The sequence below is a fragment of the Budorcas taxicolor genome, chromosome 1 (assembly GCF_023091745.1).
Source record: "Budorcas taxicolor isolate Tak-1 chromosome 1, Takin1.1, whole genome shotgun sequence".
Classification (NCBI taxonomy): domain Eukaryota; kingdom Metazoa; phylum Chordata; class Mammalia; order Artiodactyla; family Bovidae; genus Budorcas; species Budorcas taxicolor.
The window spans coordinates 221,352,502-221,496,306 of record NC_068910.1 but is presented as its reverse complement, the minus strand read 5'-3'; the positions used below and the strand labels follow the sequence as shown (position 1 = coordinate 221,496,306).

At 49.0% G+C, this 143,805-nt stretch overlaps 2 protein-coding genes across 3 annotated transcripts; one reads left to right on the top strand and one right to left on the bottom strand.

Annotated features, from left to right (window-relative positions):
• The first annotated feature begins 8,198 nt into the window (after nucleotides 1–8,198).
• On the top strand, nucleotides 8,199–26,014 carry SGO1 (shugoshin 1). The gene is made up of 7 exons (XM_052646639.1): nucleotides 8,199–8,337; nucleotides 8,420–8,613; nucleotides 12,518–12,612; nucleotides 14,241–14,296; nucleotides 14,802–14,852; nucleotides 25,492–25,684; nucleotides 25,901–26,014. The coding sequence occupies exons 1-7, from the start codon at nucleotides 8,199–8,201 to the stop codon at nucleotides 26,001–26,003; spliced, it is 831 nt and encodes a 276-aa protein (XP_052502599.1). The 3' UTR covers nucleotides 26,004–26,014.
• An 18,843-nt stretch (nucleotides 26,015–44,857) lies between these two features.
• KAT2B (lysine acetyltransferase 2B) lies at nucleotides 44,858–143,370 on the bottom strand. Of its 2 annotated transcripts, XR_008199079.1 has the most exons (19): nucleotides 143,125–143,370; nucleotides 117,215–117,341; nucleotides 100,283–100,428; nucleotides 95,724–95,816; nucleotides 94,245–94,426; nucleotides 85,583–85,774; nucleotides 81,010–81,116; nucleotides 76,601–76,726; nucleotides 74,196–74,332; nucleotides 71,669–71,877; nucleotides 70,218–70,344; nucleotides 61,652–61,762; nucleotides 58,591–58,734; nucleotides 52,920–53,034; nucleotides 51,353–51,389; nucleotides 51,052–51,115; nucleotides 50,869–50,953; nucleotides 46,050–46,892; nucleotides 44,858–45,368 (listed from the first exon to the last, which is right to left on the bottom strand). XR_008199079.1 is itself a non-coding variant. In XM_052636450.1 (18 exons), the coding sequence occupies exons 1-18, from the start codon at nucleotides 143,368–143,370 to the stop codon at nucleotides 46,699–46,701; spliced, it is 2,442 nt and encodes an 813-aa protein (XP_052492410.1). In that variant the 3' UTR covers nucleotides 44,858–46,698. The 2 variants fall into 2 exon arrangements, 1 of the variants encoding a protein (XP_052492410.1); XM_052636450.1 differs by having other exon boundaries at nucleotides 44,858–46,892.
• Between the last annotated feature and the right edge of the window lie 435 nt (nucleotides 143,371–143,805).

Sequence of the window (143,805 nt, the reverse complement as noted above, 5' to 3'; positions counted from 1 at the left end):
GACATCCAACCAGTCCGTTCTAAAGGAGATCAGTTCTGGGTGTTCTTTGGAAGGAATGATGCTAAAGCTGAAACTCCAATACTTTGGCCACCTCATGAGAAGAGTTGACTCATTGGAAAAGACTCTGATGCTGGGAGGGATTGGGGGCAGGAGGAGAAGGGGACAACAGAGAAGATGGCTGGATGGCATCACTGATTCAATGGACATGAGTTTGGGTGAACTCCGGGAGTTGATGATGGACAGGGGGGCCTGCCGTGCTGTGATTCATGGGGTCTCAAAGAGTCGGACACGACTGAGCGACTGAACTGAAGATAGAAGTTTAAGAAAATAGGTTACAGAATTTACATAGTTTCCCATATAAGGACTTCCACTCACATTAGGTATTTCTGTGACAGGGAGATTTTAATAGCTCCTTATAGCTGAGCACATTGTTATTTCAACAATGGAAAAGTTCAGTCGAGCTTCCCTGGTGGTTCAGATGGTAAAGAATCCGTCTGCAATGCAAGAGACCTGGGTTCGATCCTTGGGTTGGGAGCAGCGCATGGCAACCCACTCCACTATTCTTGCCTGGAGAATCCCCATGGACAGAGGAGCCTGGCAGGCTACAGTCCACGGGGTCACAGAGTCTGACACAACTGACCTGCTAAGTACAGCACAGCACCAGGGTTCAGTCATTAGGAGAGAAGGAGTATCAGGTGGGCAGGAGCACTCTCTGCCTTTGTGTTTAACAGTTTCCTCGTGTTTACTAGTTTCCTCGACTAGTCACATTCATTTTCTAATTCTCACTTGGCAATATTCATTTCCATATAATATAAATTTGTTAGATTTCTTAGTTATGAAATAACTGTTACCTAATTGTCTACAGCCCTAGGTATACCTTTTCATCTTTATTTGTAGAATACTATCAGTGTACTATAAATTATTTCACTGAAATGTGTTAGTCCAATCAAACTGCTATAATGAAACAGTATATTCTTGGGGGGCTTATACACAACAGAAGCTTATTTTTCATAGTTCTGGAGGCTGGGAATCCAGGCTCATGGCAGAGACTACATTTAATGAGAGCTTCCAGGCTCATAGACAGGCTTCTTGCTATGTTCTCACATGGTGGCAAGGACCAGAGAGCCCTGGGGGTCTCTTTTGTGAGCACATTAATCCTACTCATAAGGGCTCTGTCTTCTCCCAGAGACCCCCGTTTCCCAATACCATCACATCAAGCATTAGGATTTCAGCTATGAATTGGGGAGAACACAAACATTCAAACCATAGCAATAAGTAATTCCTGATATTTGAAGGAATAACATACTTTACAAAAGAGATAAGGGGAATAACCACTTTCTATTATGATTAATTACTGCAGAACTCAAATTGTTTTGTGTATGTTCCTACTATGGATTTTTTAAAGTATCAGAATTGGAGAGGGTGTGGAGAAAAGGGAACTTTCTTACACTGTTGGTGGGAATGTAAATTGATGCAGTCACTATGGAAAGCAGAATGGAGTTTCCTCAAAAAACTAAAAATAGAGTTGCCATATGATCCAGCAATCCCACTCCTGGGCATATACTCAGATAAAATTCTAATGTGAAAAGACATAGGTGTCCCTATGTTCATAGCAGTACTATTTACAATAGTACTTCCATGCCAAGACATGGAAACAACCTAAATATCCATCAAGAGATGAATGGATAAAGAAAATGAGGTACATATATAAAAAGGAATATTACTCAGCCATCAAAAAGAACGGAATAATGCCATTTGCAACCACATGGATGGACCTAGAGGTTATAAAACTAAGTGAAGTAAATCAGACAGAGAAAAAACAAATATCATGATATTGCTTATATATGGAATCTAAAATAGGATACAAATCAACCTATCTACAAAACAAAAACAAACTCACAGGTATGGAGAACAGACTTGTGGTTGCCAAGTGGGCAGGATGGATTGGGAGTCTGGGATTAGCAGATACAAACTATTATTTATAGAATGGATGAACAAGGTCCTACTATGTAGCACAGGAAACTGGATTGGATGTCTTGTGACAAACCATAATGGAGAATAATGTGAAGAAGAATATATGTACATGTATAACTAAGTTACTTTGCTGAATAGGAGAAATTAATGCATTAGAAATCAACTATACTTCAATAAATTTTCTTAATTAGCATTTCATAGACATGTTAACCTAAAAGAAAGTGTATCAGCATTAGTGAAAAGAACCAGGAAGCTCTAGATAAGTCTAGCCAATCATAATTCCATTAAACATATTTTAAGAAGGTGAAATTTGAATACATGACAAATTAAAGGGGTGGAAAAAGATATTCCATGCAAATGAAAGCCACATGAAGGTTAGGATAGCTATACTTACATCAGACAAAATAAACTTCAAGCAAAAATTGCAAAAAGAGACAAAGAGGACTTTTTAATACCATATACAAAAATAAATGGAAACTGGATTGGAGACTTAAAATGTAAGATTTGACACTCCTAGAAGAAAACATAGGCAGCACACTGTTCGACATCAGTCTCGGTAAGGTTTCTTTAATGTATCTCCTTCAGGCAAGAAAAAGAAAAGCAAAAATGAATAAATACGACTGCATCTGAAAACCTAAACTGAAAACCTCTGCACAGCAAAGGAAACTAAATGAAAATGCACTCTACTGAATGGGAGGACTGGTGCTGAAGCCCCAATACTTTGGCCACCTGCTGTGAAGAGCTGACTCATTGGGAAAGACCCTGATGCTGGGGAAAGAGTGAAGGCAGGAGGAGGAGGGGGCGGCAGAGGATGAGATGGCTGGAGGGCATCGTCAACTCAGTGGGCGTGAGTGTGAGCAAGCTCCGGGGGACACTGAAGGGCGGGGAGTCCTGGAGTGCTGCAGTCCATGAGGCAGCAAAGAGCCAGACACGGCGTAGTGACTGAGCAACAAATGAGTGGGAGAAGATGCCTGCAAAGGATCGATCTGATGAGCAGTGAACATCCAAAACAGACAAAGAGCCCAGACAACCCAATATTAAAAAAATAATAGCCCAATTAAAAAGTGGGCAGAAGACCTGAATAGACACTTTCCCAAAGAAGACATACAGATGTCCAACAGACATATTACAAGATGATCAACACTACTAATTAGCAGGGAACTAATAGATCAAAACCACAGTGAGCTGGCACCTTGCACCTGTCAGAACGGCTCTCATCAGAAAGAGAACAAATAACAAGTGCGAGTGAGAATGTGGAGGAAGTGGAACCCCTCCTACACTGTTGGTGGGAAAGTAAATTGGTGCAGACACTATGGAAAACAGTATGGAGATTGCTTAAAAAATTAAAAATAGAACTACCATATGATCATGCAATTCCACTTCTGGTACTTTCTTCAGGAAAAGACCACTAGTTTAAAAAGATATATAAACCCCTATGTTCTGTGTGTGTGTGTGTGTGTGTACAGTCATGTCCGACTCTTTGCGACCCCGTGGACAGCAGCCCACCAGGCTCCTCCGTCCATGGGATTCTCCAGGCAAGAGTACTGGAGTGGGTTGCCATTTCCTTCTCCAGGGGATCTTCCCGACCCAGGGATCGAACCCCAGTCTCCCGCATTGGAGGCAGACGCTTTAACCTCTGTGCCACCGGGGAAGCCCATGTATATAAAGATTCTCCCTTTCTTCCACAGTATCTGCCTCGATTTGTCAATGCGTATTTTCATTTGACATGTAATATCATTTCAAGTAAAGGAAAATTTAAAATCTCAAGCATCAGCACGAATGTTACCATTCATCGTTGTACTGCACAATGCTGGTTTCAAATGCAGAGATAAGAGCATCTAACTTGCATCTGCAGAGTCACCAAAATCACACAGTTCATACTCCACAGCTCTTCCATGCATATGCATTCCACTCCTACCAGAAGAGTAGAGACGCCACACGAGACTGGCCCAACTGTTTATACTTCTTTATATGTGCACATTCTGACCCACAGTTTCTTACCTTCAGCTCACTAATGAATAGAGATGGACTGAAAGAAAATTATGAATTGTCCTATCTTTCATTTTCCATCTATGACATCATTTTTAGAGTGGCGAGAAAACAGTTAGAAAATAATAACGCTCCTCAGTTATTCATATTTTATAGAACACCATTGCTCTTCTATGTCCAAAGCAAGCTCTGTCCCAAAGGAACCAGAAAGGCCTCTCAGCACTGTAAGTACCCCCTGGGGCCCCAGGTACAGAGGTACTGATATAGAACCTGCACACAGAAGTGTTCTCAAAAGAAAATTCAGACAGCATTACTTGATACGAATATTTCATTAAGAAACTAACTGGGAATTCACTTCAGTTCAGTCGCTCAGTCATGTCCAACTCTTTGCGACCCCATGAACTGCAGCACACCAGGCCTCCCGGTCTATCACCAACTGCCAGAGTCTACTCAACCCCACATCCATTGAGTGGGTGATGCCATCCAACCATCTCATCCTCTGTCATCCCCTTCTCCTCCTGCCCTCAATCTTTCCCAGCATCAAGGTCTCTTCAAATGAGTCAGTTCTTCACATCAGGTGGCCAAAGTATTGGAGCTTCAGTTTCAACATCAGTCCTTCCAATGAACACCCAGGACTGATCTCCTTTAGGATGGACTAGTTGGATTTTCTTGCAGTCCAAGGGACTCTCAGGAGTCTTCTCCAACACCACAGTCCAAAAGCATCAATTCTTCTGGTGAATTACGAGTCTTCAAACTAGAAGTAGTTAGAAACTTAGCTTTCAGTAGTCAGCTCAGTTCATAAAGCATGAATGAATGAGTTCATTTTTGTGTGATTAGTTACTAACATTTCCACTTTTCTGGAGTAGTAGAATTAGTAAACTTGTTTGTAGCTGATTGGCTACAAAGCAGTCACTGACATTACCATGTCAGTAGTAAGGTCACACTAACATGAAGAAAGCTTAAATCTGTTAAAGGTCAGAGCCCGCCTTTTGGAGAAAACACCTTGACAACAGAATGGAGTTTGCAGTCAGAGCAGTTCGTAGAAAGAAATTAGGTAGTTGTTTGGATTAGGGGATGGAAAATAGGGTTTGGTTGCTAAAACCTTGGCTCCCTGTCCGCCGAAGCCAAACAGAAATACAGAGACAGAGCTTCGAGGAAACAGAAAAGAGTGGCTTCGGTATTTTTCCCAGGCAACAGGGAAAGGCAGAAGGCTAGCGCCTCCAGAATTGTGCCCTCCTCTCTCAAGAATAGGGAGAGGTTTTAATATTCTCATGAAGGCCCTGCCTTTTTTTTTTCTGCAAAGTTTCAAAATGCCACAGTTAGCATCAGGCAACTCAGCAACTGCGACTGGTGTCCCTAAAGTTACAGGCCCATTACCTTCTTTCTGAAATACAGAATGCTACAAGAGAATCAACCCACTCCAGTGCTCTTGCCTGGAAAATCCCATAGACGGAGGAGCCTGGTAGGCTGCAGTCCATGGGGTCGCTAAGAGTCGGACAGGACTGAGCCACTTCGCTTTCACTTTTCACTTTCATGCACTGGAGAAGGAAATGGCAACCCACTCCAGTGTTCTTGCCTGGAGAATCCCAGGGACAGCAGAGCCTGGTGGGCTGCCGTCTATGGGGTCGCACAGAGTCGGACACGACTGAAGCGACTTAACAGCAACAACAGCAGCAAGCGAGTCGGACACTACTGAGCGGGTGAACTGAACCGACAAGAGAGTACAGGGGAGAGGAAGGCCAGGTGCAGAGCAGAATCTACACAGAGTCAAAGAGTACCCACTTTGTCAAGGACGGGTCCAGCTACAAATGTTTGTTAGCAGTAACCACTGAAGAAACAAGCAACATTGTTTAACTCTTGGCTGGTATGTGCCAGAGTCCCTTCACTCATTTCTGGTTTTGCTCTAACTGTGGACCTGAGAAATACTTCGAAAGTAGAATTGACAGGACTGGGTAACCAATAGGACACGGAAAAGCTAAGGGATGATGAAAAATCAGGAAGATTTTCCCAGGCTTCTGGGCAGGTAACTCAATAGATGCTACTCTCATTTTCTGAGAGGCAAAGAGAAAGAACCTGGACCTGAATATTTCAGATGTCTGCAACCTCCCTAACAAAATCCGGCTACTCCAAAAGCTCCTGTTTCGGCTTGCATATCCCTTTAACTGAAGCTTCCCTGGTGGCTCAGAGGTAAGGAATCCGCCTGCAATGCGGGAGCCCTGGGTCCGATCCTTGGGTCGGGAAGACCCCTGGAGAAGGGAACGACCTGCCCACTCCAGTACTCTGGCCTGCAGAACCCCACCCACCCCTTTAACGGCCTCCATGCAGTGGGCTGACTGCTTCAGCCGGCAAACCACGAAGAAGACTCTTCTCGCCAGAGGGAGCCCTTGCGCTCGACCTCGAAGATGGGCGGCGGGCCCAGTAAACCGGAAGCTTTTCTCTCCCTAAAGTCCCCGCCCCTCAAGGCGTCATGGTGGCTCCGCCCCTAAACCCCACAGCCGGGGGCCGGAAAGCGCCCGACCACAGACTCCGCCCCGCGGGAAACGGCCGCGGCCGCGCGAAGGCGCAGTCCCCGCGAGATGGCGTCAGGCGACACCGCCCGGGGGGCGGGGCTTCGCCCACGCCGGGGCGGGCTGCCGCGTCACGTGACCGCGGGCCAATGGGCGCGCGCGGCGGAGAGTTTGAACGCGGACGGCGGCGCGCCCCGAGGTCTGAGGCTGGGGTCCCGGGGGTCCCGGCGCGCGCGGCTGGGCCTTCCCGCGGAGCGTGGTGTGAGCAGAGCGACAGCTGCGGCGGAAGCCGCGGCCCAGGTACCGTTCCGGGCGTCCCGCGAGAGGCGGGTCTGCGGGCCTCACGCCCGCCAGCCCCGGCTGCCTTCTCCGGGGAGGGGGCCGCGGCTTTCCGGCCCCAGGGTCGTCGTGCCGCGCCCCCCGCCGCGGGTCTCCCGGTCCTTCTAGGTCGGCGGCCAGAAGCTCGGGCCTGGGGCCGGCCCGGCCGGCGCCCCTCTCCGAGTCCCTCCTCTGCTCAGTGGGGCCTGACCCTCCCGCCCCGCGGAGATCGGGAGGTGAAGCGTTCGCGGGATTTGAAGCCCAGGCTCGAGCGGAAGGGCCCGCAGGCCGGCAGCCTGAGCTAGTGGCGTCCTTCGCTTTGGCCGCTTCTCCCTCGGGAGAAGCCGCCCTGGCCGGTCTTCCCGGCCGCCCAGCGGCAGGGGCGACGGGTGGAGAGCTCCCGCCCTGGTTCTCTGGAATCCAGACCCCTAAACCCCAGTCCAGGGCGGCCCTATCCTGACTTCTCCAGCCCTGCTGGCCGCCACACCCCGTCTTAAGACCGTCGGCCCAGGCGGGAAGGAAACTTCTGACGGGGCTCATCTCCTTTTTAGTTTTAAGTTGACTTAATGTTCGAACGAAAGTTTTTAAGATAGACTGTGCTTTTAAAATAACTAAGCCAATTTGCTTAGTTGCCTAATTTGTCTGGCTCGCAAACGTCTCCAGGTTTGAACTAAAGAAACTTCCTTGTGGTAGGTAGGGTGTTTTATACATCCCACTTAATGTCAGCGCTTTAAAAATAGTAGTTGTCTTGGCTGTCCTGGAAACATCCCAGTATATATATCTGTATTGGCAGAAAAAGTATTTAAATGAAATCTACAGTATCCGTATTTAAGAGCCCAGAGGAAAATAAGGAACGCCTGGAGAAAATACTCAAGAAAATGTAAGGTTCAGGAAAACATTTGACAAACTCAGAGGAGATGAAGATGTGCTTTGTAGTGAAAACTTATGTATATAGATTGCCATAGGAAACTCTAATTTTTTTTTTTTTTTGTAATTTTAAGATCTGCAAAGTACAATGTAGGGCAAAAGGCGTTCATGCAAAGTAGTCTGTATTTAGTAGCAAAATACTGATGCCATCATAGTGCCTAGTATATAGTAAGCCCCCAGTATTTGTTACAGAATTAATAAGTGGCATATTACAGAGTCTTTAGGTTGGAAATCTTATTGATTAAACCTTCCCTATAGAGTACCTGAGGAGGATAAAATTGTGCCACAAATATTAATGTAATTTAAAAGCTGCAAAATGCAGGTTATTACCAGATTAGCTATCTATTTGGGGCTGATTCTGCAGTTACAAAGGCTCTAATCATTTTTTATGGACAGCCTGTGTTTTCAATTTTGTTTTATACTTGATACCACCCCTTCAAAAATTAAATAATTTCTGTTATTTTTAAAGTCCTAGAGCAGAAGATGGCCAAGGAGAGATGCCTCAAAAAGTCTTTTCAAGATAGTCTTGAAGATATAAAGAAACAAATAAAAGAGAAAAGGAGTAAAAATTTGACAGAGATTAAACGAAAGTCTTTGACCATTGCGCCATGCCAAGCAATCAGTAAGAGACTTTCATGCTTCCTGTACATCACTTTTTAAGATTAGATTTAATTACCGATAAAAAAATTTTTGTTTTCTTTTAGCCAACACTTCCAAAGTGCTAAGCTATGAAGACAACAACAGAATGTTAGCCTTAGCTTTGGAAAATGAAAAGTCCAAATTGAAAGAAGCCCACGATGTCATCTTAAAGCTGAGGAGAGAATGTTACTTCCTCAGCTATCAGCTGTACACACTGAAAAATAAACTTATGTCACAACAGACAGAAGAACCTGCTCAGGTATTTTCATCAGGAAGGCTGGATTTCTTAGGAAGAAAATGTTAAAGCCTTAAATTAGCAATTTAGAGCAATCGTATTTTTTACATTAATTGTACTGATAGCTCTGTTATTCGTGAGTTGGTCAGAATGTCTTTTCTCAGTGCTCTAGCCCCGTAGTTGTGTGTGGCCAGTTAAGAATGCTTCAAGCATACTGGTGATACTCCTATGACTTGCTTCCGAAAGAGTGCAGCAAGACAAGGCATAAAAGAAATAGTTTAGCCTTTTGCATGGCCAGGCCCTTCGAACGGTCAGCAAAGTGAGTCAGAGGGAGGGCAAGTGAGCTGAAGGCCTGGGAGTGGTGGTGGAAGCTGAGTGGTGCAGAAGTGCTGGTCAGTGTTGTCAGTCTTAGCTCTCCTGTGTGGCTCCGCTACACCAGTGGGGTCATTTAAGGACTGCCTTAATTGGGGAGACAAGAAGGAGGTGAGTACTTTATGGAGAATCATTTTTACCTACTAGTTGGCTAAGTTAGGACAGATCAATTCAGTCGCTCAGTCGTGTCCAACTCTGCAACACCATGAACCGCAACACGCCAGGCCTCCCTGTCCATCACCAACTGCCGGAGTCTACCCAAACCCATGTCCATCGAGTCAGTGATGCCATCCAACCATCTTATCCTCTGTCATCCCCTTCTCCCGCCTTCAGTCTTTCCCAGCATCAGGGTCTTTTCCAGTGAGTCAATTCTTCACATCAGGTGGCCAGAGTACGGGAGTTTCAGCTTCAGCATCAGTCCCTCCAGTGAATATTCAGGACTGATTTCCTTCAGGACAACTATACATTAACTGCCAAACAAGAAATATCTTGAACATTTTGCTGTCAGCTTTTTAATCTGATTCTGTTTGTGTCCAGGGATGTTTAGCAAGGCCAGCTAAAACAACACACGGAGAAAGTTTGGTTTAGGATCTTCTCTGGGTCAGTCTCTCCTCATTTTCCTAAAGGCCACTGCCAGGGAAACTCCATGGGGCAGAAAAAGAGGTCACGTGGAAACACTTAGGTGTCCATCTGTTTGCCATACCAGTGAAGACAGCTGTGCTGGCACCTAGGGCAGCAGAAGCCGGAGCCTAGTGCTTAGGGTGGGGGGTGGGCTCAAGAGAGGAGTTAAGTCCTCTCTCCACCTAGAGGAGGGGTCAGTGAAAGGATTCTTGCTTCCCTGCAGCTAAGGTGACTCCATGTCTCTTCTGTGCATAATACATAGAATGTATAGACACACATGCAATATATGCATTGTAGTGTGATAGAGAATCACCTATAAAGATTAGATTTTTTTTCTTTTTAGCCTTTGTGTAAGGGTTAGATTATTAAAAAAAAAAAAATTTTTTTTCCCTCAAAATGTAATCTTTCCTAATTTTTTTTCTTGTTTGGTCAACTAGTGAGGAAAAACATTTCTCCAAAGACATTTGAATCTTCCTCTTCCCTTTTCAGATTTTTGCTGAAATCACACAGAATAGTGTCAAGTGAATATTCAAGAAGATAATCACAAAAACTGGTGAAAAATTCTTTTATTATAGACCTTTTGACATTGATCAATGATTTTTTAGTAATAAAAAGCGTTAGTTGCTCGGTGAGAGTATTAGCATTTAAAACATCAGTTTGTTTTCTGCCACCTTTGATGTGCCACTTGCTCTCGGCCATCGTCTACTTGTGGGTCCTTGTTTCCCAAGACAGTTTGTAGTGATAGAGAAGCTTAAAATGCTTTAGTAAGAATGTTTTTATTTCGTGACTACCAATAATTATCTTGCCTTTTAAGGATTAATCAGAAAGTACCAATAGCGTTTCTTAGGTTTTATTATGGATCTTGTAAAATTTTATATCTCTGTAAATATCCTCCTTTATTTACCTTCAGTAATGCTAGCTTTAGAACATTAGCTGTATTGAGAATCACTCAAAACTTTTATTAACAGGATTAAATTTCCAGTTTTATTTCTGATGAACAGTTTCAACCTATTCATTATGTCTGTATATTGTCTGTCCAACAAATTTCATAAAACAACTGCACTGCATTGGAATGACTTTTAAGGAATCAGACTGGGCCTCTTGTTTCCCTGACACACATCTATTTATACACATCTGCCTAGGTCTACACTGTCTCGCCTTTTCCTTCTGGTGCCATTGGCCGAAGTGTCTGCTCCTATCCAAGGCCAGTCCCTCCCTGTGTGATCCGATTCTCTTCTTTTCTCCTCCTCTAGGGCTTTGCTTCTGAAAGTTTCATCCAGCGTTTATCTCCCTCTACCCAGTTGTTCCAGTTATGTACCAATGTGCTTTAGTATCTCTCTCACCTTAAGAGGAAAAGAAATGGAACCTCTCCTGATCTCATTCTGCTCTCTCATTTCTCTGCTTCCATTTACAGGAGAACTTTTCCAAAGAGAACAGAGCACTTATTGTCTTCCCTTCCTCAGCTTCCATTTGCATTTGAACTCTGTCAGACTTTCACCCCACCATTCTGCTGTCACTGTATATCTGGGTCACCAAAACCTCTGTGTTTCCAAAGTCAGTAACTTTGGCCACTTTGCTTTCTTGTTGGCCTTGAAGTGCTACTATGGTACAGGGATGACTCTGCTGGAAGCGCTCTGACGTCAGCTTTCTCACCATCATCATCTCGTTTACCTTTCTGACTGTTCCATGTATGTCTCTCTTGCTGGCGGCTGCTTTACTCCTAAACATCCGCTGTCCTAGACCCATTGTATCCCGTCCCATAGCTTTAAATGCTGTCTGCCTGCTGGCGACTTCCAAGTCTGTAGCGCGAGATCTACACACACACAGTTATTACTTGATACGTTCACTTAGGTATTCTAAAGACTCTCAGACATACTTTGTGCAAAGCATAAACTCTACTTCTCCCCCTCCCAAAGATACTGTGGACTTCTGCCGCCCTCTGTAAGTCTCGCTCAGCTCAGTAAGGCAGCCCAGCTGCTTGCTCAAGTCAGAACTGCAAGAAGCTTCCCTCTCGCTCACTGTCCCTACCTCCACCCCTATTCAGTGTGAGCACACTCTGTTACCCCAACACCTTCTGGGCTGACGCTTCACACTAGGATTCAGCCCAGGTGGCCATGTCTTGCTTGACTGACTGATGCCTTCTCAGCTGCCTATGCCTTTGGCTCCTTTCAGTCCGTGTTTCACATAGTGGTCTGATTGATCTTTTTAAAACTAAGATCATTCTACTTCCCTGCTTAATATTTAAATGACTTCTCAGTGTGTGTCACGGGCCCCCCCGAGCCCCAGCCAGAGCCAACCAGCTGGGCCCAGAAGAGCAGGCCTCCTTTTAGGAGGGCAGCTGCCTTGGGGTCCACGCCCAACCTGTGTCAGCCACCAAGAGACTGGTCTTTTTCTGGAAAAAAAAGAAAAAGACTTCTCATCACACTTAGACTAAATGCCAAACTCAGGGCCCTCAGGCCCTGCGTCGTCTGGCCCCTGTGTGCCCACCTCCTCCTGGTCTTTCCTGTGACTGTTCCAGCCCCACTGGCCGCCTTTCCTAAACACAGCAAGGGTTTTCCTACATCATGACTTGTACTTTCTATCCCCAGTGCTTCTCCTTCAGGTGCCTGGCTCTTTGCATTTCTTCAGATTTCAGATGAAAGTCATCCCATCTAAAAGCCCTCCAGACATCAGTCACTCTGCCATTTCACCCTGAGTAAATATTTCCTCCACTGCACTTATGACCACTAGCTTTTCTACATTTTCTCTCGCTATGCTAGCCTGTAAGCTGTAAGAGGGTAGCACTCACTCTGCTTTCTAGTTATGGATTCAGTTCCTGGAACAGTCGCTGGGACCATGGCAGACCATCAGTACGTATCTATTGTTGAATAAATGAATGCTTTGTTGTGAATATTTTGGTTGTACCAGTGTTTTCTTTGTTTTAATACATTAACAGAACCTAGAATTATGTCCCTCTGGAATGGACTCCAAAAGTGGAATGGACTCCAATAATGACAGCAACTCCAGAGATTTATTTGTGAAGCATTTACCGTGAGTATCAAACTCATTATTATTAATACCAGTAAATATTTAACTGTGATCCATTTGTGAAAGGAAAGTAGCATCATACTGACTCATGTATTTGAAGTCTGATACTCTCTCAAGAATGTATTTAAGAAAATTTGATACGTTGAAATTCTGTCCTGTGTAGCCACACCAAAGCTTTCTTCTATTTAGTTACTTTTTGATGTCTAGGGATAAGAAGCTTCTCTTGAAGCTTCATTTGTATTTTTCTTGTATCGTGTTTTTATTCTAAGAATTGGATATTCGAATGTTGGTTATTTTGCCAGTAACACAAATAGTCTGGTTTAGAAAAGAAATCTAATAAACTACCATAGTTAACAAATCGTCACACTGACTTGCTTATCCAGTTTGTTCTGAAATACCATCAGACCTCATATACTCCTTCTCTTGAATTAGGGTACTTTATTTGTTTGCTTATGAATTACTGAAATAAAATTAGATTAGTCAAACGCACAGATCTCACAGAGTGCAGTGAGCTGGACTGATATATACGCCTGTGAACTGAAGCCTGGATTAGAGTGCAGAGCATTGCCATTGCTCTGGCCAGGATTTCTCAGCTGAGCACTGCTGACTGTTTGGACTGGATCATTCTTTGTTGTGGGTGTGGTCGTAAGCACTGTGGGCATTTAGCAGCATCCTCGGCCTCTACCCACCAAATGCCAATAGCAACCCCCTCTAATAGTTGTAAGAACCAAACGTGTGTCTAGACATTGCCAGATATTCTGAGGACCCAGGGGAGAGTGGGCAGGTTAAGTGTCCCCAGGTGAGAGCTCCTGTCATAAACCATTCCTTCATGTCCCTTTTGAGTTTGTGCCTTTGTGCCCCTTTCCTTGTGGAAGTAATCACTAATTGATTTCTGTCCCCATATTAATTTTAATCATGAGTAGTTTTTAAACTGTTGAATATTAAGATCTGATGCAGTATTTATGTGATGGCCAAAAAATAAGATGAGGTAATTGAATTTTTATAAGATTTCTAGAATTGTTATTGATTGGTTGCTATTACTCTGTTTCCACAACTTGTACTTAAGTTTTGACGTCTAGAGGGGTAAATTCTGTATAGAAAAAAAGAATAAAATTAGAATGAAATGGCCATATTAAAGCATAAAAATGGAAATTTCATATTCCATGAACCAAAGGGACAAAATTCTTTAAAGCAAGTGAACAGTGTGAATTCAGAGGAGTCAGTAGGTAAATGCCACAAAAGAATGTTGGACCACAGAAAATCACAACTTGGCTAATGATACAGTAGGCTCCAGAAGAGGCATCTAACTGAGCTTCTTTCAATGTAGTCTATGCATCAATCTGATTGGCTGTTTCTCCAGTAAAATAAAATGATGAGTTAGGGAAAGTGTTCAGGAGAAACTGTTCAATTTGATGTGTTCCTCCTAGGGGGAGTTGAGTATCAGTCACAACAGACCTGCCTCCATGTCATCATCATAAGTGTTTCTTGGTTTCCTTTGAGACAGAACAGATATACTGATATAGAATGGAATTATGAAATGTTACTAAAAGAAAAAAACTTTGTAGAAAATCTTAAATTCTTTTATTGCATAACTGTTTTAAGTTTTTTGTTTTTTATTGGTACTTTCTAAGGCAAGTTCTTGAGGATGCTGACTGTCCAGGACAAAAAGAATCATTCCAAGTGGAAGGTAATTCAGATGAAAATCTAAAAATACTGTTAAGGCACAATGAGATCTTTGAGAACAAGTAGCAATTAAATTTCTCTAATTTTTGTTTTTTTTACCTTTTAAAATCTGCTCATCTGGTATTCTGCTCAAAGCAAATATCTATCTATTTTACACAGAATAACAAAAGAGTTTTAAAATCCATCCATTTTTATTTTTCCAAATCTGTAGTCAGAAACCTTGGTTACAACTGTGGCTGCAGTTTACTGAGCCTACTATGTGTTACACTCTGTTGGGCACTTAACATACATTTTCTTACTTAACCCTTGTAACAACCTTGGAATATATAGGTACAGACAGTCAAAAGGAAGTAAATAGTAAGCTCCCCAGATTTTTATTTATTTAGAGTAAATGGAAAACTACAGAAAGAATCTTCATTAGTTCCATTTTTAACTTTGAATTCTAACATTCTTAATTTAAATTTCCATAAAGTGAACGTGTTTTTCTCATTTATTTTTTTAATTCTCAGAGCCAGTACCTACTGTTTCTCAAGACAGACCAGGATTTGATTTGGATTCAAGTGAAGATAAGTCAACTGATATTGTCTTACCTAGAACTATATCTCTCCGTCGTGGTTTAAAGAAATACATTAACAGTCCATGTCAAACTAGTGCTGTGGACGATTTTGGAATCAGTCATTTGTCAGAGGACTCTTTGGAACTAGAAAGGATTAGATTTGTAGGCCCACCAATAAACACACGGATACCTGAAAATGTAGAACAAAGTGTTTGTCGATACAACAGGAGTCAAATTTACTTATCACCAAGGCTCATTCACCCAGGACGATCTGCCAAAACAAAGAAAGACGTTTATGACTGTAAATCACAACAAACTAAAAGTAAGCACAGAGGTGCCAAAGAAAGAAGAGGAAAAGAGAAAGCTAACAAAAGGGGAAAATCAAACTCTGTATCGAAGTATAAAGGGAGCAAAAGTGAAAATAAAACTGTTTCCCAAAAAAAGTTGAATGAAGTTGTCACCTCCTGTGATGCTTACAATTTTAATTTGGAAGAGGGTGTTCACCTTACTCCTTTCCGGCAAAAAGTGTGCAATGATGCTACAAGAGAAGAAACCAACAATGACTCTGAAGTGAGCGTCTGTGAATCAAGCTGTTCAGGAGATGATTCTGATGACCTCTATGTTCCCACATGCAAGTCCAGTCCAGATCTCAGCAGTGAATCAGCCAGCAGTCTGGTCCCCAGGCCTCGGCCTAAAAGAGCACTGAGACGTGGGGGCTCTGAGACAACGGAGACGCCTCCTGGTAAGTGATTTACTTGCCGGCCTGCACTCTTGATGTTTATGATAAAGGATCACTCCTGGTACTTACATACTAGCATTTGCCATCTGCTTCTCTGGAGGAGGTTATAGACTTACCATCTGTCTCTTTGGGGAAAATTAAATAGTGGGGGACTGGAGGTGCAAACCACAGTGTGTTGCTTTGACATACTTTAAGCTAATTTAAATCCTCTTTAAGAACAAACAGTACTTGTCACGGAGAAAGTGTTTTCACTTGGAGTAAATGAAACCTTCCAAAGCAGGGAAAGTTGTGGAGTTAGGTTGAATTTAAATGCCTATTATGCACTCCCCCAAAACATCCCCCTGAAAATGAAACTGAAATTAAATCCAGCAACCTGTAATTTTAATGACTTTGCTCTATCGTCAACTTGACAGGATCCAGAATTTAAAATACTTTTCTATTTAGTGAAGGTGGCCCAATAAGATCAAGAAAACCTTTTCCTCAATTCCTTAGTAGCATTTTATAAGGCGTGTAAAACATCTAAAAACTGCGGCTTAGAAGATCTTGCTTTCTTTGGTTAGATCAGAAAGTAGCCCAGCTATTGACAGTACAGCCTGCTGCTGCCCACAGAGAGTCTCATCTGGGAACTATATTAACAGTTACCGTGCGAACATAAACAGGCAAGTTTTATCATTCTCAAAATGCTGTTGCGCTAGCTCATTTGATCCCCATGGCGGCACTGTTAGGGTTGTTATGATGGTGTTAGTCAGTTATATCTGACTCTTCGTGACCCTGTGAATTGTAGCCCACCAGACTCCTCTATCCATGGGATTCTCCAGGAAAGAATACTGAAGTGGGTTGCCATTCCCTTCTCCAAGGGGTCTTCCCTATGGAGGGATCCAACCCAGGTCTCCTACATTGCAGGCGGATTCTTTACTGTCTGGGCCACCAAGGAAGCCTCTAGTTAGGTGGCAAAAAGTCAAAGTCGCTCAGTCGTGTCTGACTCTTTGTGACCCCATGGACTCCATGGAGTTCTTCAGGCCAGAATACTGGAGTGGGTAGCTGTTCCCTTCTCCAGGGGATCTTCCCAACCCAGGGATTGAACCCAGGTCTCCTGCACTGCAGGCAGATTCTTTACCAGCTCAGCCACCAGGGAAGCCCAGTTAGGTGCTTCAGTTCAGTTCAGTAGCTCAGTGGTATCCAACTCTTTGCGACCCCATGGACTGTAGCAAGCCAGGCCTCCCTGTTCATCACCAACTCCTGGAGTTCACTCAAACTCATATCTGTTGAGTCTGTGAGGCCATCCAACTATCTCATCCTCTGTTGTCCCCTTCTCCGCCTTCAATCTTTCCCAGCATCAGGGTCTTTTCCAGTGAGTCAGTTCTTCGCATCAGGTGGCCAAAGTATTGGAGCTTCAGTCTCAGCCTCAGTCCTTCCAATGAAGATTCAGGGTTGATCTCCTTTAGGATGGACTGGTTGGATGTCCTTGCAGTCCAAGGGACTCTCAAGAGTCTTCTCCAGCAGCACAGTTCAAAAGCATTAATTCTTCAGCACTAAGCTTTCTTTATGGTCCAACTCTCACATCCATACGTGACCACTGGAAAAACCATAGCCTTGACGAGATGGACCTTTGTTGGCAAAGTAATGTCTCTGCTTTTTAATAGGCTGTCTAGGTTGGTCATAGCTTTTCTTCCAAGGAGTAAGCGTCTTTTCATTTCACGGCTACAGTCGCCATCTGCAGTGATTTTGGAGCCCCAAAAAATAAAGTCAGCCACTGTTTCCACTGTTTTCCCATTGGTAGCATGCAAATATCTCTTTTAAGAAGTATGCTGTGACGATTTTAGAGTAAATCAAACGAGACTGGCCGAATGCTGATAATTACTGAAGCTGAGTAAACGGGGGCTCATACTGTTGTCTCCATCTTTGTGTACTTAAATTTTCATAAGTTTTTAAAGGAAAAAAAGCACTAATGTAAACTCAGTTTGGTCCCCAGACCTTCAGCATCACCTGGAAACTTCTTAGAAAAGCAGAATCTCATGCCATACCCCACATCCTTGAATCATAATCTGTATCTTTTTAACAAATTTCCTGGAAGATTGATATACGGGTAAAAGTTTTAGAAGCTTTATTCCAGAACATAGCAACTGATCTGATGTTGTTTAACCATAGTTTCCAAACCAAAAGTTGGAATAATTAGTATAATACAATTTGTCTATGTAGAGACAAGAAAGGCAGAATATCTGAAACCCAGGTAGCCTGAACAATGATCATTAAACATAAAATCCCTTTACAGTTAAAGTTCAGTTTTTCCTGGGAAAGCGTTTGCTTTTTAAAGCAATTTGAAGAGATTATTGGCATTGTAGTGTCTGACTGTGTGCTGGGTGCCTGCCTCTCACTATGGATGTAGCCCCAGGTAGAATAACTTGGCTGTTTCTTACAGGAAAAACTTCGGGTAACTTTTTAATCTTCCCGCTTTATTAGCACACATGCATGCTCAGTTGTCTTCAACTCTGTGGCCCCGTGGACTGTGGCCCGCCAGTCTTCCCTGTCCTGGGATTCTCCCCGCAGGAATACTGGAATGGGTTGCCGTTTCTTCCTCCAGGGGATACCCAGGGGTCGAACCCACATCTCCTACCTGGGCAGGTGGATTCTTTACTCCTAGCACCAGCTGGAAAGCTTTACTAGAGGGAACCCCGTTTCTCCTGGTTTACACAGAGACCATGACTTAGAATTCTGTTTTATTTAGTATTTGGTTGGCCAAAAAGTTCACTTGGGTTTTTCCGTTAACACTGTGTGGAGAATAGAATGCACTTCAGTGGCTTTCTGAGACTGTAAGAAGTCAGTTGGTGATAACCTTTGGAGTTAGAAGGGACTGAGACCTGGATAATTTGAAAGAATAAGGTGTGACTAAGTGAAGTTGCATAGTTGAAACTAATTCATTGTGCCCCAGCTATCATGGAGGAATCTTCTTTTTTTTCTTTAAATTTTTAAGAACTTTTAGTAAGCTATTGTTCTAGTAAATTCTTCACAGCCACAATAATTATTTCAGTGTTATACTGAGAGGAAAAGATGAACAAGTTTTTTAAAACCTATATATAAAATGCTGGATTTTGTGTATTTAAAGTTTTTTCACTGAAGATACTTGCTTTACAGTATTGTACTGGTTTCTGCCACACATCAGCATGAGTCACCCACGGGTGTGCACATGGCCCCCTCGCGTGCGCACCTCTCAGCCCACCCCACCTGCTAGGTTGCGGAGAGCACTGGCGCCGCGCTCTGTCCACATGTGCTGATGGGCGTCTCCCTGCCGCTCTCAGCTCCTCCCACACTGCCCACAAGCATGTTCTCTAGGTCTGTCTCCATCGCTGCCCTGCAAATAAGTTGACCAGTACCACCCTTCTAGATTCCATACACGTGCGTCAGTATACAATATCTTTCTTAGGTCACTCTGTACACTAGGCTCTAAGTTCAACCGCATCATTAACTGACTCAAATGTGTCCTATTTTAAGGCTGAGTAACTTTCAATGGTATCAGTCAGTTCAGTTCAGTTGTGTCCAACTCTTTGCACCCCCACGAATCGCAGCACGCCAGGCTTCCCTGTCCATCACAATCTCCCGGAGTTTACCCAAACCCATGTCCATCAAGTCGGTGATGCCATCCAGCCCTCTCATCCTCTGTCGTCCCCTTCTCCTCCTGCCCCTAATCCCTCCCAGCGTCACAGTCTTTTCCATTGAGTCAACTCTGCATGAGCTGGCCAAAGTATTGGAGTTACAGCTTTAGCATCAGTCCTTCCAAGGAACACCCAGGACTGATCTCCTTTAGAATGGACTGGTTTGATCTCCTTGCAGTCCAAGGGACTCTCAAGAGTCTTCTCCAACACCACAGTTCAAAAGCATCAATTCTTCGGCACTCAGCTTTCTTTATAGTCCAACTCTCACATCCATACACGACCACAGGAAAAACCATAGCCTTGACTAGACGGACCTTTGTTGGCAAAGTAATGTCTCTGCTTTTTAATATGCTGTCTAGTTTGTCATAGCTTTCCTTCCAAGGAGTAAGCGTCTTTTAATTTCATGGCTGCAGTCACCATCTGCAGTGATTTTGCAGCCCAGAAAAATAAAGTCTGACACTGTTTCCACTGTTTCCCCATCTATTTCCCATGAAGTGATGGGACCGGATGCCATGATCTTCGTTTTCTGAATGTTGAGCTTTAAGCCAACTTTTTCACTCTCCTCTTTCACTTCCATCAAGAGGCTTTTTAGCTCCTCTTCACTTTCTGCCATAAGGGTGGTGTCATCTGCATATCTGAAGTTATTGATATTTCTCCCAGCAGTCTTGATTCCAGCTTGTGCTTCTTCCAGCCCAGTGTTTCTCATGATGTACTCTGCATAGAAGTTAAATAAGCAGGGTGACAATATCCAGCCTTGACGTACCCCCTTTCCTATTTGGAACCAGTCTGTTGTTCCATGTCCAGTTCTAACTGTTGCTTCCTGACCTGCATACAGGTTTCTCAAGAGGCAGGTCAGGTGGTCTGGTATTTCCATCTCTTTCAGAATTTTCCACAGTTTATTGTGATCCACACAGTCAAAGGCTTTGGCATAGCCAATAAAGCAGAAATAGATGTTTTTCTGGAACTCTCTTGCTTTTTTGATGATCCAGCGGATGTTGGCAATTTGATCTCTGGTTCCTCTGCCTTTTCTAAAACCAGCTTGAACATCTGGAAGTTCATGGTTCATGTATTGCTGAGGCCTGGCTTGGAGAATTTTGAGCATTACTTTACTAGCGTGTGAGATGAGTGCAGTTGTGCGGTAGTTTGAGCATTCTTTGGCATTGCCTTTCTTTGGGATTGGAATGAAAACTGACCTTTTCCAGTCCTGTGGCCACTGCTGAGTTTTCCAAATTTGCTGGCATATTGAGTGCAGCACTTTCACAGGATCATCTTGTACCACAATTTCTGTATCCATTCATCTGTTGATGAACATCTAGGCTGCTTCCATGTCCCAGCTACTGCAAAAAGTGCTGTGGTGAACACTGGGGTGCATGCATCTCTTTCCCAATCACAGTCTCCTCAGGGTATAGCCCACTAGTGGGATTGCTGGATCATGTGGTAGCTCTATCCCTAGTTTTTAAAGCAGGCTCCATACTGCTCTTTGTATGTGGCTGTGTCAGGTTACATTCCCAACAGTGCAAGAGGGTTCCCTTTTCTCCACATCTCTGCAGAATGTATTGGTTGTAGATTTTTTAATGATGGCCTTTCTGCCTGGTGTGCGGTGGTACCGCACTCTGATCATGAGCATGTCGAGAATCTTCTTGTGCGTTTGCTGGCCATCTGTTTATATCGTCTTTAGAGGAAAGTCTGTTTAGGTCTTCTGTTTTTCTGGTATTGAGTTGTGTGAGCTGCTTGTATATTTTGCAGAGTAATCCTTTGTCAGTTTTGTTTGCAATTATTTTTTCTCATTCTGAGGGTTGTCTTTTAATCTTGTTTATCGTTTACATTGCTATGCCCTTCAGAGGGCTTCCCTGGTAGCTCAGCTGGTAAAGAATCCTCCTGCAATGCAGGTGACCCTGGTTTGATTCCTGGGTCAGAAAGATCGCCTGGAGAAGGGATAGGCTACATCCTCCAGGATTCTTGGGCTTCCCTGGTGGCTCAGCTGGTGAAGAATCTGCCTGCAGTACAGGAGACCTGGGTTAGGAAGATCCCCTGGAGAAGGGAATGGTTACCCACTCCAGTATTCTGGCCTGGAGAACTCTATGGGGTCACAAAGAGTCAGACACAACTGAGTGACTCACTTTGCTGTGCAAAAGCTTTTAAGTTTTATTAAGTCCCATTTGTTTACTTTTGTTTTTATTTCCATTACTCTAGGAAGTGGGTCACAGAGGATCTTGCTGTGATGTATGTCAATGAGTGTACTGCCTATATTTTCCTCTAAGAGCTTTATACTTTGTGGCCTTATATTTAAATCTTTAATCTATTTTGAGTGTATTTTATTTGTATGGTATTAGAAGGGCTTCTCTGGTGGCTCAGACAAAAGAATCTGCCTGCAAGCTGAGAAACCTGGATTTGATCCCTGTGTCAGGGAGATCCTCTGGAGAAGGAAACGGCGATCCACTCCAGTATGCTTGCCTGGAGAATCCCATGGACAGATGGTATTAGAAGGCGTTCTAGTTTCATTCTTTTACATGTCGCTGTCAGGTTTTCCCAGCACCACTTGTTGAAGAGGCTGTCTTTTCTCTATTGTGTATTTTTCCTCCTTTGTCAAAAAAAGGTACCCATGGGTGCGTAGGTTTGACTGAACTGAACTGACCGACCGTATTGGCTTGATGACTGTAGTTTTGTAGTATAGTCTGAAGTCAAGAAGGTTGATTCTTCCAGCTCCGTTCTTCTTTCTCAAGATCGCTTTGGCTATTTGGTGACTTTTGTGTTTCCATAAAAATTATGAAATTTTCTGTTCTGTGAAAAATAAAAATGGTAGTTCAGTTCAGTTCAGTCGCTCAGTCGTATTCGACTCTTTGCGACCCCATGAATCGCAGCACACCAGGCCTCCCTGTCCATCACCAACTCCCAGAGTTCACTCTGACTCACGTCCATCGAGTCCATGATGCCATCCAGCCATCTCATCCTCAGTCGTCCCCTTCTCCTCCTGCCCCCAATCCCTCCCAGCATCAGAGTGTTTTCCAATGAGTCAACTCTTCACATGAGGTGGCCAAAGTACTGGAGTTTCAGCTTTAGCATCATTCCTTCCAAAGGAATCTCAGGGCAGATCTCCTTCAGAATGGACTGGTTGGATCTCCTTGCAGTCCAAGGGACTCTCAAGAGTCTTCTCCAACATCACAGCTCAAAAGCATCAATTCTTCGGCACTCAGCCTTCTTCACAGTCCAACTCTCACATCCATACATGACCACTGGAAAAGCCATAGCCTTGACTAGACGGACCTTTGTTGGCAAAGTAATGTCTCTGCTTTTTAATATGCTGTCTAGTTTGTCATAGCTTTCCTTCCAAGGAGTAAGCGTCTTTTAATTTCATGGCTGCAGTCACCATCTGCAGTGATTTTGGAACCCCCCAAAATGAAGTCTGACAGTTTCCACTGTTTCCCCATCTATTTCCCATGAAGTGATGGGACCAGATGCCATGATCTTCGTTGTCTGAATGTTGAGCTTTAAGCCAACTTTTTCGCTGTCCTCTTTCACTCTCATCAAGAGGCTTTTTAGTTCCTCTTCACTTTCTGCCATAAGGGTGGTGTCATCTGCATATCTGAAGTTATTGATATTTCTCCCAGCAATCTTGATTCCAGCTTGTGCTTCTTCCAGTCCATTTCTCATGATGTACTCTGCATAGAAGTTAAATAAGCAGGGTGACAATATACAGCCTTGACGTACTCCTTTTCCTATTTGGAACCAGTCTGTTGTTCCATGTCCACTTCTAACCGTTGCTTCCTGATCTGCATACAGATTTCTCAAGAGGCAGGTCAGGTGGTCTGGTATTCCCATCTCTTTCAGAATTTTCCACAGTTTATTGTGATCCACACAGTCAAAGGCTTTGGCATAGTCAATAAAGCAGAAATAGATGTTTTTCTGGAACTCTCTTGCTTTTTCGATGATCCAGCGGACGTTGGCAATTTGATCTCTGGTTCCTCTGCCTTTTCTAAAACCAGCTTGAACATCTGGAAGTTCACAGTTCACGTATTGCTGAAGAATTTTGAGCATTACTTTACTAGAATGTGAGATGAGTGCAATTGTGCGGTAGTTTGAGCATTCTTTGGCATTGCCTTTCTTTGGGATTGGAATGAAAACTGACCTTTCCAGTCCTGTGGCCACTGCTGAGTTTTCCAAATTTGCTGGCATATTGAGTGCAGCACTTTCACAGAATCATCTTTCAGGATTTGAAACAGCTCAACTGGAATGCCATCACCTCCACTAGCTTTGTTTGTAGTGATGCTTCCTAAGACCCACTTGACTTCACATTCCAGATGTCTGGCTCTAGATGAGTGATCACACCATCGTGATTATCCGGGTCGTGAAGATCTGTTTTATACAGTTCTTCTGTGTAGTCTTGCCACCTCTTCTTAATATCTTCTGCTTCTGTTAGGTCCCTACCATTTCTGTCCTTGATCGAGCCCATCTTTTCATGAAATGTTCCCTTGGTATCTCTGATTTTCTTGAAGAGGTCTCTAGTTTTCCCATTCTGTTGTTTTCCTCTATTTCTTTGCATTGATCGCTGAAGAAGGCTTTCTTATCTCCTCTTGCTATTCTTTGGAACTCTGCATTCAGATGCTTATATCTTTGCTTTTCTCCTTTGCTTTTTGCCTCTTTTCTTTTTACAGCTATTTGTAAGGCCTCCCCAGACAGCCATTTTGCTTTTTTGCATTTCTTTTCCATGGGGATGGTCTTGATCCCTGTCTCCTGTACAATGTCACGAACCTCATTCCATAGTTCATCAGGTACTCTTTCTATCAGATCTAGGCCCTTAAATCTATTTCTCACTTCCGCTGTATAAGGGATTTGATTTAGGTCATACCTGAATGGTCTAGCGGTTTTCCCTACTTTCTTCAATTTAAGTCTGAATTTGGCAATAAGGAGTTCATGATCTGAGCCACAGTCAGCTCCTGGTCTTGTTTTTGTTGACTGTATAGAGCTTCTCCATCTTTGACTGCAAAGAATATAATCAGTCTGATTTCAGTGTTGACCATCTGGTGATGTCCATGTGTGGAGTCTTCTCTTGTGTTGTTGGAAGAGGGTGTTTGCTATGATCAGTGCCTTCTCTTTGCAAAACTCATTTAGTCTTTGCCCTGCTTCATTCCGCATTCCAAGGCCAAATTTGCCTGTTACTCCAGGTGTTTCTTGACTTCCTACTTTTGCATTCCAGTCCCCTATGAAAAGGACATCTTTTTTGGGTGTTAGTTCTAAAAGGTCCTGTAGGTCTTCATAGAACTGTTCAACTTCAGCTTCTTCAGCATTACTGGTTGGGGCATAGACTCGGATCACTGTGGGTAGTATAGTCATTTCTCACAATATTGTTCTTCTAACCCAAGAACAGGCTGTGTCTCTCCATTTGTGTGTGTCATCTTTGATTTCATTCATCAGTGTTATAGTTTTTTGCATAACAGGACTTTTGTTTCCTTAGGTAGGTTTATTCCTTGGTACTCTTTTCGTTGCAGTGGTGAATGGAATTGTTTCCTTAATTTCTCTTCGTGATTTTTCATTGTTAGTGGGTATGAATTCAAGGGATTTCTGTGCTAGTTTTTTATCCTACAACTTTCTATATTCATTGATTAGCTCTAGTAATTTATGGTGGAATCTTTAGGGTTTTCCATGTATAGTATCATCTCCCTGCAGAAGAGTTTTACTTCTTTTCTCATTTGGGTTTATTTCTTTTTCCTCTCTGATTGCTGTGGCCAGAACAAGTATGTTGAATAATCACGGCGAGAATGGGCAGCCTGTCTCGTTCCCAGTATTAGAGGAAATGCTCTCAGTTTCTCACTGTTGAGAATAATGTTTGCTGTGGGTTTGTTGTATATGGCCTTTATTATGTTGAGGTGTGTTCCTTCTAAGCCTGCTTTCTGGAGAGTTTCTTATCGTAAATAGGTTGCCATTTCCTCCTCCAGGGGCTCTTCCCTACCCAGGGATTGAACCTGCATCTCCTGCATTACAGGAGCCACCGGGAAGGCCTGATCCTTTCAAAGTATTGTTGGATTCTGTTTGCCAGAATTTTGTGGAGGATTTTTGCATCTGTGTTCATCAGTGATATTGGCCTGTGGTTTTCTTTTTCCATGGTATCTTTGTCTGATCTTGGTGTCAGGGTGAGGATGGCCTTGTAGAATGACTCCTCTGCAGATTTTGGGTGCATTGAAGGTGTGTGATCGCATGGCTTTCGTCCCTGTCTGTCTGGGTTTTGGAACCGTCCTCAATAAAAGTTGTTTTTGTAGGTGCACTGCCTGAAACTCACCAGTCGCCTCATTTTAGCCTGAAGGATATCACGAATGTCCCTTTGTATCCTGTGATGAAAACCAGAAAGCTCTCTCTTTCTCCAAAGAAGAACGTCGAAAGCCCACCAGTGTCTTTACGTAAACGCCGGTGCACCGCCGCCATCGTGAACTATAAGGAACCGACGCTCGCTTCGTAAGTATTTGGCTTGTGGGAATTCACTTTTAATGACACACCTGGGAGAGTAAGGTTACAGCGCTTCATTAAAGGGTGAGCCTTATTTGAAATACACCATTTTGATGAAACCCTGAAGTGAGAGTATTAACAGTGGCATGATCTGCAGTACACTGAAGAGTGAGCTAGTGCTGGGATGCTTATCGCCATGCTTAAGAGTTCTCTTTGCTCTTACAGGAAGCTGAGGAGAGGGGACCCTTTCACAGATTTGTGTTTCTTGAATTCGCCTATTTTCAAGCAGAAAAAAGATTCCAGACACTGTTCTAAAAAAAAAACGTGAAGCAAGTACAATGAAGCCTGTGTTAGATGCTATTGAAATTCATCCTACACCCAATTCTGTGGCGCCAAGAGGGAATCTGTAAAAGTATTCAGATGGTTGAACTATTGCTGTAGAATATTCTCTTGACAAGACTATAGATCAAGACCATGTCTTCAAAACTGTGCCAGAAGTGATGTGTCTTCTTAGACCTTTGATACATTTGGTTTATTTTTCTTCTAGCTATAAATAATTGGACTGAAGCACTATCATAGTTTAGATTTTTTTATATTGCCTAAAATTTCATTGACATTATCTTATACCAACATTGGGAAATTAGTCATGTTTCTTCAAATTAAGATGTTTTCATTATAAGGCATCTTTTTTGAATGAATTTTTGAAGACAGACTGAAGATATTTTGAAACTCTTTGTACAGTGTTTGAATAAAATGAACCCTTGTCATTCACAGCAGACTATGCACTAAGCTGTTTGTGGGTTCCTTATACCATCGCTGTAGTTGATTTTTTCAGACAAAATGTGTATGAGATGGTGGTTAGAGAACTGGAGGTTGCTTAGGCTCAGGGACTGGGCAAGCAACTGCCTCTAAACCCACAGCGCTGCATGCCTGTTGTTGAAAGCGATGCGTTAGCAAAGCCACAAATCATTGTGTCCTGGCCTGTCAGAATAATGCCTTGTTTAGTCAGAAGTGCCAAATGCCAAATGGGTGAAAGCCAAGGCCTTTTTTGTCCATTTGATAAAATTCCTAAGTCCATGGCTGAGGGACACTCCAGGGGCAGAAGTGACGCGTGCTCAAACCCGAAGCCGTGAATTCACTCGAGTCAGGGCCTCAGGTGATGTGAAGCCAGTTTGCGACCCAGCCAACCTGGGACCCCAGTGTGGAGAGTAGATGGCGGCCTGCGCTGAAGTGGGTCTGGCCTGGTTTAACTGCTCCAGCCTGCCCGGGGAGGATCAGCTGGCTTGGGGTCTCTGCCTCTGCCTGTAAGTCCTGGTGTGACTTCATTTCCTCAAGGTTCCTAATTAAAGAATAGAATCTACCTTTCTAAGAAAAAAGTAAATTCAGCGAGAGTTCAGTTCTGAGAGCTTGAAGCTCATGCTTTTATATATGTCTATAAATTTTGATTCGTGTTTAGAGAGCAATAAAGTTTGTATGAGACAGGCACTTGTTCTTTCCGCTCTTTAAATACAGACGCATCCTGTCTCTGGTCGTCTCTGCCTCCAGCCGCCACTGCTCTCGCCCTCCCGGGACATTTCTCCCCCAAACCTTGGCTTTTCCGTGGTCGTCGCCTCTGTCACAGTGCCATCCTCACGAGTCTCTTCTCTCTTCTCACGGGAGCCTCCCTGTCCCAGTGGCAGTGTCTGTCCCAGCCGCCTCTTCAGCCCTGACCTCGAGCTCTCTACTGCACCTCCACGCCCGCCTGCGCTCCGTGCGAGTCAGCCCAGACTTGCCTGCCCCGATGGAGTCACGGGCTCACGTGCCCTACTCTGCCACCACAGTCTTCTTTTTCCACTTTGTTTATTCAGCTACTGCCCTTCCACTTGATGTTTGAATTCATTCAAACTCGAGGATGGCTGTCTTAGGATTCAGTACAGTTTTTAAAGCTTAACTTCCCAGTCACAGCTGCTGCACTGCAAGTGCTCAGCAGCCACAGACGACTCGCTACCACACTGGGGACAGTGCAGAGATGGCCCATTCCTGTCGCTCCAGAAAGTCCTGCTGGACTGGAGGCTCTTCTAGGCCAGCAGTGTGCAGCCTGCAGGTCCAAGTAAAACTTGTTTCTGTCTTAGTAATAAAAATGCATTCAGTGAAAAAGAATGTTTTATAAAGTATATTTTTCTTTAAATCAAAAATTACTGTTTTTAACACAGTCTGCTTTTGCATGGTCTGCAAGGTAAAGATGCTTTTTTTAAGTCAAAACCTTGCTATTTATTTTATCCCTTAAGCTTGCAAAGTCTAAAATATTTACTCTCAACCCTTTACCCCCAAAGCTTGCCAACTCCTGCTCTTCGCCACTGACCCTTTCCTGTTGATTACTTCATGGATCTTTCTCTTCTGACATTTTTCGATCTACTTTTATCCTCGCCTTCCCTTCATCTCCAGACTCGATTATTCTGAATTTGGTGGTTTCATTTACCTCTGGCCCTGCTGGGTCTCCGTTGCCGCGCGGACTTTCTCTAGTTTCTCTGCTCTCTGCTGCGTGCGCGGGCATTCCCTGCAGCGGCCCCTCTTGCTGCCGAGCGCGGGCTCTCGGTGTGCGAGCCTCGGCAGCGGCAGCGCGCCAGCCGTGTTTGTGGCTCGCTGGCTCCAGGGCCCGTGGGCTTCAGCGGTGGTACTAGTGGCTCCTCGGCATGTGGGACCTTCCTGGACCACCAGGGAAACCCTGTACTTCTATAGTTCTGTATTTCACTGTTTCTTTATTCTTGTCGTAGTGTTTATCCACAGGCTATTAAAATTGCTTTGTATTTTAACATTTTTACATGAATGTTATGTTGTATACATCTTTTAACAACTTTTTACTCAACACTGTTTTTAGATTTGTCCATGTTGGCAGATGTAGTTTATTTTGCTTGGTGTACAAAACTTTATTATATAAACTAGACTTCCTCTTCTTTTCAGAAACAATTGGCTTCCACTTTGTCATTATTATAAATTAGTGCTTCACTGAATATTCTGTGTTCTTATATGAATGAATAAGTTTCCAGGGAGTTAGTACCTAAAAGTAGGGTTGCTCTTCTGATAAAACGAGTATGTCATTTTCTGAACAACAATTTTTTAAAACTTAAATATGTGTTTACTTTTGGTAGTATACTTGATTTACAGTGCTATGTTAGCTTCTGGTAAATATACAGCAAAGTCATTCACTTATGTATAACCTATAATGGAGATTCTTCTTAGAGGTTATTGTAAAATACTGAATAGACTTCCCTTTGCTATACAGTAGGTCCTTTTTGTTCATCTGGTTTATGTGTAGTGCGTACCTGTTAATCCTCTGTCCCTCACCTTTCCCTTTCAGTAACCATGAGTTTGTTTTCTTTGAGCCTATTTCTGTTTTATAAATAAGTTCGTTTGTATTACTTTTTAAATATTTATTTATTTGGCTGTTCCAGGTCTTAGCTGCAGCATGCAGGACCTCCTGCTAACAAGCTTTAGTTACAGCACCTAAGACCCAGTTCCCTGACCAGGGATCAGACCCAGGCCGCCTGCGTTGGGAGCATGGAGTCTTGGCCACTGGACCACAGGGAAGTCCCTGTATCATTTTTTAGATTCCACATACAAGTGATCTCACATGATATTTGTATGTCTGACTTCACTGAGTGTGATAATCTCTAGGTCCATCCGTGTTGCTACGAATGGCATTCATTCTCTTTAACAGCTGAGTAAAAACTATAAGATACTGTTTTTGAAGTGCAAGTTGTTAGGTGGGTTTATTCCTAGTTATGTTATTCTTTTTTATATAATTATAAATTAGACTGCCCCCTTAATTTCTCGGATAATTTGTTGTTTATAGAAATATAACATCTCTAATATGTTAATTTCTGTGTCATGCAGCTTTACCAATTCTTTGATGAGCTATAGTAGTTTCCTCATGGCACGTTAGGGTTTCTCTGTAAAGTATCATGTCGTCTGCAAACAGTGACAGTCTTCTTCCTTTTGCAGTTGGATTCTTTCTCTTTTTTCCCTCTGGTTGCTTCGCCTCAGGCTTCCAAAACTATATTGGATACAAGTGGCAAGAGGACTTCCCTGCTGGTCCAGTGGTTAAGACTGTTTCCAGTGTAGGGGACCAGTCCTGGTCAGTGAAGTTCACGTGCCAGGTGGTGCAGCCCCCAACATAGTGGCAAGAGTGGGCATCCTTGTTTCTGATACTGGAGAGAAGGCTTTTAACTCTTCACCGTTTGAGTATGTAAGTAGCTGTGACTGTCATATATGGCCTCTGGTATGTTGAGGTAGGTTCCCTCTGTGCCCACTTTCTGGAGAGTTTCTGTCGTAAACGAGTGTTGGATTTTGTCAAATGCTTTTTCTGCGTTTTTTGTTTGTGAGTGAAACAGCAGCTGGTCATGTTCTGGGGGATTCTTTCATAAGTAATTCATTGCTTTTCCCTTGCTGCGTTTAGCACTTTATTCTTAATTCTTATCATTCTGATTGCAGTGTGCCTTGGTCTCCTCTTCGGTTTGTCCTGCATCAGACTCTGTACTCCTGGATTTGGTTCACTATTTCCTTTCCCAGGTTAGGAAAGTGTTCATTTTTCAGTTACTATCTTTTCAAATATTTTCTCGAACTTTTGACGAGAAATTTTTGACGTACTCCTTTCCTGATTTGGAACCAGTCTATCGTTCCATGTGCGGTTCTGACTTGCTTCCTGACCTGCATACAGGTTTCGCAGAAGGGCAGGTAAGTTAGCCCAGTATTCCCATCTTTTGAAGAATTTTCCATAGTTTGTTGTGATCTACACAGTCAATGGCTTTGATGTAATAAATAAAGCAGATGTTTTTATGGAATTCTCTTGCTTTTTTGATGATGCAGTGGCTGTTGACAATTTGATATCTGGTTCCTCTGCCTTTTCTAAATCCAGCTTGAACATCCAGAAGTTGACAGTTCACATATTGCTGAAGCCTGGCTTGGAGAATTTCGAGATTACTCTACTAGCATATGAGATGAGTGCAATTGTGTGGTAGTTTGAGCATTCTTTTACATTGTCTTTCTTTGGGATTGGAATGAAAATTGACCTTTTCTAGTCCTGTGGCCACTGCTGAGTTTTCCAAATTTGCTGGCATATTGAGTGCAGCACTTTCACAGCATCATCTTTTAGGATTTAAAATAGCTCAACTGGAATTCCATCACCTCCACTAGCTTTGTTTGTAGTGATGCTTCCTAAGGCATAGCCAAACATAAGTAAATTACAAAAGAAAAAAAAGATAAAAATCTCCTGTGAGCCCTCCCAAGAATAGAGTCTGTTTCCCCCAGCCTTGTGGAACTCTTGCAATCAAGTCCTGCTCTTCAAAACCAAATACTCTGGGGCCTCGTCTTCCTAGTGCCAGCCCCCCAGACTGGGAACCTGACGTGGGGCTCAGAACTCTCAGTCCTGTGGGAGAGCTTCTGTGATAGCATTATTCTCTAGCCTGTGGGTCACCCACCCAGGGCGTGTCAGATCTGATCGTCTCATGAGACAGGTGTGCCTTGCTGTGGTTCCTTCTTTGTGTCTTTAGCTGTCGAAGCTGTTACCTCGAGGTTCCAGCCTTTTTCTTTGAGGCTATGCTGCAGGTACGTGTGATCTCGGCCTGCTTGTGACGGGTGAGCTTGTGGCCTTTCTCCTCCACCATCTTGGCCACTGTCCCTAATAGCAGTTCATAAGTTCCAGGTTCCCCCACGTGTGATCACTTGGTATTACTGAACGTTTAAATTAGCCAAGCCCGTGAATGTGACACAATTTCTTTCTAATTACTTGTGAGATTTTCTTTCACTGAGTTCATCACTTGTGACAACTCCAGTGTCGAGGTCATTCTCACCGCTTCCGTGCGCTGCTTATGCAACTGAAAGCTGCCTCCTCCCCCGCTGCAGTGTCTGTTCCTTGATAAACAGTATGGGCTCTTCCACATGCGAGGTTCTGTTCCTTGTCTCTATTTACATGGGTTAGAACCGTCTTTCCTCAGTCTTCATGTGTTTTTTTTAACTTGATAAAAAAGATGTTTAGGTTTTAATTTCTTCAGTTTTGCTACTTTGTGTAACACAAAGTATTTGTTCATCTAAGTTATCAAATACGTGGGAATGATGTTTATAATCTCCTTATCCTTTTAATGTCTTGCACGAAAGAGCTCTAATTTTGTCCTCTCTCATTCCTGACACTGGTGGGAATTCGTAATTTTTCTTTTAAGCACTGCATTAGCTGCATCTCACAAGTCTGAAATGTTGTATTTTCACTTCCATTTCCTTCAAGATGTGCTCTAATTTTGTGACTTTCGGTCACGTTTCCCTTTGTGCCTCATTCTGGGTGTCGTCTTCAAGTTTACCTGTATTTTCTGCTGTGTCAAACCTTTTATTGACCCCATCCACTGAAGGGAAATGACTGATAACTGCATGTTTTCACCTTTAGAAACTCCATGTGGGTCTTGTTTATATATGTTCTATTTCATTCCTCCGTATATTCATGGTTTCTTTATATCCTTAAGCATATTTATGTTTAAAAAGCCGTGTTAATATCCTTTTCTGGTAATTATCTCATTTCTGGATCAGTTTTATTGGCAAATTTCTCTTTTAGTTATGTACCACAGTTTCTGGCTTCATACATCTTAATCTTTTTATTGGATATTGTACATTGGGAATTTAACATCCGTATAAGCTATATTTTATTACAGGTCTTCAAACAGAGTTTTGAACTTTGTTGGGCAGTTAAATTTCTTGGAGATCAGCTTGATCCTCCATGAGCTTGGTTTTAGGCTTTGTGGGCAGGTCTAGGATCCCTCTTCCTCTAGGCTCCTTTAGCCCCAGTAGTAAATGGGAAGCATCTAAGGTCTCCACTGCATGCCACGTGGCATCTGTTAGGGATCAGGTCTGTCCCTTCTGGCTGCTGAGCGCACGAAGGGCTGCTGCCCCGTGTAAACCCTGACAGTGGTTTGGCTCACATGATTGTTCTTTGCCTTATAGCTGTTCTTTCCCTGGCTTCATGAAGTTTCCTCCCACACACGGCAGATTAGTATTCAACTGAGATTCAGGGATCCCTGAGCAGAATTCTGGAACCTTTCCCCTGCATGGCTCCTTCCTCTCCAACACTTTGTTCGCAAGTTCTTGCTTCCTGGAAACTTCCGTCTCTGTCTCCTTAACCCAGTGATCACACTGAACTCTGGACTCCCTCTGCTTTCCTAGGGAAACTCCCTGGGGAAGAAATATGGGCTGAAAATAGGGTCCACTCTCCTCATTTCCTTCTGTCTAGGATCTTAAACCTGTAATATCTATTGCCCACTTTATAAAAGTGGTCATTATAGTCAGTCCAGTTTCCTCACTTACAGTGGGCCAAGAAGTCCTGCAGTTGGTATGCATTCATGGGGACACGTGGAGCGTAATTCATCATGCTTGGGATTCAACCGATTATAAGTATTCATGCCTTTCATTGTAAGAAAAATTCTTAGTTCATTAAAAATTACCTTTTCCTCATTCTCTCCTAACTTCTGATAATTATTGGGCTTTAACTAATACTCAGCATCAACTGTGCCAGCAGCATTAGGCACGGTTCTTAGCGTTCAGAACAGTCCAGTGAGCAAATGCTCGGCTCTGAGGCAGTTCACATTGTTGGGTCTGTCCTGGCCCTCTTTCCTATTTTCGTCTCTTTAGCTCTCTGTTCTTCCTGTAAAGCCGGCTCTGTTTTCTAGTCCACTCTGTTCTTGGCTGTTTCACGGTCTGTTTAGCCAGCCCCTCATGTTTCCTTCTCCTTAAACGTGTGTTTTCTTTCAGAGTATGGGTGTTTTCTCACATTAGGTGGCTAACCCTGATATTTGATCATCCGACTTTTTAGTATGATTTGGTTGCGCATATTTCCCAGCTTTTTGTGAGCTCATCTTTCACTGGATTTTTTTTTTTTTTGAGGAAAACTTATGGACTTAGGTTGTCCACAATTTTGGTTGCCCACAGTGTACCATCCCTACAGACTGATTTTATCTTTCATCAGAAGCCCTGCAGGTATCATCTAAGAACCAGTTTTTACTTTGTTACACTGGGGGATTTGGTTCACGGTTCCTAGATGAGGCAGGGAAAGTAAACTTGAAGACCAAGCCTGGGTGAAGTCCTTGGGCTTCAGCTTCTAGGAAGCCTGTCTGCCGTGCTCTCCCTAATATGTATAGACCTTTATAGATTCTGGCTTTATATGTCAGAGGATGGAAAGGGGTCATAGCCTGTTTTCATCAATTCACAGATATATTAAAACCTAAGCCCCTTAATTATGGAGATATCACCTTTCCCAGACTGAACAAGAATTAGTACCAGTGTTGGTGATGTTGTTTTAAATTTCCTTTTATGTCACTTCAAGGTTGCCTATTCTTCCTTGTAAATCCAGATATATCCTTAAATTCAGTGCATTTTTATCCAGCATTTCCATGTATTTTTAGGGGGCAGGGTTGTCTTTTTTTTTAATTGAAGTGTAGTTGATTTCTCCCAGGAGAAAGAAACAGTGAACCCACAAGAAACTGACCCAGACTAGCCTGGGAGTGTCAAGGAGCCTCTGGCAGAGGCGTGGGTTGGCAGTGGCCTGCTGCAGGGTCAGGGGCACAGAAAACAACAGTTCATGGACAAGACCTTTTGAAGAAGGTCACCATTATCTTCCTTACCTCCACCATACTTTGGTCTCAGGGAAGGAACACAACCCCACCCATCAACAGAAAATTGGATTAAAGTTTACTGAGCATGGCCCCACCCATCAGGACAACACCTAGTTTTCCCCAGTCAGCCTCTCCCATCAGAAAGCTTCCATAAGCCTCTTATCCTTCAGAGGACCAACAGAATGAAAACCACAATCACAGAAGACTAATCAAAGTCATCACATGGACCACAGCCTTGGCTAACTCAGTGAAACTTACAAGCCATGCCATGTAGGGCCACCCAAGATGGACAGGTCATAGTGGAGAGTTCTGGAAAAATGTGGTCCATTGGAAAAGGGGATGGCAAACCAGTATTCTTTCCTTGAAGACCCCATTAAAAGTATGAATAGGCAAAAAGATATAACATGAAAGATGAACTCCCCAGGTCGGTAGATAGCCAATATGCTACTGGAGAAGAGAGGAGAAGTAACTCCAGAAAGAATGAAGGGAGAGAGTCAGAGAAAAAACAACGCCCAGCTGTGGATGTGACTGGTGATAGAAGTAAAATCCAATGCTGTGAAACACAACACTGCAAAGGAACCTGGAATGTTAGGTTCATAAATCAAGGTGAATGGGAAGTGGTCAGACCAGAGATGGCAAGAGTGAACATTGACATTTAAGGAATCGGTGAGCTAAAATGGACCAGAATGGGAAAATTTAATTCAGATGACCATTGTATCTACTACTGCGGGCAAGAATCCCTTAGAAGAAATGGAATAGTCCTCATAGTCAACAAAAGAGTCTGAAATGCAGTACCTGGATGCAATCTCAAAACAGCAGAATGATCTCTGTTCAATTCCAAGGCAAACCATTCAATATCAGTTATCCGAGTCTATGCCCCGACCAGTAACGCTGAAGAAACTGAAGTTGAACAGTTCTCTGAAGACCTACAAGGCCATCTAGAACTAACACCCAAAAAAGATGTCCTTTTCATCATAGGGGACTGGAATGCAAAAGTAGGAAGTCAAGAGATCCTGGAGTAACAAGCAAGTTTAGCCTTTGAGTACAGAATGAAGCAGGGCAGACACTAATAGAGTTTCGCCAAGAGAACACACTGGTCATAGCAAACACCTTCTTCCAACAACACAAGACTCCACACACGGACATCACCAGGTGGCCAACACCAAAATCAGACTGATTATATTCTTTGCAGCCAAAGATGGAGAAGCTCTATACAGTCAACAAAAACAAGACGAGAACCTGACTATGTCTCAGATCATGAACTCCTTATTGCAAAATTCAGACTAAAATTGAAGAAAGTAGGGGAAACCGCTAGACCATTCAGGTATAACCTAAATCAAATCCCTTATGATTATAAAGTGGAAGTGAGAAATAGATTTAAGGGACTAGATCTGATAGACAGAGTGCCTGATGAACTATGGACGGAGGTTCATGACATTATACAGGAGGCAGTGATCAAGTCCATCCCCAAGAAAAAGAAATGCAAAAAGGTAAAATGGTTGTCTGAGGAGGCCTTACAAATAGCTGAGAAAAGAGAAGTGAAAGGCAAAGCAGAAAAGGAAAGATATACCCATTTGAATGCAGAGTTCCAAAGAGTAGCAAGGAGAGAGACGCCTTCTTCAGTCATCAGTGCAAAGAAATAGAGGAAAAGAACAGAATGGGAAAGACCAGAGATCTCTTCAAGAAAATTGGAGATACCAAGGGAACATTTCATGCAAAGATGGGCTCAATAAAGGACAGAAATGGTATGGACCTAACAGAAGCAGAAGATATTAAGAAGAGGTGGCAAGAATACACGGAAGAACTGTACAAAAAAGATCTTCACGACCCAGATAATCACGATGGTGTGATCACTCACCTAGAGCCAGACATCCTGGAATGTGAAGTTAAATGGGCCTTAGAAAGCATCACTACAGACAAAGCTAGTGGAGGTGAAGGCATTCCAGTTGAGCTGTTTCAAATCCTGAAAGATGAAGCTGTGAAAGTGGTGCCCTCAATATGCCAGCAAATTTGGAAAACTCAGCAGTGGCCACAGGACTGGAAAAGGTCAGTTTTCATTCCAATGCAATGCCAAAGAATGCTCAAACTACTGCACAATTGCACTCATCTCACATGCTAGTAAAGTAATGCTCAAAATTCTCCAAGCCAGGCTTCAGCAATACATGAACCATGAACTTCCTGATGTTCAAGCTGGTTTTAGAAAAGGCAGAGGAACCGAAGATCAAGTTGCCAACATCTACTGGATCATTGAAAAAGCAAGAGGGTTCCAGAAAAAACATCTACTTCTGCTTTATATACTACACCAAAGCCTTTGACTGTGAGAATCCCAACAAACTGTGGAAAATTCTTCAAGAGATGGGACTAGCAGACAGCTGACCTGCTTCCTGAGAAATCTGTATGCAGGTCAAGAAATAACAGAACTGGACATGGAACAACAGACTGGTTGCAAATCGGGAAAGGAGTACATCAAGGCTGTACATTGTCACCCTGCTTACTTAACTTACATGCGGAGTACATCGTGCGAAGTGTTGGGCAGGATGAAGCATAAGCTGGAATCAAGATTGCCAGGAGAAATACCAACCTCAGATATGCAGATGACACTACCCTTTTGGCAGAAAGTGAAAAATAATTAAAGAGCCTCTTAATGAAAGTGAAAGACAAGTGAAAAAATTGGCTTAAAGCTCAACATTCAGGAAACTAAGATCATGGCATCTGGTCCCATCACTTCATGGCAAATAGATGGGGAAGCAGTGCAAACAGTGACAGACTTTATTTTCTTGGGCTCCAAAATCACTGCAGATGGTGACTGCAGCCATGAAATTAAGACACTTACTCCTTGGAAGAAAAGCTATGATCAACCTAGAGAGCATATTAAAAAGCAGAGACATTATTTGCCAACAAAGGTCCGTCTAGTCAAGGCTATGGCTTTTCCAGTGGTCATGTATGGATATGAGAGTTGGAATATAAAGAAAGCTGAGTGCCAAAGAATTGATGCTTTTGAACTGTGGTGTTGGAGAAGACTGAGAGTCCCTTGGGCTGCAAGGAGATCCAACCAGCCCATCCTAAAGGAGATCAACCCTGAATATTCACTGGAAGGACTGATGCTGAAATTCCAATACTTTGGCTACCTGTTGGGAAGAACTGCCTCATTGGAAAAGACCCTAATGGTGGAAAGATTGAAGGCAGGAGAAGGGGATGACGGGATGAGATGGTTGGATGGCGGCATCAACTCGATGGGCATGTGTTTGAGCAAGCTTCAGGAGTTGGTGATGAACAGGGAAGCCTGGTGTGCTGCAGTCCATGCGGTCACGACTGAGCAACTGAACTGAGCAGAGGAGACAGCACCAAAAAGATACTGCTGTGGTTTATGTCCATGATTATTCTGTATTTTGCTCTAGGAGTTTTATAGTATCCAGTCTTACATTTAGGTCTTTAAACTATTTGTTTTCTGTGTGGTGGTAGAAAATGTTCTAATTTCTTTTTTTTTTTTTTTTGCAAGTGGTAATCCAGTTTTTACAGCACTACTGATCGAAGGCATCGTCTTTTCTCCAGTGTATATTCTTGTCACCCTGTTGTGGGCTGGTTGACCATAGAGAGGGTTTGTTTCTGGCTTTCTGTCCTGGTCCATGTAACTGTATTTCTGTCTTGTGCGAGTTCCCTACGGTTTTGATTTCTGGTGTCGTTACTCACTAAGTCCTGTCTGACACTTCTGCAACCCCATGGAGTGTAGCCCACCAGGCTCCTCTGTCCCTGGGATTTCCCAGGCAAGAATACTGGAGTGGGCACCATTTCCTCCTCCAGGGCATCTTCCTGACCCAGGGTCGAACCCACGTGTACCGTGTCTCCTGCATTGCCAGGCAGGTTCTTTTCCACTGCACCACCTGTGGGGCTTCTGTGTGCGTGCGTATGTGTGATTTTCAGATTTTCTTCCATTATAGATTATCACGAGTTGTTAAAGTGTCCTGTGTTATACACTAGGTCCGCCTTTATTTTATACGTATTAGTGTGTGTCTGCTAATCCCAAACTCCTGATTTATCTCTCATCCTTAACCCTTTAGATCCATGTTTGTTTTCTGTACGTGTTTCTGTTTTGTAAATAAGTTCACTTTTTTTTAGATTCCACATATAAGCAATATCATTACTTGTTTTTTTCTATCAACTTGTGTGTTGATTGAAGCCCCCCTTTGCGCCACCTCTTGCAAGCTGCATCTCTCAGGGCAGCCATGTGTGTCTGACCTCTGTGACGTGTGCCTCCAACTTTGGTCATCTGGTGCATACACACGCACACACACACAAAAAATACACACACACAGTTTCAGCAGCTCGTGAGCCTATTAGTAAAGCCCAGGCTCCTTAGGGAGGTGGCTGATAACCCATTCAGAGCACATTATCAGCTTTCACCCCAGCCTCACAATCCCACCTCTGAATCCACGTTATACCCTGTCACGTGGCTTACATTTCATCTCCAATAATAGATTTTAGTCTCAAAAGCTGGCAGCTCACCTTTGTATTATCATTTTATGCATAAAAAATGTTTAATGTGGAATATAGTAAGAATTCATAGTATAAAAGGAATTGGAACTACAGTTAATATGTAGATACATAGTCTTTAGACACTTCGTGCAACGCACGAGACGGTCACTCTTTAGCTGTAGACGTGGCTGGTGCTGCTCTGAGTTTAATAATCCTGACTCTGGATCAAGAATCCCAGCTGTGACTTCTTTAGCAAACCTCCTTCTCTGTATCTCAGTGTTTTTATTAAACTGTTGCCAGGATTCAGTGACTTAATATGCTTAAGTAAAATGCTAAGAAGAGTGCCTGACACCTAGTCAGTGCTTGGTAAGTGCTTCCCAGGAAAGAAAATTACTTGTATGAATCCAGGGGCAACTGAGGCCATGTGCTGCCACCACTGAGCCTGCGCACTCTGGACGCCACGGCGGTAACACGAGAGAAGCCGTCGGCTGCAACAAAGACCCAAACAGCGAAAAGTAAAAGTTTTAAAACTTAAAAGGACACAAAGAACACCTAAAATCTGTATAATCTGCATTGTTAATTATACTTCAGTTTTTTATGTTAGAAAGATATTGGGGTGGACAAATCAAGATGGCACGTAGAGCTCACATCCTTCCACAAATACATCAAAAACATCCCACGTGGGACAGTGCTGACGGGAATCCCCCGGAGCCCCTAGCAGAGAACTTCTGGCTCCTGAAAGGGCGAGAAAAGTCTGGAAAGGCCCCACACTGGCAGGGAAGTCGGCCAGGACGGAGCGGCGCTTCAGTGCCCCTGGGGAGAGAGCCGCTCTTGCAGGTGGACAGAGGCCCGCAACCCGGGGGCTCACCCGCCTCGGGGGCAGCCCCGCACCCCCAGCCGGAGTCGTGCGTCTGTGTGTCGGGGTAGGCTGGGGGCTGAGGCCCAGGCCTGGGGGGAGCGCGGGAGGCGGTGTGCACAACCCGCTGGGCCCCAGAAGCCGCGTTCTTCCCGCTGCTCTCAGCCACGGGCACCCTTCCAGGCGCTGCAGGCGTGCCCACCGGGCGCGGGCTCCGGGGCGGGCTCCGGCCGCCACGCCCACAGGCTAGCACCCACCGGGGTAGAGCAGCAGGCGTCCACACTCACCGGCCCTCACCCTAGAAACCTTAACCCTACAAGGGGCACTCCCACAAAAACAGCCCTTGGAGACACAGGAGGTGGTTTTTTTCTCCTAAACTCACAAAGCAAGGGCGAAGGAAATGGCAACCCACTCCAGTACTCTTGCCTGGAAAATCCCGTGGCCGGAGGAGCCTGGTGGGCTACAGTCCGTGGGGTTGCAAAGAGTCGGACACGACTGAGCGACTTCACTTTCACAGAGCAAGGGAACCATCCCGTCATAAGACCAAGAAAACTCTGAAAGGACAACGAAAAAGACGTCTTCAGTCTAGATATATAGAGTTCAAAAAGGAGATGATAAAAACACTAAAGAGATTAAGAAAAGCCACTGACAGAAATGCGGATGATCATAAGAACGAACTAGCAACAGGAGCCAAGAAAACTCAGGAAACACATTCGCTAAGACGAAAAGCTAGGCTGCAGGCGCTGCAGACAGGCTGAGTCCGCACTCTGGAAGACGACAGTGGAGTCAGCCAGCCAGGCCAGCAGACAAAGTGAGATTAGGGAAAATAGGCTCACGGGAGCATGTGCCACCCTACACACAACAGAGATTCTAGAGGGGAGAGAGGGGATCAAAAATGTATTGGGAGAAACTATGCATATATGCCCAGGGGAAAAAGACAGCCTGTGGAACAGGAGAAAATATTTGCAAACATTTGTGACTTCCAAAGCTTTAGTTTCCAAAATATACAAACAGATCATATAACTCAACAACAGCAAAACAACCCAATCAAAAAATGCCTGAAGACCTAAACAGACATTTCTCCGAAGGAGACAGGTAGCCAACAGGCACATGAAAAGCCATGCAACACTGCTCTTTATGAGAGGTGCAGATCGAGACCACAGCGGCCATCACCCAAGCCTACAAGTAACAGATGCGGCAGAGGGTACGGGGAGAGGGGGCCCCCCACTGCTGGTGGGAACGTGAATTGGGGCAGCCACTGTGCCGAGCAGTAGGGAGGGTCCTCAAAAAACTAAAACTATAGCTGCCTCCTGCAGTCCTGCTCCTGGACACGTGTCCAGACAAAGCTGAGTTCAGAAAGGTGATCCACCCCAACGTTCACCGCAGCATATTTACAACAGCCAAGACATGGCAGCAGCAATCAAGGCCCCTGATGGATGCATGGACAAGATGTAGTGTGTGTGTGTGTGTCTCTGTGTGTGTCTGTGTGTTACTGCCGACTCTGGCCACCCCGTCCATGGGATTTCCCAGGCAAGATACTGGAGTGGGTTGCCATTTCCTTCTCCATGTGTTTGTCTGTGTATATATAGATGGAATATTACTCAGCCATAAAAAGAATGAAATAATGCCATTTGTAGCAACGAGGATGGAACTAGAGAAGTAACTCAGAGAAAGACAAACACCGTGTGACACCATTTATATGAGGACATGACACAGATGAACCTTCCCATGAAACAGAACCACAGACGCAGAGAACAGCCTCGTGACGGCCGAGGGCGAGAGGAGGGACGGAGGAGCCGGAGGCGAGTGGAGGCGAACGCTTCCACACAGAATGGACATGGGATGCCCCTGGCGGTTCAGCAGCTAAGACTCCACACGCCCAGTGCAGCGGGCCCAGGTTCAATCCCTGGCCAGGGAGCTAGACACCACAGGCGGCAACTAAGAGTGCAAGTCACAACTGAAGATCCCTCGGGCTGCAGCAGAAAGTGAAGACCCCACCTGCCCAAACGAAGACCCAGCACAGCCAAATAAATAGGCGTTTCTTTAACAAGCAAGAACAGAAAACAAAGTCCTGCTTAACAGCATAGGGGACAGTATTCGCTGTCCTGTGAGAATCACAATGGAAAAGAATATAAAAGCAGAATGTGTGTGTGTGACTGGATCACTTTGCACAACACAACACTGCACATCAGCTGTCCATCAACTGTACTTCGAACGAAAATGTATACAGGTTTCCCTGGCGGCTCAGATGGTAAAGAATCCACCTGCAACGTGGGAGACCTGGGTTAGATCCCTGGGTTGGGAAGATCCCCTGGAGGAGGGCAGGGCAACCCACTCCATATTCTTTCCTGGAGAACCCCACGGACAGAGGAGCCTGGTGGGCTACAGTCCACAGGGTAGCAAAGAGTGGACCGTGGCTGAGCGGCTGGACACGGCATCTGGGGTGTGTTGAGGAGAAACAGTGCCGCTGCAATGGCTGAACAGCGCTCTGAGGGGCAAAGACTCGATGGGAGCTTGATCACAGACTGCATGAACCAAGAGCGTGTTCTACTCAACTCTTCAAAATAGCCAACATCAACCTAACGACTTTATCACCTTTGCCTGTGTCTATTGTTGGACAGCCCTATTGTACAAAAAGGCAGATTCTCTGTTCTTAGACATTTTAAAGTGCAAACTAGATATCCATCTTTTACTGTCAAAAATGTGAGGTTCGCAGAGCAAAGCAGAGAGATCAGTGAACTTCAGGGAGCACCCAGGAGCCAAGGGGGCAGGCGCGCAGAATGTTGATGAGCACGTGCACTGAGAAGGCCCTTTAGTCCGACATTCTCCAGGGGATCGCTCAAAAAAAAACCTCAGACTTAGACAAACAAAAACTGGTAACCTTCAGTTCAGCTCAGAAAATTACACACACAAAGAACCTGTGTTGTTTCTCATGTTTTAAGCTAATTCTGCCAAGGTGGTGCCAGACTTCCCTGTAATAGGAGGGGGGAGGAAGGCTGGCTTGTGTTTTTCTGGCTTTTCTATGCTTTTTTGAAATTATATTGCTTTTTAAAATAAACCCAAAGAACATCTCTAGCTTTGACATCATTAGCTTCCTTATTCTTTTTAAGAAAAAAAAAAAAATTCTACCACGAAGAAACCAAGTCCTGAATACATGAATCACGTCTGAAAACTTGTTATATTTACAGGTGTTCTCGCACCCCCAAAGTCCTGTTTACTTTGTTGAAACTTCTCTAAAGAGCCCCTGAAAGCCTTCTTCCACTTTGCTTTCTGCTTCTTGTGTTTCTAGCTTCATGTTTCTCTCTTTCCCAACCCGCAACATTTCTGACCCTATCTTCCCCTTCCGGCCTCCACCTGCTACCGACAGCGCTGATGCGCCCAGAGGGGAAAGCACCACTAAAAGCTTGGAGACTCAGGGAAAGGCACCGCTCTCCCTCCCTGCTGCCCTCCTCCCACCCCAACCTCCACCTCTGCAAACACATCCCTCTTTTCCTGCCAGGGATAAACGAACAGTCAACAAATCTGAACATGTATTTCATGATGAGAAAGAAAAAAGTTACCTTAATTTGATGCTTTTGAACTGTGGTGTTGGAGAAGACTCTAGAGAGTTCGTTGGACTGCGAGGCAATCCAACCAGTCCATCCTAAAGGAAATCAGTTCTGAACATTCATTGGAAGGACTGATGCTGAAGCTGAAACGCCAATACTTTGGCCAGCTGATGTGAAGAGCTGACTCATTGGAAAAGCCCCTGATGCTGGGAAAGATTGAAGGTGGGAGGAGAAGGGGACAACAGAGGATGAGATGTTTGGATGGCATCACCGACTCGATGGACATGAATTTGAGTAAACTCCAGGAGTTGGTGATGGACAAGGAGGCCTGGTGTGCTGCAGTCCATGGGGTCGCAAAGAGTCAGACATGACTGACTGGCTGAATTGCAAACGTGCGGCCATCACGCCTTTTGAGATTCCAGAGTGGCTTTGGTCTTCTCTTCGGGTTTTCTACTTTGTTAAGAAAGGTAAGGCCAGGGCCAGAGAACAGCCCAGAACAGCACAGGCCGAGGGCTGCGGCCAGTAGCCCTCCCTGGTGCTGCTCTAGCGCCTCTTACACAAAACCGTGAGGGTTGGTCTGAGGAACGCCAGCTTAGGGGGGCGACACATTACTGAGCTGGCCACGGTACCTCAGTCTGACCCCGTTTCTACTTCTTAGGTTCTATAACTACCAATTTTACTTCCAGGTAACAAGAAAACCACAATGCTTTCTTTTATCATGACTACACCAGCGTTGGACCATCAAAACAACACTTTTACGAAGACTGCGGGCTGCGGTGCGAGGGAGGCAGTCACGTTCCACGTGCCCACTGCCCCCAGGAGGGCTGCACGTGCACCCCACGCCCTCCCCTCCAGGAGCAGCTCCCCTCAGACGCGCTTAGACCAGGGCCTGGCCTGGGCTGGCCGCTCCTTCCTCTCCTTTGCGTCCTCAGAGCGGGCCTGCTGTGGAGGGCATCGCTGCCCGGGCCAAGCAGAGCTCAAGGGGAAAGGCCCTGCCCCGCGGGGGACGGGACGGGGAGCGGAGCCGCTGGTGAGTCAGCCACGGCCCGAGGTTCAGTATCAGCCTATCTCCTGCAGATGCGGAAGTCACCCCTCCGATACATGCGTCACCATCTCCGATACGCGTTCTAGTATTAATAAGGACATTCTGGCCGTTGTGTGCCTCGTTCCTTCGACTGCTGAGCTGGCTCAGAATTCAGAGAGGAAGAATGATGCTCTGTGGTGGATGCTCACACCCCAGTAGGATATAGTTTTCTCAGCACTGTGAATAACATTAGAAACGTATCGGAGATGTCTAAAAATCAGCTGTATTTTTTTGGGGGGAGGGGTGTCTCCTTATTCATCTATCTCACAGATGCAAAGCAGGAAAAACTGGGACATGACGTGGCTGCTTCTAAAACCAAGACCACTTCTTTAGCTGGATTTTTCTTTTTTGGTAAGTGACAACCAGCAAGATGCCGTGGATTACTCAAGAGACACAGTGTCTCTCCTCTTGAAAAGCTCCCAGTAATGGGCTGTGAATTTTTATGAAACTTCTACAAATGCAACAATTCTGAACACCTCCCTCCAAATACTTACATCGTAAGAACAAAGGATGTCGTCAGTCATCAACCAGATCATACATTTGCCCCGTTAAACACAAATCCATCAGAAGAAAACATACCAGCAGACAGAGCTTTTTAAAATATAATTTAAAACTATTTTGTACCAATACAATATATTAATTTTACAAATGTAAAATTTTATCCGCTGTTAAAGCATTTGCAAAAACCACACATCCTACTTCAGCTTTATTGCACAATATCTATAAGAAAATATTAATTTTTAAATTAGAAAACATAAAAATGCTTTCAATATAGAAGAAACAATCTGATTTTAAAGACAATACTCTATAAGAATGTCTACCCAGAAAATAACAAACGTTTCACAGGATACCAAGCTGGCCAGGTGCTTCAGCAGATCCAGGACAAAGCACTTGTTTAAAACCAGTCCAAGATACTTGACCCAAACTGAATCATTCTTCATTAGCAATCTAGACGCCACTCAAGGTGGTCTCTTTAAAAAGTTGAGGCATTTCTCAGCTGTGAGCATTCTGAGTGTCCCTTACACATTAAAACCGTCCTTCCAACTGCACGGCCATCTGCAGGCTTTCTCCTTCACGCAGATTCGCTGGCAACTGTGTCCAATGTCTATCAAATGATCATTTCGATTAGTTTATGCTGATAGAAAACACTGAGTTAGAGACACCTTTAAAACCTAGTCCTTTTACAAAAATCAGTTTATAAATTTGTATCATAAAAATTAGTGTCGAGACCATCAAGATGGCCACTGTTTGCTTTGTATGAGTTGGTTCCCCCAGAGCTGGGGTTGCAGACGTCCCACTTTTCAGTGTAGTGTTAATTACGAAATAAATCCCAGCATGAAGCCGGCATCCCAAGACAGGTTAACAAGGCTGTATGATGGATTTTAGTGGGATATTATTACCCTGTACCAAAGCAGGCATTAAAATACTGACAGAAGGTCTTGGTGGTAACTGAATTCATCTCCAAAATGAATATAATCTGGAGACGCCAAAGGACAAGTGTCCATAAATACATTATCAGTTGGGCTGAGTGTATTGTAGAAAAGGGGGGAAAAAAATCTTTATTTGTAAAAAAAAGTGAAGGATTCACTAAATTTGATCCACGATATAGATTATACATCTTTTTAAATTAAAGCATGTTAATTCAATCTCAAGTGTTTTCAAATGGATGCCTTTGTGGCCCAAGAAATTGCCTTTTATAACTTATGGCCTGCATAAGCAAAGTCAAATATAGTATTATAGACTCGTGTAGAGAAAATAATTATTAAGATAGTGGTTATGCACTCACAAGTTTGTTGCAGGTAGACAGAATTATCAAAAACCCAGACGCTTATAAAAAAGTCTGCATTATTCAGAATCTTCTTTAGAAACCAAAGGAGCTGCTTCTCCGGAACCGCATTTTCAGAACTGCTCAAAGCACCTCGTCTAGATGAGTGTTTAAAAATATGTATATAAAGTCCACCATGAGCCTTCACACATCACGCTTCACCTTCTATGGGCTTTTTATCACGTATCCCTTCCTTTAAAGTCCTTCAGAATAAAATAAAAGTAAACTCTCACATTCCATTAGCAAAAAATGGAAACATTCATGGTCTCAAAATTTTCTGCATTCCCCCAGATCTTGGTACTGTGTGCAGTGTCCTCATATACAAGTTGTGAGGGACCCCCGATCGTCTAGCGCTGAACACTCAGCTAATGGGCATGCCGTAGGAAACTGACATTAATAGTAGTAAATAGATTAGAATCTATTCCGTAAAATAGAAATGTTCTATGACTTCAATTTAAATACATATCTGAAAAGCTAAGAGGTTTTTTGTTTTTCAAAAGTGCTAATTGTTACAAGTATCTTCAATACATTACGTCCAACTCTTTGTAAAACTAAACCATGCTTTAGGCACACTGTTTGGTGAGTTTCTAAGAAGCAGAGGAAAGAAGTGTCACTTGTCAATTAGCCCAGCTTCCTTGATCTTACTGAAGAAGAATTTCTCCAGGACATTGGCGCACCTGTAGTACTCGCTTTCAGGGGGGTTGTACTCCTTGCAATTAGTAAAGACTCGCTGCAAGTCTGCCATGAACAGCTTCTTAGACACGTAGTACCTATTCTTGAGGCGCTCACTCATGGTTTTCAGATCTACACAGGAAAAAAAATATCAGCAATTTTTGACTCCTTTCAAACACTCGCTGACAAGTGAGACTGGGAAAGAAATGTATCATCAGTCTGCCCACATCTCCACCACCTCAACGGTTTGTCTGAGAGATTCACGTGATCAAGGAAAACAGTTCTTGAGGCTTGTGTCCTTTCTTTTGTGAGAGTATCCTGTGCAAAATCAGTGTTTTAACACGGAAGGACCATTCGTAGTCATCTGGTGCGATCCCTATTCAGTGCAAGGAAGCTAAGTAGATTAGCAGTGACAAGTACGATAAACTAAGTCCTGAGAGCTACTCACTCAAAAGTACAGAGAAGAGGCTCTGCCTACATGCAGTGCAGCGGCTGGAACAGTCATTACTTAACAAATCAGGGTGAGTCTGCTCCTCTAAACTCCCGGTTGTTTTGGTGTTTCAGAGACAGAACTAAAGTCGGGAAGCATCATAAATACGCCTGCAAGTGCACCAGTGACCTGCATGTGAAATGTTTCAGGTGCATTTAGTTTCATGCCCCACTGATGAGATAGGAATGACAAATTTTACTTAATGAAATATTTTCTAAAGCATGTAAACCTTGCAAGACAATCGTAAAAAGAGTATTTATCCAGTATATCTACTTGCTTTAAATACTATTACTTTACAAAAGAAAACAGTGCTTCATCTAAACTTGTAAGAATATAATGGGGCTTCTTTATTCTCACTCTCAGAACCGATTTGAAGAGTTCCATGCAGATTAGAAGACGCTGGCATTTGCCTGTTTACAGGTCCCTAGTTGTCTGTTAGCCTGTTTCTATCATTAAAATCACATCAACTATTAAACTGGATTAGCAGATATACACTACTGCATATAAAACAGATAAACAACAAGGCTCTTCTGTGTTGCACAGGAAATTATATTCAGTATCTTGTAATAAACCAAAATGAAAAAGAATATGAGAAAAACTGCATAAACTAAGCATGAAAAAATATATGTATAAATTAAGCATGAGTCAAAACCTCTCAAGAAATGCTTTTGACTACCAATGACCCAAATTCCCACACTATTATCAAATTTTCCAGAGGGAAAGACAATTAAAATTAAATACACTGGAATCATCATTTAATAAGATAAATATATTTATGTGCAACATCCCAAAGGGGCAGAAACACCACGAAACTCGAAAGGAGACACTGGAAATACCTGCTTCCCCACTTCCTTTGATTAAAGCCTGTCTTTTTCTTTTGATGATCGAAGCCTACCTCAGTTAGAAATAAGTCATCACATGTGTGAGTTCAACTTTCCACTTTCTTCTCAAACAGTTTGGAGGGAGACAAAAATTGAAAAGTGTGTGAAGGCTCAGCAGACCCCCCCAGGAACCGTCTCCCAAGTGCAAGTGAGCAGGAGAGGACGTGTTCTTGTTTAATGAAGAGCCACCACCTTCCTGGGGGAGACTGGAGGCTTACCCTTCCTTCCACCTAAATGCCGGCTACTAGTGGCTGAGAACATGTTACAATGTTTAGAAGGAAAACAGGTGCTAGCAAAAACAGGTGGAGAGCGGGGGTGGGGAATGAAACTTGACACAAAGAAGCTTAGCCTAAACCTTTCAAACTGTTCTTTGGAAGAGAGGACGAAAGAACAGTTGGGGACGGCAGAAGGAGAGTCACCAAAGTGTCTGGACCTTTCTGAATAGGGACAGCCAACACGGCGTTTTTCCTTCTCCGTTTTCTTTCTCCTCTAAACTGACAGAGAGCGTCTTCCTTCCTCTGACCTTCTTAGAATCTTTCAGTTGACCAAATGGCCCGGGTCACAGAAGGTGATCGCACACCAGCGGTAACAATCAGTGGACAGGGCTGAGGACTGGGAGCAGGAACCTCCTGGGCTGGTTCTCAGGAGGGCCTGGGGCAGCCCCAGTGACAAGGCTGCAAAGGCCACTGAGGTCTGGACACGGGCTCAGAGGGTTCCAGCATCTCTCTCACATCGTGCGTGTGTGCTCAGTCGCGTCCCACTCTCTGCGACCCCGTGGACTGCAGCTCCCAGGCTCCTCCGTCCACGGGTTCTCCAGGAACACGCTGGAGCGGGTGGCTAGGCCCTCCTCCAGACGGTCTTCCAAGACCCAGGATCCACCCCGTCTCTTGCGTCTCCTGCACCGGCAGGCGGGCTCTTTACCACCAGCACCACCTGGCGGGCGGGTTCTCCACCACAAGTGCCAGCTGGGAAGCCCTTTCCACATCACGGGAATTACCAATGCCCCGGTCAGCCTTCCATCTAGAATTCTCCACTCTCCCACCCTCACTCGGACTTTCAGACTGAAATCCACGGAAACAAGGCCAAAACAAAAGGGTAAGAGAATGGCAAGCATGTGTGTTCACTGCAAAGCCTTTAGACCACTGGAGCCCCCGCTGCACGATGGAGACACTCCTGAGGTAACTAAGGGCAGAGAAGCATCCGCAAAGGACTGCTACAGGGAGCCGAGGGGCCCCGCTCCCTCTCCTTTCACTTAACGTCCTCTCAGCACCAGGAGACCACAGGGAGAAGAGCGACTGAAAATGCAGGCTCTCTCCCAAAAGATGGCTCCACAACTAACTGGAAAAAAAGAAATTCAGCTAGTGGTCTTCAGTCTGCACAATGCCACACTCGTTTAATTGGGGGATTCTCAACTGATTCCATTAATCGTTCATTTTAGGCTGGCGCAGACTTGGCTGGAATCCCACGGGTCTACCCTTCTAACGGCATCTTCTGTTTGTTTCCGGTGTGGGACACAGAAGTCCAACTAGTGAGCCTCCCAGTCTCCATCGAGTGCCTGGGAGGGCCAACGCAGCGGGAACGGCCACGGCTGTCTACAAGGACGGCGGGCCAGCGGCTTCAGTGAGCTTCTCCTGTTTACCTTCCAAACCTCTCAGGCTCTCAAAGCTACAAGGGGACAAGCTGATCCTTTTCCACTTGCAGCCCATCAGGTTATAAGCAAGGTTGTGTTCAAACAGCACAGTTTCTGGTGCCATCTGAGCTCACACTGACGGAGCAGCCTTGCCAGGACAGCAGAGTTGCCTCTAAGAACACAGCCACCCGGTGCCCGCTCCCTGCTCTGAGCCCCTGCCCGCCCCGGTGCCCGCTCCCTGCTCTGAGCCCCTGCCCACCCCGGTGCCCGCTCCCCGCTCTGAGCCCCTGCCCGCCCCGGTGCCCGCTCCCTGCTCTGAGCCCCTGCCCGCCCTGCTCCCCTCTCCCAGCTCTGAGCCCCTGCCCGCCCTGCTCCCCTCTCCCTGCTCTGAGCCCCTGCCCACCCCGGTGCCCGCTCCCTGCTCTGAGCCCCTGCCTGCCCCGGTGCCCACTCCCTGCTCTGACACCCCGGTGCCCGCTCCCTGCTCTGAGCCCCTGCCCGCCCTGTTCCCCGCTCCCTGCTCTGAGCCCCTGCCCGCCCCGGTGCCCACTCCCTGCTCTGAGCCCCTGCCCGCCCTGCTCCCCGCTCCCTGCTCTGAGCCCCTGCCTGCCCCGGTGCCCACTCCCTGCTCTGAGCCCCTGCCCGCCCCGGTGCCCGCTCCCCGCTCTGAGCCCCTGCCCGCCCTGCTCCCCTCTCCCTGCTCTGAGCCCCTGCCCGCCCTGCTCCCCTCTCCCTGCTCTGAGCCCCTGCCCGCCCTGCTCCCCGCTCCCTGCTCTGAGCCCCTGCCCGCCCCGGTGCCCTCTCCCTGCTCTGACACCCCGGTGCCCGCTCCCTGCTCTGAGCCCCTGCCCGCCCCGGTGCCCGCTCCCTGCTCTGACCCCTGCCCGCCCTGCTCCCCGCTCCCTGCTCTGAGCCCCTGCCCGCCCCGGTGCCCTCTCCCTGCTCTGACACCCCGGTGCCCGGTCCCTGCTCTAACACTCCTAACCCTCCACTGCTGGGCACACGCACCCTACCCCAGGACAGAGAAGCACACCCTTGGCCGCCCGCTGTCCCCCACACCGCCGTCCAGAGCTTTAGTCTCTACTTAGAAAATGTTAATGGCATTACCCATGGGGAACCTTATAACTTCATAATATCCCGGAGCTTCTGTTCTCTTCACGGGTTCCATGAAGGGCCAAGCGCTTTGATGGCTCTTGGGTAAAGAAAAAAGTAAGGTATCTAATACGGAAATTCCATGCGGGAAATCACTTCAAAATATGTGCGCAAAGTGGAGGAAAAGCGAACACCCACCTTCACCTGCTGCAGGATGCTCCTGAGCGTGCTGTACAGCTGGTCGGGGTCTCTGGCCTCTTTACTTGAAAGGAAAGGGCACACAGAAGCAGCAAGGGTTAGCATCCTGCCCCCTTGCCAGGCGACTCCTATCCAGCTCATCTGTGCAGAAACCTAAGGGTGGAGCTACTTCAGCATGTTTATGACAAGTGAAACCCAGCAAGTGCTGTGGTGACTACGACCAGCTTCCCTGTTTGCTCTAAGTTGCTGGGAGGGGAGATAGAAGCACTTCCGTCAGTATCCTCCGGCCCATCACACTTACCTTTTCTCTCTTCCACTCGGCTTCCAGCCTGTCTCTCCTACACATACCAACGAAATTAAACACTGAATGAGAACTGCTTTCGGTCAAGAGAATAACACAGTTAATACTTATCAAAAATGCAATAACTTACAGCCATGACTCAATAAAAGGCTACTTCTGAAAACAGACTGAAATTAACTGCGATTAATTCTTTACTTCCTTACACACTTGAATATATAAAACATTCCCAAGACTGGCCTTGCTCCATCTGCTAGTATTTTTTAAAGCAGGAACTCCAACCTTACAGAGCAAAGCATAATAAATAAGCATCAACCTTTCAGAGGAAAGCATAATAAACAAGCATGTCTGGTCCTGTGGGCACATATATTTTTAAAACTCTAAGTCACATTTTCTGCTAATCACCATGTGAAAGAGTTAAGCTGTTATTTTAGGTTGGAACAAACTCTGTCCTGCTCTCTCTTTTATTTGGCACAGAACCTGCTTGTAACCAAGATGGTCTCAGGCAGCAGAAAGAACACACAGCGTGGAGTCTAACAGATTTGATTTCTTCCTCTCTCCTTAAGCTAAGCTACCCTCCGTAAGTTAGTCAGCCTTTGCCTCTGTTTATCAATGTATAAGACAGAACTCCAGAACCGAGCTGATTCCTTTTGAGATTAGTTGATGTATGTGTAAAAAAATTTAAAAAAAAGCCCCAAACAGAAGAATGTTTGGCACACGCACACGTTCAGTGGCAGGGCAGCTATCATGCCGCTAATAAGGATAAACACAGAAGTGCGGTCTCCAGGCCTAGCGAAGAGAGCAAGGCCAGCGGCAGGGCACGCTCCGCAGCGAAGGCGCCCGTCTTGCTCAGATAATGTCTTCCTTCTTCCGCAGAATTTTAGTTTGGTTTATTGAACCTTCAATACACTAGCAGATCCTGGATTTGAACTGAATGAAAGTGCCAATATTTATAGCTTCTGATCGACAAAAACACCTATTTTATGTGTTAACCCAATATCCACTTCTACCATACTCACAGAGAAGAACCCTTAGAAAACCACTCTAAAACAGGGAACCGGAAACCAGCATTACGCGGTCGGGTCCCCTGGTTTCGAAGTCGGGGGCGCTAAGCTCGGGCAGCGCCCTTCTCCGCGCCCCGGGCTGTCCCGGGCACGGAGAAGGACGTGGACGGGAAGCCGCCTGGAGGAGGCAGGGCCGCCCCTCCCTCGGTCACTGGCCACGAGCCGCTCGCGGCTACAGGGCTGAGCGAGCCTGAGACTCAACTTCCCACCCTATGAGCAGAATTCCCTGCCTCCAAGGTCACCTGTGGGAGTGGCCGACACTGTGCCACAAACAACAGGCTCCCAAAGAGATGCGCGTTAACAGCTAAAGCCGGAGATGGCCCCGGCTCTGCGTGGTCTGCCTGCCCGGGAAAGCAGAGCAGACGCAAAGGAAAGCACTGCGACCGAAGCATCCCAACTAGAGCCGGCGGGCAAGCGGCCTTCCGAACCACTGCGCTCCGGCGGAGCTACTTCTGGGGTCTCGGGGCACAACCAAAAGCTTCTGCCTTTAGAAGATCAATACATACGAATTCCAGGAATGCTTTCTATCGGGATCTGCCGAACTCCATCTTTAAAACAGGAAAGTCCCGGGTAGACTTTCCGAATCTGGGCTTGTTTTCTTTCTATCAGCTTTTTAATGATCTGCAAAGCACAAGAAGAAACTACGTTTAGTGACCGAAGTTTGTGGCTCCAGCTTAAGTCAGTCAATCTAAAAAGTTATTTCCCCAACAAAATTAAGTCTGCAGGAAACTGAAGGGTGGATGCTATTAAACGGTGAGACACGAGAACATTCTACGAGGCCATGCACACTTGGTGCCACTGACAGAGGCGTCTTTGAATGCTGTTCCTGCCGGTAAAAAGCCAGTATTAAGAGACCTCACTGCCCAAGAGCCCACTGCCCTCTTTAGCCTAAGGGCCAGTTATCTCGGCCCTCCCCTGCGAGCCTCGGCCACAGCGAGGAGACAAGCCCTGCAGCTCGGGCACCGGCAGCATCCCTGGACGTCTCAGGACCAGGTGCTGCCCCCTTGCACCTGAGGGGCAGGCAGACTCACCAAGTCCTCAGAGCCCAGGAGGACAGACTTCCTGATGCTCACGTGTTTCAAGGTGTGAGCCCCAACCTATGATACTCACATCCAAAAAGGCAAAGCAGTCAGGACAGGGGCTGCCAGAACTACTTAGGGAATTTTGCGAGGAGTCTGCTTGTCTTCAAAATAACTGCCTTCTCCAGGGGAGCTTCCCGACCCAGGAATCACACCCAGGTCTCCTGCACTGCAGCTGGATTCTGTACCATCTGAGACCCTAGGGAAGCCCAATGTTCTGATGTTACAGTTCTCCCTGCAAAGAAGGAAAGGGCCTAGTGGCCCAGTGGTTAGGACCCCATGCCCCCAATGCAGGGGCACAGGTTCGATCCCTGGTCAGAGAACTAAGACCCTGCACGCTACAGAGAGCAGCCAGAGAGCCAGCGAGCAACAGCAAACTCAGAACCACCACCTTGAGACTGCCTGTATCAGCGCTGAATTTGGAAAACACGACGACAGTAGCAGTCATTAATCGCATTAGCGAAAAATTCAGTTTCCCAACTTCCTGATCTCGAATGGAAGACTGGTAAATACTACAGCAGGAATACACAATCTTAACAGTTAGACACAGGATGTCACAGAATGGACAGAAGCGGCAAGACAGACTGCTGGTGAATCTGCTCAGGGTTGTCCAGTATCATGTAAACCACTCACGTAATTTAAAAGTTTTCAGGAGCTACTTCAACATAAAAGTGAAAAGAAATAGGAGAAATTGATTTTAACAATATATTTTTATTTAAGCCAATATAGCTAAAATACTATCACTGTAGCATATAATCAAGAGAAAAAAATAGGAGATATTCTACATGCTTTTATTCACACTAGGTCCTCAAAATCAGAATGCGTCTACACTTGCAGAATGTCTCAGCTTCGACTGGCATGCAGCTAGCACCCAGTGGCCGCACACGGCTGCTGGCTGCCTCTGTGGACGGGCAGAGCTGAATGGACGCTCTGCGTGAGGTGTACTCCAGGTCTTTTTAAAAAGACTCCTCGGGCCTTCCCTGGTGGGCCAGTGGCTAAGACTCCACACTTCCAACTAAGATCCCACCGAAAAATAGAAGACTTTCTGGAAACGTGTATACGGTGGAATGTTACTCAGCCATGATAAAGAATGAAATAATGCTGTCTGCAGCAGCATGGAAGGGCCAGAGAGTGTCACACTAACCGGAGTTAAGGCAGAGAGAGAGAAATGCCACATGCGATCGTTCATATGTGGAGCCTAAAAACGCTGACATGAATGGACTTATTTACAGAACAGAAACAGACTCACAGATAGAAAACAGACTTATGACTTCTGAAGGCGAGGAGGGGAGGAGTAAACTGAGGCTTGGGGTTAACAGGGCACACCTGCTATATGGGGTCAACAGGTGCACCACCGCTATATGGGGTTAACAGGTGCACCACCGCTATATGGGGTTAACAGGTACACCACCGCTACATGGGGTTAACAGGTGCACCACCGCTACATGGGGTTAACAGGTGCACCACCGCTACATGGGGTTAACAGGTGCACACATGCTATATGGGGTTAACAGGTGCACCACCGCTATATGGGGTTAACAGGTGCACCACCGCTATATGGGGTTAACAGGTGCACACCGCTATATGGGTTAACAGGTGCACCACCGCTACATGGGGTTAACAGATGCACACCTGCTACATGGGGTTAACAGGTGCACCACCGCTATATGGGGTTAACAGGTGCACACCTGCTATATGGGGTTAACAGGTGCACCACCGCTATATGGGGTTAACAGGTGCACCACCGCTATATGGGGTTAACAGGTGCACCACCGCTATATGGGGTTAACAGGTGCACCACCGCTATATGGGGTTAACAGGTGCACACCGCTATATGGGGTTAACAGGTGCACCACCGCTACATGGGGTTAACAGATGCACACCTGCTATATGGGGTTAACAGGTGCACCACCGCTATATGGGGTTAACAGGTGCACACCTGCTATATGGGGTTAACAGGTGCACCACCGCTATATGGGGTTAACAGGTGCACCACCGCTATATGGGGTTAACAGGTGCACCACCGCTATATGGGGTTAACAGGTGCACCACCGCTATATGGGGTTAACAGGTGCACCACCGCTATATGGGGTTAACAGGTGCACCACCGCTATATGGGGTTAACAGGTGCACACCCGCTATGTGGGGTTAACAGGTGCACACCGCTACAGGAAAAGCAGACAGTCAGCAAGGGCCTACTGCATAGCAGAGGGAACTCAACTCAGTGTTTTGTAATACCTTCTACGGGAAAAAATCTAAAACAAATACATGTATATGTCACTCACTTTGCTGTACACCTGAAACGAACACCAACATCGTCAATCAACTATATTTCAGTTAAAATTTTTCTCGAAGCACCACAACGGCAATTTCTTAAATGAAGGCCTTCAGAAAACTTAATTTCAAACACAGCTTGAAATGTTTTTTGCTCTTCACCAAGGGTGCTCGCAGATGTGATAGCACACGGGGGCTTCCGCCCCCTCACGAGCACCTTGAGGCGACTGGTAATGGGGGGGCGGGACGCTACCCGACCTCTCTAACCCTGAGATCACTTTAGAGAAAACAGACCTTTCAACCCCATTCTAGCCTCTCGTCTTCGCCTCCCTAGAAACTCTCTTCAGCTCTCCATCACCATGCCTTCATCTCCCTCTCCTCAAATCCATCTTTCATCCCATTTCTGTCATTTTTCATCTTCCCAAACAGAGAACCAGGGGGCATATCACCCACTTTTATACTTCACCGAGTCGCAGGACGTCTTCCTACAAAACGCCCGCTGCTCTTCTTCACTCTGTGGCTCCTCCAAGCCCCGGGTCACAGCCTCACGCGTGAACCGAGCTTAAAGCCGACCCTCCCCCAGCCCCACACACGCGCCGCGCTCCGTCCTGCCGGCTTCCGCCCGGCCACCCTTTCTCAGAGGCTCTCATCACGCGCACGCCTCAGGCTCCAGGCGCTCTGGGCCGGGGACCTCTTCCTGCAGGACTCCGGCTCACCCCCCAGCTGCAGTCCTGGTCCCCCTCTGCACCCCGCTCACTGCAACCATGCGGCCTCTGCGCCTGTGCCCCGGGGGGGAAGACCAACCGTCTGCCCGTCTGCTCCTGAGCACCATCCATCCCTGCCTCCTCAGGGCCCTCCAGAGCTGGACTGAACACGAGTCACAGTCACCTGAATTCTGTAGAGGTTACCAGGTAAATCCAAGAACCTCACTAAAGAGACTTCCGAGCTCTTTTAAAAGGCGGTGGTGAACAGCTGCATTCAGGGGTGCCTGTTGGAGACACTGGAAGCCGAGGTGGGGGACCCAAGGGGACGGAGGGGAAGTGGGGCCCTGTCTTCTCCAACGCTGGGCTCCACGGGATTTGAAGCAGCCCGGACAGACGGCCCCTGCCCAGGGGTCTGGACTCAGAGTCTGTGGACCCCACGGGGTCCCGTTCCGGCCTCCACAGTCGAGGCGCAGGGAGCCGGGCGCCAGCTCCCAGCAGCCTGCTGGGAACTCCGACTCACGCTGGAACCTCTGCCCAACAACAGAGGCTGCTTCTATTTTCTAGTTTAATAAAAAGCCTTTGGCTCACTTCCGTGGGACGTGTACGGAAAAGTCTGAGCTACTTTAACTAAAAGGGAGGCACTCACTGAGCACCTTTTCTTAGGACACACCCTGAGAAAGCGGCTCTATCTCTGCGATGTCAGAGACATCGCCAAGGAACTAAGAACTGGGATGGAGGCACAGGAGCAGAAACCAGAAAACAAAGACAGGCTGAGGCAGATGTCTCTTCCTTACTCACTAGAGAAAAGCGCCTTTGGCTGAATAACAGAAGCATAACGTGGGGCTGGGGCTTCCCAGGTGGTTGAGGGGTAAAGTGTCCACCCACACTGCGGGAGACACAGCAGGTGCGAGTCCGACCCCTGGGAGGTCTCCCCAGGAGATGCAAGCTGGGCAGATTCCCTGGAAGAGGGCCTGGCAGCCCACTCCAGGGCTCTTGCCTGGAGAACCCGCGGTCGGAGGAGCCTGGGGGCTGCAGTGCACATTGTTGCAGAGACTCGGACTCGACCGAAGCAAGCTGACAGGACAGGTACAAAGCGGGACTGATGTCGGGTCCAATGTCCCAGTTTCTGAACTCCAAGAACTAGGGGACCAGGAGGGTGGCCCTGGGTTTAATATGCAAAGTTTATTCATTTAATGAATGGCCTGTGTTGCACTGCCCTAATTATGCTTTTTATGTTTCTTTTTCCTGTCTTACAGAAAGGTAAAACTTGCTACGTAATCAAATCCATCAACCTTCCCCTTTACCCCTTCTCTTTTAGTTCATACGCACAAAAGACCTGACCCCAGTATCAGAGGCCAAATCACCTGGGGCTTCCCTGGGGTCCTGTGGTAAAGGCTTGGTACATCCCCTGCAGGGGCCATGGGTTCATCCCCTGGTCAGGGAGCCAAGACTGCAAGCTGTGTGGTGTGGCCAAAAAAAAAATTCTCTTCAGATCACAAATCACTTAATATCTGGAAGCATACACTCTCAGAACTTGCAATGGAAAAGAGAGGTGAATACTCACTAAGATAAATATGGAAGAAGATGAGTAACTGAAGTTCAAATGAGTGTATCAAACTAGTGCTTGAGAAGTTCAAAGAGGAATGGAACACAGGCAGAAGTGGTGTGTGTGTGTGCACGTGTGACTGCACATGAGTGTGTGTGCACATGTGTGTGCATGTGTGTGTGTGCGCGTGAATTGGGAGAGGAAGTGGGTGAAGGATGAAGACACCACGTAAAAGGGTCAGCGCGTCAGTGACAGCCTGCAGTTTAGAAAAGGGAATAAAGAGCTAAGTCTGGGAAGAAGGTGTGGGGCCAGCATGTAAGAGGCCTTGAAGGTAAAACCACTGTATTTTACAAGCTTTGCATTCTACACCAATTTGATAGGTATTGACCCCCGCTTCAAAGTGATGATTTAGACAGGAAGTAAAGGATACCTTCAAAGAAGAAATCCACACAAACCAGAGCAAACTGAGGTCCTGGTGTCCATCAGACGCCCCCACACAGAGCCCAGGGGTGTGCACTTCACTCCAAAGGCGCCCGATCTGTGCAGAAGGAACCCGAGTTGGCCACACGCTTACCTCCTTCTGCTTCTTAATGATGACAGAGAACTCCGTGTATGGGATCCGTGGATTTAGCTCACATCCCATTAAAGTGGCGCCTTCATAATCCTTGATGTAGCCAACATATTTGGTTTTAGGGATTTTAATTTCTTTGGAGAAACCCTGCAAAACCAATAACTTCATTTAAAAAGGCCCTGAGCATCAAACACCCCGTCTGAGTGCGAACTACACGCGAAGCCTGGCTTGGTGCAGGCAGAGGTCCAAGCTCCTTTCCAACTATCCTGGAAGATTAGCATGAAACTCCTCTAAGAAGTTCCTCAAAAATCAAACTGTGCAAATAGGAAGCAATCCAACATAAAATAATAATAATCCTAGTAAAACACAATATTAAAAACTCATTAACACAAATGGCTATTAAGTAAAAATAAGATTTAATTTAGCATTAAACTGCACACTTTCTCCCAAAGAAGAGAGGGGGCCTCTAGGATGTTCTGGAAATCAACCAACAGTGAACCCTATTTTGAAAGCAAAATTTGTCCAAAAATATAGCAAGAAGAACCTTGATATTGAAGAAATGAAACACTTAATAGGCAAAAAACTTCCAGACCATCACAAATGTGGTTGTTTCAGGTTTGCAATTAATGCTTTGCAATATATTCATTTATATACTTTAATCTATAATAATATAGTTACACAGGGAACATAGTCATATTATTTATAACAATTTTCCTTAAAGATGTTTCAAATTTTTGCAGAAAATTAGTTGGGACTGCAGTTTCCTGCCTCCTCTTTCAGTAAAAACTTATTTTCCAAGCACTCATTGCCATCAGCCTCAGAGAGGACCACAGGTGCAGACAAGTCACTGAGAAAAGAATGGAGAGAGTGACATACACCACCACGTGTAAAATAATAACCAGTGAGGGTTTTCTGTGTGACTCAGGGAACCTGACCTGGGGCTCCGGACCTCCCCAGAGCAGCGGGGAGGGGTGGGCGGTGGGAGGCAGGCGAGGAGGGAGGAGCCAACGCGAGCCTGCGCCGATCCATGCGATGTGGCGGAGGCCAGCACAGGGAGGCGAAGCAATCTTCCTTCATTAAAAATAAATCCGTTTGGGGCGGAAAAAGCAAGGCCGAGGTCTTCCCTGCTGGCTCAGCGGCACAGACACACAGGTTTGCGCCCTGGTCCAGGAAGGTCCCACTGCGCACGCGCTCCAGGACCGTGCGCTCCGGGGCCTGCGCCCCGCAAACAGCGCAGATCCCCCGGAGCCGGGGCCGCGGGCACGGGCACCCGCTCGCGGCAGCTGAGAGAAGCCCGCGCAGCGACGGGCAGCACAGCCAGCGGCAAATTAGTGAAAAATTCCTAATCTTTTCCTAAAAAACATCCTGACTGAGTTTACTATCCCTGCAATGTAGTCACAGCCTGGGAAAGCTGGCGCTCAAGCCCCAGTGTTTAAAGCCAGCGTCCCCTCTAGCGAGTTCCACTAGAAAAGCCACCAAGGCATCCCAAAGAATGAGAACAAAGTAGAAAGGCTAATTATCTGACACTGGAGGGAAAGCGCTTCAGTCATATGTATAAGGACTTATATTTTTCAAAGAGGTTAACAAATTTTATGTAATAAAATCTGTAAAATTCTGTACATTGAAAAAAGGCCATAAGTAATGCTAAAACAGACAAGTAGGGGAGAAAAATCATAAAATAAAAGGTTACTACTCTCATATCCTTATATATGAATTCTCAGAAATCAACAGAAAAATAAATATTTTAATAGAAAAAAGAGGCAAAATACAATGAAGTGGCACTTGAAAAAAAGAAGAAATACAAAGGGTCAATAAACAAGGAGAAACAGGCCACACCTCAGATGATCAAATGGATGCAGACACGAGCAACCTGTTACCTAGGAAAGGGGTAAAGAAACTGTTTTTCCAGTCAACTCCTTTCCTGAGCCCCTTTACTTTACTGCTGACAAGAGCAGAAATTGTTACCTTATTTGTTATTATTTGTTACAGTGCATAACAAACATTAGCTATGTCTGGAAGCCCACACTCACACATGGACACTTATTTACAAAAAATATATAAATGTTCCCTAAATGTGGGATTGCTTTGAGAAATTAGTTTCTGTTTCTACAACAATTCAGAGAACCATCAAAAATCATTATTTAAAAATCAGGCTATATTAAGTAAAAGAGGCAATTAATTAAACTGTATATAGTATGAGCCAATTTTCTGTTAATATACATACAAACACAGAGAAAAAAACATCAGAAGGGTATCTGTCAAAACATTAACAGTAAATTTCTCTGGGTGGTGGAATCATATGCAGTTTTTCTTTTGCAGTTCTATTTCATTTTCCAATTTCATTTTCCAGTTATTATATTTCTATAATAACTATACATTACTTTTGTCATCAAAAAAGTAAACGGAGAACGTTTAGGAATCTAGAATTATAAAGCACTACTAAAAAGCACGTAGCAGGGACTTCACTGGTGGCCCAGGGGTTCAGACACCACTCTCCCACTGCAGGGCTTCACACCTGGTCAGGGAAGGAGGGTCCCACACACCAAGCCACAAGGGCAAACAAACAGAAGCATCAGAGAGCTGAGACGAAGCTTCTGGTGGAAAGAGCAAAGATGCGGCCAGGCGCCCAGCCGCCCACGTGCTGACCGAACAGGAGTGTCGGGAGCCCTCTGTAGCGTCAGAACCTCCTCTCCACCATCAGAAACACACACTGCCTTCCAGAGATTAAATCTATTTCTCTCATTCAAGGCGAACTCCAGTCCCCCAACGTGACTCTCTCCTCAGCCTGGGGAGACCCCGTTCTAGACTGTTAGGGTGCAACAGTGCACTCCACTCACAGATGACATCCCTTCATTCACTCACATTTATTTCGTACTGACAGTGTGCTGGTCACACCCTCTAATCCAGGCTGAAGCTTACCTCTGGTTTAAGGCTCGCAAGATAAATGTCTTCTCCTTATAAGGAGAAGACACTGCTGGGGGGAGGACTTCTTTGCATGAAAGCTACTTGCGTGCACATCAGGAAAAGGAAGGACAGAACAGGCTTGCACAGCCAAAAAGCCCACCTGCTTCTTGAAATAGCCAATTGCATATTCATCTGCATAGGTGAGGAAGTTCAGGATGTCGTGTTTTATGTGGTATTCCTTCAAGTGGTTCATCAGGTGTGTTCCATAGCCCTAAGGGCAAGTCAGAACGGAGACAAATATATTAGGTTCTGGACAAAAGAAAGTCCCACATTTTCACCAAGAAATACTGGCAACTTTAGGAGTATGTATTACCAGTGTAATACCAACACCTTGGGTTAGGGTTCTTGAGTTTCTGAACTTTGAAAATGAGTCAAAAAATTCAAAATCCTTGGATCAAGATACAATCATCACTTGAAAACACGAGTTTCTGGCTCTTAGAAAAGAACATACCAAAGCTACAAGCTACTCATTCACACCTAGAGGTTACAAGCTGAACATTAATAAAGAGGTGTCTGGAGTAAATACTGATCATGAATTTCTGCTTATGCTTGGAGTATTTGAGAATCTGAGATCAGAAGAGCAATGTAAATGAGAAGGGCTAACCTTTTCTAGAATATAAACTAACCCAAGTGCTTCCTATATACAACAATCAGCAATCCTTCCAAAGAGCTGGACCATCACGCACAAAGGACCTTCAGCTTGGGCTTTTCAGACCTTGCCCAGCAAAGTCTGAGGAGCCCGGAGCTCTGAGTGAGCCAGAGGCACTGTGAACCAACTAAGAACAGTGACAGAGGATGCGATGGTTGGACGGCATCACCAATTTGATGGACATGAATCTGGGCAGCTCTGGGAGATGGTGAGGCACAGGGAAGCCTGGCGTGTGGCAGTCCTTGGGGTCGTGAAGAGCTGGACGGGACTCAGCAACTGAGCAGCAGCGGCGAAAACAGTGAGCAATGTGGAGCAGCGTAATGACTGAAAGATGAAGAAAAGCAAGCAAGTGTTCTGGTAATGGACAAAGCTTGAAGGGCATGGCCTGAGAGCCTCACAGGAAAATGAAAGTGAGCCCAGACATGAATGCCGTTACATCAGTATTTTAGAATTCGATGACACGTTTTCCTAAAGAGCTCAGAGAGGCTCACAGGTGTGACATCATGGAGGTACAGCGCCACAGGGGAGAAGGGTCTCGGGAAGTCATTGGGTCTAATTCTTCCCCATGTGAAGCTAGGCTTCTGCCATCTACCTCGGGGAGGTCAGCTGCTAGAAAACCCCCAGCTCAGGGTGCTCGCTGAGTCCTTGGGCCAGTTCGTCTTCAGCCACTGTTGTGGTTGGGAAGTCCTTTCTAATTTTCACCTGTGCTCTGACCCCTTGTTCTGTCTACCTATTGACCTTAGTTCTGCTCCTACAGTAACAGTGATTCTTCCCTGCTCTTAACAACTCCCCAAGCCCTTGAAAATCACCCGCGTCCACCCCTGCCTCCCAGGTCCCAGGTCCAGCCTCGTTGAGGCTTCAGTCCTGCCTCGCATGCAGGACTAGGAGACCCTATCGCAAGCCACTCCTATCTTTCAAGGCTGGCTCCTGTGTAGCAACACACTTCTAAAGCACGGACCCCAGGACCAAGCATAATAACATCCAGGGGATGATCTGTCCAGTGCATACGAAAAGAGTGCAGCTGTCTCCCTATTCTGGAAATTATTCTTCCACTGGTATTAACCATAGAGATGGTAGCCTTTCCCAAAGACATCACAATACGGACATACTGCAAGTCTGAATATAACTCAGATTAAAGGATGAAGAAAATCTCTCTTAAGGAGAAGAGAGTAAAATGGGGAAAATAAACATGCAAAACTCATAATTACAATATACAACTAGCTGTTCAACATGGCAGCAGCTAGCCATGTACTGCTGTTGAGCAGTGGAAACAGGACAGATCCAGATTGAGGTGTGCAAGTGTAAAGTACACACCACGGAAAAATCTCTCACTAACGGAGTTTATTACATATTCAAATGACAGTATTCTGGACAGATTCAGTTACATAGAAAATGTCTGCAAAACAGAAGCAGAGACTCAGACAGAGAGAACAAACATACAGACAGACAGACAGACAGACAGAACAAACGCCCGGACAGAGAGAACGCAGCGGGGGGAAGGGCGATGGGACGGACTGGGAGATGTGGGGGAGGGGTTCCTGCTTTACACGAAAACGCACAAAAAACCTCTTGATGAAAGTGAAAGAGGAGAGTGAAAAAGTTGGCTTAAAGCTCAACATTCAGAAAACGAAGATCATGGCATCTGGTCCCATCACTTCACGGGAAACAGATGGGGAAACTGGAAACAGTGTCAGACTTTATTTTCTTGGGCTCCAAATGCACTGCAGATGGTGACTGCAGCCATGAAATTAAAAGATGCTTACTCCTTGGAAGAAAAGTTATGAACAACCCAGACAGCATATTGAAAAGCAGAGACATTACTTTGCCAACAAAGGTCCGTCTAAGTCAAGGCTATGGTTTTTCCCGTGGTCATGTATGGATGTGAGAGTTGGACTGTGAAGAAAGCTGAGCACCGAAAAATTGATGCTTTTGAACTGTGGTGTTGGAGAAGACTCTTGAGAGTCCCTTGGACTGCAAGGAGATCCAACCAGTCCATTCTAAAGGAGATCAGCGCTGGGATTTCTTTGGAAGGAATGATGCTAAAGCTGAAACTCCAGTACTTTGGCCACCTCATGCGAAGAGTTGACTCACTGGAAAAGACTCTGATGCTGGGAGGGATTGGGGGCAGGAGGAGAAGGGGACAACAGAGGATGAGAAGGCTGGATGGCATCACTGACTCAATGAACATGAGTCTGACTGAACTCCGGGAGATGGTGACGGACAGGGAGGCCTGGCATGCTGCGATGCATGGGGTCGCAAAGAGTCGGACACAACTGAACGACTGAACTGAAATGAACTGAAGGACACCAAAGGGGGAAGGGCAATGGGACGGACCAGGAGACGGGGGGTGGGATTTCTGCTTTATATGAAAACGTATTTGTACATGACCTACAACATTAAGTATTATTTTTGAAGAAAAGTGGGGGGAAAAAACTGGAGAAAACGGAAGGATTTGCTACTGCGTGTGCAGTGGAACAGTAATGCCTAGGGATGAGTAAGAAATGAGTCTTCTGATGAAACCTAGATGCAGCTGATGGAAGAGAGAGAGGCTTTTGCTGTATACGCCACCTTGTAAGGAGCTAACAGAACTGCTAGAATCTCACAGGCTCCTCTGTCCATGGGATTCTCCAGGCAGGAATGCTGGAGTGGGTTGTCATGCCCTTCTCCAGGGGGTCTTCCCTATCCAGGGATCAAACCCGGGTCTCCTGTGCCTCCTGCTTTGCAGGCAGATTCTTTACCTCTGAACCTTCAGGGGGCCCCTCTTTGTTGTGTTTCCAGCATGTAAATCAATTCCAGGTACCTGGTATATACTCAATAACCATCAGATGATGGTTTCCCCCTGGGAACTTCTAGAACCAATATTCTGCAATTTTTCATCTTACTGTATCACTGACATTGTTAATAATGGATTTATCAGAGGATGAGATGGTTGGATGGCATCAACAACTCAATGGACATGAGTTTGGGTAAACTCCAGGAGTTGGTGATAGACAGGGAGGCCTGGTGTGCTGCAGTCCATGGGGCTACAAAAAGTTGGACATGACTGAGCGACTGAACTGAACAGAACTATACATTTTCTCCCCTTCAGCCACAATCCAAGAATTTTCCTCAAAAGGAACAATAACGGTTCTGTTGTTAGTAGCGTCTCAAACTCTGCATGAGATAGTCTTTATCGCTTGCCACTGATCCGTCACCTCTCCAAAGAATTTCCAGATCCCAGCTACTTGTGAGGAGGGGCTGTCTTTCATCTTGATTCCTGTGTGCCTAGCACTGTGACCAGCAGTAGCAGAAGCGCAAATATCTGCTTGTTTACAGAAGCGGTAACAGAGCTAAGCCGTTACATGCAGAAATGCTTGGATTTTCACCCCAGCACCGTCTCGCTTCTCTGCATGCCTTTATTTTCAGCAGTCCTGGGCCTCCCTGATAGCTCAGTTGGTAAAGAATCTGCCTACAATGCAGGAGACCCCAGTTCGATTCCTGGGTCGGGAAGATCAGCTGGAGAAGGGACAGGCTACCTGCTCCAGTATTCTTGGTTTTCTCTTGTGGCTCAGCTGGTAAAGAACCCTCCTGTAGTGTAGGAAACCTGGGTTCAATCCCTGGGTTGGGAAGATCCCCTGGAGAAGGGAAAGGCTACCCTCTCCAGGATTCCGGCCTGGAGAATTCCACTGACTGTATAGTCCATGGGGTTGCAGAGTCAGACACAACTGAGCAACTTTCACTTCACTTCACTTCACCTGTCACCAAAAGGGCTCCTTTCAAATCCACCTGGTAACTTCAGTGTTTCTTCAAATACTTATTATGGTTAAATAAGTATTAGCCCCATAACTTTAAAGTTGCATATAATGTCAAAACCAAATAGTTAGATAATCTATTTTAAAACCAAGTTAGGAGCTTAAATTCTCATATGTTATCTTGTATGTGTTCTGAGCAAGATAAATTCACACAAAAATCTTACTTGAAGCATTAAAGGAATTCATATATAAGCTTAAATCTCCAAAATGAGTGAATGCAAATTTTAAAGTACCATTTAGCCCAGATTTTTAATACCTCAAATCAAAACTGTAGACCCCCACTTATGACCGTGCTGTTTTCACGAGTAAGTACTGGCAGCGCTGGCTTCCACCAGACTCAGCCCCTCTATTCAGCTTTTACAGATTAATCTTCGTCTGCTAGGACCACTTTCAAGACTTCCCTGGTGGGTCAGACGGTAAAGAGTCTTGCTTACGATGCGGAAGACCTGGGTTTGATCCCTGAATCAGGAAGATCCTCTGGAGAAGGAAATGGCACCCCACTCCAGTACTCCTGCCTGGAGAATCCCATGGACGGAGGAGCCTGGTGGCTCCAGTCCACGGGGTTGCAGAGTCGGACGCGCCTGAGCCACTCCACTTCACTTCACTTTCGAGTCACTCACACCAAGTGGCTTTCCTTTTCATTTTTCCTGCTCAGTTTCAGATATTTGGCCACCTTCCTTCAAGTCTTTAGAAAATTACACGGTTTTGGGGATGAAAACACACATTGCCCTTCTGGGAAGTAGTAAGACAAAGCATCCAATTCATATTAAACACCTTTAGTTTCCCTCTGGAATCCTAAAAGTGTCCAAGGTAACCTTAGCCAACCTTTCCAAACAAGTTGCTTGGTGTAGCTTTCTGTGCAAACAAATATTATGCAATCTTCTGAAATTATAAACCAAGGGCATATTTTCAAGTTCCTCTCCCTACGAAAAGCCCAACCAAATTTTCTTTTTAAGCGAGTTCCTAAACTCTGGACCCCTGGAATTTTTTCTCAGTGTGGCTATGCGGAAATGAACCTGTGACAAGCATAGCGACCGCACCATCTGAAGACACACCGCCAGAGCGCCCTGACACGGGGCAGAGGTCGGGCTCATGCAGATACATGACCTCGCCTTCCCCAGTCAGGACAGTGCGGCACTGGCGCATTCTAATGCCCTTGGATGCTTCGTGTTGTGAGCCAACGTCAAAAGCCCCATTGTGCTTTCTGAGAGGAGACTACAGCTGCTGTAATTGACACGGTGACTGTGACACAGAGGAGAGCTGTTACTGAAGCAAAAGCACCCTCAGCGCTGGCTGCGCCCCCGGGCCAAGCACGACTCCTTCCAGAGATCATGCGTCTTTGGCTTTTGTATCTGGCACAGCTTCATGGTAACTGAAGAAGGCAACAGTGTCCTTAGGCCCCGCTGTCCAAGCCCAGAGAGCCTAGCCCAGAGCGAGACAGGTGCAGTGGAAAATGCAGTGGGGTCCAGAGACTCAGCACAAACCAAAGATGCGAGCGGCCTCCGGAACTCCTGGACGCCGAGTGCCGCTGCAGTGACAGCCCTTTGGATGTACTGAGTAAAATAAAGTATATATTTTTAGAGCTATTTTTGCATATCTTCCATGTAGCTAACAGAAAATTTAAGCTCACATACGTGGCTGACGTGGGCGCGTCATGCTATAGATCATTAGGCAGTAATTTATCTCAGTAGCTACTGAATCCTGACCTAGCTTATCTCTCCACCAATTGCCATAGTTTTGCCTGACTTCAGGACTCCCCAAGTACCAAATGAGTAACACTCTGAAGACACATTTCTGGTTCCGCTTTCATAAAAGCAACTGACTAGGACACAGCACCATCTCGATCTTCCTGCCGACGAGCAGTCTGGTTACTCCAGGGAGATGGCAGAGGCACGCGCACTGCCAGCGCGACAGGCTGGTTCCTGGGGAGGGGTGTGTGCCAGGGGCAGCTGGGAAGGCGAATCAGAGCCACACACACTCGCAGGGCAGAGCTCACACTCACACAGGGCCGACTCTCACGCTCACAGGGCAGAGCTCACACTCACACAGGGCCGACTCACACTCACAGGGCAGACCTCACACTCACACAGGGCAGACCTCACACTCACACAGGGCAGCTTCTCACACTCACACAGGGCCGACTCTCACACTCACACAGGGCAGACCTCACACTCACACACGGTCAACTCTCACACTCACACAGATCAGACCTCACACTCACACAGGGCAGACTCTCACACTCACACAGGTCAGAGTCACACTCACACAGATCAGAATCACACACACTCACACAGGTCAGAACCACACACACTCACAGGGCAGAGCTCACACTCACACAGGGCAGAGCCACACACACTCACAGGGCAGAGCTCACACTCACACAGGGCAGACTCTCACACTCACATAGGTCAGAGTCACACACACTCACAGATCAGAATCACACACACTCACACAGATCAGAACCACACACACTCACAGATCAGACCTCACACACACTCACAGTTCAGACCTCACACTCACATAGGCAGAGTCACACACACAGAGTTACACACACTCACAGGTCAGACCTCACACTCACACAGCTCAGAGTCACACACTCAGATCAGAGTCACACACACTCACAGATCAGACCTCACACTCACACAGGACAGAGTCACATACACAGGTCAGAGTCACACACACTCACAGATCAGAATCACACACACACAGGGCAGAGTCACACACACTCACAGATCCATCTCTCACACTCACACAGATCAGAATAATGCACACTCACACAGATCAGACCTCACACTCACACAGGGCAGAGTCACACACACTCACAGGTCAGACCTCACACTCATATAGGGCAGACTCTCACACTCACACAGATCAGACCTCACACTCACACAGGGCAGAGTCACACACACTCACAGGTCAGACCTCACACTCACACAGGGCAGAGTCACACACTCACAGGTCAGACCTCACACTCACACAGGGAAGACTCTAACACTCACACAGATCAGACCTCACACTCACACAGGGGAGAGTCACACACACTCACAGGTCAGACCTCACACTCACATAGGGCAGACTCTCACACTCACACCGATCACAATCACACACATTCACACAGATCAGAATCACACACTCACAGATCAGACTCTCACATTCACACAGTGCAGAATCACACACACTCACAGATCCATCTCACACTCACACAGATCAGAATCACACACTCACACAGATCAGTCGCTCACACTCACACACGGCAGAGTCACACACAGAGGTCAGACTCTCACACTCACACAGGTCAGAATCACACACACTCACAGATCCATCTCACACTCACACAGGGCAGAGTCACACACACTCACAGATCAGAATCACACACACTCACAGATCCATCTCACACTCACACAGATCAGAATCACGCACACTCACACAGATCAGACTCACACTCACACAGGGCAGAGTCACACACACACACACACAGATCAGTCACTCACACACACAGCAGAGTCACACATAGAGATCAGACTCTCACACTCACACAGGTCAGAATCACACACACTCATACAGATCAGACTCTCACACTCACACAGATCAGAATCACACACACACTCACACAGATCAGTCGCTCACACACTCACACTCCCCAAAAGACCACGTTCCAAAGGTTCCCTGAGTATTTCTGAAACTTAGTCATACATTTATTCAAATTTTTCATGAATTCCCCGACAGCATTTCTTTAGTCCTTGCCTCCCCACTTCAGGCACAAGGTCGTAAGGAACTGTCCTGAGGTCTGAGCCACCTCAGTTCTCTCCCTAACCTACACGGCACCCCACCCCTTCCGGTGGTGCTGCGTGACCAGGCATGTGTGGCCACGTCTATACGTGGAAATCACCAACGCCACCGAGAGGTTCAGACACCTCTTCACGTGCCACAAACTAAACCTGAGCTGCTCCTGGTGCGGCCTGGTGTCCCCAGTCCCAGCCCGGTGTCCCCAGCCCCAGCCCTGAGGTCCAACAAAGCCCAGTAGAGAATGACCGTGGGTGTGGAAGCGTGTGCCACACACACACACACACACACACACACACACACACACACACACACACCTGCAATGAGAAGACGCTCCTCAGAGAGTCCAGGACTCTCTGGACGTGGAGACCCTGCCACGCTCTGCAGCTTCTGTGAAAAGCACCACATCCTGCATCTCTTCTGAGACCCTGGGTGAGCCTTACCTTGACTTGTTCATTAGAGGTTACAGCGCAGAAAACAATCTCTGTGAAGCCCTGGGACGGAAACATCCGGAAGCAGATACCGCCAATGACACGGCCATCTTTAATTAAAGCAAGGGTTTTGTGTTTCCTGGAAGAATAAGGTTGCATCACTGTTTAACCTCCTGTTTGGGGTGTTCCTCACTAACACGTCAGGAAAACTGGAAGGGAGGGGGGTTCTTTCTTGATTTTTCTGTGGAAACTGCCTCTGTCTGGCCACCATCTCACTAGAACATTCTGTAAGTGGATGTCTTAGAGTGAGCCTGCCTCCCAAGACATCCCCGGAGTGTTCATGAGGACAAGCGCCAGCCACCTGAAGGGGCCTGAGCCCCTAGACGAAGAACAGAGCCCGTGGACAGGCGCTGACAGGTGGTGAAACAGGGTCATGTCCGATGCCCGCGAGCCCAGGGGGAGCAAAAGCCAGGGACATGGGCACACGTTTCTGAAGAGTTCACTCTCATTCAGAAATACCACAGAAGCTATAAGGAAATGAAAACACAATCCATCTGCACGATTTGCTAAAACCTGCCTTCCAGAATTCCATCAGGCCTTCTGCCTAAAACGTCACTCTGAACATTCACGGGCATGGGCCACAGTCCACACGGGCAACTGGGCTCTATATGTTAAAATGCATTCAATTACGGAAGCTTCCTTTCCTGTCTTTTCCCTTTTTTTAATGCAATGGATGATCAAAGTTAACCTAACAGCACAGTAATCTTGCCAGGGCTTACAGACTCAGGCAAGAACTGAACCTACTTAAGACGCCAAAATCAGAGTCTCTGACTATGAGAAAACTGGGACATCCTCTCAAGGTTTGTATGTCCCTCCACTGATGCAGTGACCGAAGCACAGGGCGCCGCCAGCAGCTTGAAGCAGGAGCCTCGGTAACAGAAGCTGGTCAGCTGCTGGGAAACTCGTCTGCATGCCTGTGGCCGCGGCCACGGCAGGGACGTCGCTCTGCCCACGCAGCTGACGAGCAGCAGCAGGACGCGGTGGGTGACTGTGCCTGACTTTCACTACCCGAGCGGTTCCTCTCTCCTTTACAAAGAAGAGTGAAGTCCCTGATGGCCCAGTGAAGACCTGACCTTTCAACACAGAGGGTGGGGTCAAACCCCCATTTGATTCCTGACCAGGGAGCTGAGATTACACGTGCCTCAGGATGAAAAAAACCAAAACATAGGACAGAAATGATATTGCAAAAAATTCAAAAGAGACTTTAAAATGGTCCACATCAAAAAAAAGCGCATCAAGGCTGGTTCACGTTGATGTTTGGTAGAAACAGACACAATTTTGTAAAGCAATTATCCTTCAATTAAAAATAAATAATTTTTTAAGTAAAAAAAAAATCTTAAAAAAAAGAATGCATTTTACAAAACAAATCAGGCAAGTGGGAAGCAGAGCCGGGCACGACTCACGGGTCGAAGACGAGCCGGGTGATGTACTCCTTGGGCATACGCGGCAGCTGGTGCGAGAACACGTTCTGCAGCCCCACCAGCCACATGAGCACCTTCTTGTTGGGCTTCTGGCTCAGGGAGTTGCCCACCACGTGGAACTCGATCACACCCCTGCGCTCTTCCAGCCTGGCCGCCTCGTCCCTGGCCGAGTGTGCCGACAGAAAGCTGGTCTGGGAGCAGGAGACAAGGGGTCACACAGGGCGCCTCCCTAAGACGGAAGGGACAGCTCACAGCAGCGCCCCTCCTCCGTGTGCTAGTGAGATACGCATTCCTGGGTTTCGGGGTCCCAACCGGTAACACACAAGCCATGAAAAGGCAGTTAGGCAGAGCGTTTTGCCAGACCAGAGCCTCCCACGTGTCCATGGAGACGTGGTACAGACCAGGAGTCACCAGACTTTCTCTGAAGGGCCAAACAGCTCATGTTTGGATCTGCAAGTCAGGAGGCCTCTGCGGCAGCTGCGGACTCCGCGGCGGGGTGAACACGGCCGGGACCACGTGGACTCCGCGGCGGGGAGAACGCGGAGGGACCACGCAGACACGTGTGGGCAGGGCAGAGCACCCCAGGACTTGATTTAATGGGGGAGGCAGCCTGCGTCTGTCCTGTGCGCTGCAGCCAGCCAGTCCTTGGTTTTGGGAATCCCATCTGGCTGAGCACCCTTGGGATCCCAGACCCCAATTCTCCCTGCAGGCCCACGAGTGGTAGTCACGTCTATACTACCAGCACCTCTCTTTCGGAGGAAGAGAGGCTTCTTTGCAAAGGAGTCGTGTTGACCACTCTCAACCAAGCTGGCAGTACAACCTCCTACCAGCACCCTGCGCCCCATCCTATTTAACCCATGCAGTGGGGTGCAGGTCAGTGTTCAACAAACAGACCCCCAAGGCAGAAGGGCCAGCTGCTGGCACTGCCTGCTTCACTGGTCTATGGCTGATGCTGGAGGCCCATCTGCCACTGCGGTCAACACATTTAATGACCATCTCCTAAAATTCCTGAAAATTTAACAGTTGCCTTGTGCATACCAGTACAAGGCAACTTCAGGACACTACTAAATCCACCCAACAAATCGTGAAATGCGTGACGACATCCACACTTCACAGCTGAAACAAACTGAGCAAAACTACTCTGTGGAGTCACTAAATCCCCAAAAGACATGTACACAGAAGGCCCCAAGGACTGGACACCCAAAAGGAAATGGAAAGGGCAACTTCACAAGGAGATCGCTCTCTTAACAGCATTCCAATCCTGTGAATTATCCTCAACTGCACAAAATAAATCTCTAAGGAAACACGACAAATTAAACATGGATACCTTCACCCAGCAGAGCCATTCTAAAAAAAATTTTTACAGATGTTTTGAAAAATCATCTTATTTCTTCATTTCCTGGAAGCTGTCAGAAACATCTAAAACTGCTTTGCCCCTGGATATGACACGAGATGACAGCAGTCCTTTTGCCCCAAAGGCTTTACTTGAATCTAATCATCAGTGAACAGACACACATACAGGGCCCTTATGCCAAAGCAGGGCTCTGCAACAATGGCGCTGCCACAAAAGGCCAACAGAGGGCTGGGAAACTGCTCTAGAATAAACTAAACAGATTAATGAGCTGAAAAGATCAGAATTAAATGCAACGTGTGACCCCAGACTGGTCCTCCAACAACAGGAATAGATACCATAAACAACAGAATTAGGGCATATGGGGAATCTGGATATGGGCTGTACATTAGGCCGAGAGTAACATCATGGACAAGATGGACATGAGTCTGAGTGAACTCGGGGAGTTGGTGATGGACAGGGAGGCCTGGCGTGCTGCGATTCATGGGGTCGCAAAGAGTCGGACGCGACTGAACTGAACTGAACTGAATATGACTCTAAGCAAACTTTTTGACAAAGGGCCAGGTGACAAATATCTTAGGCTCTGTGGACATACTTCGATAAAACTCTATTTATAAAACCAGAAATGGACAGGATTTGGTGCCCAGGCTGTAGACTGCCTATCCACACATTAGATAATACTGTAATCCAGCTGAAGTTTCTGGTAGTGGTAACTACACTGTGGGAATGCAAATGAATAGTCTCAGTCTTCAGAGACATGTGCAAAGAACAGTAACAGGTGAAGCGTTACAACATCTGTATCTAACTCTGAAATGGCTCCACACGGTCACAGGAGAGGGAGACAGAGGGATAGTGAGCGTGGCATGCAAGCCGTTTGTGAGTCTAAATAAAGAGCCTCTGGGTCTTTACCACGGAATGTTTGCAACATTCATGAGGGTTTAAATTTTTCAAGGTAAAAAGTTGAAGCAGGAGGAATGCCTTCAACGGTGGGGATTATGTTTCCCCACGACACGGCCGTCATCAGCAGAATTAACCTCTCATCTGCCTGCCCGCCTCTCAGCCCTGAGCATCCGGCAACTCCACCCCATCCCCGACAGCGCGAGCGGCTGCGGAGCGCACGGGGCCCACCCGCGGGCGGCTCGCGCGCCCCCTGCTGACCTCCGGCGCCAGCGTCGCCGCGGGGTCTGTGATGGCAGACATGGCCTCGCGGATCAGCTCCGGTGGGATGTCGCCCAGCACCCGGGGCTTCTTGGTCTCCTCCAAAACATGGGAGTCGCTCATTTTCCTCTTTTCTCCTTGATGACCAAAACAAAAGGGCAAACAATGGGTTATTTCAAACACAAAGCACGTGCCGACTAATCCAACCGATTTTCTAATATCACTGAAAGGTGTGGACATCAACCCTCCCTGTACCAGGGAGAAGCGGCGCGGCAGAGGGCGGGAAAGAGGAGGTAACTCTTTTCGCAGGAACTGCCCACCATTCTTTTTTTCTCCACTTTCTTTCTTTACTGGCTGGGCAGCATGTGGGATTTCCTTTAGCAGGGAGTGAATCTCTGCCCCCTGCACTGGGACACAGAGTCTTAGCTGCTGGCCCACAGTCCCCCAAGGGCCCACCATTCTGAAGAGCAACTGCTCTCTACACTGAGTTTTCCAGCTTGACATGTGAGCTATTAAAGCGCAGCCTCTTCATGTGCACACTGAAGGCTGAGTCTAATTAATGGTTGTTAATCTCCATGTTGGAGATTAATTGTCCCTTTGTGGTCAGAAGAATACGGTCCTTATGATAACAAAGGCCAAAATTGCTTGAAACGTGAGTTATGACCTAAAACTTGACCAACTGTTTGTAAACTAAGCATCTTCTGATAGTGTTGTTTGTTTGATCTATGAATTAATCAGAGATGTTTCTTCAAGTGTTCAACTTTTCCCCTTGTAGTTCTGGTAAGTCTTTCATATATGTGGATGTATGTATATGTGTATGTTGTACAGTGTATGTGTGTTGTATGTGCAGTGTATGTTGTATATGTGTGTGTGTGTCTACATATACTGGAAATACACCCATGAACTGTTTCACTTTGCTGGTGAATTTAATTTTTGTCATTACAAACTGACCCTCATGATCTCTCATAATCCTTTTTTGCCTTAAAATGATGCCTCACAAAGTGAGCAGGGCCCTGGCCTTGGAAGTAGGCACATTCATTCCCAGGATGTCACAATGTATCACAAGCTGGGAAAGGCCAGGCGAAAGCAGGGAGAACTCTCTCCCACTCTACTCCTTAGATTACTTGGCTGCTTTCTGTCCTACTAGCATGATGTCTGGTTTTTCTTTTTCTTTCCGTTCTGTCATAATTTATTTATTTTTACAATTAAATTTTTAAATGCTCAAATCTAATTTATTCCTCAGGTGTGAATTCCAGCAAGCAGGCTCCATACAGCATTTGCTCCATCTTGAGCTAAACAGCAGCAGGGCAATGTCAAGCATCTTGTCCATACAAGATGCTTTTCCAAATGAGGCTTCTTACTAAAACAACTTTTGTTGAGTTCGTGTTTTTATAACTTTTTACTTGTTATTATTGGAGGTGAGTGAGAATATTTTCCTTCATTTGACCAATGCTTCAAATCCCACAATTCCACCAGAATAATGGTGTGAACTATTTATTTTGGAGCTGAGATTTATACCCAATATGCTCCAAGCTTGACAGCTTGCTGAGTGCTGCAATAAGAAAGCACCCTGGGCTACATCCGAGTTCAACGACAGAGTTTCTAGAATGATCAGCAGCGTCCCCCTTGGAAGTGGCCCCAGTGCTGCCCGCTTAGTCCTTCACAGAAAACCCTGTTCTCTCCCCATTTCATGACACTTCTCAGTGTCAAACTTTGCTTGTGCCAAGATGTGTCTGATGTCACGGCTGTGGACACAAATGCAGCCTTTGGAACATTCTATAACTGCGAAACACCTCTAGCATTAAGAGATTTTTTTGCCCATGTGGCAGATTACATTCATGGCCAAATTCTTTCCCCTCCTGTCTCCAGCTTCTGCCATATGATTCTGTGGCTCTTCCTACAAAAGGCGTCAAGGCCATCTCCCCACCCCTTGACTCTGAGTCTGACCACGTGATTCGCTTCCGATGACAAAATAAGGCAGGCGTCACGGTGCACCAGCTACAAGCTTAAGCTGCAGGAAACTGCATCTCTTCCTGCTTTCTGGTGCTTCTGCCATCATCGTAAGGACGTATTCTGCCCCAAGGAAAGGAAAAGACACCCAGTGGTCCTCAAAGGAGGACGAGAATTATGCGAGCACAGCCTGTCGGAGTCGAGCCTTATCAGCCACCTCCTAGGCAGCACACAGAATGAGTGAGCTATGATGATAAAGGATCACAGTTTGAGACTCTGCATTTCAAGTTGGTTTGTTACACAGCAATAACTAACCAATGCAGCTCAGAGGGAGTTCCAGCCATTAAGATCCTTGACACGCACAGTACGCAGTTGACTTAAGGCTCCCTTTGGCACTCCTCAGATAACGGAGCTTCTCGGGAATCACAGCCCTCGCTGGTGCCCTCCGAGCTTACCTGGGTTTGCCTCAAGCCCGGACGCGCCTCGACAGGATGGGCTGGTGCTCCCTCCGTTCTGCTGCTCAAGGGAAGCGGAGCTCGAATTGTAGGAAACTGTCCCGGCCACAGGAGGTGGACTGATAACTGCCCCCAGGAGAAGGAAGAGAAGGCATTAAATGCCGTCTTTCTTGGGTAGTAATGAACCAAGTGTCTGCGAGACCATTCCATTCCTGCCCAGCACCCGAAGAAGTCATCTCTAAGACAGAAGCTATGTGGCCAGTGTGAGCTTGATGATAAAGACAAGGGTAGTTACAACCCATTGGATAAAATTAAGACATCTGAGTCCAAAGTGATAAAATAAGAAATGAACAAATAAATAATGGAGAGAAGGTAAAACTCTCCTTACAGGAGAATGGGAAGAAATAAGGAAGCAATGAGGGAAGGTGGGGAGAGGGGGGCAGTTAGGGAACAGCCGGCACATAGTGACTGATTCAGGGAAGAACCATCTGTACACGCCGAATCTTGTGACTGTAATTTTGATAAAAATAGAATAGCCTCAAAGTGAAAAGTGAAAGTGAAAGTGAAGTCGCTCAGTCGTGTCCGACTCTTTGCAGGCCCATGGACTCCACAGTCCATGGGATTTTCCAGGCAAGAATACTGGAGTAGGCTGCCATTTCCTTCTCCAGGGGATCTTCCCAACCCAGGGATCAAACCCGGGTGTCCTGCATTGCAGACAGACGCTTTACCGTCTGAGCCACTAGGGAAGCACCAAAGCATCTCCCCACAAAAGTACCTTTTTTTTTTTTTAATTACCAAAGTGGAAAAGTTAACACTGCAATGGAGAAATCTCAAAAACCCCACCTTAATCCAGTGACAAACTTCACACCAGCGATAATGGGAGAGGCCAACATTCCATGCCTCCTGGTGTGACAGAAAATGGCTATGAACCCTGTGGCTGAGATGAGAGGCAAGATGGAAAACAGTACCCAGATTAAGGAATAATACTGCATCAAGGCTGAAATTCCTCACTGTGATAACTCTGCTGGGGTTAAATATGAAAGCACTCTTGCTCTTAGGAGATCCCCACTGAAGTCAGCAAAGGGGCATGACCTTTGTAACCATCAGACCGTTCAGAAGACAGGTACACACACACACGTTAGTACATGGAGAGAGACAGAGAGAAGCCACAGAATGCCAGCACAACACGGCCAGCGTTAGCAACGGTGAGTCTGGAACAGCAAACACACAGCAAGGGGCTACTTGGTCCTGGTCTTGTTGCTCTTCCGTAAGTTCAAGAGTGTCTCCAAACAAAACCATTTTGTTTTGTCTTTAAAAAAAAAAAGAAAAAGCCAAGGTAGGAAGTAGGACGCTGTTTGCCCACGTGTGGCTGACGGCAGCACGGACGTCAGTGACACGGCGCACAGACCTCGTCTGATGGCGCAGACAGAGGCCCCAGAGCACGCCATCTCGGTGTCAGGGCGACCACAGGGGATGCCCCCGCAGCCAGGAGTGGTGAAATAAGCGAAACGGGCTGCGGAGACACAGGCATACAGCTCCTAACTGAAGAGCAACTGGCATGTAAGGAGTCGGAATATACTGATCACCAATGTGTGTTAGCTTCAGGTACAGAGCGAGGTGAGTCCGTTAGACGTTTACATATACCCGCTCTTTATGTTCTTTTCTCATACAGGCCATCACAGTAAGTGTCAAAAATAAAAGTAGCCATATACAGGCGAGACCCCCTCGGATGCACACACGAAGGAATGAGAAGAGACTGAAGCGCCAGGCTGCAGGCCTTCCCTTCCAGCAAACAGCCCTCCTGGACGTCAAAGGACACTGGAGTGCTTCCACACAGAGCAAGCTCTGGTGACTCACGAGACATCTGAGAGCCTTGCCCAAGTTCAGAGCCCTCACTGTGCCTGTCATTTCTCACAGGCGCCTGGATGCGCAGACATGCCAATTAAGGAGAAGATTACCCCTTCTTTCCCCCCAGAGCACACACTGCAATTACAGCAGAGCAGAAGTCAGCCGGCTTCCGACGGCAGCAGGGAACACTGACGAGTGCGACCCAGCTGAGCTAGGTGACAGCCGGAGCTCCTGGGGTGAGCCTGGCGTGCCCGGGCAGAGACACCGCCGTCTCCACGCCGTGCGGTGACAGGCGAGACTCGGGGAGCAGGGCAGGCCGGGAGGTGTCCTGAGCAGCAGGGCCAGGGAAGTCTCACCCCCTCCACCCCTCCAGAAGAGAACTAACCAGACCCGCCTGGAGCCCCGGGTCCCCACCTGATCATTCCTCTTGACTTGTGCACGGGTCTGCCTATGCGTCTGCCAGGCACACGGGTACGCGCAGGGCAGTGCAGTAGGAATCAGACGCGATGGGAAACCCAGTCCCGTCACTTGGGAGGCTCTGCTTTTGGGCCACTGTCTGCTCCTCTCTGAGCTCCCATCTCTCATCCATATACAGGGGTTAACCACACCAACTTCTCCTGGTTCCAGCTAGAGCTTAAAGACCCGAAGCAAACCTCATCAGCCAGCACTCACTGGAAGTGTGAGCTATTCTCATGGATAAACTGGGTCTGGGTCAGGTAGGCCTCCCACTCACGAAAAAGGGGCTGGGCAGCGTGGTGAGTTCTGAGGACAGCTGATGCCATCAGACCCTCCAGGAGCTCAAACGTCCGAAAGCCACGCCCTTGGTCAATTATGCCACAGCCTCTTGGCAGGGCCCTCAGAATCAGTAGGCTTTTTATTTTTCATTTTTTAAAAATATTTATGCATTTGGATTGTGGGGTTTTAGCTGCAGCCTACAAACTCTTCGTGGTGGCATGTGCGATTTAGTTCACTGGCTGGGGAGGGAAGCCAGGCCTCTGGCAGGGAGTGAGGAGCATGAGCCACTGGCCCTCAGGGAAGCCCCAACATCAGCGGCATTTAGATCCCATGGGTGGTGCTGCTGAGCAGCCAAGCTAAAGAACCAGGGACAGGATATTATCAAGGTTCCATGAATGTTTGGAAGAAAGGAGACTCAGCTCTTGCTGGAAGGCATGGCGAGAATTAGAAGAGGGTTGTGGGAGAGATGTCATCCGAAAGTCAGGTGAGTTAAAGACGGATAGGCGACCGGCACGGGGGCAGAGGCAGACACGGCGCCCCGGTGCGGGGGAGCTCGCGGGAAGGGCTGACGCGGGGCTGGAGCCCTGTCCACACGCAGAAAGGCACCGGAGGGCCGCGGACTGCGGACCAGAGAAATGTGAGGTCATGTTTTACGGCCTAAGGTGAAAAAACAACACAAAAGGTGTCTTTGACATGGTTTTGGGAACAAGAATCCAAACAAAGAAGGTTTGATCCAAACCAAAATACCTCATTCCCTAAGTATTTGGGTAGGATTTAATTATATTCCAATCCAAACTCAGGCTCCAGATGAAATGATGTTTTAATCACCTTCTCCAGTGCAGGATGCTCAGTGAAAGAAGCCAGAGTCAAAAGTTACATGCAGTGTGATCCCACTCGTGTGGCGCTCTAGAAAAGCACAGCTGCGTGAACAAAGGACGAACCAGAGGGGGCTGCCCAGGCCGAGCTCAGTGCTGGGCTCGCGGCCGCGGGGTGAACCAGAGGGAGCTGCCCGGGCCGAGCTCAGCGCTGGGCTCGCGGCCCCGGGGCGACACAGCGCCGGGGGTTCACCAGAAGCCACAGGACCACACACTAGGGGTGACTTTTGCTGGATATAAAAACAAACCGGAGGAGGTGTCGAGAATGAGAAGAAATGCCCTTTGCTGGGGGCAGCGCTCACGGGCCCCTGGGACACACTGAACCAGATCTACTGCAAAGGCGACACCAAAATTCTGCGTTCTGCCTCTCCCCGAGGCCACACGGAAATGCCTGCCTGACAACCTTCTCCAAGGCTTCTGAGCATCAAGGCAGGAATTCAGACCCCGTCTCCAGAGTCAGTGTGACTTCAAGTCACACATCCTCACCAAAGGCCCACTGAGGCCCTGAGCCCACGGGGCACTGCACGTCCTGAGACTCAGGCCCACCGTTACCCAAGAACAGCCTGATGCTCAAAACAGGCGTCCAGACCCACAAGCCAGGCTGAGACATGACTGCAGGGCAGGCTGTGACCAAGACTGTGTCTTTGAACAGTCGACGTCTGCCTGCAGGCCTGCGCGCCGGGTGCTTCGCCTCCGCGCAGCTGTGCAGGGCAGGCTGAGCAAATCTCGGGGCAGAGCAGCGGCTGCTGCAGTCTCAGCTGTTTGCCTTGCACCTGCTCTCCCCGGGAACAGAGATGTCGATGCCAGGTTTGCCAAAGTGTTTGCTTTTCTTTGCTGACTCTAGTCTTCAATTTCTTGATGAAAAATGCAAACAAATGCACAGGAAACGGCAACAAACACTTCTTGGTTGTGTCCTGATTTACGCAAAAAAGAAAAAATTATTTTTTTTACCTGTTTGGATTCCAAGCTGGCTGGTTCTGGAAGAAGCTGAGAGAAAATCCTGATCCCAGATGGGAGAGTTTTGACTATAAACTTCTTCTTCTAACATGGACAGAAACCTAGGCGTAAGAATAAAGGCAAGAGTGAGATCACATGTTATGCATTACTAGGGGGACAAGTGCCGGGCACCCATGGCAACCACCCCAACGCTAGCATCTCATCCTCAGTTCAGAAACATGAAATAGTCAGTTATGACCCGCGTGATGATTTAACTGGGCAGCCTTGGTATATTCAAACAGAAATGCATTTCTACAAATGTACTCTCTTTGGGCTCCATGTAGGTATTAATAGATACAACCTGGACCACACAGAGACTTACATCAGTGGAAGTGCACTTCACCAAGTCCCCCTGGGAGAATCCTGGAAGGAGAGCTCGTCTCCCCTCAGAGCCGTCGTCGTCATTTCCCTCACAAAAGCTGCTCGTATTTACTGAGTCCTTGCCACATGCCTACACTGTTCTGAGAATGTTTTATTGAATCTTCTCATCAACACAATGAGTTACAGATTTTTTTTTTAATTTATCACACACATGTACACATAGCTCTTACTATAGGATGGACACTGTTCTAAGCAATCAACGTATATTAACTCACTCGCTCTTCCAAATAACCCGATGAGACAGGATCCGTCACTGTGCTCGTTTCACAGATGAAAGTAACTCAGGGCACAGGCAGACTCGGTAACTTGCTCAAATGCCCACAACCAATAGCCTGCAGGGCCGAGATCGACTACCACGTTACATCTCCTGTCACGTCATAAAGCAAGCAGGCCTCAAGTTCTGGGCCCACAGAGGCCACCTGCACAGCCTGGTCAGAGTGCAGCCCCCGAGCCGCACCGAGGCTCACTGAACTGGAGGCCACGAGAGAGGCCCAGCAACCGGATGCTGAGAAGCACCCTGGACAGCTCTTGTGTTCCCTCCAAGATGCAAAGACTGTGATTAAAATACCAACACAAATCTATACTTCCGGTATTGGAAAGTCTTCCTGCAAACCTCTTTTCAGGGCACATTCATTCTCATGGAGGAATATAGAATAACAGCTAAGAGCTTAGGGTCTAAACCCAGCTACCAAGCTCACCACTTATTATTTCCGTGACCTTGGGACAAATTCTTAGCTTTCCTCTTCCTCGGTTCCCCTTTTATAGAATGGAAACATCAACAGCAACTTCTGCACGAGGTGGTGGCCAGGACCATGCTCAGCTGGTGCTGACTGCTGAGAAACTGCTCCTTCATTTGCTCAGCAACACTGAATGCCCGCCACACGCAGGTGCCGGGCCAAGCCCTGGAGGACAGAGTGAACACAACCTTGCCTTGCCTTCAAGAAGTTTATATTGCATCGAGGTAAAAGGTTAGCGATTAAACATCTCTGAAATTTTGAAATCCAAAAACCCTTTAAAAAGTATTGTTCCTAATCCATAGCAAAAAAACTGACCTGAACATACGCAGGAGTATTTACAGGCTTTATCAGTGGATTTGCTTCGGGGACCTACCCCTACCCCAAAGCTGAGATACATATTCTGTGTGTTCTGTTGCCTTTATGAAGGGGCCAGGTTACCTTAAAACTTGAATTGTGAATCCTACCAAGTTTGGATCACTGATTAAGGACTTAGAGTAAAATTAACATCATCATCACCACAATTAGGGAAAGTACCACTAATCTCATTAATCAAACCCAGGAAGACTGCAGAAGGCAGGGGGAGGCGGGGTTTCGACAGTGAAGACAGGTGGGAGAGGTCCTGAGGGACTTCTGACTTGCCTCACACTCAGAAGGTTGAAGAATAAGGAAGCACCGCACGAGCGCCGTCCCGCACTCAGCCGTGGGGCACACGGTTTAGAGAAACAGCAGGAGCCACTTGTGCCAAGCCCGTCACCATTAACTGACGCCTCAGAACACTTTCGGATGTTTCTCACCTAACACAGAAAGGCTGACAGCAACAGGAAGCAGCATCCTTACTGAGATCACAGCTTGCCCTTGCTGACGACAGGGGAGGTTCCAGATGCATCTCCTCCGCTGGCCCAGCAGAGCCTGCCGTCACCTCGCCCAGCCCTCAAGACTTCCCGACCACCCTTCATCACAGAAGCAAATTTCCTTTCCTTTCCCAGGCTCCTTCTTTACGAGCAATTACATAATAGGAACACTTCATGAAGCCCTACGGAGACTTACCAAAGAAGAATGCCATTAATAATTTAGGAAAATAGTCATATGTGTGTTATACATATGTATAATTATTTCAATACAACAAAAGTCTCATCTAATGTCATGAGAAAGTGCTTATTATGTACACAAAGGATACAAAATTGTAGAATAAAAGAACACCATACATGGAGAAAAAAAATAGAAATGTCCAAAAGCACAAAAAGTAGATCACAGTGGTAGGCTACAGTGGCCCTTTGCCTCTTTGTTCTCTCTGAATCAAATCTCCACCAAATGCCCACTCATCACTTTTAAAATGAAATGCAGATACTGAAGTTTTAAAGGACACCTGTGTGACTCGGTGCATGTAGGGGACGGTGCACACGAAGGCCAAGCAGGAGGAAGGGCTGGAGCCGCTGCGGATGCACAGGGCGGGGCCGTGCTTCTCCTGCAGGGGTCTGGGCTCAACGCCCGGCTGGGGAACCAGGATCCAGCCTGCCGAGCAGCACAGCCAGAAAAAGAAGGAAGAAAGGGTGGCGTAGGAAGTGCAGGAAAGCAAGCCCTGAGGATACACCTGACAAGCAGGGGGGCCCCACGGTGGGGGCGGCATCTGCAGCCTGACTGAGCCGGGCCCTGGCTCCACATGGCACCTTTGGCTGCCGAGTCTGCAGCTATAAATCCCTAACAGCCTCCAATGTTGTCATATTCAATGGAAAGGGACTGAGGAGGAGAAGTGGGTGGAAGTTTTACCCTACCATTAGTAACAGAGAAGGAAAGAAAGCGGCCTTGGTCTTCTCAGCTGACCAGCATAAGCATGCCAGGGCTACGGGCTGAAGGAAGAGAACACTGTAATCAGCAAATATCTGCAAGAAGGAAAATGAGCTTGCTACGGGAAAAACCTGCTCCTGTGCAAGATAATTAAAATTTCTCTTTAAGCACCATAAAAGGTGTGATGAGGGAGGGGTCCTCTGTCCCTTGGCTTAGAGGCAGACGACGACTATAATTTGAACACACGAAACATGGCTTATGAAGCAGATGTAACAGAGAAACAAGGAAACTACTTTAACTGCTAAGGAAAGAACTCAGGCCAGTTAAGAGGCAGCCACGGAAATACGCGAGCATCCCAGAGTTCCTAACCTGTTTAGGGACAACGCCCGGGCTGCTGTTGAAGTCTTTCTGGACCTTCCTCCCTGCAGGACACCAAGTGTTTGGGCCCTGCCTCATCCTGGATGCTGGCTGTCCTCAGGAAATGCTCCAAATCAGGTCACTAGGACTCATGTTCAGCTAAAGCTCGTGAGAATTATCCTCTACCTAACACTGGAGATTCATGCTCAACTGCAAAAACAAATTGTTCTGTCCGTTTCCGTCAGAAAATCATTTTTGTTGTTGTTCTGGACCTAACTTATCTTTAAAAATTAAAATGATCATCTTTCCTGAGACACAAGCTGCGTAACCCAGAAACAGTAGCATCATAAAAATCTAGCTTTTCAGATAAAACAGGCTTCCACCCATCTTTGTTCCAGGAGCATAAAACTGCTCTCCACCTCACAGCCGTCCGTGGCAGAACTCTCTCAGACCTAGAAAGCCTGTTCAAATGACAGCTTCTGCCCCCGCCGTCACAGCTCTGATGCGTCGACACCTGCACCCTCAGCCACCAGCCACTTAGGCTAAAGTCTGCGTTCTTCACACTGCAAACCCATTTCCAAGCTCAGTGGTGTACACTGTACCATCCTACCCCTCTGACCTATTTCCTATATCTGGGAAATATTTAAGTGAGTCTTTACACGCTGGACGTCTAGCAGGTTCAGGCAGCAAGGGGCCAAGGGCACGTGTGTGCCCGGGAAGCCGAGTACAGAGGCATGAAGATCCTCCTGCCAGAGACCTGTCTATCCCAGGCCAGCTCCCTCCCTCAGAGTCCAGTTCATTCCACTGAGACAGGGATGACCCGTCAGCCTCAGGAAGCGCTGGGGAACTGGGTGCCAGAAACAGCCCCGGGCTCTCCTGCCCCCCCCCGGAGGCCACTTCTGCAGCGTCCGCACTGCCCTGGAGCACCCTGGAGCTGGAGCCCCACACACAGCCCCGGCCTGCATCCTGAGACTCGGGAGGGGTGAGACACGCCAAGGCAGCGGTCAACCCAGTCAAGCTCATCTCAGGCGGGCTGGGAATGCCCACGAGGCTCCCGAGGGGCTGTGAGGATGGGGGTCCTGCCCCCAACCCAGCTCTGCCCCTGAGGCTCTGGTGTGCGTCCGTCCATCTCAAGCGTGACACAGAGCAGAGGCCCGCAGGAGCACTCCCTTACTCCGGGAAGTGCGTGAGGAGCGGAGGCCCGCAGGAGCACTCCCTTACTTCGGGAAGCGCGTGAGGAGCGGAGGCCCGCAGGAGCACTCCCTTACTTCGGGAAGTGCGTGAGGACCAGAGTCCGCTTCTCCGGCGGCAGCTTGTCCTTCTCCTGCCTCGCCTGCTCCAGCAGCTGCCGCCGCATCACAGTGAAGACAGAGCGCAGCAGCGTCCTCCCAAACACCTGGGCCGTCTCGTACCGCGGCAGGCTGTCGCAGAACTGGGGCACGTTGCAGTAACACAGCCACCTGCACGGGGGAGACCACAGCATCAGCGCCTGCGAGCCCCGCCATGAGCAACACCTAGGACGCTGCCCGACACCATCGCCCTCGGCGGGAGACCAGGCTGCGGACGCGCTGCGGCCGCGCCATCAGTGGGTCAGATGCTGGCTCACCCGGCCAGAGCCCTCGGGCCCAGCTCTAGAGAACCACTCCAGTCTGCAGCACCCTTTCAACAGGAGGGTGGATTCGAGGGAACAGAGGATGTCCCGTTTGGAGGAGGAGAACTCCCCCAATGAACCCTCTGAATAAAACTTAAAAGCTTCTTTAAAATGCCTACACAGCACTCACACCCCAACAGCTTCAGTGGGAAGATAAAGATCTCCACAACTGCTCAAAACTCAGTCAAAACGCAGGAAGTGATAAGCTTCCACCATCTGTCGCCTAGGTGTTCAGTGACTCAAAGTCAAAACTGCTTCTTATTGTCGCATGGGGCTGGAGGGGTGCCGGGCCCCGAAAGTCCCAAGACCTTTCCTGACGCCTGAGCACAGAGCGGGGCACAGGGCTGATGCAGGGCAGATTCAGGACGCCGCGTCAGCCGAGAAGCTGGAAAACGAACATTCATCTGCCACCACCTGCTCCAGGCCCTCCCAGAGATGCAAGGCCTGAAATTCCCAGCAGTCGGGGCAGGGGGGCCCAGCGGACAGCGGAGACCAAGGAGGGACCGGGCTTCAGTGCCCAAGTCCTGCTCCTCGGAGGAAGACCCAGCTCCCCCTCTTCAGGGGGAGGACTCCTCTCCCCAGACAGAACCCTCTGCCCCAGCAGGGGCCCCTCTCCCCAGACAGAACCCTCTGCCCCACCAGGGGCCTCTCCCCCCAGATAGAACCCTCTGCCCCAACAGGGACCCCTTTCCCAGATAGGACCCTCTGCCCCACAGGGACCCCTCTCCCCAGATAGAACCCTCTGCCCTGCAGGGGACCCCTCTCCCCTGGATGGAACCCTCTGCCCCACTGGGGACCTCTCCCCTGGATGGAACCCTCTGTCCCGCCGTGGACTCCCTTCCCCAGATAGGACCCTCTGCCCCGCCGGGGACCCCTCTCCCCTGGATGGAACCCTCTGCCCCGCCGGGGACCCCTTTCTGGCACCCTTTCAGGTGAGCAGCCGAGTCCCACACGCTCGGATGGCTGGAGAAGCCTCGATGACTGTCAGTCCTCAATAAAGAGTGGAGCAATGTTCACTTACTCAGGCTTTCTGACTTATTCTTTATGTTACTCTGAATTATTTCAGCTCCCCTGTGTATGGGCTGGGGCCGTTTCATCTTTGGGGAAGGAAGCCTTCGTCAGTGTTCATTTGTCTACCTAGATTCAAAATTAACCTTAAAACCCTGCTACTATCTCTGTTCCTCTCAACTCTCCTGCCCTAATAGTTCACACCCAAATGTCACCCTACGATACAGGACCCAGATGGGCATCTTGAGTGCTGTCTTATATCCTGTCAAGTTGGAAACAGTGACCTTGGTAGCAGAAAAAACTAAGGATGCGTTTATCTTGTAATTTATAAGGTGCATCATATAGAAATTCATCACCTACAAAGCTAGTCTTTGCTGGAAGTCAGTCCACGGCCACTTAGTGAAGTTAAAATACTTGGAGCTGAAGGCAGGCTAGCTCCCAGGGAGCGAATTATGAAAGTACAAACGTAATCACAAACCATAACCATCAGATCAATTTCATGAGACTTAGGCAATCGTAAGACTGTAAATCTTAATAAAAGTGTGTCCAATGTGGTACAGTGGGAGATATAAGGATTTAAAGATTTAGAAGTGCTGTCCGATGAAGGCTTCTGTGATGACAAGGCTGCTGTGCGCCTGTATTGACAGTGTACAACAATCGGAATAGCCGTGTGGCCACCAGCCACGTGTAACTGCTGGGCACTCGGACAAGTGAACACACATCTTCCTTTTCTATTTTAACTGAAGTATAGCTGGTTTGCAAGGCTGTGCTAGTTTCAGGCACACAGCAAAGCGATTCAGCTTTCCGTGTGCGCGCAGAGGCCCTTTCCAGGCTCCCCTCCCTTGCAGGCCATTATTACAAAGCCTTGGATTCCGTGTGCGCGCAGAGGCCCTTTTCCAGGCTCATCGCCCTTGCAGGCCATTATTACAAAGCCTTGGATTCCGTGTGCGCGCAGAGGCCCTTTTCCAGGCTCGTCGCCCTTGCAGGCCATTATCACAAAGCCTTGGATTCCGTGTGCGCGCAGAGGCCCTTTTCCAGGCTCGTCGCCCTTGCAGGCCATTATCACAAAGCCTTGGATTCCGTGTGCGCGCAGAGGCCCTTTCCCAGGCTCGCCGCCCTTGCAGGCCATTATCACAAAGCCTTGGATTCCGTGTGCGCGCAGAGGCCCTTTCCCAGGCTCGCCGCCCTTGCAGGCCATTATCACAAAGCCTTGGGTTCCGTGTGCGCGCAGAGGCCCTTTCCAGGCTCCCTTCCCTTGCAGGCCATTATTACAAAGCCTTGGATTCCGTGTGCGCGCAGAGGCCCTTTTCCAGGCTCATCGCCCTTGCAGGCCATTATTACAAAGCCTTGGATTCCGTGTGCGCGCAGAGGCCCTTTTCCAGGCTCGTCGCCCTTGCAGGCCATTATCACAAAGCCTTGGATTCCGTGTGCGCGCAGAGGCCCTTTTCCAGGCTCGTCGCCCTTGCAGGCCATTATCACAAAGCCTTGGATTCCGTGTGCGTGCAGAGGCCCTTTCCCAGGCTCGCCGCCCTTGCAGGCCATTATCACAAAGCCTTGGATTCCGTGTGCGCGCAGAGGCCCTTTTCCAGGCTCATCACCCTTGCAGGCCATTATCACAAAGCCTTGGGTTCCGTGTGCGCGCAGAGGCCCTTTTCCAGGCTCGTCGCCCTTGCAGGCCATTATCACAAAGCCTTGGATTCCGTGTGCGCGCAGAGGCCCTTTCCAGGCCCGTCGCCCTTGCAGGCCATTATTACAAAGCCTTGGATTCCGTGTGCGCGCAGAGGCCCTTTCCAGGCTCCCCTCCCTTGCAGGCCATTATTACAAAGCCTTGGATGTGCTCCCTGAGCTGCACAGTCAGTCCTTGCTTGTCTATTTCACACTCGGCAGCTGCGTCTGCGAGCCCCAAACTCCAGTTCATCGCCCCCACCCCTTTTCTCTCTGGTAACCACGTTCATTTTCCTGAAGAGACTGATTCTGGGAAGGATTGAAGGCAGGAGAGGGGACAACAGAGAGCAAGGTGGCTGATGGAGTCACCAACTCCATGGACGCGAGTCTGAGCAAAAGGCAGATGGTGAAGGGCAGGGGAGCCTGACGCGCTGCCGTCCACGGGGTCACAAAGAGTTAGGCGTGATGAGCGACTGAGCGACAGCTAGCTTTAATCAATTTAAAATCTGCTTTCCACCAGTAAGGGCCTACTGTATGGTGCAGCGAACTACCCTACGACAAACCACAGTGCGAAAGACTCGAGAAAGAACAGACTTACATTCTCCTAATGTACATGCATCTGCTCCGTCGTGCCCGACTCTTTGTGACCCCATGGACTGCAGCCTGCCAGGTTCTTCTATCCACAGGGTTCCCCAGGCAAGAATACCAGAGTGGGTTGCCATTTCCTTCTCCAGGGGATCTTCTTGACCCAGGGATTGAACCTACATCTCTTTACGACACACACACACACACGTATGTCCAAATCATTCTGCTGTATGCCTAAAACTAACACCACTGTAAATCAACAACACTGAAATTTTAAAATAAATAGAGGAAAAAATACTTTAAAATTTACTTTCAAATGGAAACCCTGAGAAATACATTTTCATTAAACACAACTTTACTGTTTTGGTAGAACTCCATTTAGCTTTAACCACTTAAAATGTAGCAAATGAATTAAAATATGCTGTAATTATAAACCCCCCACACTGGATATGAAAGATTTAGTACTAAAAAAAGTAAAAGACATCATTAATAATTGCTCATATTGATTCCATGTGAAGTGATAACATTTTTATACATTGGGTCAAATAAAACACTATTAATGTCCTGTTTTATCTTTTTAAATGTAGTTACTAGAAAATGTCAAATTACAGATGTGGCTCACATTTGTGGATCACGTTAAATTCTATTCGGCAGTGCTGATTTTGAGTCTGAAGAGCATTCCTATCTATGGAGGTCACAGATGTCTGAGACTCTACTGAAGACCGATGCTATTTCTGTTACAACAATGATAGTGATAAATATTATAAAATCATAAAATGTTATCTGAAGTACTTAACAGGTCATTCACTCTCCGCAGGGCAGAGGAAGGCAATGTAGATTAATATTATCTGGTCAAAATTGTCAAATAAAAGGTTTTCGTTTATTTCCTCTGAAAATCACTTTACAGTCCTCAAGTTTATACTTTTTTAGTTTAGTTCTGTTTTTGCTTCCAAAACTAACCTTATAAATGTCTAAGGGCACTGTACGAAAAGATAGGAGGCGAGTCACCATGTTCTGGGTGCCAGGCGTGCAGTGAGATAAAAGGAGACAGGAACGGCTATGTGTCTTGCTACTCAGACGTTCCTCTAAAGACTAACCTGGAAAGCAGGCTGTACCTAAACCCCTGGTTTCAGGTCTTCTCAAAAGAAGTGAAAGGACGGTTCAGTCCCTTTCGTGTGCCTAACAAGAGACGGCATGGTGTGCCAGTCACTGACTGTTCAAACTCTCAGATTTTCACAGCTCTAGGGTTACTCGCAGTGACCCTGCTTTCTTTAAAACATGAGTAGAGCTGGGAGACACGAGTGCAGAAGGCCGTGGCGCCTACTCACTGCTGGACGGCAAGTCCTACAGCTCTCAGGGCTTACATGACCCCTCCTGGTGCTCCTGCACTGAAGACTAGTCACTTTCAGAGTCCAGACTGGAAGCTGGCTCTCTGAAGCCCCGCCACACTGCTCCTCCCACAATTCATGATAAACACCATCCTAGGATCACACGCCTAATTATGAACATTCAGGAAGGCTGGTGATGGTCTATACCTCACAGTGCAATAGTTACAGAAAACTTTCACCAGACTCAATTTAGTTATATCTAATTTGCTTGGATTCTTACAAACATCTCGTCAAGATAAGCATAACTCCTAACTGTGAGGTGGTCTGCACAGCTCAGAATCTAAGGCGAATAATCTGCCACATTCCCTCAGCGTGGGCTTCTCTGGGGGTTCCGATGGTGAAGAATCCGCCTGCAGTGCAGAAGACCCGGATTTGATCCCTGGGTTGGGAAGATCTCCAGGAGAAGGAAGTGGCAAACCACCCCAGTATTCTTGCCTGGGAAATCCCACGGACAGAGGAGCCTGGTGGGCTACAGTCCATGGGATCACAAGGAGTCAGGCAGGACTGAGCAGCTCACACTTTCACTTCAGCATATTCTGTTGGTCAGATGTACTTGAAGAAGTCATATTTCTCCGACACTTTTCCAGCTATTTTCTCATGGAATTATATTGGCACACCATCAGAAAATTTCAAAATATTTGTCCAGGTCTGTCTCTAAAACCACAGTGACTTCTGGGGGACATATAAAGGTATATTTGATATATACTCATACAGATTATTAAGGTTAAGTATATGTTAACATTAATGTATCAGATTTTTCAACATATAAAATATTTATATTTTGCCTAACTTTAAAAGTGTAAGTAATATAAGCATTTCTACTGTTCAGCAAGCATTTAATCTTTCATGGCTAAGTCCTCACGTGATAAGGTACACAATCACTTTCTGAGTCTATCCTGTTCCACGAGGATCCTGTCTCTCCCACCTCCGTACTCAGCACATGGACCACGTGTGGTCCAGCACGTGGACCGCAGGGACAAGCTGAGCCTGCCCTCCAGGGCCCCGGCTCCCGCCATCCCCACGGGCCGTGTCGCCCGCAGGGGTAAGAGGGCCGCGTTAGAGGAGCGGCATCAGTGAGACGGGCGGGTGTGAGCTTTCCTCTGTTCTCAAGCGCTCAGGACCGTGAGGTCTGACTCTAAGCCAGCCGAGCATCTCACAGCGTTCACAGGTTGGTCCTCTCCGCTCCCCCTCTTCACCAGCAGGCCGGGTGCCGAGGGAGCTTCCCTATTATCACCCACCGAGGCTGCGGGTCGCCCGCCCAGGGGCCAGCCGGTCACCGCCTTGAGCGGGACGCACCCACCCACGAAGGACGCACCCTCCGCCCCAGGGGAGGCTGGCCCCGGACCCTGCTGGGCTCTGGGCCGTCACCGCCCTTTCTTCAGCGACTCCAGACCCCGCGCTCTCCTCCCCCGGCACACGCTCCAGCTCGAGTCCCACGCTGACCGTGACTGAGGCTCGGAGGAAAAGCACCACCAGCGTCTACGCATCTCCCCGGGGGCGGGGCGGGGACGGGGCCGCGGTTCAAGCCCATCACTCCTTCCACAACTCTGCGTCACGTTCACGGCTCCTCGAGGGTTTGCAATGCTGCCCATTTCTTGGTAATCCCCACATGCTACAAACTATTTTTATTCTGTTTTCTAAAATACAGTATTAACTCCTGTGCCGCTTCACAATGAATTCTCCTCCTTGATTAAACAGTCTTTCCTCTCTTAGAGTGGCAAATATTTCAGGGGTTTCGCTTTCACAAATATTCAGTTTTGTCAACTGTTCACAGATGGAGTTAAAAGATATGGGCCTTCCCCAGTGGCTCAATGGTCAGGTCCCTGCACCCCCACTGCAGTGGGGCTCGGTCTGCTCCCTGGTCAGGAAATTAAGATGCCACATGCCTTATTGTGCAGACAAAAAATAAAGTAAAATAAAACGTGTTAAACAATATAAATATATAGATAGATAGATAGATAGACAGAGGGGGGAGGGGAGAGAGAGAGAGAGAGAGAGAGAGAGAGTTCTACTATTTCAACTCATTACAGTTACATTATAGGAACAACTATTAATACAACACTCTGAAATGAAGATGAGAAAATGAAGGTATCATTTTAAAAGTGGATTATGAAGCAATCTGCAAATCCTATTTATACTTAAGATAAAATATTTTATAATTCAAATTGTATATATTGTAGAAGGCTGGATGAGAGGCGAAAACTTGGATGTTACTCATAAAATCTGGTCAGTAATTAGAGAGGAAAGTTCAGCTTTAACTCTACCCGTTTCTACTTGTCATCTGTGGTTAAATCTGAGTACAAGTGATCTTTACAGGTTGTCAAAAAACATTGCTTATTTTAACTCAAGGGGGAAAAAAACGCTAAAAACAAAAAACCCTGAAGCAAGCTTGATATGCCTATGCAATGTAAATGGGAAAAGTTATAAAAAAGGTGAATAAAGTGGGTAATACAAGCCACTCTCTTCCTTAACGATGAATATGTCACACTATTTTGTATGGTCCACGTTTATGACACTTAAGTCATAAACGCAATTCTATTATTCTGCAAATCATAAGTAATAAAATTAAATTCCCATTTTAGAAAAAATACATGTAATCCAAGAATATGTGCAGAGTTTGATGTCCACCGACACAGAAAAGTTGCATCAACAGACAACAGTGTAACCAGTGAAATGTTTAAACGGGGCAGGGGAGGGGTGGACGAAGAAGACGCAAGTGCTCTCTTTCCTTTCACTCTAACAAACGTGAACCATGTATTTAGAGAGACAAAGACGGTAAGACCGTGTATATGACACTATTACACTTACACCAAGGCGCTGAGACTATGGTGGTCTTCCCTTCTTTGGAGAAGACTCTGGAGAGTCCTTGGACTGCAAGGAGATTGAAACTGTCCATCCTTAAGGAAATCAACCCTGAATATTCACTGGAAGGACTGATGCTGAAGCTGAAACTCCAATACTTTGGCCACCTGATGTGAAGAACTGACTCACTGGAAAAGACCCTGATGCTGGGAAAGACTGAAGGCAGGAGAAGGGGATGACAGAGGATGAGGTGGTTGGATGGCATCACCCACTCAATGAAGATGAGTCTGAACAAGCTCTGGGAGTTTGCGTGACGGACAGTGAGGCCTGGCGTGCTACGGTTCATGGGGTCGCAAAGAGTCAGACACGACTGAACGACTGAACTGAACTGAACTGATATTCTTGGGCATTGCATTTTTTTTTAGAGAGTAAGGTCTCTATATAATAATCACAGAGTCATAATATAGTTATCTAGACCAGCAGTGCTCAATAGAAATAGAATGCAAGCCACATATGTAATTTTAAATTTCCCAGTAGTCACATTAAAAAAGTAAATAGCAACAGGAGAAATTAACTTTAACATATTATTTAACTCAATATATGCGAAATGCTACCATTTCAACACGCAATCAATATAAAAAACGACGAATGAAATGCTTCACGTTCTTTTTTGTACAATCTTGGAAATCTCAGTTCAGGCCAGCCACACTTCCAGGGCTCAGTGGCCACGGGTGGCGGGCAACTATTGCACTAAGTCCTTCAGCTCGAAATGGCCCAGACCCTTCACATTCAGAACCTCAAGGCCAGAGGGGAGGAGCCAGCCCTGCTCACCTGGTGTAGTTCTCCTTGTACCCAGAGATGTCGTCGTTGGGAGAGCGCAGTCTTCGCTGAGATGGTGCCTCCAGGTGCCAATAGTTGATGCGGTTCAGGAACATTTTTGCCAGCTCAACGATCGTTTGCCTTTCTTTGGGTGGCAGGTGACTGAATTTGTACTGTACAAAGTTATTCACACCCTTAAAAGGAGGGAAGGCGATTTATTTATGCAGCTCAGCAATCCTGAACGCCCACCCAGTCAGCATCAGTGGTGGTCATTAGCAAAAGAACAGGCAGTTCTCTATTCACAAAAACCTCTTTTTTTACATTAGAAAACAGGAATGCCCAGAGGGAATCATGCCTGGGATCACAGCCTATGAAAAGTGACACAGAAGCTGGGAGCTGCAATTCTCTGCCTGCTGCAATTATGAACCAACGAAGAAAAAACCAAAACAGTGGGCTGAAAAGGTCAAAACCCCCTAAACAATAAAATATGGCTATTTTGCAGAATAACTCTTGCTGTACAATCATAACAGGAGCTCACATATAATGAGACTCTTGGATAAATATGTTTTTACATTCACAAAATTTTAATCCAAAGTCTGCTAGCAAGGCCTTGCAATGAACTAAACCACGCGCCTGTAAACTCTTCACTGCCATTCTTTCAGTTTTTAGTAAACTTACCCCCCAAAATTCTTACATGTGGAGTAATTTTGATATGAGCTTTTGAAAAAAATCTGTGTATTAATTTAATCTGTCTTCAGAACACTCTCACCTAATTTAACTTTAAATAAAGTAACAATGAAATCTTATTTTGTAGGGTTTGAAGACAACCTTTCTTCTACTAAAAACTGACTGATAAAATACACTTATTTGTATCTCATAGCATGTCTTCTGTAACTACTCTCATCAGGAAACTCAGTCCAGAGTGTCTGATATTTACTTAAGAAATAATGAGAGGCTAAAAAATTGATACTGATGACAGATCCTGACAACACCTAACAGGAAAGGTCTGTACATGTTAACAGAGGCCCCATGTGGATCTCAGCTTCTTTGCAGGAATCAGAATGTGGCAGGAAGCCAACTTCTGGATACAAAATCTCGTTTCTTTTCTGTGCTTTTTGCTTGACTTACAATGTTTTTCACATTGCTCCTGAATTCCCTCACCTCAATAGACTTTTCAACAGTGCCAAACACAGGGACAAAGACTTAATTTTGAAACAGCAACGCCAGGAAAAAGCCCATTTCACGTGTTCTGACGGGCTGCATGTTCCGCTTAATTTGTTTTTCTTTCCCAAACACACAGTGGATTCTGAGCGCCCCCAGCCGAAGAGACAGAAGCTAAATCAGCCACTACACGGAATATTCCCTTCTGATCCAGAGGGCTTGAAACGACTCCTACAGACTTGAACATCTCTAAGCCAGCTATGACGATGAAGATGAGGTTTGTTCAGCCTTAAAGCAATTTTAAAAGGGGGGCTTCTCTTATTTTTTTACCTGTTCAATACTAGGTTTTTCAAAAGGGGGCTTCTTCTCCAAAGAACCTTCAACCACAGGTTTTCCTCTTTGTAAAATAGACTTCCTCAAGAGCTGTAAGAAATCAAAAAATCAGTGTCTCTCTCTCTCTCTCTCTCTCACACACACACACACACACACACACACCCCTGGCGTCTCCAAGCTTACAATCTTGTTGGGGAGAAAAGGGCCACATAATGGAGCTGGGCCAGGTCATATCGTGCTGTTTCCCACATACAAAAGGAAGAGAAAGAAACAATTCACGATGTCAGCAGAAACATTCCAAATAAGTCGCAAAGGCAGTAAGTGCTGTCTAAGCTCAGAGCTGAGAGCTCAGAAATCTGGGACTGAGGGAAGGCATCACAGCCGAGAAAGGTTGTACTGAGTGTGGAAGGGAGGACAGGTGTGGAACACAGCCAGATGGAACGGCGTCTGAGGGGTGACGGCAGCCTCGAGGAGCTCGAGAGTCCCGGCCCGTGAGGCTGCCCCAGCAGGTGGTCAGAGGGCCCCCGAGATCGTGGAGCTGTTTTCTTCATAAGGCGTTTAATCAACGAAGATGCAAATCAAGAGTAATGCATGAGAGAACCCAATTTACCCTTCATTTTAAAATCTTCCTCTGAGACACGTAAGCTTAGGCTTTTCTCTAAAACACTCCGTGTCACACTTAGAGAGCCTTTGGAAGGGAAGTCACCATATTCCATTTATCTTAATTACGTTGCTGTTGTCTCCAAGTCACGTCTGACTCTTTGCAACCCCACGGATGGCAGCACACCACGCTTGCCTGTCCTGAGATCTCCCAGAGTCTGCTCAAATTCATGTCCACTGAGTTAGTAACGCCATCCAGTTACAGGCCAGTGAATTCTCACATCAACAGACAGGAGACCACCAGGGAGCCCCACGCCCCGTCCTGACCTCACACTCCACTCCACACGCCAGGAGGCCCCCGCGGCACCCCAGAACCTCTCCTGCTCACCCCCTCACCACCCCGCTACTGGCTTCCGCTGACCCCGAGGCCTGGAGCACCTTCTGCACATGCCCCTGGGCCACGCAGGGGTGCTCACGTCCTGGGGCGCCTGCTCTAAACCCTGAGAAGGCCGAGGCCTGCTCATAGGCAGGAGCCGAGTGCAGCGGCCGCGTGTCACAGGTGCGGTCCCGGCCCCGAGGGGCTGCCGCGGGCTCCTGCGGGCGCTGCACATGGTCGCGGCCTTGCTCCCACTCTCCTTCCATGAGCAGAGTGCAGGCCAAGGGTCCTGGCATCGCCGAGCCCACAGAACAAAACGCCGCTCTGAATCCCGGCCACGAGAACCCCAGCTTCTCAAAGAGCAAACGCCAGAGGGAGAAAGACCCCAGAGCCAGTCATCAAGGCCCAACCTGGAAACTCGCCTGGGGCGGGCCTTCGCCGCCTGGGGCTGAACTTCTTCACCTCCCACCTCTGCGCGAGCCTTCCATAACCCTTCCCACAAGCCAGTTATGCCATACATGCACTCACTCGGTTTTCACGCACCCACGTACTATGTACTTATTACACATTTACTTACATCTTTCCCTCCTTTCTCTATTGGTTGCTTTTTCAACAGAAACAAAACATGGCAAACTTTCTCCCAGGAGGTAGTGGAAACAGATGATGCCGCCCGAGGTGGAAGGTCACCCTGTGTTCCCCCCGGGCTGGGTCTGACAAAGACCTCAGCTCTTCTAGAGGTGCCGTATCAATTACTCACACTGAGCATTTGCTGATCCTTTCAGGGTATCATACATGCCATCTTTACAAAAATAAGTGTACCATAATGATAAGTTGTTATATGTTTCTAAGGATATCCAAAGACTGATCATCACATTTAGATACAAATAATTCGGGCTGTCTACTTTTTTTTCCCCAGTTAAAATCATTTGGAAAACTGACCCATCAGGGGTTTCAATTTGGAGGCAGATGGATGAATAGGGGAGATGCTGAGTCTTGGCTTCCTTGTCTTAAAACAGGACGGAGCTGGGATTAAACAGGCAAATATTGAACATAAAACGTCAGCAGCAGCAGCGACACTGGCCCCCTTACTTGCCAAGCACCTCTGCAGCTCTGCCTGAACCATCTCATGAACCCTCCTCACAGCCTTTTGAGGGAAATGCTATCGTATCATGGTCTACACTTTTCATCTTTTTTTAAAGCATTTTGCCCTGGGGTACAGCTGATTAACAATGTTGTGGCAGTTTCGGGTGACCAGTGAAGGACTCAGCCACACACGCATCTTGGTCTACACTTTACAGATGAGGAGACAGCACGACCTGGCCGAGGTCGCGTCACTAAGGGATGCAGCCAGGCCTGGAAGCAGCCAGCCGTGCTCCGGCACCACGCCGACGGGCTCCAGGGCGAAATCAGCTTCAGAAAGCAGCTTTTCAGAGTTCATTTTCAACATCTAGGGCAAAAGTTTCCAAAATGCACTAAAATCTGTAACTGCAGTTTAACTTAGAGAGGTAGGGGACACAGGAACTGCTTTTCCAAAGCTAGAAAGAAATGGATGATTTTTTACACACTTGCCCAGCGAGTAACTCTGGGGGAGGGGAGGGGAGGAAGCTTAATATCTTGGGTTTTGTTCTCAGGAGCAAATATACGTGCACTGGAAAAGATGAGAGAGGGGAAAAAAGGCAGAGCAGTATTTTCTGCCTCTTCGGTGGTTCTAAACAGAAGTGGGCGGAGGTCAGCAGGACGGGAACCTTCCCCTCCAGCAGGGCTCTGGGGAACCACCCACTAGGGAGCTGAGTTCCAAGACAAATAATAGTTGCAGCCATGCAGACGTTGTTTTTCTCCAACTAAGAGCTTTTTCCAAAAACGCTCTAAACAGCATGAAGCAGGTGGGGTTTGGTCAAGATGACTCAGGCCCACGGTCATGTCAACAAGCAGTCACCTGGAGGAGTCTGGTGCCTGCTAACAGCTGTGCTCTCTCTCCCACCCCCTCCCCCCATTACTTACCTTTTCGGTGTTAAAATCCCCACAAGATTCCAATGTTTAAAAATATAATCGCCTTTCCCACTCTTTCCCCTATCGACCCCAAATATTCCCAGTACTACATTCAAAGACAAAAGTTACCAGAAGAAGCAAAGGAACAATTATGTGTCAGGTAAATTCAGGCACTCCCTGCCCCAGCCCAAAGCGACAGGACCTGGGTCGCAAACCTGCCCTGAGATTCCTGGCTGCCAGAGCAAACCAGGAAACTCCTGGTCACAGGAAATGAAGCCAGCCTGGCGAGGAGATACAAACGCCTCCTGGGTGTCAGCTCCCATGAAGGGTTCGGGTTTGTTTTTAAGGTCCTTGTAAGGGCTACACCATACAGCATAGTCTACAGAGCCCGAAATGGTCGGTTTGGGATTTTAAAATTATTCCTTCTGTCAGCCACCTTTGCGAATCTACTTTTTGGTGGCCTGAATTTCTTCTGTTTCCCCGCCCCCCAACCATTTCCCTCCCCCTGTCAGTGCAAACCAACCCACATCTACGGAAACAAGACTGGGACCCTCTGGAGCTGAGGCCACTCCCCGAGGAGGCAGGGGGCGGGGAGCGGGGAGCCACCGACCTCGGCCCTCGCTCCTGCACTTAGGACGCCGAGTCCAGCCACCATCCAGCCAGGCCTCCTGCCTCCCCGCCGCTGGGACCCCCGCACTGGGCTGGGGGCTTCACGCCCACCGTGGGTCTTGATGCTCTGTGAGCACACGCACCCCGCCCCCCGACGCTGGGCTGGCCTGGGGGCTTCACGTCCACGGTGGAGTCTCGATGCTGTGTGACCACACGCGACCCCCACGCTGGGCTGGGCTGGGGGCTTCACGCCCACCGTGGGGTCTCCATGCTGTGTGACCACACACGCCCCCCACGCTGGGCTGGGCTGGGGGCTTCACGCCCACCGGGGGATCTGACACCATGTGACCGCGCCCCGCCCAGAAGGCGCCTCCGCAGCCCTTTGCAGGGGCGGCCCCTGGCCCCCGCTCGTCTCTGGCAGCTGTCAGCTCCTCTTCCCTGGCTGGCTTGGGCAGTCAGTGCCACGCCTCCCTGGCCCTAGGCCCCGCCCGCCAGCGCCCTCCCACGCGGCGCGCACTCACTCTGCCGGCTCGGGCCGCAGGCTCACCACACGCTCACCACCACAGGCCGCCTACTGCCGACCTGCTGACTGTCCCTGCCTCTCCTACTGAAACCTAAACTCCACGAAGGCAAGGACTTCGCTGCCCAGGGACCCAGGCTTCACGCCCACAAGAGCACCCGACAGAGAAGGCCTTGTCAGATGGGCAGACAGACGGTTGGACACATGCTTGGATGGACGGATGGACAAATGGACGGACGGATGAACAGAGGGGCGATGGGAAGAAATCCGTGAGCATAAAGATACCCGACTTGGCCGACACATAGGAGGCACTCAGGGAGAGGGGTGCGCTCCAAGCACGGTGCCCACAGCGGAGTCCCCCTGGGGAAACGCGCCTCCGCGGACCCAGGGCCAGCTGCCCGTGACCTGCTGCATCTGGACGGACAAAGGGAAAGCAAGCCTTTCCAGACGTGGGCGTCTCACCTTGAACAGGTAGAAATAAACCTGCTTGGTGTCGGCATCTTCTTCCCTGTGGACACAGGTAAAGAGGTACTCCACATCCAGCACGATCCCCAGCAGTCTGTTCATCTCCTCCTCGGACACGTTCTCCAGGTGCGACACGTGAGCCGCTGCAGACAGAAGGAGCAGTGGGAGTGAGCACGGCGCGCCCCTCCTTACGGCCAGGCTTCTCCGCCTGTGGGGTCGAGTCCCCACCCAGGGCCAAACCCACGCCCCTGCACTGCGAGCATGGCGTCTCAGCCACCGGCCTGGCAGGGAAGCCCCAGTCTGGAACATTCTCTCCCAGGAACCTTCTGGAATACCAGTACATCAGATTGCACTGTAAATAGAGGAACTTTCTCAACTGCTGTAAGACTGAAGTCTGCTCACAAAACTGACTTACATTAAATTCTGCCATGTCCCTCTAGAAGCCAACTCTCGTCAGGCCAAGAGGACCCTGTGGCCCTGGAGCCTGGATCCAGGATCTGAGGACCGTGGGTTCAGAGGGTGCAGAAACAAAACTCCTAAGGGTTTAGATCTAAGTCCTGCGAACAGTTCTGGTGGCCAAGAACGCCACATCTCAGGAAAGACGGGGAAAGTGTCAGTGAAATCTGAATGAAGCCCTGTCCCTCAGCCCTGAGAACACTGAGAGCTCCCTGTCTATACAGCGAGACCCTAAGGCCAAACTGCGCTCGAGTCAGCATCCTCCAAGGTCGCGCCCCAAACCGCCTTCCCTGCCTCTTTCTGTGGCCTCACTATCGTTACATGAACTATCCACATCGTCCCCCCTCCCACGCCCCGGTCCTCTCTTCTACCCAAATCCAGTCCACTTCTCGAGGTGAACACATTTTATCCTCAAAACACCTCATGAGGTAGGTCTGAGTGACCCCGTGCTACAGCTGAGAAAACAGGCTGAAACGGAACGCTGTTTCCTCCAGTGTCAGCCCGCGAGGCAGAGACAGGGTCTGAAGGCAGAGCAGCTCTGACTCCAATCCTGAAGCACGCACACATGTGCTTTCTGGATAATTAGCTGATTCGCTTCAAGTCCTCATCACTCCTAAGGGTCTCTGGAGGTCTCTCAAGATCTCGAGGGTCTCCGGGGGCCGCAAGGGTCTCTCAGGGTCGCGAGGGTCACCGGGGGTCGCGAGGGTCACCGGGGTCACGAGGGTCACCGGGGGTCGCGAGGGTCTCCAGGGACCGCGAGGGTCACCGGGGGCCACGAGGGTCTCCGGGGGTCGCGAGGGTCTCTCGGGGGCCGCGAGGGTCTCCGGAGGTAAGCCGACTGACAGCCCACCAGGGCTCTCAGTCTGTGTCTCCAGGAACCGTCGCTACACTGGCTGACAGACAGCAGCCCTGCAGGAGTGATCCTTTGAGGTGGAGCTCTTGGTGTGCTGGCTGAAAATCCTTGGACCTAGAAGTGCTTGAGATGACTTCTACAGAAAGTCTCAACTATGGAGAGCAGAGGTAGGCCTTTCCTTGCCTTTTTCAAGGGCATGCTAAGTTGCGACCCTATGGACTGTAGCCCACTGGGCTCCTCAGTCCATGGATTCTCCAGGAAAGAACACGGAGTGGGGCTGCCCTGCCCTCCTCGGGGGCATCTTCCCAGCCCAGGGGTCAAACCTGCACCCCAAGCTTCCTGTGTTGACAGGCAGCACCACCTCCTGCACATCGTGAAGCGCAGGCTAGATGGAAATTTAAATGCTTAGGACAGGAGACCTGAGGAGGTCTGCCTGCTTCTGACTCTGCCCAGAAGGGAATCCGTAACCTCTCCTTCGGCTCTGTGTGACCCAGGGTGCAGAGAACCAGAGCTGGCGATGCCGGAACACGGAGACCGAGCAGCAGGCTCCCAGAGGGCGGAGGGCGAGGCTCTGCTGGACACGGGGCGACTCTCACAGCCAAAGAGGAGACGGTCGGGATCCTCCTCCGGACAGAAGGGAGGGGCAGCTCAGGGGTGGGGCTACGCGGAGGCAGAAAGATGACGGTGCACGGAAAGGGTTAGACTTCTAGAATGAATAATGGGTAGAGGTGGAGGGGGGCGCAGACCACCCACCAGAGAAGAAACAAAGCTGCTCTGGACAAGCTGCCAAGAAAGAGAAGCTTCCCCACAGTGAGAAAGCGGAGAGCCTACCACTGGCCTCAGTACTTAGTAGCCTGGAGGGTTAATTCTGACTGCAGGCTAAGACTTGAACTCCTGTCTTTTTGTTATAATCGTACATAACGGCCTGCCTCTGAGAACCCTGCCCCTCTGCCTCTGTTAAACTAAAGAGCTCCAGTTTCGCTCACAGGGAGGTACCGTGAGCCTGCCCACCTGGGAATGACCCCCTGCCCCTCTGCCTCTCTCAAACTAAAGAGCTCCAGTTTCGCTCACAGGGAGGTACCATGAACCTGCCCACCAGTGAATGACCCGAAAGAAAGGAACGCATCCTCCTGCCTGGGGCTTGCAAGAATTAAATGGTCTCTGTACTGTGTTTCCTTACCCCTCCATCTCTGATCCATAAATTTATATGGATCCATATCCATCAAAATCCATAAATGGGTATTTTGAGACGCTAGTCTGCTCTCCTCCAGCTCAGCCAACTTCCCTAATAAAAGGAGTCCTCGCCTCAAGGCCTCATCTCTGGGGCTCACTGGCCGACTGTGCAGGGCGCAGGGCGCGCACGGGCCCTGGTAACGCTCTCAGGCTCTCCAGCTATGGGCCCCTCTCACCAATGCCCCTTGCAGTCTCTGAGTACCCTACACTCAGCTTTCTCTCTCACCAAATCCACATCAGCAGCTAAACCCCATGCCAACCCAATCATCCCCGCACCCCTCATCACCTCCCCACCCCAACAACCAGGGCACCACCACCGTCCCCACACACTTGACCTCGGACTTAAGAGTCCTTGAGGTCACCCTCCGAATGGCGGCCCCTCCAGCCAAGGAACCTGGCACTTACTGCCTCACTGCCCTTCCATGGCACAGTGCCCACACCAGACACAGCTGGGCACCCCCACACTCTTCCCCACTCCCACCTCTGATCACAGGGACCTCGAGCCTTCCCCCAGGGTGCTCTGTCGCCATGGGAGGGAGGGAGACCGTCTCCATCAGACCCACATCTACTGAGTCCAGAGATGGCCCCTTGGGGGCTGATGGGCAGGATTAGGGACTTCCCAGAATGACTGGTGAAGAGCTCACCCACCAGTGCAGGAGACGTTACGTAGCACGATCCCTGTGCTCTTGCCTGGACAACCCCATGGACAGAGGAGCCTGGTGGGCCACAAAGAGTCGGACACGACTGAGCGACTGGGCCTGCACACCTGCACAAGCAAACTGGACAGATGCACCAGGGAGCCCAGAGTCAGCCGCACACCATGCAAAACCCGGATGCACGTCACTCTAACTGAAAAGCCAAATACTTACTGAACTCATGTGTAACCAAAGACTCACTCACTGCTGAAGAAAAAAACACTTAATCTTTTCCAAAGAAACCTTTTGACGCAAAGAAGTTCACTTTAAGGAGCCAGAAGTGTATTTTCTTGAAGAGATGCGCCTCTATACTACACCGCACAAGCCTACAACAGGTGATTCGGCCACAGACCTCATAATAGAGTCAATGCTATTTAAAGTTTTGATAGACGCCCCCTAATTTATCCTCCCAGCAAGGTCCGCCCCAGTCCACCACAGGAGCGCTGAGACAGAGCCCTTGCCCCACACGGGCCAACAGTGGAGCGTCTGCTCGTTCAGCCTTCTGAAAGCCAGCCCGAGCCCCCGCTGCTGTGATCTGCGCTCACTGGATGCCCTGGATGGTTTCCCCTGTCCCTGGACACTTGCGTTTGTTCTTTTGTGTGCTACGTATTCAGGTCCTCTGCCTGCTTTTCTAGGATGTGGGTCTTTTTCTGTCTGTCCTCCCAGATTGGCTGGGGTTTTTGTTTGTTGGCTTGTGGTTATGCAGGAATTTTACATTTTTCAGAAAAGTCAGATTCATGTCTGGCCTTTCTTCAAGGTCTTGCTTGCAAAGGTCTTTCCCGTAGAATCAAAAGATGACAAAAATGCATTTTCTCCCAGCTTTTAACAGGTTTAGTCTTAAAATTGAAAACATTCCTCCACCAAAACATCAATATCATAAAAGACAAAAAGCGGGAGGGTGGTGGGGAGGAGGAGCCGTCCACGTCAGAGCAGACGGGAGAGGCGTGCAGGGACACTGACCTACAACATGTGGCCTTTGTCCCCTTTCTTAGCAAACTGCTCCTAAACTCCTGGACTTGCACGAGTGACGGCAACAACAGAGGTGAACGAGTGTCTGCTGTTATTCATAAAGACCGTTCCCGCCGCACCTGATTCTGCGAGTAGCTTTTGCACAGAAGCACAGAGAGGAGAGGGTTGGAACCCCCACCTCGGGAAGGGAGAGGCTCTGGAGGCTGAGCTAATCACCACCGTGCTCCCCACGCTGCTCCGGCTTCTCCTCCGTCGCTGTTCCTGACTTGCATCCTTTTATGAAAAAAACGGGAATCTAGTGCCTGCTTTCCTGGGCTCTGTGAGCCACTCTGCAAAGTGATCAAAGCCCGGGAGTAGGAGCCTTCAGTTTACAGCTGGCCAGCAGGAAAGATGGGCGATACCTGAACTCGGGATCAGCATCTGAAGGGGGTGCAGACCCCGGACCTTACGGGGCCTGCGCTGATCACAGGCAGGTAGAACTGGAATTAAGCCACCAGACGCCCCGCTGGGCTTTGCGGGAGGGCTGAGCAGAAAATCCTGTGCATCTGCTGTCAGAAGCTTCTGGAAGTGCTGAGGAGAGGAGACTTTCTGTCTGACCTTCACGTGACAACTAAATACGGATGTGATCCTAGCCTGCTGGGTGCTTAATGGAGAGGAAAAAAAGCTCTAAAAGACATTTTTGGGTCAACTCTAAAATTAGAAAACAAGTAAGCACTGGATTAAGTATTACATAAATGCTAATATTTACTGAAGTTGGTAACTAAACTGAGCTTATGTGAAAGAGTGTTCGGGAATCCCCTGGCAGTCCAGAGGTTGGGGGGGGAGGGGCTGGCAATGAGGATCCTGCAAGCAGCACAGCATAGGCAAAAAAGCAACAAAAAAACCTTTATAAGAAAGACTGTCCTGATTTTTAGAAAATGTATACTTAAGTATTTCAAGAGGAAAAAGCCATGATGTAAATGCATCTTATTCTCACGTGATCCAGGAAAAAGTATGATACACACACACACACACACACACACACAAACTCATGTGTGATATGTGACTGTGGGCGTGTCCACACACATATGAGACACGGGGCCAAGCACGCAGGGCAGACTATGACCAACAGGCCCATCTGGGCAGAAGGCACACGGGACGCTCCTTGCTGCAATGCTCACCACTTTCCCGTAAGTTTGAAAACACTTCCAAATAAAAGTTTTTCTAAAAAAATCTTTCTTCCACCTGGAATTTGATAACCAAACATAAAGGACCCTGCCTTCATTTCAAACCATCGTCCAAGATCCTGGTACAAAGCATCCACATGGTCACCCAAGAATGGGCACCCCAGCTTGGGGCGGGTTCACTCCCTGCAGTGGTGCGCCCGCAGCGCCCACCGCGCGGAGGCCGGAGGCGCATCTGGGACGGCAGGCTGACCACCGTGCGTCTCCCGGCGGGCCGCCACCGCGCAGTAGGTCAGGCCGCAGACGCCAGGGGGCCACAGCCACCCGCTAGGGACCCCAGCGCTGCGCCTCGCCGGAACCCTGACCTTCGCGCCTGCAGCCGCGGCCCCCAGTCAGCGCCTCCGCTTCCTGGGGCAGCCCGGTCCCAGGCCCTGCGGCGGGGCCAGAGCACGGGCTCGCTCCTCTGGACGGGAGAGAAAGCCAGCGGCACGGCATCTGGGGGATGCGCAAGCTGCTCAAGTACACATTCGGTTGGTGGAAATCTGAGGTCAAGGCTGGAAGAGATCAAATGAAGTCCTTCAATGACAGATTCCGACCACGCGCAGAAGGCTCGTAATTTAAAAGTAGTTTCCTGTAACGGAAAAGAATCCGCAATACTATAGAGACGGATGGATGGGTGGGTAGGCAGCTAGAAGGACAACCGATCACTCTCCTGCACGCCAAAAACTAGCACGACGTGGTACGCCTTCATGGTGAGATGCCTCAGTAAAAAAAAATAAATCAAAGAGTCTGAAGGATAAAAGTGGTCTCATCTTCAGTAACCTCACATCTGGAAGGGAGAAAAAGGGTCATTTAAGAGTAAGAACCCTCTAGAGAGCTCAGGCAAAGGACTATGTGAACCATGTCTGTGGGTGGGTGTGTGTCTGTGTGTGTCAGGCGTTGCGAACCCACAGACTGTAGCCTGTCAGGCTCCTCTGCCCATGGAATTCTCCAGGGAAGACTACTGGAGTGGCTTGCTATTCCCTGCTCTGAGGGATTTTCCTGACCCAGGGATCAAATTCGTTACCAGCTGAGCAGGGAAGCCCAAGAACCACATTTAACCACATATAAATATTCTAGCAACCACTTTAGCATTTTTTAACAATAGGTGTTCAAGAAATATTTTAATTAAAAAAAATCTGGCCGAACCACAGTCTGCAGGACCTTTGCTCCCCAGCCAGCGGCTAGACTCCTGCCCCTGCGGTGGGAGCAGCAGTCCCGCCTCTGGACCACCAGGGAGCCCCAGGAGCCACATTTGTAACCGTGAAAAGAAACAGGGGAGGCCAACACACTGCATCTAACCTGCTGCTGCTGCTGAGTTGCTTCAGACCTGTGCGACTCTGTGCGACCCCAAAGACGGCAGCCCACCAGGCTCCCCCGTCCCTGGGATTCTCCAGGCAAGAACACTGGAGTGGGCTGCCATTTCCTTCTCCAATGCGTGAAAGTGAAAAGTGAAAGGGAAGTCGCTCAGTCGTGTCCGACTCTTCGCGACCCCATGGACTGCAGCCTACCAGGCTCCTCCTTCCATGGGGATACCAAATTATTTAGATGCACACTCAACATTAAAATATATCACATTCTTTTCTCACATTAAGTCTTCAGGACTGGTCTGCATTGTCCACGGGCAGCACATTTCAACTGGAACAGCCACGTTTCAAGTCTGGTCATCAGTCACACGTGGCTGGCAGCTACCACTCTGCACAGAACAGGTACCAATCATGAACCATGAAAATCCCTCTGTGAATAAACACCACCAACCATCTTTTTAGTGACCCCGAATGCAATGGATATTTTAGCTAGGAAGAAACAAATCCAGTGATGACCAAGGAACTAAACATACCAGGAACTAGGGGAAAACTCAATCCCCTTCATGTCAGTTCAGTTCAGTCGCTCAGTCGTGTCCGACTCTTTGTGACCCCATGAACCGCAGCACGCCTGGCCTCCCTGTCCATCACCATCTCCCGGAGTTCACTCAGACTCACGTCCATCGAGTCCGTGATGCCATCCAGCCATCTCATCCTCTGTCATCCCCTTCTCCTCTTGGCTCAATCCTTCCCAGCATCAGAGTCTTTTCAGATGGGTCAGCTCTTCACATCAGGTGGCCAAAGTATTGGAGTTTCAGCTTCAACATCAGTCCTTCCAATGAACACCCAGGACTGATCTCCTTTAGGATGGATCTCCTCCCAGTCCAAGGGACTCTCAAGAGTCTTCTCCAGCACCACAGTTCAAAAGCCTCAATTCTTCGGCGCTCAGCTTTCTTTATAGTCCAACTCTCACATCCATACATGACCACTGGAAAAACCATAGCCTTGACTAGACGGACCTTTGTTGGCAAAGTAATGTCTCTGCTTTTTAATATGCTGTCTAGGTTGGTCGTAACTTTCCTTCCAAGGAGTAAGCGTCTTTTAATTTCATGGCTGCAATCACCATCTGCAGTGATTTTGAGTCCAGAAATATAAAGTCAGCCACTGTTTCCCATCTATTTGCCATGAAGTGATGGGACAGGATGCCATGATCTTAGTTTTCTGAATGTTGAGCTTTAAGCCAACTTTTCCACTCTCCTCTTTCACTTTCATCAAGAGGCTCTTTAGTTCTTCTTCATTTTCTGCCATAAGGGTGGTGTCATCTGCATATATGAAGTTATTGTGATTTCTCCCAGCAATCTTGATTCCAGCTTGTGCTTCCTCCAGCCCAGCATTTCTCATGATGTACTCTGCATAGAAGTTAAATAAGCAGGGTGACAATATACAGCCTTGATGTACTCCTTTTCCTATTTGGAACCAGTCTGTTGTTCCATGTCCAGTTCTAACTGTTGCTTCCTGACCTGCATACAGGCTTCTCAAGAGGCAGGTCAGGTGGTCTGGTATTCCCATCTCCTTCAGAATTTTCCACAGTTTATTGTGATCCACACAGTCAAAGGCTTTGGCATAGTCAATAAATCAGAAATTGATGTTTTTCTGGAACGCTCTTGCTTTTTCAATGATCCAGCGGATGTTGGCAATTTGATCTCTGGTTCCTCTGCCTTTTCTAAAATCAGCTTGAACATCTGGAAGTTCACGGCTCAGGTATTGCTGAAGCCTGGCTGGGAGAATTTTGAGCATTACTTTACTGGCATGTGAGATGAGTGCTTGTGTAGTAGTTTGAGCATTCTTTGGCATTGCCTTTCTTTGCGAGTGGAATGAAAACTGACCTTTTCCAGTCCTGTGGCCACTGCTGAGTTTTCCAAGTTTGCCGAAATATTGAGTGCAGCACTTTCACAGCATCATCTTTCAGGATCTGAAATAGTTCAACTGGAATTCCATCACCTCCACTAGCTTTGTTTATTGTGATCCTTCCTAAGGCCCACTTGACTTCACATTCCAGGATGTCTGGCTCTAGGTGAGTGATCACACCATCGTGATTATCTGGGTCATGAAGATCTTTTTTGTACAGTTCTGTGTATTATTGCCACCTCTTCTTAATATCTTCTGCTTGTTAGGTCCATACCATTTCTGTCCTTTATTGAGCCCATCTTTGCATGAAATGTTCCCTTGGTATCTCTTATTTCCTTGAAGAGATCTCTAGTCTTTCCCAGTCTGTTGTTTTCCTCTATTTCTTTGCATTGATCGCTGAGGAAGGCTTTCTTATCTCTCCGTGCTATTCTTTGGAACTCTCCATTCAAATGGGAATATCTTTCCTTTTCTCCTTTGCCTTTAGCGTCTCTTCTTTTCTCAGCTATTTGTAAGGCCTCCTCAGACAACCATTTTGCTTTTTTGCATTTCTTTTTCTAGGGGATGGTCTTGCTTCCTGTCTCCTGTACAGTGTCATGAACCTCCATCCATAGTTCATCAGGCACTCTGTTTATCAGCTCTAGTCCCTGAAATCTATTTCTCACTTCCACTGTATAATCATAAGGGATTTGATTTAGGTCATACCTGAATGGTCTAGTGGTTTTCTCCACTCTCTTCAATCTCAGTGTGAATTTGGCGATAAGGAGCTCATGATCTGAGCCACAGCAGCTCCTGATCTTGTTTTGCCTTCATGTCCGTCCAGCACAGAAAAGCAACAAGGGTTAGAGAACCACAGTTAAACAAGGGGAGCGCTGCTGCAGTACAGCGACAGGGAGGCCTGGATTCTCTGTGCCAACGGCTGGGTCAGCCAGGACGCAGAGGCAAGTCAGGTTCCCCTGCAGGGAAGGACGAAGGGCGAGGCCGGCGCTGTGTGCCTCCACGTGCAAGGCAGAGGGGAGGACGGGCCGGCAGGCGCCTGACCCTCACACAGTCAGCCCAGGGGGCTCCGTCCTGAGAGGAAGAGGCGTCCAGAGGGCTGAAGCAGAAGAACATGCCCGGATTAGACTGCGAGGACACGACTGAGTTCGCACACGCATGCCTGTGTGGGAAGCCAGGTGTGCAAGAGGAGACTCAGCTCCCGGTGCTGCGGCAGGTGTAAGCATAGGACCGGCTGGTGCGAGGGGCGCTCAGAGCAATCCCCCAGGACTTCAGGACCCCGGGGGCTCAGAGAGATCCCCCAGGACTTCAGGACCCCAGGGCGCTGGGAAAGTAATGATATACTAAGTGGGCACAAAATGCTGCCAGCTTTATCCCTGAATCCTGCCACAGACTCACAGCTCCCGACAACTCTGAGGCCATGGAGAAAGAGTACAGAAAACCTGGGGCCCCTCCCCGAGAGGCATTAGCAGACTTGGCCCAGGTGGCTGTGTCCGTGTCTGGCTGGGCCCGCGGGTCCGTCACGCGGCATCTGCCAGGGACACGTGTACACGGGCCCCGGGGGTGACCAGGAGATGGGGGGGCTCGTGATGTGGTGGGAACATAGAGGAGGGCTGGAATCCCCTGTGATTCCAGGCAGGACCCTGTGAGGCTCCCGGGCAGGAGAGCCTTCCTGTGTCCCCATCTCTTGCTTGCAGGAAACAGGTTTCATTCCTCCTCTATGACCTTCCAGATATTCCAAAGAGCCGGTTCAAACAGCTGCTAGTCAGGGAAGGGAGGGGACGCGAGACAAGGGGGGTGCAGTCAGAAAGAAGGCGGCCTTGAGGCAGGGTCCCAGGACCCCTCACACGGTACACAGCAGTGACTCTGAGTGGCTTTCAGCTATGAAACCCCCACCACGTGGGAGAAGTTAGCTGTTTGCTGCCCGTAAGCACGCAGACCCCGGAGCAGCTGGAACCAGGCTTTTGATGCCGACTACCGATGACCTCGCCACCAACCAGTCGGAAGGAGGTCCTCCAGCTGATGCCCCCTCTGAACCATTACTGTGAAGCTCCGCGCTACCTGCCAGGTGGAAACACACAGGTTTTAGGGCATTAGCCTGCTGTGTCCCCTTTTGCCTGACAAACCAATAAAGCTATTCTCTGCTACTTCACCCAAAACTCTCCAAAATTTCCAAAATCCCCAAATCTCCAAAAGTTTCCAAGATTTAATTTGATGTTGGGGTACAAAGGCCAGATTCAGCTTCAACAGTCCATTAGAAAAATGCTGGAGGTAAGATACGTGCTGAGACGCTTCATACTGTCCAAGAAACAAGTCTGGTATTATTGTTAATGCTGGTCTTTACTTTGCTTGGAAAGTTTCTACCGTAAATAAGCAGGTAAGCAGAGATAACCACAGGTGGAAGTGAAAGTCACTCAGTTGTGTCCGACTCTTTGCAATTCCATGGACTACACAGTCCACGGAATTCTCCAGGCCAGAATACTGGGGTGGGCAGCCCTTCCCTTCTCCAGGGGATCTTCCCAGGGATCAAACCCAGGTCGAATAAACACCAGTTTCCACTTTTTTGATGTTTAACTACACGTGTGTATCAGGAAAATCTGATGACATTAAAAGAACAATCAGGGGCTTCCCTGATGGCGCCGTGGTCTTCAGTCCTGGTCTGGGAGGACCGCACATGCTGCAAGGTGACTGAGCTCAGGAGCCCCAACTACTGAGCCCTGCTCTAGAGATGGCGCTCGGCAACAGGAGACGCCACCCCAGTGTGAGGCCTGAGCATCACAGCTGGAGAGGGGCCCCCGCTCAGACACTGGAGGAAGGCCCACACAGCAAGGAAGACTCAGCTCAGCCAAAGATAAATAAATTAAAAAGCAAAACAATAAGAAATCTCCACGAAACTGCAAAACATTATCCGTACTCAAACTTAATAAGCAGTACGTCTCAGCACAGTTCATAACAACGGGCTCCAAAAGACAACGGAAACCCCAGTTGTGTTGTGGCAACAACGGGTGTTTCCTCGTGTCCTGGTCATAGAAGGAGGCTGCCACTGAAACAAGCAGTCCCAAAACAAGAAACTCTGATTAATACTAAGGTGAGGAGATGTGTTTGGGCCAACTGAAGTGCTCTGTTAGGACCCTCTGTCAAACTTTGTATGTAATTATAACAGTCCCAGAAATTTCAGAGAATGGAGTAGAATGTTCTAGGCGTACGCTATCCAACAGAAACATAATGCTAGACACATGTGATTTTAAGTTTTCAAGTAGCAACATTAAAGAAAAAAGAAACAGGTGAGATTAATTTGAAGAATATTTATGTATTTTATTAACCAAATATATCCAAAATATCATTTCACCATGTAATCAAAATTAATGAAACATCTCACTTTTTCTCATTTGGTCTACAGCTCATCTCAATTTGGAGCAGCTACAATTCAAGTGCTCATTAGACAAATGTAGCAAGTGGCTATAATATTAACAAAGACGGAGACATTTCCAGTCTGTGGTGAAGATTCTAAAGAGCAAAGCGGTTAGGGGGCGGGTAAACTGCCCAGCCAGGCCTAGAGTTGCTTCTAACTCCCGACCAAACGTTCCTTCTATTTAATCAGACCGTGGGCCCTGCGATTTACACCCAGGAGACACAGAGTATCAAATTAAGGCAGGCCAAGGACGCCCGAGATGCGAGTCACTGTCAAGAGACCGTGTGAAACCAGAGCTCACTGTCGAAAGACTGTCTGGCTGAACCGAAGGACACCCAGCGGCAACTCAGCAGAGCAGACCCCTCAATCGGCGAGCCTGGATGCTGTTTTGACAGGTCTGAGAGAAATGCACATATTGTCGGGTCCAAATTCCCAGGCTCAGAATATCGACTGTGAGAACAGTTCCGTGCACACAGATGGGAAGGCTGTTGAGGGTTCACGCCCACGTGACGCCCTGACCCCCTACACTGCTGTTAATACTTTAGAAGTAATCGGGGGCTTCCCTGGTGGGACAGGACAAAAACCCGCCTGCCAATGCAGGGGACCCGGGTTCCATCCCCGGCCCGGGAAGATCCTGCATGCGGCAGCAACTACTGCAGCCCGTGAGCCTAGAGTCCACGCTCTGCAGTGGGAGAGGCTGCACAGTGGCAAGCCCAACTCTGCAGGGCAGCCCCGCTCAGCACAGCTGGAGAGAGCCCGCACACAGCGACAAAGACCCAGCACCGCCAAAGACAAAGAAACCATAAAGAAAAAGAAGCAATCTGCAGGAAGAAAAGATGTCTTGCTTAAAAGAAAATGCTCTGGCCCGCAAAAGGGAGAGAGGGAAACTGTCATATGTTGATCATTGTTAAAGCTGGGTGACGGATACAAGGCTGTTTATTATATTAAATGATTCTTCCTTCCTTTATGTATACATGAAAGTTTCCACAATAAAAAGTTTTCTTTTAAAGTAGGGAGGAGGGAGGGGGGCACAGTCCTCCTTCTGAAAGAGGAAGCTTCCTGGTGTCAGAACCCTGACACCAGGACAAATAAACAAGCTCCAGCATTCTGGTGATGATCCCAAGAGTGCTTGAAAATGTGGAGACGTTTCAATTTTTAGGAAGCGACCGAATGGAGAGCAGAAGGAAGGAAAGAGGGAAAATATTTTTAAAATGCTCACAACCCCAGCGCCCTGAGAAAACCACGGTCAGCAGCGACTCAGCATACATCCTCCGGACCATCCCAGTCTGTTCACTGAAACGGGTGTCACAGCCTCCAGCCTGAGGAAGCCAGGTGACGCACGGGGCTGCTCTCCAGGCGGGGGCCCCCTTCAGGAAGGGCCGCCTTCCCGGTGGTTCTCAGTGGGAGGGTGAAACTCTGGGCTGGGCAAATGGATACCTGTATGACGCAGCCCCTCCTCTGAAGACTTAAATCCCCAACAGGGGGGCGGGGGGGCGGGGTTTGGGCAGTGGCTGCTGGTCAGCCCCTGAGTGCGTCCCACCCTCTGCAACCCCAGGGACTGCAGCACACCCAGCTCCTGTCCTTCACTACCTCCTGGAGTTCGCTCAGACTCCTGTCCACCAAGTCGGTGATGCCATCCAACCGTCTCACCCTCTGCTGCCCACTCCTTTGGCCTTCAGTCTTTCCCAGTATCAGGGTCTTTCCCGATGAGTCAGCTCTTTGCATAGGGTGGCCAAAGTACCAAAGCATCAGCATCAGTCCTTCCAATGAATATTTAGAGCTGATTTCCTTTAGACTTGACCGGTGTGATCTCCCTGCAGTTCAAAGGACTCTCAAGAGTCTTCTCAAGGTAGTGGACGGGAATCATCCAGGATCCTGGATACAGGACCTTGAACTCCTGCAGCTGGGATCCCAAGACACGACTGACTCCGCATTCCTCTGTCCCCAGCTTGTGAAAGCAACCAGTACCCTTCTTACAAACATGGTTTTCTCATTTAAACTGAACAGAGTTCCCATCCATTGTTCGAAGTAAAGAACTCCAGTAAGAGTAATAATGAATTTTCCGCCAGGTACTATGCTAAAATTTTGATTGGCGTTAATTCATTTACCCCTCAAACACTCCCATGAGGTAAATACTACCACTGACTCCATTTCAGAACTGAAAAACTGGAGATCCAGGCAAATTAAATAATACGTCCCAGTTTACAGCTACTGGTTGTTGAGCTGGGATTTGAACTTAGGCTGGTGGATCTTGCCATTTTGTCCAAAATCATAAAACCTTCAATTAAGCTGCTTTCTGGCCTGCTTTTTTCATTAACAATATGTTAAGAATGTCTTTGTATGTTGCAAAATACATCTTTTGTTAATAGCCACAGTCAGACTCTATTTTTTTGGGCCCTAAAATCACTGCAGATGGTGATTGCAGCCATGAAATTAAAAGACGCTTACTCCTTGGAAAGAAAGTTACGACCAACCTAGACAGCATATTAAAAAGCAGAGATATTACTTTGCTGACTAAGGTCCGTCTAGTCAAGGCTATGGTTTTCCCTGTGGTCATGTATGGATGTGAGAGTTGGACTGTGAAGAAGGCTGAGTGCCAAAGAATTGATGCTTTTGAACTGTGGTGTTGGAGAAGACTCTTGAGAGTCCCTTGGACTGCAAGGAGATCCAACCAGTCCTTTCTGAAGGAGATCAGCCCTGGGATTTCTTTGGAAGGAATGATGCTAAAGCTGAAACTCCAGTACTTTGGGCACCTCATGTGAAGAGTTGACTCATTGGAAAAGACTCTGATGCTGGGAGGGATTGGGGGCAGGAGGAGAAGGGGACGACCCAGGATGAGATGGCTGGATGGCATCACGGACTCGATGGACGTGAGTCTGAGTGAACTCTGGGAGTTGGTGATGGACAGGAGGCCTGGCATGCTGCGATTCATGGGGTCGCAAAGAGTCAGACACGACTGAGCGACTGACTGAACTGAACAATGAATTTCATAATTCAAGCAAGGACCTCTTCCATTGGGATATTTAGGCTGTTTTAGTTTTTCAGTATCGTGAATATGGCTCTAATAGCTGCCCTTTTAATCTGAAGGCATATCCAATTTACAGTTAGGTTAACTTTCTGGCATGAGTTTGTCAGGATAAAGGATGTGTACCCTTTTTCCCATTCTCAATTATGTATAGTACAGTAAGGGTATTTGTTTTCACAGCTTGTTAAGAAATATAAAAGGGAACAAGGTCAGCTTTTCTTCAAGAAAGGCTGTTTCTGCCTTTGGGCATTCCTGTGTGCCCAAAGGAGACAATCTGCTCAGCTAAATAAGAAAGAAGACTCTGTTTTTAAACGTTAATTGGTGAAGGATAATAGGATTTCCCAATCAATACCAAGTACAGTTCAAGTCCAGTGTTTGAGGAGCTCTACTGCGTCACATTCCCCGAGGCAATTCTAAAGGGCAATGCTCCGGGATGACGGTGGAAAAGGTGAGTTTCAAGCAAAGCCGTTCCTGTGACCCTTGGCCTTTTACTTTGCACTGGCTGCTTCAAAAGCCAGAAGAGACACCAGTTAAACCAACACAGTGATGTGACTGTAGGCGCGTTTACGTCTCCCGTGAGATGGAGGTTCTCTAGTTCCTTTCCTCAGGTCACTCCGGTGAGGTAACTTCCTGAGATGGCACTATTTCCTATTTTGTTCCATACAGGCTGAAACCCCGTCTAGCTGAACACAAAATCACACTTCTAACTAGACCTACCTGCAGGCTACCGAAGGCTGATGCTCCATCTGAGATGAGCGGGAAGCTTGAGAGAAAGATGACGGCTAGAAGCACCCAGCCCTCACAAGGGGCAGGTGGAAAAGACAAAATGTATTAGGGTGCGTGGCCGGGGCTGCACTGGTGCGGCAGTGGCTGGCAACCTGCACAATGACCGTTCTTTGGGAGACCGGATGACTGCAGACAGAAAAGGAAGAACAGCAGTCCCAGACCCCTTGTGACTTTGAATTTGAATTTCTAGGGGAAACTACGCAGTAACTTTCATCCGCTTAGACAGAATATAATTTAAAAAGAAAATGTTTGTCCTAAAACTAGTATCAGGACTCAGACTGTATTAGCACAGTCCGGGTAACTAACTCGGGCAGAGTCTGGCTAGGCTGATAGTGATTAGCTTGCAGAGACAGATAAGAATGTTGAAAGGGAAAAGACAAGTAAATATTTACCAAACACAATTCCAAGGAAGAAAAGAGATAGCAGACCCAGGAAATTAAAGAATATGAAGATAAAATTAAGCACTCTCAGAAAGTTCAGGGAATCAGAAAAGAATAAAAAAAAAAAAAATCAGAGTGAATCAGGACATGCTAAGTATTATTCTAACTAGTTCAGCGGCCACATTTCGTCCCATTTGGCAATCCCCTGCCCCGCCCCCATCAGCGGTCAGCCCAGCTCCTGGGGAAAGTGAGGGGACACAGAGAGGGATGAAAGCGGCTGTGGAGAATGCGAAGCATCCGCCCGCAGGACACTCAGTGCGAGCCCTGATCCCAGAAGATGCCGCGCGCCAGACCGGCTAAGCCCGAGTGTCACAGCTCCTGAGCCCAGCAGCTGAAGCCCCGTACAGAGGGGCCGCCAGATGGGAAGCCCTCACGAAGCGCGATCAGAGAGCAAGCTCTGCTTGCCCCAGCTCGAGAAAAGCCTGAGCCGCCGCGAAGACCCCGCACAGCCGATAAATCCAAGGAAAAGAAGACCGAGTGCACACAGGGCAGGATTCGCCTCCCGCGAGAAGCTCCCAGCAAAACCAGAAGGTTAAGGGGTCGTGCCTGCGGCCTCCTCAGAGGCGAGGTGTACACGTCTGGCTAACCCGCCAAGCCCAGCAGGGCAGAGTCTCAGGGGACACCGCTGGTCTGCCCGAGGGGCGGGACTCACCGAGGGCGTGGCTGCAGCTCCGACAGGACTCCGTGAGGCTGACGATGATCTGCTGCAGGTCGGCTCTGGGGGGCGTGGGCGAAGGATTGGGGTTTTTCCAGCCATTGCACTTACAAGATTCCTCTGCCTAAAAAACAAACAAAGGGAGAAACAAAATTATATACTAGACAGCAAGGAACTGAATGCTTTATACATAAGTAACACACACCAGTCACAGGACGGCAACCTTCCCACTCCTGACTTAATCATGTTCTCTGTATTAGAAGGAAACAAAAGCAGAAAAAAGGCAAAGAGGGCGTGACTCAGACATGTTGTTCTGTCGTTGCTTTTTGGGTTTTGGTTTCCTTTCCGCTGATCCTGCCTCACAGAGAGAGGATTGTGCCCTCCGCTCTGGCACCACGCCCCCAGCGAGCATCCACGGAGTCCATCTATCAAGCTTCCCGAAGGGAAAAGCCAGACTCCTGAGGTCCCCACAACACGTGGGGCTCCGGCGACAGCTCTGCCCAAGGCACTGACGAGGTCAGCGACCCCGGAGCCACCAGAGGGACGCAGCAGGTGAGGACGCCCTCGCCGGCTCCACCCACTCCCTCGCCGGCTCCTCCCACTCCTCCGCCGGCTCCTCCCACTCCTCCGCCGGCTCCTCCCACTCCTCCGCCGGCTCCTCCCAGTCCCCCGTGGGCCCCCAGCTGTACACGTGGAGAGTTCTTCGTGGAGGCTGCGAGTTCTCCCTCCCAACAATCTCCCCGGTTTCCCACGCCAGAGCACTTTTTGGTAACGCTTGACAGCATCATTCTTAACTTTTCCCACTTTGCACATTTCCCCACCTTTTTAGAAAACAGCAAAAATGCTCAAGTGTTTCTGTGATGACCTGGGTTATAAAGCAGAGGACAAGCGTGGAAAGGTATCGATTATTCCTGATTATTCTACCGAGTACCACTCTGGGTCTTCACTGGTCATAAGTGTGGAGGGAAACGTGGAAAGCTCGCACTGAGTGACTCTCTCCACCACACCAGCCCTCTCTTATTGAGAGCTTGAAATCTTCTATCGATGAGAAATAAAAATATGAGTTGCTGAAACAACATGAAACCCGGGCTGATTCACTCTGGCTAACAGCCTTCTGTGTACACCGTCCAACACTTGTGGCCTCACAAGTCACAAGCGGCTACCAGGCCCCTGCAATGCGGCCTGTGCACACGGGCACACCCGGGAGATGCAAGGCACACGGCAGACTTAGAAGACTGGAGCAGAAAGCAAGCATCTCGACAGCTTCCACATTCGTCACATGCTGAAATGCCACTAGTTTAGATACATGGAGTTACGAGATATTAAAACCCACTTGGCCGGTTTTTCTTTTTTAATGCGCCTATAGAACATTCGTCTGTCTACAATGTGGGAGACCTGGGTTCAATCCCTGGGTCGGGAAGTTCCCTGGAGAAGGAAATGGCAACCCACTCCAGTACTCTTGCCTAGAAAAATCCCATGGACAGAGGAGCCTGGTGTCCACGGGGTCACAAAGAGTTGGACACGACTGAGCAACTTCACTTTCTCCTGGACAGTACTGGCCTTTAAATAAATTGCAATAGATTTTTGTGCTTGGGCTTGGGCTTTGTGTTAGATCTTTCGTTCCCTCAGACATCTTTTCTCCCTGGTTTGGATGTCCCAGCAACCCCACCCACCCACCCCAGTCCCTGGTGTACCAGATGGCTGAAGTTAACAGAAGTCTGAAAATTTCAGAACGGCTGCTGCCTTGACCTCACACAGAAAATTCTCCAAGATAGGAATAGTTTCTGAAGTGTGTGCAGGTAGAGGAGAGTAAGAAAAGAAAGAATAAACAACTGGCAAGGCAGGAAGGGTCAAGATGCAAGAAAAACCTGCTTTTGATGGTAAGTCCTTCCCCGTGGGTGCGTGGAACCTGGCAAGCCCCACCTGACTGCTCCTCACAGTGAGGACGGGCTGAGGAAGGACCTTCCACCAGCGACGCCATCAGAGCAGCCCCCGGTGCATAGCTCCAGGGACCCTCTTCGGTCTGGCCAGGCACATGCTCTGACGCTAAGCTAAACCGGGCCCTGAAATTCTCTGAGACAAGCCATGTGCCTCTTAGAGACACGGTCTCCAAGGCCACATTCCTGAGGTGATGTTCATGAGAGTCTGCTTCCCAGAAGGCACCCCACAATCTCGAGCTGGGGGAGACCCCCCCCCCATCCACGCCTCATCTCCTCATGGTGGGCCAGCGGCCCCGCCTCCAGCTGTTCTGATCAGTTGGGCTGATTCAGCTGCCCTTTCCAAAAAAGGCTTTTGGCTAGAGAAAAACAAGTGATGACAAAAGCAGCCAATGAGGAGGGCGCGCCAAACCCAGAAAGAGAGAACAGCGGCGGCCAGAAACCTGGAGTCGAGAGAACGACATCCGAGGTCAAGGCCGCACGATGCGCGCCGAGGGCCTACTCCCTGCCGGCTACACCTGCTGGGTATGGAAGCAGCCGAGGAGACCCTGCCGGGCCCGGGGGCGCAGCCGCGGGGGCGCTGGGGGTGGCGGCCGGGCAGCACAGGCGGGCACAGCGCACAGGCTGTCAGAGAGGGCTGGTGCTGGCAGGGAAAGACGGACGGCGGGCCGCGAAGGTCTGGAGCAGAGCCATCAAACGCACGGTTTTAACCGGGACTTTTAGAGACGGGGGCAGTCAAGCAAAGGCTGACGATGAAGCTCGCTGGCAGAAGAGCATCCCAGGCAGAAGGAGCAACCTGTGCAAAGGCAGCCAGGCCTGGTTTGCTCCGCAGAGCGCGGCGGCCAGGGCGGGCGGAGCTCAGGGCGGAAAGCCGAGAGCTGCCATGGGGGCCCCACGGGGAAGGCCTCCTGAGAACGCTGACGCGCCGGCCCGGCTCCGTCTCTTCTCTTCCTCTCCAGGAGGGTCCTCTGGGCTGCAGACGGGGGTGCAGGCAGAACACAAGGGCTTGAGGCAGGGGGTCTGCAAACATTCTCTTTCTCCTTCATTTTTGCCTTTAGTCATGAGGGCCAACCATCCCCATTCTTGTTTTCCTTAAACAGCAATCATGGAGGGGCGGGGATCCACCCACGTTCCTGTCACGTCCGTCTAGTCAAGGCTATGGTTTTTCCTGTGGTCATGTATGGATGTGAGAGTTGGACTGTGAAGAAGGCTGAGCGCCGAAGAATTGATGCTTTTGAACTGTGGTGTTGGAGAAGACTCTTGAGAGTCCCTTGGACTGCAAGGAGATCCAACCAGTCCTTTCTGAAGGAGATCAGCCCTGGGATTTCTTTGGAGGGAATGATGCTAAAGCTGAAACTCCAGTACTTTGGGCACCTCATGGGAAGAGTTGACTCATTGGAAAAGACTCTGATGCTGGGAGGGATTGGGGGCAGGAGGAGAAGGGGACGACCGAGGATGAGATGGCTGGAGGGCATCACTGACTCAATGGACTCCAGGAGATGGTGATGGACAGGGAGGCCTGGCATGCTGCGATTCATGGGGTCGCAAAGGGTCAGACACGACTGAGCAACTGAACTGAACTGAACTGAACTGAACCTCTATCAGTAAATCGTCTTACTTCCTTCTGCTTTTAACTTCCAGTCCAGGATAATAATGCTCTTACCACACGCGGAAGCACATTAACAAACACAACCCAGCACTTACAAATCTCCGTTACCTGGACAGGAAGAAAGGCCCACCACGAGACCGCAGGATGCTCCCTGAATTGTCATAAAGGTGCCAAGCTGCCCGTCAAGGGTTTCCTGACTTAGGAAGGCAGAGGGCTTCTGTTGGGTGTGGGGTCAAGCGGATAATGACCGAAGTACACTCTGTCCTCAGTCTGTCTCATCGACCTCTGTAGCTTTTGACAGACATGATGGATTTTGCATCTGGTCACGGAAGTAACCACAGCCGCAGTCTTCACAGGCAGGCCAACCCCGGGAAGGAAGTACCCGTGGCAGGAGCTCCATGTGGACCAGAATGAACGCCACCAAAGGCCGCGCATCTGCCACTCCAGACACTGAGAGACGCTGACCTAGTTAGGCATGAGGTTCCTCATTACGAGGACGCGGGGAGGCCGCCAGCAGGCCTGATCAACCCTGTTCGCGCCACGGCTACGAGGAGAGCCATCACCCCAAGACAGCACTTCCTGTGGCAAAAGTCTGAGTCCACAAGTAAAAAGGCCCATGGCACTGCCTGGGGTGGGGCCTCCCCGCGGCTCTTCCCACGGCACGCAGCGGCGGCACGCAGGCGGCACGCAGCCGCGGCACGCAGGCGGCACGCACACACGGCACGCAGACGCGGCACGCAGGCGGCACGCAGCGGCGGCACGCAGGCGGCACGCAGCCCCGGCACGCAGGCGGCACGCACACACGGCACGCAGACGCGGCACGCAGGCGGCACGCAGCGGCGGCACGCAGGCGGCACGCAGCGGCGGCACGCAGGCGGCACGCACACACGGCACGCAGCGGCGGCACGCAGGCGGCACGCAGCGGCGGCACGCAGGCGGCACGCAGCCGCGGCACGCAGGCGGCACGCACACACGGCACGCAGACGCGGCACGCAGGGGCGGCACGCAGCGGCGGCACGCAGGCGCGGCACGCAGACGCGGCACGCAGCGGCGGCACGCAGGCGGCACTTCCCTGCGTTTGGCGGGCGGTGGGCCACGTGCACAGGGAGGAGGGGAAAGCAGGCAAGCCCCAAGCCTCTCCTGCTCCTCACGGCCCGTGTACTCTCTCTCCAAACCCTGGGCACCCTCTGCGTGTCCCTCACATCACAAGCCTGGATGCTGAGACACCAGAAGCCTCTCTTCACAGGAGATGAAGACGCAGCCCAGCGGCGCTCGGCCGTAAGAGGCCCTGGAGGCCCTGGGGAACTTCCTGAGAAGGAAAGCGGCGTTTGGGAGCGCGGGCAGCGCCACAGGGAGGCAGGCCTGCATCTCCTCTAAGCGAGTGATTACATTCTCCCAGACTGGATCTTCCCGCAGCAAAGTCCCAGGCCCGGGACCTTCCTTCAGGATATGCTTCCTCCGAGCCTGGAGGCGCGCAGAAGGCAGGGATGGAGCCAGCGGGAGGGCAGGGGGAAGGCAGGACCGCGCTCCGCCGCAGAGGCTGGCGGGAACCTGGGGAAGGCGGAGCGCGTCCGGGAGGACTCGGCCGCGGCCCGGGGCACCTGCCCCCGACCAACCCACAGCAGCGACGGGGCGAGGAATGTGTTTGCCAGCCGAGTGTTTCAGCCTGGGCTGAGGTTGGCAGACAGGCGGCCGGGGACAGCACGCAGTATCAGAGCTCTGTTCAGGAGGGTGGGCCTGGAGTGCTGTAGAGGCAATCTCAAATCTTAACTTCAGCATCTGCTAACTGTATGAACCTGGGGCGAACCCCTTAACCTTACGCTTCCTAATCTATGAAAGGAGCATAAAATATCCATCCCACAAGACTGTTAGAGGCACCAAGGAATGAAGGTGGGTCGGCGCAGAATGGATGGAAGTGGTAATGAAGACGCTGGTAACATGGTAGCAGAGCCCTGTTAGGTGAAAAATTAGCTGAGACCAGAGCTCTATACGTCATGATCAACTATGACAGGACTTTAAAGCAAGGACCTGAAGAGGATGCAGCCAACGAAAGGAGCTTGAAGATACTGGTCCCGATCACTGTGGAATCACATCACTTACTGAACAAAAGATTGGTCAGCTTACAAACGAAAAGTGACGCTCCTCACATAAATGACCCAGCAATCCCATTCCTGGGCATGAATCTGGAGAAAACTAATTTAAAAGACACATGCAAACTAACACAGCACTGTAAAGCAATTATCCTCTAATTAAAAAGTTATTCCTAACTTGGAGTCACTTGCTCACAATATTAAACAACAAAAAAGATATATGCATCCCAACATTCACTGCAACACTATTTACAATAGCCAAGACATGGAAGCAATTGAAATGTCCATCAACAGAGGAATGGGTAAAAAAAGATGTGATACATACGCACAGCATAAACTGGAAGGGCTGGAGCTGGAGCTCCGATACTTGGGCCACCTGATGCTAAGAGCCGACTCACTGGAAAAGACCCTGGTGCTGGGAAAGATTGAGGGCAGGAGGAAAAGGGGACGACTGAAGATGAGATGGTTAGATGGCATCACTGACTCGATGGACATGAGTTTGAGTAAACTCTGGGAGATGGTGAACAGGGAGGCCTGGCGTGCTGCAGTCCATGGGGTCGCAAAGAGTCAGACACGACTGAGCAACAGGACAAAAACAAGCATACACGATGGAATATTACTCAATAAAAAAGAAAGAAATACCACCATTTGCAACAACACTGATAGACCTAGAGTGTCAGACTGAGTGAAGTAAGTCAGAGACAGATAAATATCATATGATACCACTTATATGTGGAATCTAAAAAAAAAAGGTACAAATGAACTTATTTACAAAACAGAAAGAGAGTTGCAGTGTAGACAACAAACTTACTGTTACCGGGAGGGGAAGGGGAGAGGGGTCAACTGGGAGATGGGGATTGACGTCTACACACACCACATATAAAACAGTGACTACCAAGCGCCTCCTGCACAGCACAGCGATCTCTATGCAACACTCTAATGACCATATGGGGAAAGAATCTTTTCAATGTGTGAAGATATATATATGTAACTTTGCTTACACCTAAAACATTTTAAAAAATAAGGCTAAATATTTGTGCTGACAAGGAACCTCTCTAGGTCCTAGTGACTGGCAGCAAAGACAAACCCACAGAATAATACGGAGCATAATTTGATGTATGTTTGTTAAATGCATAAGCAATTTCAAATGTAGGAATGCGGATATGCAGAGGAACTAGAAAGACACACTTTGGCGGTGGGGGGGGTGAAAGTTGGGGAGGGGAAGGGACATTCCCTCTGTATTCTGTATTCTTCTCTGGAGTTCATATTCATGGGTTGATTGCTAATTTTCTTTGACATTGATTCCTCTGAATGAAAAAGTAATTCCAGAGAGATTCCAACAACAGTAACAGAGGCTCAGTACACACAGAGAGGGTGGAAACCATATCCTCACCATAAACCACATGTAAGAATTCCAGGATCCAACACCCTTGTCCCTGTCCCTGCTTATAAGCCCCCTCCCCTCACTGAAGTTCAAGCCAAGACAGGAACAAGCTTCCAGTTCTTGGAGAAAGGATATGGATTTTCAGAGATAAAAATCTTAACCTCATGATTGCAACAGACTTAAGAGTCCGGAAGTTAAAAGTTGATGCCTCTTCTTGTCTTAATATGACAGAAGACTGCCGTATTCTTGGGGGCCTGAGAAGTGGGTAGGTCATGAACCTCACAGGAGGGAGAGTCCTCCCGAGACCCTTGCATTCCCCCTACTCAGTAAAAGAAGGCTACACCCCCACACTGAAGCCACTTGTGACAGAAGAGCTTAATAAATTGCACAAGAAACTCCAATGATTTAGAAAGTAACTGAATAAAAGACTTTTCTTTCAAAATTGGCTAAGCTTGCTTCCTCGCTGAGTCTTGGGAACCCGGTAGCTTTTACAAAGTAGGGTTTTGTTTCTTTTGTTCAGAAGGACTGAAACTTTTCCCAAATAAACAGAAAAATTCCATGAAAACTAAGAGGAGGGTGGAGGGAGGGTGAGAAGGGAGGACAGAGAAACCCTGAAGTGGGAAAGCTGTGTCGGCCACGTGCAGGGCTCCAGACCATTCTGACACCCACGGGCAAGGCCAAGGTGAGCCACGTTGTCAGATCCGCGCTGAGGTCAGAGATTGAGCGTCAGAGGTGGGGAAAGAATGCTGAACTATCTACCTAGGAACTCTTTTCTACTAATTCCATGCTATAATGATATTTGGGAATATTAGGTAAAACATTAAAACTAGTGAAAGTGTTTCCTTTCCATTTTTTATATGGTGAATACTTGTCTCCAAAGCTTACGACCACCCAGAACGTCACAAAGGGACCTTGTCTGGACACAGAGTTACCTAAGGGTCTTGAGACAAAATCAGCCTAGTTTGGACTGGGCCTTAAACCCAGTAAGCGGTGTTCGTGTAAGAGAAAGGAGAGAGATGACACCGAGTCACTCATACGCATAGAAGACGCCCTGTGGAGACAGAGGCAGAGACTGGAGAGGAGAATCTATAAAGCCAAGAGGGAGCTCCCCCAGCGGTTCAGGGGTTAACAACCCAGCCTGCAATGCAGGGAGCACGGGTCGATCCCTGGTCCTGGCCGAGGCTACCAGGAGCCAGCAGATGCTAGGAAGACCCAGGAAGGATTCTTCCCAGACCCTTCAGAGCCCTGCCCTGCTGACACCTTGATTTCAGACCTCTGGCCTCCAAAACTGAATTAAAGGAACTAATAATGTTTATGATCATTTTTTTATGGCATTCCGAGAAAATTAATGCAAGTGGCATAAAACAGATAAGAACCTGCTGTGTAACACAGGGAACTCCACTCAACACTCTGTGATGACCTACGTGGGAAAAGAATCTGAAACAGTGGATATATGCACACGCATAACTGATTCACTCTGCTGTACACCTGATGCTGACGCAACACTGTAAACCAACTCTAATACAAAGTTTAAGAGCACAAGTGGCTATTAGGGAATGTCAAGTTACAGACGTGTGCTCATGTTCTATTCTTATCGACGCTGCTGCACGAGAGTGTAAAGGGGACTCGCCCTCCAAACCCAAGTCTTCACTCCGGAGCCTAACTGCTTAGGTACAGAAGAGTCCCCATATTTCTTAAATGCTTCTAAGTGATGACAGTTATACCCAATTGAAATATCTGGAAGTCTCTGGATTTTGCTCACTTGTGTCTGGCTTTTTCATGTTGGTGGGATAAGAACAGTACTTCCTACATGTGTACAAGTATCACGGGACATGCTGAGCCCTAAGTGCACCGTATTTTCAACGTGTGCGGGCCCTACGGCCCAGTTGACGAAAGAGGACGTACTAAGTTCTGAGAAAACACTCAGCATCACCCCTGCTGCCAGCAGAGCATCTTCTGCCAAGCGCACCAAGCTGCTGCCACCTGCCCTCCGCCTTGGCCTCCCTATCTCCCTTCCAGATGTTCCAGCCGCCGCTGTTCTCTGAGATAAGAGGGCTCCCTTCAAAACACCTTAATTAGACCAGACGGCTGCTGGCTCAGGGAACTCCCAAGGGGGTTGGCCTTGCAGCTTCAACAAAGTATCAGCTGCAGGACAACCTTGCAGGGAGTGACTGCCAAGCCAATTACTGTGGCAGCTACGACCCGGGCATGGGGGTGGGGAGCTCTTTCCCCAGGAGCCCGTCTCGGCAGAGCAGCAGCGCCGAGAGAGAAAAGGCCGCCTCAGTGCTGCCGACAAGCCAACGGCACAAAAATGGTCTTTGCCCCAGCAGGATCCAGGGTAAGAGGTCAGAGGATGCAGAAGCCAGGACAGAAGGAAGCAAAACTGGATAAACAAGTAACCATGACCCAGATGGCAGGCAGACAGGGGAGCGGGGTGCTCTGGGCCTAAAGAATCCTGGTTGGCACCCAGAGGAGCTGCAGCAGGAGCGCCAGGCCCTCAGCAGGACGCTGTCAGGCTTAAAATGCCAGAGTCGTGCTTGCTGGAGAAGTTAAGCCAGTGACAGGGAATGTCCCACAGCGGAAACATACAGACGGGATTAGGGAGTGAAGCTGTGACTCCAACACCACGGCATGGGCGAAAACAGGCACCTGCATACACATTCCCGTCTCACCCTGTGTGAGAAGGATTTATTGCTCCCGCTACTCAGAAGAGAAAGCAGCAGCTCTGGACATTAAGACAGCTCCCTGCATTTGCTCAGCCTGCCCTGCAGAAGCACCGAGTGTGTTCAGGCCCTGTGGTTGTGCGCGTGTGTCTGTCTGTTCTGCTACCTCTCTGTTCCAGGCTGGACAAAAGCAAAACGTTCAAAGGTTAAGAACGAAAACCACAGTGGGATACAACTTCTCCCCCAAGGATGACTGCAATCAAAAGAGCAGGTAATACGTCCGGTCATGAACACACAGGAGTCTTTGGACACTGTTGAAGAGGCCGTGGAAAACAACTCAGCAGTTTCATAAAAAGTTAAACTAACAGAAAGCCCCCAAATAAACCCTCACATAGGTGGTCAAATGATTCTCGACAAGGAGGCCAAGACCATTCAATGGGAAAAAGGCAACCTTTTCGACAAATGGAAAAACTGAATATTCACATGCAAAAGAATGAGGTTGTTGGACTCTCACATCATATAGAAAAACTAACCTCAAATGGATTAAAGACCTAAAACAATGAAACTCTTGACAGAAAACGTAAGGGAAAAGCTTAACATTAGACTTGTCCACGATGTCTTAGACAGAACACCAAAAGCACAGACAGCAACAACAAAAACACAACTTAATCAAGATGTAAAATTTCTGTACATCAGAAGAACACAGAGTGAAAGGTAGTCAAATCATAGAGACAAGGGGAGGTTGCCAGGAATTGAGTAAGTGAAGCCGTAGGGAGCTGTTGTTCAATGAGAACAGAGTTTCCGTTTGCAGGATGAAATACACTAGAGAGAGGATGATGGTTGTACAACAGAGTGAATTTATCAACACTGCTGAACTTAAAAATGGTTAAGATGATAAATTTTACGTGATACGTATTCTACCACAACTTAAAAAAAATCATTTTCAGTAACATTATTCATATTAGCCAAAAAGTGAAAAGAACCCAAAGTCCATCAACCGGTGAATTCATAAAATGTGGCATACCTCCTGGAATATGACAGGGCAGAAACCAGCGACAGGATGATGCGAGCTACCACAAGGAAGAGCTGCAAAGCATTATGCAAGGAGCCAGTCACCAAAACATCACATAGTATACATTTCAGTTATATAAATCTCCAGAAAAGGCAAATGTACAGAGGTGGAAAGTTGACTGGGCTTCCCTGGTGGCTCAGCGGTAAAGCAACTGCCTGCAATGCAGGAGACCCAGGTTCGATCCCTGGGTTGGCAAGATCCACCGGAGGAGGGATGGCAACCCACTCCAGTCCTCTCGCCTGGAGCATCCCACGGACAGAGGAGCCCGGGGGGCTGCAGTCCATGGGGTCGCACAGTCGGACACGGCTGAGCAGCAGCAGCAGAAAGTCGACGGTAGTCTGGGCTGGAAGTGCACACGGGGTTGACTTCAAAAGGACACAAGGCCCTTTCTGGGGCAATGGAAACCTGGATTTCGGTGATGACTATACTACTCAGTTTCCTAAAATTATTGAACTGCACACTTAAAGCTAGAGAAATTTATGCCATGCAAATTATACCTCAATAAAGCTGTGGTTTAAAAGGGCAAGAACTTGCTATTAAACTCTATCTATTCAAATATGAGTTTTCTACAGTGTGTCCCAAAATTGAGGCTTATTTTCTCAAATACAAATGGAAGAACCTTAATGCTGCTGCTAAGACACTTCAGTCGTGTCCAACTCTGTGTGACCCCACAGACGGCAGCCCACCAGGCTTCCCCGTCCCTGGGATTCTCCAGGCAAGAACACTGGAGTGGGTTGCCATTTCCTTCTCCAATGCATGAAAGTGAAAAGTGAAAGTGAAGTCACTCAGTCGTGTCCGACCCTCAACGACCTCATGGACTGCAGCCTACCAGGCTCCTCCGTCCATGGGATTTTCCAGGCAGGAGTACTGGAGTGGGGTGCCACCTTAATAAGTTACATTAAAAACCATCATCATCATAAAAAACCAGCCCCTGGGGGGCGGGTCTCCATCACTGTCCTTTCTGATCAGGGAAAAAGCAAAAGAAGTCACAACATCCAGGTGGCCACGCCTGTCAGAATCTACCCCAGCAAAGGAGAAATAACAAGTGACAGAAATAAGTCGTTAAGTAGGCTGCCCTGTTTTCACAATTAGTGGAGAGGCTGAAACAATTCAGACGCGCTGATGATAAAGCCCTCTTGCTGGCATTCCCCACTCACTGACACCTTTGACCTGCTGCCCTGCAGCTTTCTGGCGTGTTTGCAAATTCATTCTATTGGAATCAGAAATGGGTTTCTGTAAAACGACTCCAGTTCCCCTCCTTAAACTACAGGAGAAAACGGAAGATGCAGCCTCAGGAGGGCAGGAGAAGAAGGGAGACCGACAATTTCTGAAAATGATTCCAAGAGAAGGAAGAGTGAGCTGGGGTTGGGAGGATTGGAGTGGGAGGGTCTAAGACTTGACTTGCCACCACTGTGAGCCATCTGAATTCTGCTCTTAACTGTGAGCATGTTTTTTTTTAATCATGTATTTCTTTGAAAAAAAAAAAGTCTTTCCTCCTATTTTAAAACAGCAGCAACACCTGGAGTCTGCTGTAGGAGCTGTGATTCCAGTAAATGTTGTCTCTGGAAGTGAACCGCTTTGGAAGCACTTTGAATGATACTCGTGGGATTTGCAGCCATGTTTCTCAAACTTTAATCTGCCCCCGAATTACCTCCGCAATCTTGTTAAAATGCAGATTCAGAATCAGGAGGGCCAGGGTGAGGCCCCAGAATCTCATTTCTAAGAAGTGAGGTGAGGACCACACTTTGAGCAGCAAAATGTGAAGGTGGCCTCAGGGATGCGACTGTTAAAACCTCTCTTCTCCCTGATTAACAGGAGCTTTCCACACACGCTGTGAATTTAAGCAGCTAAGCCATCCTTTCTGGGACGCAAACTTTTTTCTTTCCTCACTCGGTGACAATCCCTCTGGCTTACACAACTGCCCGTGGACGGCCTGCAGACAGCATAAAGCTGTGACTGGAAACCGGGATCTTTAAGATTTGGCGGCTTTGAGCCCAGGTAAAAGGAAGTGGGAGTGGGGAGACAGTCTTCCCTCAGGAGGTGGAATTTGCCCGGGACTGAAGGTGAAAACTGGGGATCCCCTGGTGGTCAGCGGTTAAGACTCCGCGCTTCCCCTGCAGGGCGAGGGTCTGAGCCCCAGTTTGGGAACTAAGACCCCACGTAGAGCAGGGTACAGCCAAAAATAGAAAAAAAGTGGAAACAGAATTGGAAGGAGAGAGCAGACAACCAGTGAGGCACTCGGAAACACAGGCGTCTCTGGAGACCTGGAGGAAGGGTGCCGGCCGGTCTGGAAGCCACGTGGAGCCAGGGAAGAAAGGACTGAGAGCGGTCAGGGGTACAGGGGAGAAGAGAACTCAGCCCCGAGAAATGACCCCGGGGAAGCGCGCCGGGGACAGTCAGGATGCACGCGGCGCCCTTGCGGGCCCTCCCAGACGCGCCAGTATCAGACCAGCGGGGAAGCTCTGGGACGGGGCCCCGGGCCTGGAAGACGTCCCTGCATCCGGGCCGGAGTCAAGTCAAGGCCTGAGTCTTCACGGCGACTCATCAGATCCGGGCGAGTCCAAGGCCCAGGACCCCCGTGACCCCCAGGCACTGTCAGAACAACTCCAGGGCCGCCGGCCCAGGAGGGGCCGCACCCCCCTGGAGGCCGAGTCAGCCCTCCAGGCCCAAAGCCGGCGGCGTCTCCCGGAGGGGCTCCGGAGGCTGCGGCCACGGAGCGCAGAGCCGCGGACGCTACCCGGGGCCTCGTCCTGCGCGTCCCCACCGTGGGCTTCGCCGGAGACCCCCGAGGCGGCGGGCGCGGCCTCCAGCGCGGGCAGGGGCCCCTCGGGCCGCGGGCGATGGGCCCCCTCGGTCCCGCCCGCTGTCTCGGCACCGAACCGACCAGACGAGCGGCACAGACGGCGCCGGGGCCCCCGTGGGGTCAGCCTCGCAGCCCCACCGGCCGCAGGGCGGGCCCCCCCCCCGGCTCCGCAGCCGGGTTCTCGGGCCGCCCTCAGCCCCGGGAGCCTGCCCACCGCCCTTCCCTACATCCACGTCCCCAGCTCCCAGGGCGACCCCCTGCCTGCGAGGCCCCACGCCAGGCCACCTGGCTCTCCTTTCGAAGCCTCTCCCGGCGCACTCCTCTCTCTCCGCCAGGCCCCGCAGCCCCCCACCAGCGGCTGGAAGGAACGGCCCCTCCGCAACCTGAGCACACGCCCGCCCCGCACGGAACAGGGCTCCGCTCAAAAACGCCACTTCTGTCTGCCGCTCCCAAGGCGACTGTCGCCCGCATCGTCCTATCTGCCCACCCCAAGGCCCGCAGGACCCGCGAGCCCGCGCTCAGAGAAGCCTGCCCGCTGCGGTCACCCGGCTGGCCAAGGAGGCGCACCCCACGCCAAATCCTCGACCTCGACCTCGACCTCCTGGCTCTAAAATATCCTGTGTGTCCTCCTTCCTGGTGCAAAGCCTCACTGTTGGCACGCGGATGCCCTGTGAAGTTTTCTACCTGAAACTCAAGACCTTCCATCAGCTGCTCTCCTCTTGGCCCAGGGGACCCTATTTCCCACTATTTCTGTTACTCACCCTTCCTTTGCCTCCAGTTGGGCAAGTCACTGTACTAAGATCAAGAATCACCACTTAGCACTGGTTTTTTTTTTTTCAAGCGTAGCTGACTTACAATACTGTCCCCGTTTCAGGTGTGCTGCTGCTGCTGCTGAGTCGCTTCAGTCGTGTCCGACTCTGTGTGACCCCATAGACGGCAGCCCACCAGGCTCCTCCGTCCCTGGGATTCTCCAGGCAAGAATGCTGCAGTGGATTGCCATCGCCTTCTCCGTCGTTTCAGGTGTACAGCAAAGTAATTCAGTTATACTGTGTGTGCGTATATGTATTCCCTTCCATAACAGGCTATCACAAGACACTGAATCCAGTTCCCTGGGCTCCACAGCGGGGCCTTGCTGGTCACCTGTTTTGTACACAGCAGTGTGCATACGTTAAACCAGACTCCTAAGGCATCCACCCCCACTCTGGGGACCATGAGCTTGTTTTCTGTGAGTCTGTTTCCGTTTTGTAAGTTCACTTGTGCTATTTTAGCGGACACATGTAAGTGACACCACATGGTATTCGTCTTACTTCACTTAGTAGGATAATCCCTAGATCCACCCGTGCTGCAGCGAGTGACACTATTTCATCCATTTTAGGGCTAAGTAACAGCCCAATGGCAGAAAGTGAAGAGGAACTAAAAAGCCTCTTGATGAAAGTGAAAGAGGAGAGTGAAAAAGTTGGCTTAAAGCTCAACATTCAGAAAACGAAGATCATGGCATCTGGTCCCATCACTTCATGGGAAATAGATGGGGAAACAGTGGAAACAGTGTCAGACTTTATTTTTGGGGGGCTCCAAAATCACTGCAGATGGTGAGTGCAGCCATGAAATTAAAAGACGCTTACTCCTTGGAAGGAAAGTTATGACCAACCTAGATAGCATATTCAAAAGCAGAGACATTACTTTGCCAACTAAGGTCTGTCTAGTCAAGGCTATGGTTTTTCCTGTGGTCATGTATGGATGTGAGAGTTGGACTGTGAAGAAAGCTGAGCGCCAAAGAACGGACGCTTTTGAACTGTGGTGTTGGAGAAGACTCTTGAGAGTCCCTTGGACTGCAAGGAGATCCAACCAGTCCATTCTAAAGGAGATCAGTCCTGGGTGTTCTTTGGAAAGACTGATGTTGAAGCTGAAACTCCAATACTTTGGCCACCTCATGCAAAGAGTTGACTCATTGGAAAAGACTCTGATGCTGGGAGAAATTGGGGGCAGGAGGAGAAGGGGACGACTGAGGATGAGATGGCTGGATGGCATCACTGACTCGATGGACGTGAGTCTGAGTGAACTCCGGGAGTTGGTGATGGACAGGGAGGCCTGGCGTGCTGCGATTCATGGGGTCGCCAAGAGTCAGACACGACTGAGCGACTGAACTGAACAGCCCAATGTGTAAACACACCACACCTCTTATCCATTCATCTTCGCGGACACTTAGGTTTAACTAGCGCTGCCTGTAACTGGAATAGTAGCTGCTGCTGCTGCAAGTCACTTCAGTCGTGTCCGACTCCGTGCGACCCCACAGACGGCAGCCCACCAGGCTCCCCCCGTCCCTGGGACTCTCCAGGCAAGAACACTGGAGTGGGTTGCCATTCCCTTCCCCAATGCACGAAAGTGAAAAGTGAAAGTGAAGTCACTCAGTCATGTTCAACTCTTCACAACCCCATGGACTGCAGCCCACCAGGCTCCCCCGTCCCTGGGATTCTCCAGGCAAGAGGACTGGAGTGGGTTGCCACTGCCTTCTCCAGGAATAGTAGCTACCATTTGCTAACTATTTAGAACGCTCCAGATATTACACACAACTGCTAAATGAAGCATATCACTGTAACATCACCCTTAACTCAGAATCACACCGTAACACGTCCGTAAGAGAGTTCTCAGCTCTCGCCCATCTCAGTGTCTCCCCCGAGGTCTCACCATCTTGATAAATGGATCCCTCCTCTCAGCTGCTCAGGCCAACAACCTACACATCACACACATTCACCTGTCCTTTGTTCACACACCAGCACGCCCCCCAATAACTCAAATCCTCTTGCTTCTAAACTCATGATCCAGCCTCAAGCTGTCTCCTCACCTTCACTGTCCTCTGCCTTCATCCAAGCCACCATCCGCTTAGACCCAGACTGTAATAACTTCAAATGGCCTCTTTTCTGCTCTTTCTCTCACACACTCTATCCTTCTGAGAGCAGCCGAAGAGGATGCTTACAACAAGCAGGTCTTCTCTGGAGATACTGCAAACAGGTAGACAGATGGACCATGGCACATCCATACGGTGGAGTATTTCTCAACAATAAAAAGAAATAAACTACTGCATGCACGCAGCAACATGAATGAACCCCCAAAATCCGAAGCGGAGTGGAAAAAGAACAGTGTGCACCACGTGGGATCATTTATAAGAGATGCAGGAATATCAAAACCTTAGGGGACACAAACTAGACCCGCGGTTGCTTCTGGGGGCACTTTCCAACGTGACAAAAACGTTCTGGGTCTGGCTACGCATTTGTTGAAACTGCTCGGAAGTAGATCAGATCATTTCACCCTGTGAGGACGATCCAATGGGGGCGGGGGGGGGGGGTTGGCCCCGCCCCCCGCCCAGCAGTCCTGGCTGCCTGCGACCCCGCCAAGCCCCCTGGGTCGGAGTCTCTGCGGCAGCCTCTCCCCGGGTCCCGGGGCCCCATGCAGAGCTGGCTCCCTGCCGTCACTCGGGTCCAGGACGGTCCCCTCTTCGGAGAGGGCTTTCCGGGCACTCGTCGGGCCGAGCCGCCCAGGGAGCCTCGTCCACGGCCCTGTTTTCCGTTTTCACTGTGCGCGCGGCACTGAGCACTCTCTGCTGTTTTCTTGTTTTCTGCCTGCTTCTGCTACCAGAAAGCAAGCTTTCCCAGAGTGGGCGCCCGTCTGTCGCTGTGCCCCGGTGTCTACGCCAGCGCCCGGCGCGTTCCAGGAGGGCTTGCCGGATGAACGGGGATGCTGGCAGGACCCCTCTCTCCCCTGACAGCCCTGAGATCCGAGGCTTGTAGAGGGGGCGGGACCCTCACTGGCCCGCAGACTCACAGCATGAAAGCAGAACGCTGGGGAGCCCCCCAGCCCGTGTCCTGCCAGCGCTGGTGGACACGTCCCCGGGAGGTGGCGGGGCAGGTGGTCCTGCGGGGACACGCGAGGCCTGGCTGCCAGGACCCAGGTCGCTGTTTCCAAGTGCGCTGACCTTGGCCTCCCTGGCCTCCTGCCAGCCGGCCTGAACACCCGCTTGTTAGAGCCGATGCAGACGAGCAGCGGCCAGCAGTCACTAGGATGTTAGGGGTCACCCTGCACTCCTGGACTCTCCCGCGGTCATAGAGGCCTCCCCCAGGAGGCTGCCCAGGCCCAGCGCGGGTGGGGGCGGGCTCCACGATGTGGTCTCTATGGAAACACCCCTCACACCTTGCCCTGAGGTCACTGAAGAGACTACAGGAAACCCCCTCCTAAGATGAGGTGGTGCGTCACTCCAAGGGAATTGTTAGAAACATCATTCACACTTTTTTTTCCAAAATAAATGCATTTGACTTCTGATTAAAAACATAGGAAGTCCTGTGTCTGGGCCTCTGGGTACAAATAGAGGACAGATTAAAGAAAGCCTACCGTGCAGGGAAGAGCAGACTGGGAGGCTGGAGGGGGCGTAAACACACTGCCTCGCGCCACAGGGATGACTGGCGAGGCCACACTGCGGGCCTCCCCACGGCGCAGCTGGCGGAGCATCGCCTGCGGTGCAGGAGACCTGGGTTCCATCCCTGGGTCAGGAAGATCCCCTGGACGAGGGAAAGGCTGCCCACTCCAGTACTCCGGCCTGGAGAATTCCAGGGAGCGTACAGTCCATGGGGTCCCAAAGAGTGGAACACGACTAAGCGACTCTCACCTTCGCTCAAGGACATGCCGCGCAGCGCAGGCAACGCTCCCCAGCGCGCAGTGGTGACCTGAGCGGGCGTAGAATCGAAACAGGGTGCTTGTATGTGTAACGGATTCACTCTGCTGGACACGTGAAGCTAACCCTACGCTGTTCCTCACCTGCACTCCAATAAGAAGTTTTAAAAAGGAAAGCCTACCCGAGCGGCAATCTTCCCAAGTTGGCCATGGAAACAAACGTTGAGTGAATATATAAATGGCACCGGGATAACACCCCCGTGTTATATATGCGCACACGCAAGACAAAACGATGAAAATCCCGGGGTGTTAACCCTATCAACTACAGAAAAGGTTACTTTACGGTCCATATGATTCCATTAAATAGTAAGTTCATCTTCAATATTTAACACGGGTTTCCAAGGATGAGTTGTTCGGGAAAACCAGAGGCTGTACAGTAATCGAGCCGCCTCACTGCTGCTCCTGGGGAGGACGGGGCCCTTAGCAGCCTCAGCAGACAGTTCTGGAGATCGGGTGGGTGTGAACCAGGAGGAACCATCTCTGTGCTGCGTGTCCACCCCCTGGGCCAGTAACAGGGAGGTGTCGGCGTCCACTGGAGCCTTCTGGACCAGATTCCAGCCAGCCTGCCAGGAACCCAGCCACTGCACGCAATATGCACGGCTCTGTGTGGCCGGCTCGGTCACCTTCCAGAGCCAAGGGGGGGTGACGGCAGGACTTGGCGTGACAGTCACCAGCAAGGGCTCCCCAGGGCTGCAGGGAGGAGGAGGCCACAGGCTTCGGGGTCCTCCTCTCACCCAGCCCCTCTCTCCATCAGCGCAGCCGGCACACCTCCCAGATTTCCCGCCACATTCCTACCCTCGTGGGCTCTTCCAGTGCATCTGAAGATCAAATGCCGATCTTTTCTTTCAGAAGCCTAATCAGGGGACTTCCCCAGCAGTCCAGGGGTTAGGAGGCCGTGGTTTCACTGCGGGGAGCCTGGGTTCAATCCCTGGTCAGGGAACTGAGAGCCCATAAGCCACGCAGAGCGGTGCAGCCACAAAAAAATAAAAGAAATGTTTCACAAGCCTAATTAAAATTCATCCTAGTAAGCCGTCCACATCCAATGGCTTCCATTCTGTAAATGGTTAACCAATTTTAACTTGTTTTCTAGCTTAAAAACATGGGCTTTTATGAACTAGGGCTACAGCTGAGAACACACAGGCAGCCTAGGCTGCCATGTGGAGAGCCAGGGCCAGAGGCAAGGAGGCCACGCCGTGCTGTGACTCCACTGATGTGACCTCCAAGGGAGGCAAAGCTAGTCTCTGGCAAGGAGCATCACAAAAAAGGGCACCGGCGGTGAGGCGGGCGCACACGAGGCCTCCGGGGGGCTGGGGACGCTCCACAGCGATACCTGCGTGACAGCAGCACAGGCGTGCAAATATGCGGAAGCACGCCCCCAGACCCTCACACGCGCTGAAGACCCGAGCACCGCACCGGCCGCGCAGCACAAGTGCAGAAAGACGCTTCGTCGGGATCGTGCTGGAATTCTGCCGCGTGTGCAGTCCTGTCTGGAGCTATTCGGGGACTCCTGAATTCCCAGGACCTGCGAGTCCTCCCCTCTCCAGCCCACCTGGCACCTGGGACGGCCCGAGTCGATACCCCTTTCATCTCCCTTCCACAGGGAACTCTCTGGGGCCAGCGCGGTGGCGCTCTCGATTGTCAGCTTTAAAGCAATCTAGGGCAAGCATCTGCCTGCCCCGGGCCAGTCATAAAGAACAGCTACTCTGCTACGGCCTGGACGTCTCAATGAACTAGAGAAAGCCTTTGAACATCCCTCTCAATAGGAGCACAATAAACATCAAATAGGAGGAGCGCGAGAAGGCCTGCCACGAACGCAGGCCCCTGGTAGACCATCTGCAGGAAGGCGCCCTGCCCGCCTGGGACGCGGAGGACGTGGGCGGGGGCGGCTCCCTCCTCCGCTCCCAGCCCCGCCGGTGGCTGAGACAACCTCCCAGCCTTTCTGTTTCCCCAGGTGGAAGCATCAGATGACAAGCAGCAAAACGCTAGCTAGCGACAGAGCTGCTGACAGCAACGGAAATTGTCAAAAAATAAAACGGACGTCCGTGGAATGCCTGTGTTCTAAGAAGGCTCGGAGAAGCTCAACAATCTCGTCTTCATGGTAAACCGACCGGGTGGCCCCTGCCTCCCGGTCCTCCCGCTCCACCCGTGGGAGACTGAAAGGCAGGCAGGTGAGGCCTGCCTGGGGGCGCCGGGCTGGGGGGCAGGCGACCCTCCAGGGGCTCGGGTGGCCTGCAGTCCCACACAGGCACTGCGGCAGTTTCAAAGCGTGGAGTCGGGTTCGTATGAGGAGACTGTCCAGAGCCAGAAACCTCTGACAACTCTTCCCAAACCTTCCTCTCAGGGTGGAACAGACAACTCGGTCAGAAGCCGCTGAGTCCCAGACACCCAGGCTTTACTGGCACTGAGCTGGGTATCCAGGTCTCTCAGCTGAGAAGATGTTCTGACTGTTCCACGGCACCTGGAATGAAACCATGTTTCACCCTCTACGATCCCTACAACTGGTCAGACCCGTGGATTTACAGAATTAAATGGGCGCGGGATTAAATCCTGCCAGTGTGGACGGGTAAGATTTAGACCTACTGAATGGTAAACACAAACACACACAAGACCCACCAGCACGGCCTCAGAAAACACTACTTTTGCAAGCACAGACTTCCTAAAACAAAACAGTCCTCAGCAGATTTTTGTGCTGCTTTGCCCTATAAACTACTTTTCTCAGTTACATAAAACAGCAAATTGTAATCTGAAGGCTTTGCAGGCTGGCATTTCAATCTTCTCTGAGAGTTTAGGAGGAAATAATCCAACTTGCTCATCTTTCTCACTTTCTGTATGGTGCCTGCCAGATGAAACATTCTACCCCAGGGCTTGGTTCCACGGCACCCCTTTCAGAGCAATGTGGCTAGAGGCTGAGTAGGGTTTTTTGTTTTAAACGTTTTATCTACCCACCTGGGTGTGCTGTGCTTTGCTGTAACAATGCTGCTGATCTGAAAATGTCTCCCAAAAGATACTTGTTTCTGTTTGGAAACCAACCATCACCTGACATAAAACATCACCTTTTAAAAGGGTGGCCTCAGTGGGAGGTGGGGGGGCGGTGACCAGACTTTTAGGGGGTGGGAGGGGTGGCAGAGTGATATCGCTGGACTGCGGTCACGGAAGCACTGCCAGGCACGTTCACGCAAAAGCATCTGACTACACACAGTTGGTGAGTTTTATGGTCTATAAATTATACAAAATAAAGCTGTTTAAAAATATGCCCAGGATTCACAAACGAGATTTTTTTCAGATTTTGAGTGCTATTCAAATTAACATGAAAAGTATTCATTTTTTCCCCGGCTACAAAGTTATGGTATTTGGGGGCAAATCAACGTTCTCCTGAGGCAGTTTCTCGGCTTCTGCACCGTTGTCTCCCGGGGGCCGGGTCCCCACGGCGGGTGCAGAGGGGCGGCCCACACCATGGGACATCACCAACACCCTGGGCCTGTTCACCAGCTGCCCGCAGGGCCGCCTCCCCCCATTACAATTGCCGAAAATGTCCCCAGACTTTGCCAAACATCCCGTGGGGGGCACAAGAGCTCCTGGGTAAGAGCCGCTGCTCCAGATGCTGGAACAGCAATCTGCTCCCAGGAGGATGGACAAACGCAAACAGAGGCTTCCCACGCTCCCCCCAACTTCAAGGCTGGTTCTCGTCCCCCCTCGAGTGCCAGCAGCCCCAACACCCCCAACGCAGGGAGCTTTCTCTCTCACAGCGGCACCTGTGCCTGTGCCCACAGCGGTTCACACCCAGGGCCCCTTCTAGACGATAAGCCATTATTTTTTAAATGAGTAATTTCCTAGCCCTGTGCCCACGTCTCTCTCTCAGCATGGCTCTCAGCCCGGAGTCCCATCAACTGCGTGCTCTGCAACTGCCTGGCGGCCCCTGACGGGAACCCTGAGCACAGTGCCCCGCAACTTCTTTGCTTGTTTCTAGTACTTTTTAGTGGAGTATTGTGGGTTTACAGTGTTGCGTTAGCTTCAGGTGTACACCAACGTGAATCAGCTACACAGACACATACACCCACTCTTCCTTAGTCTTTTCCCGTGGAGGGAATCACAGGTTGTTGAGGACTATTTCCTTGCTTATCTGATACACAGCAGTGCGCACACGTCAACCCCAATCTCCCAATTTATCCCCCCCACGGCTTTCTCTCCTGGTAACTCTAAGTTTGTTTTCTACATCAGAAACTATTTCTGTTTCAGCACCAGGCAGATTCATTTTGCCAGTGCGGACCCAACAACAGTCTAAGGTTCCAGGAACATTCTGGGACCTCCTGTCTTTGAACTTCAAGGCTGAAGTCATGGTCTCCGTCTTAGAGATGAAGCAAGCCAGGTTCAGAGGGAAACTCCGTGACTGGTGCCCAAGGCCACACACGCGGCAGAGCTGAGACACGAGACCAAGCCCCGCGTTCCTTCTCGACTCCCACGCCTCCAGGGTACCCTCCTCTGAGCTGCTCAGAGGATGCACCAGGGACCACACGCCTGCTGGTGCTCAGACACAGAAGCCCATCTGAAGTCCGCAGTGTCACCCTGCGAGGTGGCGGCTCCGAGCCCCGCGTTGTAGGCAAGGAGACGGAGAGTGAGGTAAAGTCCGCATCCAAGGTCACGCAGCGGGGCCTGAAGTGTGAACGCACGGGGCTCTCGCCCACCACCCCCTCCAGCCTCCTCTCCTCGAGAAATGGCCTATTTCACTAGGAAGAATCAGGTAACGGTTTTGGCTTTCCGGTACATAAATTACACTCTCATTCAAAGAGATACGGATTTGGGCTCCTTGTAACTTACTCGGCGCTCCTTCTATAACACTAAAAATCTAGTCCTATGCACATCTGTGAGAGCCCTGGAAAGGCCCTAGGTGAAAAATCACCAATTCCCTCCACCCAGCTGTCAAGGAGTGGTCAGGCTACGATTTCACTACTGGTATTCTAGCAGTGAATCATCTCGGTTTTTTCTAGTTCACTCAGCCAGTCAATAACCACATCACTTAGGATCTATCCAGAGTGACAAACATATTATCAAATAATCACACAATTAAAAGTCAAGACAAAAGCACCAGGAAGAAGAAATGAGTACAGAGGGGGGTTCTGAAAATTTAGAATGGGAAGGCTGAATAGGGTTGTGAATGTGATGCAAGGAATCAGGTTTGCAGGAAGAGCTGGGAGTTCGCTTGAAGGTGAGGGAAGAGGAACTTTCGGTCCTGGTGAACAGTATGTGCAAAGGCCCTGAGGCAGAAGGGAACCTTGCATGCACGGCCCTCAAAAGGGGCCAGAGAGATAGCAGTGGCCAGCCCATGCAGGGTCTTGCGCTAAAGAGAAATTAAGGGTCAGTAGGGACAGAATGTGCTCACACCTACATTTTTAACGAGCCCTCTGCCTGGGTCACCTGAGCGACCTGGGCCAGGACACAGTTCAAAGAACTCTACTCCGGATCCTGCAAAACAAGTTTGTTTCTTTTTTTTTTTTTTCTCTCCGGGGTGTGGTGCCCCTACCTGGCTAGGAACTAGCTCCCTTCTTTTTCTGTTTGTTTGTGAAGTTTAAAGGCCAGACTTTTATCAGGTGTGAGGCCTATTTTCTTTCAATAACTCCAACACCCACCCACACCCACCCCCAGGAAAGTACTCCTCTTTCCAGAGAGATGTCACTTTTGCCAAGTGGCCGATCAGTGACAGAAGGTAGGGGAATCTGTCCTTTGGGGTTTTCTTATATAAAAGGTACAGGCAAGCTCAGAAAGGAACACAGATGCTGGTCTCCTGCACCTCCTCACACTCAAGAACAGTTAAAAAACAAACAAAAAACCTGAGATAATATTAAGATCCCTGTCCTCCCTCTTGGCCACACACACACACCTCCCCACCAACCCTCTAGGCCCTGCTGGCCCAGCTCCAAGCTGTCAGAACTGCTTTCAGTTTCTTCACTACTAGAGGCTGCAGCTCACCCCACCCTGCACCGCTAAGAGTCCTTAGCACCCACTGACACGTCCTCCAGGAAGCTATTCCTACCCAACCCGTGCTTTTCAGTCTGTGAAGGCCCTGCTCTGAGAGCCAACAGCATTCTAAAAAGGCAAGTTTTCTGAGATTCACTGTAACTGGCTCACCCACCACTTGCACGAAAGGCCGCGCACACGTCCGGCCAGTAGCCCCAGAAGGACACATTCTGGGTGTCACTGTCCCAGCTAGCACGATGCCTGGCACCCTGATGGGAATCCCTCTAACACTGCATGAACCAATGAGCAACTAGATATGGAGACTCAGCCTCCCAGGAGCAAGAAGAGAGACCTTCGATGACAAGGCTTTCCGTTCCAATAGGTTTGGTTGTTAATGTGAACGTAAAACAGTCAAGTTATAAACTTTAGGAAAGGTGCTAATTTCACTCACGGACATTTGAAAGGATTAAAAATATGAATGCAGGGCACAGATGCTCAAGGGTTTTAGACAGAACCAAAACTTCAGGCAAGTTAGGGGAGCAGCAGGGTGAGAAGGAACCCGATTAAAAGACCACACTAGAAACGCGGAGCGGACAAGCGCCGCCGGGCCGAGCCCCTCTGGTTCCGAACCCGCGGCCGCCGGGTACCTGGGCCCGTTCCCGGCCCGGCGCAGACCTGCCTTGCGCCCGCGGCTCCCCCGCCTCGTTCTCACTCATCTACGGCGCCTGCCAGGCACCCCCCGGGCCCTTCTAAGAAGCACTCTCCTCCTCGGTCACTTTTGCTCCTTCAGAAACACCAGCCTCGGGGCACCGCTGTCGCCCAGTTTCAGTAATCCGACACCGTCCCGGGTGGCACTGGGGTTTGCCCGCGGGATGGGGCCTGTGAGCCGCCCAGCATCGCACCACCAGACAGCAGCCTCTCAGCCTCGTCCCAGCCCTTCGGACACCGAGTGAGCATGGAAGCGGCGCCCGGGAGATGCCCGTGAGCACTCCAGTGTGAGTGCATGCTACCCCAGCCGACAAGCCTGTACGGAACCGGGCAGGGTCCACACAGGGCGTGAGCGGCGCGGAGGCGAGCGCGCCCAGGAGCCGAGAACCCCCTGCAGACGCTGGAGCCCCCTGGCCCGGGGACGCGCGCGCGGGGTTACTGACCCCCTCTGCGGGGGGCGCGGGGCCCGGACGCCCGTCCCCGCCCCGCCGTCACCCGGTCCAGGCCGAGCTGACAGCGGCCCCCAGGCGGCGCCGCGGCCGGACGGGCAGAAGAGCCGGGAGTGCTGTTTACAGCCGAGAGCCGGGGCAGCGTCCCGGCTGCACCAGCAGAGCTCGGCGCGCCCGGCCGCCCGCACGCGCAGCGCCCCGGGCCCGCGCGGCCGCTCCCCCCGCCCCGCGCGCCCCGGGTCCGGGGTCGCGCCCCCACTTCCACCCAGCTCCGCCCAGAGGGGACGAGGACCGAGGGGGGGCGCGCAGGCCGCCGAGAGGGGCTCCCTGGGACCCGCTCCGCTCCCGGAAGGCGCCTCCGGCGAGCTCCTACAGAGCAGCAGCGCCCCAGGGCAGCGCGGGCGCGGAGCAACGCCTGGGGGTGGAAGGGGTCCTCTCGGGTCGGCGCCCCGCGACGGGGCTCGGCCCGGGGCGGCTCTTCGGCCCGGGGGCGGGCGGGGGCCGGGCGGCGCGCCTACCTTGCAGGCGGAGTACACCCCGAGTTTCTCCAGCTTCTTGGCCCGCGGGGCGGAGCGCAGCTGCGCCTTCTTCACGGCGATCCGGGCCGAGCAGCCGCCGCCCGGGCCCTCGGCCGCGCCCGCCGCCGCCCCCGCCGCGGCCGGCCCGCAGGAGCCCGCGCCCCCGGCCGTCGCGCCCGGGGGGCCCTGCGCGGGCGCGGGGGGCAGCGGGGGCGCCCCGGGCGCGGGCCCGCCCGCCTCCGACATGCCGGCCCGGAGCGCAGCAGGCGCCGCGAGTCGGGGCCGCGGCCGCCGCCAGGGTCTCCGCCTGGCTCTGGGCGCCGGAGCGCGGGACCCCCACCCGCCGCCCGCCGCGCGCCGAGGCCGCAGCTGCTCGCGGAGGGAGGGGCCGGCGCTGCCCGCCGCCCGCCGGGCCTCCTCCCCGCGCGCTCCTCCCCGCCCGCCGGGCCTCCTCCCCGCGCGCTCCTCCCCGCGCGCTCCTCCCCCGGCCGCGCCCCGCCCCCCGCGGCCTGCCCGCCCCCGCGCCCCAGGCCCGCGCCCGCCCGGGGGGAGGCCCGCCCGCGGGCTGGAGCGGTGGAGAGGGAGGGGGACGCGGGCACCTGCCGGCCGCCCCCCCCTCCAAGCCGGCCCCGCGGGGGCGCGGGCGGGAGAGAGGCGCCCCGTCCGTCTCTCTACTCCAGT

Coding starts and splice junctions, on each gene's coding strand:
- SGO1 (XM_052646639.1), top strand. CDS start 8,199: ATGGCCAAGGAGAGATGCCTCAAAAAGTCTTTTCAAGATAGTCTTGAA. Junction 8,338..8,419: donor TGCGCCATGCCAAGCAATCA/GTAAGAGACTTT, acceptor GTTTTCTTTTAG/CCAACACTTCCAAAGTGCTA. Junction 25,685..25,900: donor AAGGAACCGACGCTCGCTTC/GTAAGTATTTGG, acceptor TTGCTCTTACAG/GAAGCTGAGGAGAGGGGACC.
- KAT2B (XM_052636450.1), bottom strand. CDS start 143,370: ATGTCGGAGGCGGGCGGGCCCGCGCCCGGGGCGCCCCCGCTGCCCCCC. Junction 70,345..71,668: donor ACCCGGCTCGTCTTCGACCC/GTGAGTCGTGCC, acceptor TTATTCTTCCAG/GAAACACAAAACCCTTGCTT. Junction 50,954..51,051: donor GCATCCTGCAGCAGGTGAAG/GTGGGTGTTCGC, acceptor TCTTTACCCAAG/AGCCATCAAAGCGCTTGGCC.